The following is a 144,179-nucleotide window of genomic DNA, read 5'->3' as shown; positions in this document are numbered from 1 at the left end:
CTCTTCCACATCCAAAATCATAATTCTCACTCGCTCAGATAACTTTTCCCCAGCCTTACTGTAGTCCACGTTGCAGCTAGTGGCCAACCCAGCAAAAAGTCCTTCCAAATGTCTCTCACGTATTTCCACAGGTGCATATATCCAAAGGTGAGTATTTCCCAAAGGTAAGTATCTCCAAATCCTTATATTCCTCATGGAAGTGGACGTGCAGCACTCTTGTCCTCCAGAGAGCCCAGGTTGGAGACTGTGTCTCTTCACCCCCCCACACACTCCCTCAGTGTGTCTCTTCCCTTCCCAAACCTTCAGCTCATCAGCTCCTCATTTGTTTCAGCTGCGTGGGAAGATTGGCCATAGAGGGGTGGAGTTCCCGACCATACCAGCAGATGGAGCCATAGCTGTCTGGGTTTGCAGCCACCTCAGGGGGGATGTAACGTCCCTCCAGGACACAGCCTCTCGTGACATCACACATCCCCCTCCTCGGGACCGACGTCCTCGTCGGGTAAAGGCAGCGAAGAAGGCATCACGCCGGGAGAGGGCGTCCCGCATTGCCGTGGTGCTTGCCAGCCTGCTCTCTCTTCAACTCCTCCACCTCTAGGACCAGGGACTCAGCCTCCTGTTGTCTCTCCTTGAGTTTCTTACTGAACGCATCAGCCTTGGTTTTAGCAGAGTTTAGCTTCTGTTGAGCAGCTTTCAGTTCCTTCTCTTTCTCTGCCTCCGCATTCTTCATCTTGTTCTCCAACACCTTGTACTTCTCCTCTGCCTTCTTCTGGACCTCCTTACTACTGCGCAGGGTCTCCTCACACTCCTCGATGGTCCTGCGCAGCCTCTCCAGCTCCTCCTGTTGCTTATGGAAGGAGCTCTGTTGGAGTTTAGCCTGGAGGATATCTAACTCTTCTGTCTTCATGTCTAACTGTTGCTTTAACAAACGATACCTCTCAGCGGTCCCCTTCAGACCAGACAGTTCTTTGTCCAGATTCTGTAGCTCCGTCTCTGTGTCGGTCTGGGCACCTGCCATCCCTATCAGAGCCCGGGCGGGAGTGAGTAATTCGGAGGATTGCACCGGAGCCTTCCCAGGATGAGTCTTGCCTCTCCGTTTCCGAGGTGCTCGGGTTATCCTCTCCTGAGACTCTCTCCAGAGTGGGTAAAAGGCTGGGCAGTCTCGTCCAATTAGGACAGGGACGGGGAGGGAATCAACCACCCCCGCCGTCGTGTGTATGGTTCCCCGTGTGCTGGTCATTGTAAGTTCAGTAATGGGGTATTCTCTGGTGTCCCCATGGACACAGGAAACTGGGAGGACTTTCCCCGGGGTCAGACACGTTGGGCCCACCAAATCCTTACGCACCAGGGTGGCCCGGCTACCAGAATCCAGTAAGGCCTCCACATCATGGTGATTCACAGTTACCGGGCAGGTGGGGGGTCGATCTGGGCCGCCATCTACGACTCCCAAGAGCGAGGCAAAACGGTGTGTGGGTGCTGAGCTGGAGGACTCCGCAGTGGGCATAGGTTCATCGGCTGGTTTCCCACACTGCCAGGAGATATGTCCCATCTCCCCACACCGGTAACACTGTCGAGTTTCCCCCCTCCTGGTGTACTCTTCTTGGACCCGCCTGGTTTCTGGCTCCCCCTGGAGCCGGGATAAGTCCTGACGTGGCTGGGTTCGAGACCTTGGGGTCCTTTGGACGGGTTCTTCCCATTTGTGGTGGGGCCGCACTCCTGGGGTCTTTTCGGGAAGCATTCAGCATCTCCGCTGTGGCCTGGTACTTTTCCACAGCTTCCACGGTCAGATCAGCCGTGGTCAAGGCCTGTTGACTGATGAACCGTTTTGCCTCATAAGGCAGGGCGCGTAGGTAACGATCCACCACAACGGCCTCCACCACCGCCGCTGCTGTATTCCTCTGCGGATCCAGCCATTTCCTTGCGATTCGGACAAGTTCATGCATCTGCGCCCGAGGAGGTTGGTCTGGTTGGAAGGTCCAGCTGTGAAAGCGCTGGGCCATACCAAACTTTGTGAGTCCATATCTGCTGAGGATCTCAGACTTCAGGGCATCATAGTCAGTAACCTGGTCAGGGCCCAGGTCCCGGACAGCATTCAGCGATTCCCCGGTTAGAAAGGGGGCTAACAGACCAACCCACTGTTGCTTGGGCCAGGCTTCCCTAGTGGCCGTGGCCTCAAATGCATGCAGGTATGCCTCAATGTCATCGGTAGCTCCCATCTTAGATATAAAGTCACTTGCCTTTATTGGGCGGGTATTTTGGACAACCCTCTGTCTCTGCAACTGCAATTCCTCTGCCTTCAGAAGGTTGGCTTTCTTTTGCTCCTCCAAGAGAGCCACGTTTGCTTGCATCTGGGCGTGCTGGCCAGCAACAAGGGCTTTCAATATGTCCTCCATTTCAGTCGGCGGGGAGCCTACGGCCAACTTGGAAAACTGGGTGATCAAACCTTCGGTATCCTCCTCTGACATGCACTATTAACGCTTGAGCGTGCCCGTATTCTCCACCATCTGTGACGTCACGAGAGGCTACACAGCTTTCAGCGGGATTGCTCAAGTAGTGCAAGGAGACAAGGTTCAAACAAAACAAGGATTTTATTATAGGTCTTGGGAAATTAACGAAAATATAACCAAATTCTGTTCTCTTGTGGCTCTTTAAGGGTTAACAGTTCAGGGATGTCTCTTCCACATCCAAAATCATAATTCTCACTCGCTCAGATAACTTTTCCCCAGCCTTACTGTAGTCCACGTTGCAGCTAGTGGCCAACCCAGCAAAAAGTCCTTCCAAATGTCTCTCACGTATTTCCACAGGTGCATATATCCAAAGGTGAGTATTTCCCAAAGGTAAGTATCTCCAAATCCTTATATTCCTCATGGAAGTGGACGTGCAGCACTCTTGTCCTCCAGAGAGCCCAGGTTGGAGACTGTGTCTCTTCACCCCCCACACACTCCCTCAGTGTGTCTCTTCCCTTCCCAAACCTTCAGCTCATCAGCTCCTCATTTGTTTCAGCTGCGTGGGAAGATTGGCCATAGAGGGGTGGAGTTCCCGACCATACCAGCAGATGGAGCCATAGCTGTCTGGGTTTGCAGCCACCTCAGGGGATGTAACGTCCCTCCAGGACACAGCCTCTCGTGACATCACAGTGTATATATATATATATATATATATATATATATATATATAAAACATGGGGGATTGGAAGTGATGCAGACAATTACATTGATGGAAGTTACAATCTATCTGCAATATTAAGCTGATCTACCACCCAAAAAAATTTAAAACATTCTAAAACAAAAAAAGTCTACTGCCTCAGTTTTTATGATGGCAATTTGCATATACTCCAGAATGTTATGAAGAGTGATCAGATGAATTGCAATTAATTGCAAAGTCCCTCTTTGCCATGAAAATGAACTTAATCCCCCCCCCAAAAAAAAATTCAGGGGCGTAACATTTTGGAGGCTTCGCTGAGATTGCTGCTCAGATGTCCGGTTTCCACATCCTGGTCGCTGAATTCCGAGCCAGCTAAATCCCCACATAACAACCCAGGCAGGCTGCAGTGAGGAAAGTGTTGCTGTTCGAGGGGAGCTGGAAGTTGGTGGTTAAGTACGTGTCAACTGAGGCCATTGAGAGACCATCAGAGACAGTAAGGACCATCTTTCAGAGTCAACTCCTGCACAGTAAAAGTTCCTCCTGTCAACATGACAACCGCCTTGGAAGAACTACAGGAAGAGGTAGTAGGAGAATTGCACACCCTGACTAAAGACAAGTTACTAGACATATGTGATTTCCTTGACATATCAGGCGAACAGAGAAGAGATGTTCAAGACAAATCCCGCATATCATTGATGACTCACATTATGATGTTCCTTGAAAGAGAGGAAGTTGCAGAGTTAGAAGATGGCGGCATGTCGGAATTGTTGCTACTTAAAGACAAAATGACAGAGATGATCAGTGGCATAGATAACAAAGCAGGGCAAACTGACCATGATATTGAAACAGCCAGAACACATCACAGAATAGAGGAACTGAGAACTGTAACCCCAAAACAAGGGGTGGGAACTGAGCAGAGTACTGCAGCCAAAGCCAGTGATTCTCTGCCCCAGCCCCAACCCCCTGCCCATCTTCAGGGGAGCATGCAGCTCTCACCCAGTGCACAGCCCGGCTCATACTGGCGCAAAGAGTTTAACATTTCTGGTCAGATAGGTGAACCGGGCCAGAAAGATAAACTGACTTTTTCCAGCCTTGCCCATCAGATTGAGAATGGACTTAACAGAGGCTATCCTGAGGTAGAAATAGTAGACGCAGTAATCAAGGCTATTTCTCCAGGCTCACAGCTAAGCAGCTACTTGGAAGGTAAACCCCAAGCACCTGACCCTGCACAGCATCAATATGCACGGAAATGTGCAAATTGTGCCAGAGAAGATTCATTTCAGAACCTGAAACAATGTTCATTATGTAAAGAGACACTGTACTGTTCCAAAGGATGTCAAACCCAACATTGGACTAAACATAAGGAAAAATGCACTCACCTGAAAATTGACTCTACCAGTGAAAAGCTTTCCTGTACAGAGGAAAATGCCCACTCTTTACCATCCCTAGCTCAAGTTTTCCACCCCCATAAGGTCACCTCACTAATCGGCAGACAGTGCCTTGTTGAGTGTCACCTGAATCGCCACCACCTCCAAGACCTATGGGACACAGGCTCTCAGGTATCGGTCATTGATGAACGATGGAAAGAGGAATCTCTCCCAAACGCAAGGCTGAGGGATGTTTCAGAAATTCTGGACTCACCTGATGATCTAAGATTGACTGCAGCAAATGGGACTGAAATGCCGTACCTGGGATGGATTGAAACAACTTTTTGGCTAGCCTCTGAAACTGACCAAACAAAGGAACTGATCATCCCAGTGCTGGTAATGAAAGGCTGTCACCTATCTCATCCCATCATAGGTTTCAATGTTATCGAGCACATCCTGACAATGACCGAAAAGACTAAACGGTACAGTACAGTGAAAAAAGCTTTCCCAAGCCTCAAAAGAAACAAGGTGAGAGCTTTTATACAGGCTGTTAGTGCAGAACAGACAGATGAATACGCAGTGAAAACCAAGAAAGAGAAGGTTGCTGTACCAAAACACAGTAGCATTCAGATTGAGTGCAGTGTAGCTTCCCAGCCTTTCAAAGAGGACATGACAATGCTTTTCCAGCCAGACCTGAACCCGCAGTGGCCAGATGAACATGAGTTCTTTGACACACTAGTCAGAGTCAGGAAAGGTGTTTTTCCAGTAATCATGCTTGATGTGTCTAACCCCACTGACCACGACATTGCCCTGCTAGGACGCACAATAATCGGTACAGTACAAACCATTATGACTGTGTTACCTGCCCAAGTCTTTGAAAAAGCTGTCACCCCAGCCACAGTGAATCACACCAGCGTTCGAACCCCATGTACTGCTACTGAACAGTGGGATCCACCAGTAGGTTTAAGTCACCTAACCGAAGAGCAGAGAGAGGTTGTTAGGCAAATGCTTAGAGAAGAGTGTCACTCCTTCTCCAGATCAGACAATGACATTGGCTGCATTGAACGATTGAAAATGACTATTTCTCTAAAGGACTCTGAACCAGTCAAGCGCACATACATGTCAGTGCCCAGGCCACTGTATCAGGAGATGAAGGGTTACATTCATGACCTCATAGCCCAGGGCTGGGTTAGGAAGTCAAACTTCATATTCTTCACCTGTCGGGTGCGTTAGAAAGAAGGACGGGACCCTCCGGTTGTGTATAGATTATTTTTAAATTTTTTATTTAACCTTTATTTAACCAGGCAAGCCAGTTGAGAACAAGTTCTCATTTACAACTGCGACCTGGCCAAGATAAAGCAAAGCAGTGTGATTAAAAACAACAACACAGAGTTACATATGGGGGTAAAACAAAACATAAAGTCAAAAAATACAACAGAAAATATATATACAGTGTGTGCAAATGTAGCAAGTTATGGAGGTAAGGCAATAAATAGGCTATAGTGCAAAATAATTACAATTATTATTAACACTGGAATGATAGATGTGCAAGAGATTATGTGCAAATAGAGATACTGGGGTGCAAATGAGCAAAATAAATAACAATATAGGGATGAGGTAGTTGGGTGGGCTAATTTCAGATGGGCTGTGTACAGGTGCAGTGATCGGTAAGGTGCTCTGACAACTGATGCTTAAAGTTAGTGAGGGAGATAAGAGTCTCCAGCTTCAGAGATTTTTTGCAATTCGTTCCAGTTATTGGCAGCAGAGAACTGGAAGGAATGGCGGCCAAAGGAGGTGTTGGCTTTGGGGATGACCAGTGAGATATACCTGCTGGAGCGCATACTACGGGTGGGTGTTGCTATGGTGACCAATGAGCTAAGATAAGGCGGGGATTTGCCTAGCAGTGATTTATAGATGGCCAGTGGATTTGACGACGAACATGTAATGAGGACCAGCCAACAAGAGCGTACAGGTCACAGTGGTGGGTAGTGTATGGGGCTTTGGAGACAAAACGGATGGCACTGTGATAGACTACATCCAATTTGCTGAGTAGAGTGTTGGAGGCTATTTTGTAAATGACATCGCCGAAGTCAAGGATCGGTAGGATAGTCAGTTTTACGAGGGCATGTTTGGCAGCATGAGTGAAGGAGGCTTTGTTGCGAAATAGGAAGCCGATTCTGGATTTAATTTTGGATTGGAGATTCTTAATGTGAGTCTGGAAGGAGAGTTTACAGTCTAACCAGACACCTAGGTATTTGTAGTTGTCCACATACTCTAGGTCAGACCCGTCGAGAGTAGTGATTCTAGTCGGGTGGGCGGGTGCCAGCAGCGTTCGATTGAAGAGCATGCATTTAGTTTTGCTAGTGTTTAAGAGCAGTTGGAGGCTACTGAAGGAGTGTTGTATGGCATTGAAGCTCGTTTGGAGGTTTGTTAACACAGTGTCCAATGAAGGGCCAGATGTATACAAAATGGTGTCATCTGCGTAGAGGTGGATCTGAGAGTCACCAGCAGCAAGAGCGACATCATTGATATACACAGAGAAAAGAATCGGCCCAAGAATTGAACCCTGTGGCACCCCCATAGAGACTGCCATAGGTCCAGACAACAGGCCCTCCGATTTGACACATTGAACTCTATCTGAGAAGTAGTTGGTGAACCAGGCGAGGCAGTCATTTGAGAAACCAAGGCTATTTAGTCTGCCAATAAGAATGCGGTGGTTGACAGAGTCGAAAGCCTTGGCCAGGTCGATGAAGACGGCTGCACAGTACTGTCTATTATCGATCGCGGTTATAATGTCGTTTAGGACCTTGAGCGTGGCTGAAGTGCACCCATGACCAGCTCGGAAACCGGATTGCATAGCGGTGAAGGTACGGTGGGATTCGAAATGGTCGGTGATCTGTTTGTTAACTTGGCTTTCAAAAACTTTCAAAAGGCAGGGCAGGATGGATATAGGTCTGTAACAGTTTGGATCTAGAGTGTGACGATCCCGGCTGTCTGAGTCGGGTCCTGTCTGGTGACTAGTGTTCCTGCTCGTATTCTCCAGTTTCCCGAGGGTTCGGGAACGCTCCGGGGAGCGCTCTGGTTTTCCGCACCTGCATCCCATCAGCAATCTGCACACCTGGTCCTGATCATCACCCTTCTTAGGCTCTGGCCCAACATCCAGTTCCTGCCGGATCGTTAGCCATGAACAGTATGTTTGTCAGCGTATCAGTCTCTGAGCCAGTAGTGTTAGTTTTGTTGTTTTGCACCTTTTTGACTTGTTGTGTACTGACCTCCGTTTTGTTCTGTCTGCAGTCTCTCACCCGGAACCTTCACCCTACCTCTGCCTGATGGTCGGCGGCTGCCGAGCCAGTACCGGACCAACCACTGCACCCCCAACAACCCATCCACGCCACCCGCTCTGTTCCCTGGATTATTCAGCCTCACTCGGAATCAATAAATAAACACTCACCTTTCTCTCAACGTACCTTGTCCTTGTCTGCTTCTGGGTTCTGGCATAGTAAACCGTGACAGAACGATCCGCCAGTAATGAACCCAGCGGACCTGGACTCTGTTCGCCATGCTATTACCCAGCAGGAGAAGATGTTGGGCCATCATAGCATGGTACTACAGGAGATCGCGTTGTCAGTTCGGAACCTTTCTACCGGTCTGACGGAGGTCCAGAACCAACGCAAGTGTCCGGTGGAGGATCCACTACCGGTTTCACCCATCTCGCCTGCCGCTTCTGAAGCTGTGTCCATCCGTGAGCCCAAGGTTCCGACGCCGGATAAGTATGAGGGGGAGCTGGGAAGATGCCGTTCCTTCCTTATGCAGTGTGGACTAGTGTTCGATCTACAGCCCTACTCTTATGCCACAGACAAGGCTAGGATAGCCTTTGTGATTGAGTTGCTGCGTGGTCGAGCGCTGGAGTGGGCTTCAGCCGTTTGGGAACGACAGGATCCCTGCATGGCTTCATACCAGGGGTTCACGGCCGTGATGAGGAAGCTCTTCGACCATTCCGTCCGAGGGAGGGACGCAGCTAGGCGCCTGTTTTCGCTTCGCCAAGGAACTCGCAGCGTGGCCGACTTCGTGATCGAGTTCAAGACGTTGGCTGTGGAGAGTGGGTGGAACGAGGAGTCTCTGCAAGCGGCCTTTTACCAGGGTCTGTCGGAGCAGCTCAAGGATGAGTTGATCTCCTATCCGGAGCCTAGTGACCTGGACAGCTTGGTAGCTTTGTCTATTCGGGTGGATAATCGAGTCCGAGAGCGAAGGAGGGAGAAGCAATGGGGTCCGTCCAATCGATCAGCTTCTCAGTTCCCAGTCGGGTCGGGTGGTGGACCAGAACACGTCGATCATTCTCCACCACAATGGATTAGTGGAGAGGTCCTCTCTCCCGATTCTGAACCCATGCAAGTGGGGCGGCACGGGTTAACCAAGGAGGAGCGTCAACATAGACGTAAGACCAACTGCTGCCTCTACTGTGGTAGCTCGGGACATTACATCTCCACTTGTTCCCGGCGGTCGTCAAACTGCCCGGCTCGCTAAAGTTGGGAGGACTTTTAGCGAGCCAGTTTCAACCTCTCAGTACCTCTGTCAGACCCCGTTTCCCGGCTACCCTTATGAACAGGAATCAGAGCTTAGCGATTAACGCTTTTATCGATTCAGGTGCCGATGGAAGCTTTCTAGATGCCGAGTTGGTGGAACAGCTGGGGCTTTCCAAGGAGCAATTGCCGGAAGCCATTGAAGCTACCACTCTGAACGGCAGTAGTCTGGCACGTATCACGATGAGGACTGAACCGGTTAAGATGCGGTTGTCGGGGAATCATTCTGAGATGATTTCATTCTTCATTCTGCCGTCTTCCCATGTTCCTCTGGTCCTTGGATACCCCTGGCTGAAGGAACACAATCCCACGTTCGATTGGGTGACGGGCAAGGTAACGAGTTGGAGCCTTGATTGTCATGCTAACTGTCTCAAGACTGCCTGCCCCCATTCGGTTCCCAGTCAGGTGATTGAGGCTAAACCCCCAGATTTGTCCCTGGTTCCCGAGACATATCACGATTTGGGGAAGTTTTCAGTAAGCAGAAGGCTCTGTCACTCCCTCCCCACCGACCATATGATTGTGCCATCAACCTGGTCCCTGGAGCTGTCTACCCCAAGGGAAGGTTATACAGTATCTCCCGACCTGAACGTGAGGCGTTGGAGACCTACATCAAGGAGTCCCTAGCTGCTGGTCTCGTTCGTCCCTCGTCATCACCCCTGGGGGCAGGATTCTTCTTTGTGGGTAAGAAGGATGGCTCTCTTCGACCGTGTATTGATTATCGGGGGTTGAATGACATCACGGTCAAGAACAAGTATCCCCTGCCCTTGATGAGTTCTGCCTTCGACTCCTTACAGGGTGCTACGGTGTTCACCAAGCTAGACCTACGCAATGCGTATCACCTGGTCCGGATCAGAGAGGGGGACGAGTGGTTGACGGGTTTCAATACACCGATGGGTCACTTCGAGTATCAGGTGATGCCGTTTGGACTGACCAATGCTCCAGCGGTATTCCAGAGTATGGTGAACGACGTCCTGAGAGATATGATCGGTCTCTTTGTGTTTGTTTACCTGGATGACATTCTGATCTTCTCGAAGGAACCTTCCGACCACGTCCAGCATGTCCGGCAGGTTCTGCAGCGATTGTTGGAGAATCGCCTGTTTGTGAAGGCCGAGAAGTGCGAGTTTCACGCCCACACGACATCCTTTCTCGGGTACATCATCTCCAGGGGAGAGATTAGGATGGACCAGGAGAAGGTTAGAGCGGTTCTGGAATGGGCCCAGCCCGGTACGAGATTGCAGCTCCAGAGATTTTTGGGGTTTGCGAATTTCTACCGCAGATTCATCCGGGATTACAGCCGTGTGGCCGCTCCGTTAACTGCCTTGACTTCCAGCATCAGGACCTTCAAGTGGAATCCGGAGGCGGATCGAGCGTTTCTGGATTTGAAGAGGCGATTCACCAACGCACCGATTCTCTCTCAACCGGACACGGCCCGTCAGTTCGTCGTTGAAGTGGACGCGTCTGATGTGGGAGTTGGCGCCATCCTGTCGCAGCGATGCTCCACGGACAGTAAACTCCATCCCTGCGCCTACTACTCTCGTCGCCTTTCGCCTGCGGAGAGGAATTACGATGTGGGTAACCGGGAGCTTCTCGCGGTGAAACTTGCCTTGGAGGAGTGGCGCCACTGGTTGGAGGGGGCGGAGCAACCGTTTATGGTCTGGACGGACCACAAGAATCTTGCTTACGTGCAATCGGCTAAACGCCTCAACTCCCGCCAGGCCAGGTGGGCGTTGTTTTTCGGACGATTCAAGTTTGCCCTGACGTTCCGACCTGGATCTAAGAACGGCAAGGCGGACGCCTTGTCCCGGATGTTCTCCAAGACGGAGGAGAGTGGGTCCAAGACCGAGACAATCCTCCCCCGGAACTGCGTCGTGGGAGCAGTTATGTGGAAGATTGAGGAGGAGGTGCTGGCGGCCCTTCGGACTCAGCCCGGTCCCGGTAACGGTCCACCCGGTCGGTTGTTTGTGCCTGAGTCGGTTCGTCCTGCTGTCCTCAAATGGTCCCACGCCAGCAAGATGGCTTGTCACCCTGGCGTGGCTCGGACTATGGCGTTTCTTCGCAGACGTTTTGGTGGCCTGCCATGGCCGAGATACTCGGGGTTTTGTTGCTGCCTGTCCAGTGTGTGCGCAGAATAAGAGTACCAATCGGCCCAGCTCTGGACTACTTCACCCCCTTCCTATTCCCCGGCGACCATGGTCGCATCTGGCCCTGGACTTCGTCACGGGGTTGCCCGCTTCTGAGGGGAACACGGTCGTTCTGACTATCGTGGACAGATTCAGCAAGTTCGCCCACTTTGTGCCAATTGCCAAGCTTCCCTCTGCCTCGGAGACGTCCGAGATCCTGGTTAGGGAGGTTTTCAGGGTCCACGGTTTGCCCAGTGATATCGTTTCCGACCGTGGCCCTCAGTTTACCTCTGCTGTCTGGAAGTCCTTCTGTTTGGCCATTGGAGCTACGGTCAGTCTCACATCTGGTTTTCACCCCCAATCCAATGGTCAGGCGGAGAGAGCCAACCAGAAGATGGAATCAACGCTACGCTGTCTGGTCTCTTCCAACCCCACCTCCTGGGCCTCTCAGTTGCCTTGGGTTGAGTATGCCCACAATACTCTTCCTACATCTGCCACTGGGATGTCTCCCTTCCAGTGCCTGTATGGCTATCAACCTCCCCTGTTTCCTTCTCAGGAGAAGGAGCTCTCAGTGCCTTCTGTGCAGGCCCATATTCGGCGTTGCCACCGGACCTGGCATCGGGCCAGAAAGGCACTCCTTAGAGTTTCGGACCGGTATCAGCTCCAGGCGAATCGTCGCCGGATTCCCCGCTCCCACCTATACCATCGGAGATAGGGTTTGGTTGGCCACACGGGATCTTCCGTTACGGACTGAGTCTAGGAAGTTGTTGCCGAAGTTCATTGGTCCGTTTGTGGTGGAGAAGGTGATCAATCCAGTGGCAGTTCGACTCAAACTACCGAGGACGCTCAGAGTCCATCCCACCTTTCATGTCTCCTGCCTCAAGCCTGTCTTCCTCAGTCCTCTGTTGCCTCCTCCGCCTCCTCCTCCTCCTCCTCGGATGATCGGAGGTGGTCCTGCCTACACGGTGCGTCGCATCATGGATTCCAGACGGCGGGGCCGGGGTTTCCAGTATCTCGTGGACTGGGAGGGGTATGGCCCTGAAGAGAGGAGTTGGATTCCGCGGCGACAGGTCCTAGACGCAGACCTCATCAGTGACTTCTACCGCCTCCATCCTGGCGCTCCGGGAAGTCCGCCCGGTGGCGTTCGTCGGAGGGGGGTACTGTGACGATCCCGGCTGTCTGAGTCGGGTCCTGTCTGGTGACTAGTGTTCCTGCTCGTATTCTCCAGTTTCCCGAGGGTTCGGGAACGCTCCGGGAGCGCTCTGGTTTTCCGCACCTGCATCCCATCAGCAATCTGCACACCTGGTCCTGATCATCACCCTTCTTAGGCTCTGGCCCAACATCCAGTTCCTGCCGGATCGTTAGCCATGAACAGTATGTTTGTCAGCGTATCAGTCTCTGAGCCAGTAGTGTTAGTTTTGTTGTTTTGCACCTTTTTGACTTGTTGTGTACTGACCTCCGTTTTGTTCTGTCTGCAGTCTCTCACCCGGAACCTTCACCCTACCTCTGCCTGATGGTCGGCGGCTGCCGAGCCAGTACCGGACCAACCACTGCACCCCCAACAACCCATCCACGCCACCCGCTCTGTTCCCTGGATTATTCAGCCTCACTCGGAATCAATAAATAAACACTCACCTTTCTCTCAACGTACCTTGTCCTTGTCTGCTTCTGGGTTCTGGCATAGTAAACCGTGACATAGAGTGTCACCCCCTTTGAAGAGGGGGATGACCGCGGCAGCTTTCCAATCTCTGGGGATCTCAGACGTTAGCCCAGCTGATTTGTAGGGGTCCAGATTGTGCAGCTCTTTCAGAACATCAGCTGTCTGAATTTGTGTGAAGGAGAAGCGGGGGAGGGGCATGGGCAAGTTGCAGCGGAGGGTGCAGAGCTGGTGGCCGGGGTAGTGGTAGCCAGGTGGAACGCATGGCCAGCCGTAGCAAAATGCTTGTTGAAATTCTCGATTATTGTAGATTTATCGGTGGTGATAGTGTTTCCTAGCCTCAGTGCAGTGGGCAGCTGGGAGGAAGTGCTCTTATTCTCCATGGACATTATAGTGTCTCAAAACTTTTTGGAGTTAGTGCTACAGGATGCAAATTTCTGTTTGAAAAAGTTAGCCTTTGCTTTCCTAACTGCTTGTGTATATTGGTTCCTAACTTCCCTGAAAAGTTGCATATCGCGGGGGCTATTTGATGCTAATGCAGTACGCCACAGGATGTTTTTGTGCTGGTCAAGGGCAGTCAAGTCTGAGGAGAACCAGGGGCTATATCTGTTCTTAGTTCTGTATTTTTTGAATGGGGCATGTTTATTTAAGATTGAGAGGAAATTACTTTTAAAGAACAAGCAGGCATCCTCTACTGACGGAATGAGATCTATATCCATCCAGGATACTTGGGCCAGGTCAATTAGGAAGGCCTGCTCGCTAAAGTGTTTTAGGGAGCTTTTGACAGTGATGAGGGGTGGTCGTTTGACCTCGGACCAGTTACGGACGCAGGCAATATGGCAGTGATCGCTGAGATCCTGGTTGAAGACAGGGGAGGTATATTTAGAGGGTAAGTTAGTCAGGATGATATCTATGAGGGTACCCATGTTTATGGATTTAGGGTTGTACCTGGTAGGTTCGTTGATAATTTGTGTGAGATTGAGGGCATCTAGTTTGGATTGTAGGATGGCCGGGGTGTTAAGCATATCCCAATTTAGGTCACCAAGTAGTACGAACTCTGAGGATAAATGGGGGGCAATCAATTCACATATGGTGTTCAGGGCACAGCTGGGGGCTGAGGGGGATCTGTAGCAAGCGGCAACAGTGAGAGACTTATTTCTGGAAAGGTGGATTTTTAGAAGTAGAAGGTCAAACTGTTTGGGCACAGACCTGGATAGTATGATAGAGCTCTGCAGGCTATCTCTACAGTAGTAGCAACTCCACCCCCTTTGGCAGTTATATCTAGACGGAAAATGTTATAAAAATTGTTGGAAATTTCAGAATTTTTGGTGGCCTTCCTAAGCCAGGATTCAGACACTGCTAGAACATCAGGGTTGGCGGAGTGTGCTAACGCAGTGAATAATTCAATTAGCATCACTGGAGGCACCGATTGAGTCGGTCTCCGCGTGTATGGGGGGTGGGACAAAGGAGCTATCTAAGGCAGGTTTAGCTGGGCTGGGGGATCTACAGTGAAATAGTACAATAAGAAATAACCGAAACAGCAATAAGCAAACCTTGACATGGGAGAGAGGCATAAAGCAATCACAGGTGTAATTTGAGAGAGCTAAGACAACAGCTGGTAATGGCGACACAGTTTGGGCTGAGGCTAAACATAAACAGGATGCGGTACCGTAAAAAGGAACAGTCCAGCAGGCATCAGCTGTATAGCTGAGTTATCATAAGGTCCGGTGAACAGCAATAGGATAGTTTGGAGGTAGTTCGGTGGCTGCTAAAGCACTAGCGAGCAAGAGGCCACGGCTAGCGTGTGCTAGCGGGCCGGGGCTAGCAGATGGAATCTTCGTGGTCGACGTCATAACGGGAAGCCTGTTGTAACCACATCAGACGATTTCGACAGCAGACCAGTCGTGTTGGATCGGCGGGGCTCCGTGTCAACACTAGGTGGTCCCGTCCAGTTGACAGAGAGGTAGATAGCCGGGAGATGGGCCTGGCTCATCTCATGGGCCTGGCTCAAAGCTAGCTCAGGCTGATTAGCCAAACCACAATGGTAATTTTGTTGCAGCTAGCTGGTAGCGATGAATCCAGCGTTAAAGGTCCAGTGATTCCGTGATTCCGGCAGAAAAACCGATATGTTCTGGGTCGATAACGCGCTGTGCAGACAGTGCAGACTGGCCGAATAATAGTCCAGGCTAGAGCTGGCTGGTAGGTGGTGCAGGCCACGGGCAATGGTGAAAAACCGCTAACGGTAGCTAATAGCAAGTAGCTAGTTAGCTGGCTACTCCCGTCCGGTAGACCGAGAGCTAGATAGCCGGGATATGGGCCTGGCTCTAGGCTAGCTCGAGGCTAACTGGTGCTTGCATCGGGGGCAGTGGTGATTAGCCAAACAGCAACATCCATTCGGTTGCGACTAGCTAGTTGCGATCCGGTGATTAATGTCCAGTGATTCAATTATTCCGGCAGAAAAATCCAATGTTCTGGGTGAAATACCGCTAACTGTGGCTAATAGCAAGTTGCTAGTTAGCTGGCTAGCTAGTTTCAACTGGAGATTCTAGATAAAAGGTAAGTCAATAATAGAATCCGTTCCACATTGAGTGAGGCGGGTTGCAGGAAAGTATATTTTGTAGAAGGATGAAAAGTCTGATAAGGAAATATGTACGAAAAATACAAAAAAACAGGGTATTTACAGGCTATTTACAGACACACGACAAAAACTAGACTGCACTGCTACGCCATCTTGGAACTCAGATTACAGAGACCTGAACAGAAAGACACATCCCGACCGCCAGCCCATCCCTCGGGTCCAAGACATCATGGACAGTTTAGGTGGTAATTCCTGGTTCTCCCTCTTAGATCAGGGAAAAGCTTATCACCAGGGGTTTATCTCTGAAGAAGGCAGATCACTGACAGCATTTGTGACCCCGTGGGGATTCTATGAGTGGATATGTATGCCATTCGGCCTCATGAACGCTCCTGCAGCTTTTCAGCGTTGTATGGAGGAATGTTTGGAAGTGCTCCGGGATAACATCTGCATTCCTTATCTGGACGACACGCTAGTTTTCAGTAAAACTTTCGACAGCCATGTGAATGATGTGCGAAAAGTTTTGCAGCGTCTCAGAGAGTATGGCATCAAACTCAAGCCAAGTAAGTGTGATCTCTTTAAACCCCAGGTCTGTTATTTGGGCAGAATAGTGTCTCCAGAGGGCAGCAGAGTTGACCCAGCCGATTTTGAAGCAGTAAGAGCATTGAAAGAAATCAGACCAGAGACTGTGGGCCAGCTCAGAAAAATGCTTGGTTTACTCACTTACTACAGACAGTACATCAAATACTTTTCTAGGAGGGCCAGCTGTCTGTATGACCTCCTGAAAGCAGATTCAGAGAAATTACCTGACCACCCACAGAAAACAAAAACAAAGAGAGTAAGTCATGTGGTGCCCTCATACAAGTCAATCCTGTGGACTGACCAGCATCAACATGCACTTGAACAGCTGATTGAGTGTTTGCTTCACCCACCAGTCTTAGGTTTCCCTGACTTCACTCAGCCATTTGTTGTACACACTGATGCGTCACACCAAGGCTTGGGAGCAGTTCTTTATCAAGAGCAAGATGGGAAGCTTAGGGTCATTGCTTATGGTTCTCGAACCTTAACAGCAGCTGAGAAGAACTATCACTACCACTCTGGTAAGCTAGAATTTCTAGCTCTAAAATGGGCAATCACCGATAAGTTCCATGATTATTTGTACTATGCTCCGACCTTCACTGTCTACAGCGATAACAACCCGCTCAGCTACATTCTGTCTACTGCAAAACTGAACGCAACCACTTCCAGGTGGGTTGCAGAATTGGCTGATTTCCACTTTACAATAAAGTACAGGCCAGGCAGAGAGAACAGTGATGCAGATGCTTTGTCGAGGATGCCACTGGATGTAGAGTCACTGATGAGAGGATGTTCTGAGGAGCTTCCACCAGACACCATTGCCACCACGATACAAGCAGTTGAGGTACAGAAAGAGTCTGTTGTGCCTTGGTCACTTTCAGCTGCATCTATGTCAGTATCAGCTGAAGGTGAGACAACCACTGCAACAATCAGCTCGATCCCAAAAGATGGGATAAGAGAAGCACAAGAATCTGATCCGGTCATCTGTCCTGTGCTCGATTTCAAACTGTCTGGTTCCAAACCGCCAGTTAAAGAGCAAAAGGAATCCAGTCCAAAGACAAAATGCCTATTCAGAGAATGGGACAAATTGACAATAGACAGTGATGGTATTCTGTACAGAATCACTACAGCACGCAAGCAGTTAGTTCTACCAGAGCAGTACAAAGGTAAAGTGATGGAAGAGTTGCACAATAACATGGGACACCAAGGCACTGACCGCACTGTATCACTAGTACGTGACCGCTTCTTCTGGCCATATATGCAATCTGACATCGAGCACTATGTGACTAAAACATGTAGCTGTGTCAAGCAGAAAAAGCCAGGCCATGAAACAAGAGCTCCTCTGACAAACATTGTGACAACACAGCCATTTGAACTGGTATGTATAGATTTCCTCCATCTCGACAGATGCAAAGGGGGATATGAGTACATCCTCGTGATTGTTGATCATTTTACACGTTTCACTCAAGCCTACGCCACCACATCAAAGTCAGGAAAAACTGCTGCAAATCTCATCTTCAATGACTTTGCCTTGAAGTTTGGGTTCCCCTCCAGCATCCACCATGACCAAGGGGGAGAATTTGAAAATCAGTTGTTCCATCAGTTAAAGAAACTCAGTGGCATGGCGGGGTCCAGAACAACACCCTACCACCCGATGGGGAACGGTCAAGTGGAACGAATGAACAGAACATTGTTGCAAATGCTAAAGACACTAACTGAGACACAAAAGTCAAATTGGAAGGAGTCTCTGAACAAACTGGTTTATGCCTATAACTGCACCCGTTGCGAGGTGACTGGCTATTCACCATTTTATCTTCTGTTTGGGAGATCACCCAGGCTTCCAGTTGATATGCTCTTTGTGCACAGAGGCAGGTTCCAGTAACCAGCGAGACTACGTGGAGAACTGGAAACGAGGAATGGAAGAAGCATACGCCATTGCAAATGAAAATGCTCAGAAAGCTGCTGAAAGAAGTAAGAAATACTATGACACTAAAGTTAGGAGTTCTAAAGTTAGGAGTTCAGTGCTACAGCCTGGCGAGCGAGTTCTGATTAAAAACCTGACACCAAGAGGAGGACCAGGCAAACTCCGTAACTATTGGGAAGATCAAATTCACACAGTAGTGAGACAAATGGGTTCAGACCTGCCGATTTATGAGTTGAGACCAGAAAAGGGTAGGGGATGCTCCCGGGTCCTGCACAGAAACCTGCTCATGTCCTGTGACCACTTACATTTTGAGACACAACCAGAAATGACTAAAGATGACAAAAGTAAGAAAAAAAAGAGACATCAGCCTGCATCACAGCCTCTAGATTCTGATGAAGACAGCGGGGATGAATATGACCTTCATTATGAGCCGCTACAGGTCCCCACATCTCCTACAGTACCTGAGGAGAGGTATGCTGAACCAGCGAGAGAGTCGGAACACAGGCCCCCACCAGTGAAACAGACAGTTGCAGTGCCAGTTCCTGATACGCTACCAGCACAGCCTCTTGTTGAAAGCAGCTGGAGGAGACAACAACAGTTAAAGACCTGCCTGCTGAGGAGATTAACTTGCCTGCTGAAAATTTGCCTGATGATCGTCCACTAAGTGCCTTTCCTTCATTAACTGCTGCTGCTGAACCTGAGGAACCAGCCTACCAGCTGCCACAAAGAGAGAGACACCCTCCAAGACGTATCACCAATGATCAGCTTGGTATCCCTTCCTGCTACAGTATCCAGCCACAGCCACAGCTGTTCCCTGTCTACCCTGCACCAGGACTGGTTCCATGGCTGCCATCACTACAGCGATATTACCTTCAGCCACCCTACATGTATGGACTTCAGCAAACATGAGGCTACAGAGTTGACATGTTTGACCATGGACTACTGACTGATTTCACAGACTGTCACAAGAGACAATTAGCAGACTATGCAAATAGATCATTAAAACTGATGGACTGTTGACAATAGTATGAGAAAAGACTGCTTATGGACTGTTTATATAGCTGGTCAACAGATATGGACTGTGAATATAACTTCTTGGTTCTATTTGAACTGTGAACTTTGACCTCTGCTCAAGTACTAGCTTACAGAAGAGGATTTTCTACGTCCAGTGCATATAGACTGTTTAAGAAGACAATGTTGGTAATGTTGGGACAACATTTATTTTGTCGGGGAGAGTGTGACAGGTTAAAGGAAGTATTCATAGCCTGTTATACACTAAAAAGTATTAGTAAGTTCATGGTATGTGAGGATCTTAAAATATCTCAAGTTAAAAAGATCATGCATTCAGTACTAGTTCATAGAGATTGATAAAATTCATATAATTGTGTTAAAAGGTTAAAATCCGTCAAGCGTACAAAGGGTAAAAATTGTAAGAGGAATGTGGAGGAGGAGGTCGTCGGGTAAGCTTGGCTTTATACATAGCTTGGCTTTGTCGAGTAAGGCTTAAAACTATGTATAGTTAGGTATTGTAGGTAGGTATCGTGGGTTGTTGTAGGTAGTTATTGTATGTAATTATTGTAGGTTAAGTATTGTATTCGGCGGTGCCGGGTGTAGCACGAAGCTAGCTAGCTAGCTAACTCACCACCTGGACTAGCTGGCGAGTAGCTATTAGCAACGGTATAGTTGTTTCACGCCTGAGAGTGCCTATAATTACGCCAGCTGGCTGCCTACAATAATTACATACAATAATTGCTGTTTTCTAACCTCATTGTCTGAACCGTTAACGTTAGGTAGCAAGTGGCTACTGCGCTTGAAAATTAGCAAGCTTGTTGCAACCTGGATAGCTACTTGTAAACAATAGCTGGAACGACCGAGCGAACAGACGCGAACTGGCTGAGTCAATTCAGTGGCTAGCTTTGCACTTGGCTAGCTAACACTAGCTGCTAGGGCTAAGTCATAACCTACACTTGTGTTTTGTTTTTTTACATATTGATAGCCCGAGTCGCTCAAGGAATTCGGGACATGGGTGACTAGTTAACGTTAGTTTGGCTCTCTCTGTGTATTCGTGCCGTGAAAGGAGAGGTTCTTCTTTGTCTGAAAACAATGGCTAGCTAGTTTGCTAACTATTCTAGCTAGCTAACTAACTAGCTATCAGCAACGGTATAGTTGTTTCACGCCTGAGAGTGCCTGTAATTACGCCAGCTGGCTGCCTACAATAATCACATACAATAATTGCCTACCATTCAGCTGTTTTCTAACCTCATTGTCTGAACCGTTAACGTTAGGTAGCAAGTGGCTACTGTGCTTGAAAATTAGCAAGCTTGTTGCAACCTGGATAGCTACTTGTAAACAATAGCTGGAACGACCGAGTGAACAGACGCGAACTGGCTAAGTCAATTCAGTGGCTAGCTTTGCACTTGGCTAGCTAATAGTAGCTGCTAGGGGTAAGTCATAACCTACACTTGTGTTTTGTTTTTTTCATATTGATAGCCCGAGTCGCTCAAGGAATTCGGGACATGGGTGACTAGCTAACGTTAGTTTGGCTCTCTCTGTGTGTTCGTGCCGTGTATTATGACGAGGTGCCCGGACGTTTTCACGGAATAATACTGCACCTAGTTAGCTAGCTGAATAAACTAGGTTAGTCTATTCCTAGAAAACATTGAACCGCTGTAGTTTACAACAATTATAGTTTCTGAGGTGGAAGTTGGGAGAGTTATATTTGGGAGTTGTGGCTCTCTCCTTTCCCAGATGTTTAGTTCATTTTATTCCGATCTCCTCTGCATTATTGTAGCCATCTGCTGCAGCCTGTCAACTATGCCTCTGCCTATCCCTGTTCTCTCCTCCCCGCACAGGCTACACAAACGCCTCACACCGCGTGGCTGCTGCCTCTCTAACCTGGTGGTCCCTGCACGCACCACACACCTGGAGTTCCAGGTCTCAGGCAGCCTCTGGAACTGCCGTTCTGCTGCCAACAAGGCTGACTTCATCCCAGCCTATGCTACCCTCCAGTCCCTCGACTTCCTGGCGCTGACAGAAACATGGATTACCACTGAAAACACTGCTACTCCTACTGCTCTCTCCTCGTCTGACCATGTGTTCTCGCATACCCCGAGAGCATCTGGTCAGAGGGGTGGTGGCACAGGAATCCTCATCTCTCCCAAATGGACATTCTCAATTTTTCCCCTAACCCATCTGTCTATCTCCTCATTTGAATTCCATGCTGTCACAGTCACTAGCCCATTTAAGCTTAATATCCTTGTCATCTATCGCCCTCCAGGTTCCCTTGGAGAGTTCATCAATGAGCTTGACGCCTTGATAAGTTCCTTTCCTGAGGATGGCTCACCCCTCATAGTTTTGGGGGATTTCAACCTCCCCTACGTCTACATTTGACTCATTTCTCTCTGCCTCCTTCTTTCCACTCCTCTCCTCTTTTGACCTCACCCTCTCACCGTCCCCCCTACTCACAAGGCAGGCAATACGCTTGACCTCATCTTTACTAGATGCTGCTCTTCTACTAATCTCACTGCAACTCCCCTCCATGTCTCCGACCACTACTTTGTATCCTTTTCTCTCTCGCTCTCCTCCAACACTACTCACTCTGCCCCTACACAGATGGTAATGCGCCGCGGCAACCTTCGCTCTCTCTCTCCCACTACTCTCTCCTCTTCCATCCTATCATCTCTTCCCTCTGCTCAATCCTTCTCCCTCCAATCTCCTGATTCTGCCTCCTCAACCCTCCTCTCCTCCCTTTCTGCATCCTTTGACTCTCTGTGTCCCCTATCCTCCCGGGCGGCTCGGTCCTCCCCTCCAGCTCCGTGGCTTGATGACTCATTGCGAGCTCACAGAACAGAGCTCCGGGCAGCGGAGCGGAAATGGAAGAAAACTAAACTCCCTGCCGACCTGGCATCTTTTCACTCCCTCCTCTCTACATTTTCTTCATCTGTTTCTGCTGCTAAGGCCACTTTCTACCACTCTAAATTCCAAGCATCTGCCTCTAACCCTAGGAAGCTCTTTGCCACATTCTCCTCCCTGCTGAATCCTCCCCCCCTCCTCTCTCTCTGTGGATGACTTCGTCAACCACTTTGAAAAGAAGGTTGATGACATCCGATCTTCGTTTGTTAAGTCTAATGACACTGCTGGTCCTGCTCACACTGCCCTACCCTATGCTTTGACTTCTTTCTCCCCTCTCTCTCCAGATAAAATCTTGCGACTTGTGACTGCAGGCCGCCCAACAACCTGCCCGCTTGACCCCATCCCCTCCTCTCTTCTCCAGACCATCTCCGGTGACCTTCTCCCCTACCTCACCTCGCTGATCAACTCATCCTTGACCGCTGGCTATGTCCCTTCCGTCTTCAAGAGAGCGAGAGTTGCACCCCTTCTCAAAAAACCAATACTCGATCCCACTGATGTCAACAACTACAGACCAGTATCCCTTCTTTCTTTTCTTTCCAAAACTATTGAGCGTGCCGTCTTTAGCCAACTCTCTTGCTATCTCTCTCAGAATGACCTTCTTGATCCAAACCAGTCAGGTTTCAGGACTGGTCATTCAACTGAGACTGCTCTTCTCTGTGTCACGGAGGCTCTCCACACTGCTAAAGCTAACTCTCTCTCCTCTGCTCTTGTCCTTCTAGACCTGTCTGCTGCCTTTGATACTGTGAACCATCAGATCCTCCTCTCCACCCTCTCCGAGCTGGGCATCTCCGGCGCGGCTCACTCCTGGATTGCGTCCTACCTGACCGGTCGCTCCTACCAAGTGGCGTGGCGAGAAGCTGTCTCCGCACCACGTGCTCTCACCACTGGTGTCCCCCAGGGCTCAGTTCTAGGCCCTCTCCTATTCTCCCTATACACCAAGTCACTTGGCTCTGTCATATCCTCACATGGCCTCTCCTATCATTGCTACGCTGACGATACACAACTAATCTTCTCCTTTCCCCCTTCTGATAACCAGGTGGCGAATCGCATCTCTGCATGTCTGGCAGACATATCAGTATGGATGACGGATCACCACCTCAAGCTGAACCTTGGCAAGACGGAGCTGCTCTTCCTCCCGGGGAAGGACTGCCCGTTCCATGATCTCGCCATCACGGTTGACAACTCCGTTGTGTCCTCCTCCCAGAGTGCGAAGAGCCTTGGCGTGACCCTGGACAACACCCTGTCGTTCTCCGCTAACATCAAGGCGGTGACCCGATCCTGCAGGTTCATGCTCTACAACATTCGGAGAGTACGACCCTGCCTTACACAGGAAGCGGCACAGGTCCTAATCCAGGCACTTGTCATCTCCCGTCTGGATTACTGCAACTCGCTGTTGGCTGGGCTCCCTGCCTGTGCCATTAAACCCCTACAACTCATCCAGAATGCCGCAGCCCGTCTGGTGTTCAACCTTCCCAAGTTCTCTCACGTCACCCCGCTCCTCCGCACACTCCACTGGCTTCCAGTTGAAGCTCGCATCTGTTACAAGACCATGGTGCTTGCCTATGGAGCTGTGAGGGGAACGGCACCTCTGTACCTTCAGGCTCTGATCAGTCCCTACACCCAAACGAGGGCATTGCGTTCATCCACCTCTGGCCTGCTGGCTCCCCTTCCTCTGCGGAAGCATAGTTCCCGCTCAGCCCAGTCCAAACTGTTCGCTGCTCTGGCACCCCAATGGTGGAACAAGCTCCCTCACGACGCCAGGACAGCGGAGTCACTCACCACCTTCCGGAGACATTTGAAACCCCACCTCTTTAAGGAAAACCTGGGATAGGATAAAGTAATCCTTCTACCCCCCCCCCCCCCTAAAAATTTAAAATAAAAATAAAAATTGTAAAGTGGTTATCCCACTGGCTATAGGGTGAATGCACCAATTTGTAAGTCGCTCTGGAAAAGAGCGTCTGCTAAATGACGTAAATGTAAAATGTAAATGAATGTGTAAACGTTATATTGACTACTTTATTTTGTGGTGCTTAATTGAAGGGTAAAAGTGTTAATCTGTGGTCTACTAAATGCCCTTAATCTATGAGCCTGAGATCGATTGCTCTGGTCTCCACCCAAGTTCCCGGGGAAATTGCGGTATTTTCCTTATTACACTAACGTTTTCAGTGAGGAAACATAACTGCATCACTCTCGTGATTATTTCTCCCCTTTTTCAGGGGCGTAACATTAACACAGGTGAGAGTGTTGACGAGGACAAGGCTGGAGATCACTCTGCCATGCTGATTGAGTTAGAATAACAGACTGGACGCTTTAAAAGGAGGGTGGTGCTTGAAATCATTGTTCTTCCTCTGTTAACCATGGTTACCTGCAAGGAAACATGTGCCGTCATCATTGCTTTGCACAAAAAGGGCTTCACAGGCAAGGATATTGCTGCTAGTAAGATTGCACCTAAATCAACCATTTATTGAATCATCAAGAACTTCAAGGAGAGAGGTTCAATTGTTGTGAAGAAGGCTTCATGGTGCCCAAGAAAGTCCAGCAAGCGCCAGGACTGTCTCCTAAAGTTGATTCAGCTGCGGGATTGGAGTGGGCTCACTCACAATTTTGCCTAAGAACACAGCCATGAATAAAGAATGATACCAACACATCCTCCGAGAGCAACTTCTCCCAACCATCCAAGAACAGTTTGGTGACGAACAATGCCTTTCCAGAATGATGGAGCACCTTGCCATAAGGCAAAAGTGATAACTAAGTGGCTCGGGGAACAAAACATCGACATTTTGGGTCCATGGCCAGGAAACTCCCCAGACCTTAATCCCATTGAGAACTTGTGGTCAATCCTCAAGAGGCGGGTGGACAAATAAAACCCCACAAATTCTGACAAACTCCAAGCATTGATAATGCAAGAATGGGCTGCCATCAGTCAGGATGTGGCCCAGAAGTTAATTGACAGCATGCCAGGGCGGATTGCAGAGGTCTTGAAAAAGAAGGGTCAACACTGCAAATATTGACTCTTTGCATAAACTTAATGTAATTGTCAAAAAAAACTTTGAAACTTATGGAATGCTTGTAATTATACTTCAGTATACCATAGTAACATCTGACGAAAATATCTAAAAACACTGAAGCAGCAAACTTTGTGAAGACCAATACTTGTGTCATTCTCAAAACTGTATACTACATTTTACTATAGAAATCTAAGTAAGTACTGTACCTAGTATTCTATTGTAAATTGTATAATTTTTTCATGAGGATAGTGGCTAGGGAATAGGTTTGGTGACTGACTTGAGGTCAGATCTAATGCCAATTAATTTATAGGGCAGGTTCTGCTGTAATGTTGATGGAGATGGATAAATTAAACGGGTTATTTCATCAATTTTTAGTTATTTGAAGGGACAACAATACTATGTATTGTTTACTATAAGTGGCACCATGGGTAGCCAGTGTTTCTCAACAAGCCACAGAACCCCAGGAATAATAACATCTCTGTTCGGGAAGGAAGCCATTGTAGAAAGAACAGAGTGATGGAGAAATGAAAGGAAGTAGGGTTTTTTTCTGCACTAGTTATGATAATTAGCCCCTCTGTTTTGATCAACCGCAATTATGATAGAGGGATAATGGCCACCACACAGGCTTAGAACTTACTTCTCACTGCTTGGCAACCGTTAGCACGTTAGCATTCTGCTAAGCAACTGATCACTCTGATATGCAGTGCAGACATGATTGTTTTTGAAATATTAAAGGGACTAAAGGTTGAATTGGACTGCTCTTGGCCAATTATGTGAATTTCACAGCTGATATACAATTTAGCTCAATTCACTACAAAGGGGTTGCAACAGTTGGGTAGCTATTCAATTATCTCACAATTACAAAAGTGAACACACTGAGAATAAGAAAATGGACGGCAATTACCGCCAACTCTACCCAAATTGCATCTATTGCTGTCACGACTGCCTCCGAAGCTACCTCCCCTCCTTGTTCGGGCAGGCTTCGGCGTTCGTCGTCACCGGCCTTCTAGCCACTGCCGCTCCATATCTCATCATTCCATTTGTCTTGTCTTGTCAATTACACACACCTGGTCATATTCCCCACATTAGTACATGTATAAGTGTTCCCTCTGCCCCCTTGTCCTTGTGGGTGATTGTTTCATGTGAGATGAGTGTAGCTCGGTGGAGCTACCTGTACTTTGTATTGCTGGGGTATATTTTCCCCCTGTGCCTTTATTTGTTCCAGTGCGCCTGTTTTGCGCCTATTGACACTATCCAGTGTAACTGTGTACTACGGAATAAACTCTGTATTCTGTGATTTACCCTCCTGCGCCTAACTCCTTCAAATCACACTCTAACAGAATCACCCACCCGAAATGGAGTCAGCGGGAGAGGAGCGCATGCCTGGAGTCATGGCACGGTTCCAGGAGCATTCAACGATGCTAGCCATCTTGGGAGAAGCGACGGATCGGGTTCTTCAGGTCGTCCGACGCCTGGAGAGGAGAGGACCTTATCTGTCGAGACCAGATTGGGCAACCGGATCTAGCCACCCACACCCAGAGGGATCCATATATCCCGACCACGGGAGTTCGACGGGACAGCTGCTCTCTGCCAAGGCGTCCTCCTCCAACTGGAGCTCTACTTCTCCAGCATCAGGCCGGCCCCATCGGAGCGGGAGAAGGTGTCCGCCCTCGTCTCCTGCCTCTCGGGGAAAGCCCTGGAGTGGGCCAACGCGGTCTGGAACGAAGGAGGAGCCGCGTTGGACAACTACGGGGAGTTCGCTTGCCTCTTTCGGGCTGTCTCTAGCCTGCCGGGACACCATGTTGTCCTTTGCGCAACTGGTGGACATGGCCATCCGTTTGGACAACCTGCTGGCAGCCAGAGGACGTCCTGGAGAGGGTCTGCCCGTTCCCACCCCGGCCGACTCAGATCCCGAGCTGATGGAGCTGGGTGGAACCGCGATCCGAGAGAGCGGAGGACGACAGCGCCAGTGTCACTCTGGTGGCACGAAGGGACATTACACCGCACGTTGTCGTCAGCGTTCTTTTGGGTCTGGAGGCGGCAGGCAGGGCACCCCAGGTATCAAACACCCACACTCGTTCAGAGCCCTCTGCTGCGCACTGTACCCTACCCATCTACTTTCCTGATCACATGGTAGTTCCCCAGTGTAAGGCGCTAGTCGATTCAGGCGCAGCTGGGAACTTTATGGACAGGGCATTCTCACACAGTCTAGGCATTTCATTGGTTCCCCTATCCATTCCACTCCCCATCAGAGCACTTGATGGTCGACCATTAGGGTCCGGGTTTGTTAAGGAAGTTACAGCACCAGTCACCATGATTACCTACGAGACTCATTGCGAGCAAGTCACTTTTTTATTATTATTGAGTCTCCTGCTTTCCCTGTGGTATTAGGTATCCCTTGGTTAGCACTCCACAACCCTACCTTCTCATGGCCGCAGAGGGTTCTCACGGGGTGATAGCGAGAGTGTCATGGTAGGTGTCTAGGTGTTTCCGTTGGTGCAACCACGGCTGTATGACACAGAGGAGAGGCCCAGAGACAATACCCCCATACTCCCGGCCTCCTGCATTGCGGCGCCGGTAGTATGGGCGATGGACGCAGATATAGAGCAGGTGTTACGCACAGAGCCATCTCCACCTCAGTGTCCAGCTGGGCTGCAGTACGTGCCTGCTCTTATCCGTGATCTGCTGGGCACACACGTCACCCTCCTCTGGTCACCCAGGTATCGGTCGTACAGTGCGCTGCCTGACCTTAAAGTACTGGTGGCCTACCTTGGCTAAGGACGTGAGGGTGTATGTCTCCTCCTGCTCAGTGTGAGCCCATAGTAAGGCACCTAGGCACCTCCCAGCGGGTAAGTTACAACCTTTACCAGTTCCACAACGACCATGGTCTCACCTGAGTGTTGATTTCCTGACTGATCTTCCCCTCTCCCAAGGTTACACCACCATCTTGGTCGTTGTGGACCGCTTTTCCAAGGCCTGCCACCTCCATCCTCTGCACCGGTCGTCGTCACCGGCCTTCTAGCCACTGCCGCTCCATATCTCATCATTCCATTTGTCTTGTCTTGTCAATTACACACACATGGTTCATATTCCCCTCATTAGTACATGTATAAGTGTTCCCTCTGCCCCCTTCTCCTTGTGGGTGATTGTTTCATGTGAGATGAGTATAGCTCGGTGGAGCTACCTGTACGTTGTATTGCCAGGGTATATTTTCCCTGTGTGCCTGTATTTGTTCCAGTGCGCCTGTTTTTGCGCACTGGACTATTGATGCTATCCAGCGTAACTGTGTACTACGGAATAAACTTTGTATTCTGTGATTTACCCTCCTGCGCCTGACTCCTTCAAATCACACTCTCACAATTGCCTTAATTACACACAAATGATCCATTTAATTACAGCTAATGTTATTTATTATAGTCACATTCCAAAAACATTATAAAAGCCCAATGCTCCAATTGGTCAAGCCTGGTTTTTGCCCAGATCTGGGTAGAACATGCCATTCGGTACACAAATCTTAGATCCGTCTATACTAACTAAATCCTAATCTGAACCATTCAGTGACAACTCAAAACTGACTTTAGATCAGTGTCTAGGTCCTAGAGGGGCAACCATACCAAACGTAACATATCATACTAATTTAAGTGTCCCGGATTTACATTTACTATGTTACGTGTTATGTCAGAGGAAGGCCCTAAAAATTGTCAAAGACTCCAGCCACCTTAGTCATATACTGTTCTCTCTGCTACCGCACGGCAAGCGATACCGGAGCGCCAAGTCTAAGTCCAAAAGGCTTCTTAACAGCTTCTACCCCCAGCCATAAGACTCCTGAACAGCTAATCATGGCTACCCTAACTATAGTAAGCATTTCACTGTAAGGTCTACACCTGTTGTATTCGGCGCATGTGGCAAACAACATTTGATTTGATTTAATTTGATTTAAGTCTAGTCTATGAGACCAGGCTGCCTAGAGGAACACCTTCATCCAATACCTATTCCCCATACCAATGGCCCCATTCCAACAAAGAATCATGGAGGATTGTCCAACTGGTGCTCTCTCTACCCTCTTTCCTCCTCCTACCATCCCTCTGCAGTGGCGAGAGAAGCCTGGAATTCATTATTAATGGCTGTCTCCAGAAAGCTCTGTAAAACATCCCTGTCGAGCTCCCGGAGGTGAGCACTGAGCTTCAAAGCAATTAATGCTGGGCTATGAGAGCAGAGAGAGAGAAGGGGGCCAGCCACTGGCTGAACTCTGGCCTGCTCGTTCATACCATTCATACACACCAGCCCAGCCTTCACGCCTGGTAGGGCAGTGGGACCTCAGAGATCATCTCCCCAGGTCAGGGACTCCTAGCCTGGCATTAAACCTCCCATGAACCAGGGTGTTTGGAGGATACCCTCTAGATGCTCCATGGAACCACATGGTCCAAAGTGGAAGTGGTGATCCCTTTCCCAGGCTTCTGTTGGTAAGCTACTGTTGTAGATAGGAGTGGTAGTGTCTCATGGTACTGTGCAGAGGCTTGGGCAAGAAAATAGATCCAATGTTAGGTTGAAGAATGGATAGGTCAGGTTTATTTGATCAATACGTGTTCCCTGTGTCAAATACACTGAGTGTACAAAACATTAAAATACCTGCTCTTTCCCTGACATAGACTAACCAGGTGAATCCAGGTGAAAGCTATGATCCCCTATTGATGTCACTTGTTAAATCCACTTAAATCAGTGTAGATGGAGGGGAGGAGACAGGTTAAAGAAGGATTTTTAAGCCTTGAGACAATTGAGACATGGATTGTGTACGTGTGCCATTTAGAGGGTGAATTAACAAGACAAAAGATTTAAGTGCCTTTGAAAGGGGTATGGTAGTAGGTGCCAGGCCGCACCGGTTTGTGTCAAGAACTGCAACGCTTCTGGGTTTTTCATGGTCAACAGTTTCCTGTGTGTATCAACAATAGTCCACCACCCAAAGGACATCCAGCCAACTTGACACAACTGTGGGAAGCATTGGAGTCAACATGGGCTAGCATCCCTGTGGAACGCTTTCGACATCTTGTAGAGCCCAGGCCCAACGAATTGAGGCTGTTCTGAGGACAAAAGGGGGTGCAACTCAATTTTAGAAAGGTGTTCTTAATGTTTGTTATACTCAGTGTACAAACCTCTAATGGCTATTCTACTAGTGTAGCCAAATACCCTATAAACCTACAGGAACTAACATAATGTCTAAATCCATCTGTTGGAGGTGTTCACTTGGCGTCATAAACAGAGCCTAAGTGGTCTTTAATAAGGCCATTATTTTACATGTCTCCCAGGCATTTGTCCATAAAACTTCTAAAGAGGATTTTCTCTTTAGCTCTGTGGGCTTATAAATGTAAATGAAGTGAACACTAGTATGACCATAGCCGTAACAAAGGGTTCATTTTAAATCCCTGTCAACGAGATGCCCTGACGACATTGATTTTAGTGCCTCTTAACACATCTTAACCTTAGGATAATCGCCTCCCCCTGTCTGTTTGTCTGTCAAAGTCGTTCCCCCAACTGCCCCCCATACACACACACACACACACACACACACTTTGTCCCTTTCGTACCTCTCTCTGGGCACACAATTATATTAGTGTAAGTCTGATCTGATGAGAAGATATAGCTTAGCTGAATAACTTATGAAAATCTGTTGTCTTTAACTTGAGGCATTGTGATGTATTAGTTCCACTACTTTGGCATTCTGTGTCCACCATCAAGGTGGGTTATGCAACTAAGTATGCAGAGACACAGTGACTATTTTTGGGCAAGAAGGTTGTGTTTTCTTTCTTCAGTTCTATAGGCAAGAAGCAAGTTGAAATTGTGGCACCAACTAAGAAGAGAAGAGAATGAACAGATTGGGGAAGAGAAAAAGGAAGAGGAAGTAATGAATGAGGAGAAAAGAAAGTTAGGACTAGAAAAGGAGGAAATTGGGACAACTGTAGCTCAGTTGGTAGAGCATGGCGCTTGCAACGCCAGGGTTGTGGGTTCGTTTCCCATGGGGGGCCAGTATGAAAAATTTATGCACTCACTAACTGTAAGTCGCTCTGGATAAGAGCGTCTGCTAAATGACTAAAATGTAATGTAAATGTAAAATAGAGAGAGAAATGAAAAAGAGAAGAGAGAAGAAGCAATAAAGGAGGAGGAAAGGGTAGGAACAATTAAGGAGGAAAGAGAAGGAGAGATGGAAGAGAGGAGAAGAAAAGAGAGAAATTAAGGAGGAAACTTCTTTAGCGAGACTTCATCACTGTCTCCCTTCACAGTGGTGTAAAGTATCTAAGTAAAAACTTTTAAGTACTACTTAAGTCGTTTTGGGGGGTATCTGTACTTTACTATTAATATTTTTGACAACTTTTACTCAATTTCATATATAAGGAATTGGAAATATTTTATAGCATTTATTTTTTACTTTTGATACTTAGAATTGTATTTAAGTAGTATTTTACTGGGTGACTTTCTATTAAGGTATCTTTACTTTTTTTCAATTTTGACAATTGGGTACGTTTTACAACAGTGTCCCTGATGTTCCCATTGAATCCATGCCAGTGGCGAGACACTCAGCTGTTTTTGTGTCTGCAAATACGTTTTTCAGCATTGTACAATACAGGTTATAAACTCTGCGATGTTGTAAAGAAGCCCTGTCTGGTGGTGTTGTAAGAAGAGGCATTGGATTTATTCATTAGTCTCAGATCGTAGCTAAACGTTTGGTCTGTTGCAAAACGATTTGCAACTGAAACAAGATTTTCTATTGGACAAATTCAGGTAGGTCCTTCCCCATTTCGTTCCGTTTGATCCTGTGCAACAGGCCAAACGTTTTTCTATGGTCTGCGACTAATGAATAGGCCTACATCCCTTGTCTTTCTTTAGTGAATTAATTCGTCTGGTTTCTAAGACAGAGACAGAAAGCAGGTAGGTTCCAGAGGTGAGATTCATTCAGAAGTTCCTTCTGGATGGAACATGCTATATGCATCCCAGTTGATCATTATGGATGGTGAATCATGCCAAATCCTTCATTGCTTATATGGCACATTTATTTTTGGTTGATTCATTCACTTGCTATTGTAATATTCATATGTGTCACCATACTGAATTGTAATTGGATGCATCATACTGTGCAATGATTGGTTAAGACCACCCAGGTGGTGAGGTCATTCTAAGATGATCATGGCCAGAGACACATGGACATGCACGTTATAGCTAGTTAATAAAGAGGTACGTTTATAAATATCCTGTCGTCCTGCATTTTATTATTTTGTACAAAGCGTACAAAACAAGACATGGTGTCAGAGTAAAAGGACTAAAAGATGGATTTTGCTGGAGTTCCTTCACCTCGAATGGATTGGGGGTCTACAAATCTACCCGATGCATGGCGTAAGTTCAAACAGCATGTGGAGCTGATGTTCACGGGTCCTCTGAAGGAAAGAGGAGAAGAGGAAAAGTGCAGCTACCTGCTCCTCTGGATCGGTGAAAAAGGGAGAGACATTTACAACACATGGACACTTACCGAGGCTGAATCAAAGGTACTGAAAACATACTACGATCGTTTTGAAGCATATGTTTTGCCAAAGACCAATACAATTTTCGCTAGGTACAAATTCCATGAGAAAGTACAAGGCGCTAGTGAATCGTTTGAACAGTTTGTCACTGAGCTGCGTCTGCTTGTGAAAGACTGTGATTATGCAAACAAGGATGAGATGGTCAGGGACCGTATTGTATTTGGAATACAATCACCGCGAGTGAGAGAGAAACTTTTGAATGTTGGATCAGAGTTAACGCTGGACAAAGCTATCGACATAGCCAGATCTCACGAGCTAGCACAGGTTCAGATGAAAACCATTTCAGGCGGCAGCATGAGCGCATCACGTGAACAAGCAGTGCACGCAGTCAGGCAGACATCAAAGCACACCTCCAGTGCCCAGAGAGCATGTTTCAGAACGGAGACAGACAGAACTCCAAAACAGAGCGACACAGACTCCAAACGCCCCAAAACATGTGGATATTGTGGATACAAAGTGCATGGCGAACAGGGGAATTGCCCAGCTAAAGGCAAACAGTGTACTAAATGTGGAAAATGGAATCACTTTTGCAAAAGTGTGCAGAGTTTACCGTGGAAAAACAGTACATACAGTGAGTGAAGATGAAATGTCAATCAAAGAGTCAAATGCTGATGAACTGTTTATTGATTCAGTGACACAGAAAAGTCAGATATCAGAGACAGAGCAAGCCTTTGCTGACATTGAGATAGGAAGACAAGGCACAGAGCTAAAATTCAAACTAGACACTGGTGCACAAGTAAACATTATTCCTCTGAGTAAGTACAGAAGCTTGACATCTGAGTGTGAGCTACAGCCCACCACGCGCAGACTGACTGGTTATGGTGGTGAACAGCTCCCAGTAAAAGGCACATGCACTCTCAAATGCAAATACAAGGAAAGGGACATGATGTTGGACTTTTACGTTGTTGACACTCGAGCACCTGCAGTGCTAGGTCTTAAAGCATGTTTAGACATGGACCTTATCAAGCTAGTTTTATCAGTGACAGCACCAGTAGAGATAGAGAATGTCATGGAGGAGTTTGCTGATGTTTTTACAGGAATAGGACTATTCCCAGGAGAATGTACCATTCACCTTAACCCAGACGCAACCCCTGTGATCTACCCACCGAGAAAGATTCCACTTGCTCTCCGCGCCCGTCTGAAGAAAGAGTTGGAGAGCATGGAGCAATCTGACATCGTCACCAAGGTTACAGAACCGACGGATTGGGTCAACGCGTTAGTGGTGGTGGAGAAACCACGGACAGGCAAGCTCAGAGTATGTCTCGACCCAAGAGACTTGAACAAGGCTATCAAACGCCCCCCATTACCCCTTACCGACGCTAGATGGCATCACACACAAGCTAGCGGGCGCACGCTACTTCAGTGTCATGGACGCCAGATCAGGCTACTGGGCTATCAAGCTCACAGAAGAGTCATCTAAGCTCACAACGTTCAACACACCGTTTGGACGCTACAGGTTCCGTCGCCTGCCTTTTGGGATTATCTCAGCCCAAGACGAGTTTCAGCGAAAGATCGACGAGGTGTACGAAGGCCTCGACGAGTCGTGGCAATTGTGGACGACATCCTTGTCTATGGTCGAACCAAAGAGGAACACGACAGAAACCTCAGCGCGATGCTGCAAAGGTCCCGCGAGAGAGGAGTCCGGCTCAACCCCCGAGAAGAGCACAGTCGGCGCTACAGAGGTCAGCTACTTCGGGCATCTTCTCACAGCGAATGGAATCAAGCCAGATCCGCAGAAGATCTCAGCCATAAAGGAAATGGAGCCACCAAAGAACCGCGCAGAGCTGGAAACAGTGCTTGGCATGGTCAACTACTTAGCCAAGTTCGCACCCAGCCTCTCCAATGCTAATGCACCCTCGCGTCAGCTGCTAAAGCAGTCCAGTGAGTTCCTCTGGGACAACCAACACGACATCGCTTTCCAGAAAGTGAAAGACTTGATCACGAGAGAACCAGGACCAATCCTTGCCTACTACGACCCCAACAAAGAGCTCAGACTCCAGGTGGACGCGTCAAAGTATGGACTAGGGGCAGTGCTACTGCAAGAAGGAAAACCCATCGGCTACGCTTCCAAATCTCTCACAGACTGTGAAATCAACTACGCTCAAATCGAAAAGGAGCTGTACGCCATTCTGTTCGGATGTAAGCATTTCCATCAGTATGTCTATGGACGACAAGTCATTGTGGAATCAGACCACAAGCCCCTCGAGTCAATCATGAGGAAACCGTTAGCCGCAGCCCCACCAAGGCTACAGAGAATGATCCTTCAACTACAAAAATACGACTTCACAATCACTCACCGTCCAGGCAAAGACATCCCTGTCGCAGACACACTCTCCAGGAAGTTTCTTACCTACAAGGACAGCAGCCTCAGTGAAGGCATGGACATGCAGGTGCACACTGTGTACAGCAACTTACCAGTTAGTGACACAAAACTGAAGGAGATCCGAGCAGAAACAGAAAAAGACACACAACTCACACAGCTGAGGAAAGTCATACAGTCAGGATGGCCTGAGGAGAGGAGAAAATGCCCTCAGAGCGTCTCAGAGTTCTGGAACCATCGTGACGAACTATCACAGATCAACGGAATCATTTTCAAAGGAGAGAAAATCATCATTCCTACCAGTCTCAGAGAAGAGATTTTGACAAAGATCCATGCTGGACACATGGGCATGGAAAAGTGCAAACAGAGAGCACGGGACATTTTGTTTTGGCCCGGAATGTGCAAACAAATAGAGGACATGGTTGGTAAATGCCCCACCTGTCTTGAACGACGCCCCTCGAACACCAAAGAGCCAATGTTACCTCACCGTATCCCAGACCGACCCTGGCAGGTCGTGGCAACCGATCTGTTCACGTGGAACAACGAGGACTACATTATAACAGTGGACTACTACAGCAGATACTTCGAACTCGACAAGCTTCACAGCACCACATCTGCAGCTGTGATACACAAGCTGAAAGCAGCCTTTGCCAGGCATGGCATTGTAGAGACTTTAATATCTGACAATGGGCCCTGTTACAAATCAAATGAGTTTGAATCCTTCACAAAAGCATGGGAGTTCACACACGTCACCACAAGCCCACATTACCCTCAAAGTAATGGCCTTGCTGAAAAATCTGTGCAGATCGCTAAATCACTCATGGACAAAGCAAAAGCAGACAAGAGAGACCCCTACCTCAGTCTCCTTGAATACCGCAACACTCCAGTTGACAACTTCAAATCACCAGCCCAGCTGTTGATGAGCCGCAGACTTCGCTCAATCCTCCCCAGCACCAACCAGCAGCTGCAACCTGAGGTCGTCAGCTACAAGGAAGTGCATGCAAAACGTGCACAGAGACAGCAACAGCAAAAAGCGATACTACGACAGGTCAGCCAGACCACTGCCACCACTGAACGACGGAGAGTCAGTTAGAATCCAGGAGCATGGCTACTGGAAGCCAGCAGTCGTCATCCAACCAGCTGACACTGAACGCTCATATCACGTTCGCACCGCAGAAGGAGCGGTGTACCGCCCACAATCGTCGTCACCTACTGAACACAAAAGAACAACACACTGACGAGATGAACTGTTCCCCTGAAAGAGAACGGGATGGACTAAACACAGACACAACACAACATACACCATACTTACCTGCAACACCACAAGAACTGTTGACTGACACAGAAGCATGCTCAGCTTCATATCACACAAGGTCAGGAAGAGAGGTCAAGCCTAGAGCTGTCCTAGACCTGTGAAATGTCAAAGGGTGTAGGCGGATCGCTGCCCTAAAAGAGTTTCCAGACTGTAAACTTGTTATTGAAAGTTAACTTGAAATGCTTTGGTATTGTATTTGTTTGATATGTTGAGATGTCATTGCTACAGTGAAAAGCTGAGTTGCTGAGAAATATTTGTTCTAAAAATAACAATATGCTGAATCATTGTTTGTCTGTTATGTTGATGCAGTTGGTGCAGTTTAAATGGTTACTTACCTCGAGTTCAAACTACAGAGCATATATTCAAAAGAAACGCTTTATTGTTCCACATATTTTTTTCTTTTTTTTTAAAAAGAAGGGGGGATGTAATATTCATATGTGTCACCATACTGAATTGTAATTGGATGCATCATACTGTGCAATGATTGGTTAAGACCACCCAGGTGGTGAGGTCATTCTAAGATGATCATGGCCAGAGACACATGGACATGCACGTTATAGCTAGTTAATAAAGAGGTACATTTATAAATATCCTGTCGTCCTGCATTTTATTATTTTGTACAAAGCGTACAAAACAAGACAGCTATATCCTCTAAAATTGCAGTTTGCATGAGCTGATGAGATATCATTGAGCTGGGAAAGGCCTATGTAATAAAATGCATCTGAGGAAAATGCTTTGCGACAGTCGTACATTGCTCAAGACCCTCTTCCTCCTCTCCCAGTCCAAGGTACAAAGCACAGGAGACACAGTCTACATGATATGAGGCTAAGTGTGTAACACAGGGCTAAGACCCCTCATCCCGTCATCCTCACTCCCAGATACAAAACAGAGGGGACAGCGGGGCCATAAGGAACCATAAACAAATTGGGAATAAGCTGCTCTTCCTTATTTTTCCTCTTCTTCCCGGGAGCTCTTGACAACAGGCCCAGGCGGATTGCGCCAGCATTCCCTGGAGCGCTGCTGTAAATAGATCAGTCAGAGGCGCGCTATCGCTGATCCCTCGGTCGCGAGATCCAATCTGCCAGCCCATCACTCAAACGCACTGCGCGTGCAGCGAGCGAGCGAGGCGCGAGCATCTCCTCCTCGCCTCCCTCCAATCCCGCGGCTTGAGGAATATTAAATATGCGTCCTGTCCCCGTTGCGGATGCAGAGTCATTGATTATGTGTCAATCCCGGCCAGCCATTGACGGTCGATGCGGTATCAGTGACGGTTTTCTCTCGACTCGAACCCACCAACTCTGCTAAATGATACGTTTCTTAGGGAAGGAGAGGACATGGAGATATGAGGGGAGGAGGAGTGGGGATGTGTGTATGTGTGTGTGTTGTTTTAAGGAGGCGGGATCAGATAGGATAGTCCTAGGACCCTCTGGGTTTCTGGAGCAAAAAGACAAATATTAGAAATGAACACTGATTCCCTTTTATAATGAGGATTCTAGCAGACTAGCACCCTACAGTAAGAAGCACTGGGAGATTTTGCAATAAGTATCGTGCAATTAAGGCTGCAGCAGTGTCTCTGTCTAAATATACTGTCTGAATTTGTCTTTCAAAAGCGGACAGGATAAGAAGCTACTATTATTAAGAGATTACCATCCAAGGCGGTACCAACATCATAACTAGTTTTTCCGGGTCAGGTCTCTAATCTTAGGGACTAGGTGTAAAGTAATTAAATACACACACACCGGAAAGTGTGGGGCATACAATATATTCAGTATCCAGTGTGTTATAGAGAGACAGAGAGAGACAGGGCGAGACAGGGAGAGACAGAGACAGAGAGAGAGAGAGAGAGAGAGAGACAGAGAGAGAGAGAGAGAGAGAGAGAGAGAGAGAGAGAGAGAGAGAGAGAGAGAGAGAGACAGAGAGAGAGAGAGAGAGAGAGAGACAGAGAGAGAGAGAGAGAGAGAGAGAGAGAGAGAGAGAGAGAGAGAGAGAGAGAGAGAGAGAGAGAGAGAGAGAGAGAGAGAGAGAGAGAGAGAGAGAGAGGGCAAATACATATTCAGTCCATGCCACTCAAGCTCCCCCTCTCTCTCTCACCAAACAAATCAAGACACTCATACATCACTACTGATGAAGGGTGTGAGAATAAATGGTAGACAATGATAACAGCAGGAGAAATCTGTTTGTTTAGTTTTAAGATTTAATGGCTTTACACTCAGCAGACCTTTAAGTTCAATGATAACCAACTGACACAATTATGACTGAGTATGTGCGTTTGTGTGTATACATATATATGTTTGTGTATGTGTGTGTGTGTGTTTGCATGTGTGTGCACATAATAATAATAATACAAATACTACAAATAATAATACATGGGACTTATATAGCGCTTTACAAGGACCCAAAGTAGTAGCGGGCTATGGGTAGGCCATTGTGAAGAGGTGAACGTGCATATGTGTGAGAGAGCGAGTTTATAAAAGAAAAGTGACTGATTCCATGAATCCAAAATGTTTATTAAGTTGTTTATAGGAATTCTACCTTTTCCTCGTGACAGAATGTTTTATATACATTTCCTCTCTGTGCAATGCTCTTGCTCCGCAGTGAATGTGCCCTGGAGTGACTGCCTATCCCTATAACAGCTCAACACCGCCATCAAGTGGTCTATTCTGGTACTAGTGGTACTGCTTGAGCGTCTCACATTGATGTGGGTACATGTACGTTTCATTGCCACTAGGTGGCAGTGTAATCACTGTACATGTACTGTATGTGATTTCATCTTTTTCCAAAGAGAAAAAAATTCTCAGTTTGCAGTACTCGCAAGCTGTTTGATCAGTAGACATTAAAATCAATAATGTTCATTATTTCAAAATGACAAACATGACAACCCAACTCAATATTATTTACACCTGTAGACAGTCTACATGGAATCAAATAGGTCAGTCACTCATGTACAACATTTTATCCATAGCCATGGCAACCAACACAGCCTACACTTAAAGGTATTTTTCTTTAATAACCACCTAATATTCTGATAGTATGCTGGGTCAAATACTTGAGTATTTGAGATGCGCTGGACTATTCCAATGTTTCCATAATGGCTTAAGCATTTGACCCAGGTCTAAAGCGCACTGCACATCAAAATGGGGCCTACACGGTATCCATATTAGGACAGCCTCAACTCCTGTTGAGACTAACATGCTGACCACACCGCCTGCGTTGCATGCATGAGCGTTGCAAAATAAATGTACACATACATGTTATTCAATAATTTCATCCAAACAGCTCGTGCGCATCTGCATAGACAGGTGCTAAAATACAACTTGGTTCTATTTTTGACACGTGACGCACTCCAAGTCCCGACTCTCCCATCTCCTCATTGGTTTTTAGGAGCATATACCCATGCGTGTGATTGAAAGATGAACTGAGGTCCACACTCCAGTCCAGTTGGTGGTGGTAAAGCACCTTAAAGTTGGTTGCCAACCGCCATATAAAGTCCACCGAAGAAGAAGACTGGAGAGGAGAGATTACTAGAGACTAACTCAGTTTCCCCTTTTATCTGTGGATTGATTGTCAGAGTAGAGAACACACTATTTTGTGTGACTCAAAATGGGTCAGAATTCTACAAAGATCCAGAAAAAAGGGCCTTGTGCATTTCAGGTAAAATAACAACCCAATGTTTATATCCCAGAACAAATTAGCTAGCAACATGTCCATGAATGTTTCATGTGTTTCGACCTGTCCCCAAATTAATATAGTTGGTTCAGAGTTCGTTTTGATATTTCAACCTGCATGTCCTGATCGCGTCTGGTGTGGATGGACAAAATCAACATGCACGCAATGGCGAACGCACGCGCGTGCCCGGTCTACTCAGCATGCAAGGTTGTCCTAATATGGACGCCATAGGCCTAAAACATGGTAACCTGAATATCAACTGGGCTTATTACTTACCTTTATATTGTTCTACTGCACCAGTCTTCTCAAGGTGCTTAGAATCCATTTTGGATCTGAACAGAATTCCTTCACATCAAGGTCGCCGAGGGAAATTGGCTAACAATGAAAGGCTATTTCCTACAGCCTTCATTACGATGTAATTAGCCGTGGCGTTATTAGATTTCCCTCATTTCAGCCTATTGAGATCAATATCACTCAGGGCCACAGCTAAATGACTGTGATCAGGCTGGGGTTTTATGTAGCTGAGTGGAAAGTAACAATCATGGGCCTAGTGCCAGTTGTTCCGGTAGACTTCTATGAGTTAGAAAGTAGAAAAAGGGCTTAATTGCTTCACTCTCTCAAGATCCCTTTAAGCATCTACGCTTTGAAGGAAAACAAAAAATCTAACTCGTCAAACTACTGTGCTTGGTTTCTCTTCAGACTTTTTACCACAGTTTTGTCTGACAAAATCACAACAGCAGCACTGTGATGTAATCAGATCGCTATATAACTTACTGTATGCATTTGTAAGAGTTGAGTCCAGGTGTCGATGCAGGCCTCAGTGTGTGTCTGTCTAAGGTCAGTCAAACCATCTGTTCAGACAGTCCTTAACTCTGCTGATGTAATTACACCCAGCTAAGAAAATAAGTTAAACATCCCCACTCAATCAATAAAGCAACACACTCGGATAGATTCAGATAGCGCAAGGTGAAGAGAACTCTCATCCCACATGAGAGCGTTTAGAAACATGAAATATAATAGCATTGGATGGAATATAAGCCGGGTAAAGATTAATATGGCTACATAAATCAATGCTTTATTGGACCAATGTGTGAGGTGGAAACTGAGCATACAAATAGCTGTTATTGACTTAATTTCTTGGGTAATTAGAGAATACATTGAATCTGGCTGTGTAAGAACATATCTTGATAATACAATAAGGTAGGAAAGGTGTGTTGGATCTGAACTTTAGTCAAGGATTAAGTAGGAGCCCAACACACACACACACAGAAAGAGAAAATGCTTTATTGGGTAGCTGTGCTATTAGTCATGTTGTAAATCCTTATTTAAAACATAGTAGTGATGCATTCTGCATTTAACACTGAGATATATCCAGAGTTACTTACATGACATCAGGTAAAAGTATTCATTCATTCACTTACTGTAACAATTGATAACCTTGTCAAGGAAAGACTGACATGGGCAGGTTGGACGTTTGGTTTTGTACAAAGAAGCAGGATATACTATACAGTATTAATGAAAGCCATTCAGAGGAAGAACTTAATTCAAAGGTACAAAGCAGCCAACATTGGGGGACTAAAACCTGTATCCCTCAGAGGGTATGAGTCATAATACCCATAAAACCTAGCGGTCAAACAGGTTAATGGTTCCAATCGTTTTTCCACCATTCATTTTTCCCATAGGGGATTTTAGAAACACTTCAAATAAGGTCTGTGTTTCGTTTAGGCTTACCCTGGTGTGACGTTATGATAACCGTGTAAATCTCTCTAGGACAAGGTGACTTATCAATATTTTCGCCTTTATTTACCCCCAAAAAATTACATGCTAATTGCTGCTAATGTGGCTATCATAAAGAACTACAAATACCATGATGATCTGGACAAGACTGCCGAATCGAGGCAAATAATCTCTGGATTAACTATCTAATGTTAGCTAAATGTAGTAATTCATAAATTGGCTACATTTCTTTGTATGGACAATTCTGTGATCTGTCTTGTGCAAGTTTTAAATTGACACAATACCTGTTAGCAAAGGTGTGAGCTAGAGATGACGTGCAGGAGCTTGCAGGGATTTGTAGTTTTGCATGATGCCTACTTTGATGCTAATTAGCATTTTCAAATCAGAGTAAATAGAGCCAAATATATTGACAAAAGTCACCTTGTCCAAGAGAGATTTACATGGTTATCAAAACATCACGCCAGGGTAAGCCTACACGAAACATAGCCCTTATTTTAAGTGTTTCTAAAATGCCCTATGGGAAAAATATATGTCGGAAAAACGAATGGAACCATTTCCCTGTTTGACCGCTAGGTTTTATGGGTATTATGACACCTCCACTGTGGGGCTCTTATAGACCCCAAACTACTACATTTAGGACACTCTCGCCTATAGGATTTCATGTTGCCATAAAAAAAAAAAGATAAATATGCGTGCTACATAAAAATACACTCGACAGCAAAGACATTTGGCAAGAGTAGATCACCTCGAAGCAATAAGAAGCATATTTGATATCCTCCTAATGCCCAGCAATTAATTTTTATCCACTCTAATGGACATTCGTTTTTTGGTCCTTAACTCTGAGGCCATACATGCCACAAGTAAATGTCCAGTTAAAATCTAACTTAAAGTTAATATTCTGTTAACTCATACCCAAATAATGTAGTTGACTTGTGCTATACTCGTATGTAGCCAAAGCATAAACTGGAGAAAAACACACTTCAAAAACCCCACCTTAAATTGATCTCAAACAGACCATTTAAAAAATGCATGCTATTTCCTCAGCGTATGATGTCATACTCCTGAGGAAGATGAGCTGGCCAATCAACGAGCTATGTTCATTCATATTTTTAATGACCGGTAAATGCCCACACTATTCTAACACATAAAAGCTTATTTTTAACATACTTAATTACATTTTTTTTTAAGGAAAACTATTTTACTCATATTGTAAGTAATTATAGGTCATATTTCATAGAAATCTGGAATCACAGTCAGTTACTTTATGTCCTGTTCTACCTTTGAGAGGACATTCTTGGATTTTCAATGATATCACATGTATGAGGGTGTGACCTTGATAACTTTGACCCTGGTTAAAAAATAAATAAACAATAAGAGCTTGTTCATTAATGTCCTCTGTAGTGGACATCAAAACGATGCTTTTCACCTACTGTACCCATTTAGTGTAATGTTCCATATTTACTAGCAACCGATTATATCCACTACAGTGCAAATAAAATAAAACAAAATATTTGTTCAAATTATTTTCGTAATATTTTTTAAAAAACTGCAAACACCCCTTTTTCATCCCTTTTTTTGCTGGTCTCAGGAGGATAAAACAGTAGTCTTTAACATCTCATAATAAAATAGAGTTCAAATCTCAGGACGATATATAATATGCACTGTTTCAAACTACATTCAAAGTTAGAGAGTAAAGGTACTGTGGCCCATGCACTGAGACAGAACCGTACACCATACTGTACGCACCACAGTCAAATTACCATAGGACAGTCATTAATATTCAGGTAACAGGAGGGTGGGAAATACAACAGCATTCAAATACTATTCAACTTCTGGGGTGTTCCACAGTCCATTTGAGTTGTTGATGTTATTGTTGTTGTTGCTGTTGAGATAGATCCAAGTGAGATGCCCAATCCATGAATGCAGATCTGGAGCTAAAACATTTCATCTCAGACATCGAACACATGGTGTTTTAAATTTCTCTCATAAAATTCACTATAAACAAGATGACAAACTACTAAGACAAAGCAACGCTTTCTCAGAAACAGAAGACGGAAGTCTAGGTGGCATGTAGCCTATACATTCTTTCTTGGCAATAACAGCACCTCTTGTATTTTGGAGAGACATCGTTTAGGTTATTAATACAGAATAACGTACAGCTAAATGCACTGAAAACACAACACCACTTACACTTGGAGGCAATAACATTACACTAACATCTCTACCCTGAAAATACAATTATGTGGATTTTTTTCTATATTCAACGTTTAAAACTAGGTAAGAGATATGAAAACATGGGCCCATATCCAGAATCTAAAATGCAGATTTAACATAGAAAGACATTCACTTGTTTAAAGGGAGTTGAGATACACAGAGGAAGAAGTCTTGAGCGCTTGAAGGTATGCAGTTGCAGTTTTTGTCCACCATGTGACAGCATGTAGGTTTCCCGTGTTGTGTTCAGTACAATTTCTTCTCTCTCTCTGGAAGTCACCAGGTGTGTTTTCAGTCAGTGATGTGAAACACGCTGAACATTGCAGATAGAAATGGAATTAATAGAGCTGACACCATTCCCTCTTCTACACGACAGACAATCTTATCTGCTCTACGTAATGGATTTCTATCTGAGACAGTCAAACGTTTCATATAGAAATGGAATGAATAGAGCAGACACGATTTCCTCTTTTATATGACAGACAATCATATGTTCTAGATGACATATTTCTATCTGCAACATTCTCTAACATTGTACCCTTCTAAACAGACTCCAGACGCCATAGTAGGCTGTGCTTCTGGCTCACAACTGCTGTTGTTTCCTCCCAGCTGTATTTGGCTGAATGCATACTTCTAGGAAAGTAATCAAAAGAGAAGAGTCATTCAATCCGACTACCGGTACTTGAACATTTCAAATTATTGTTAATTGAAATCACATTAGGCTACTTAAGTCATTGGCTAATGGGCCGACAAAAGTTTGACCATTTTAGTAATTACAGAATGGCTGAAGGTACAGTGCATTCGGAAAGTTTTCAGAACCTTCACTTTTTGTATTGTTACAGCCTTATTCGAGAAGGAATAAACCATTTTAAAAATCTCATCAATCTACACACAATACCCCAAAATGAAAAAGCGAAAAAATATTTTTTTTCACATTTACTAAAAATAAAAACATAAATACCTTATTTACATTAGTATTCAGACCCTTTGCTATGAGACTCGAAATTGAGCTTAGGTATATCCTGTTTCCATTGATCATCCTTGAGTTGTTTCTACAACTTGATTGGAGTCCACCTGTGGTAAATTCAATTGATTGGACATGATTTGGAAAGGCACACACCTGTCTATATAAAGGTCCCATGAGGTCCGTGGAGCTCCGAGACAGAATTGTGTCGAGGCACAGATCTGGGGAAGGGTACCAAAACATTTCTGCAACATTGAAGGTCCCCAAGAACACAGTAGCCTCAATCATTCTTAAAATGGAAGACGTTTGTAACCACCAAGACTCTTCCTGAAGCTGGCCGCCCGGCCAAACTGAGCAATCAGGGGAGAAGGGCCTTGGTCAGGGAGGTGACCAAGAAACAGATTGTCACTCTGACAGAGCTTCAGAGTTCTTCTGTGGAGATGGGAGAACCTTCCAGAAGGACAACCATCTCTGCAGCACTCCACCAATCAGGCCTTTATGGTAGAGTGGCCAGACGGAAGCCACTCCTCAGTAAAAGGCACATGACAGCCCGCTTGGAGTTTGCCAAAAGGCACCTAAAGGACTCTGACTATGAGAAACAAGATCCTCTGGTCTGATGATACCAAGATTGAACTCTTTGGTCTGAATGCCAAGCGTCACGTCTGGAGGAAACCAGGCACCACTCATCACCTGGCCAATACCATCCCTACGGTGAAGCATGGTGGTGGCAGCATCATGCTGTGGGGATGTTTTTCAGCGGCAGGGACTGGGAGACTAGTCAGGATCAAGGGAAAGATGAACGGAACAAAGTACAGAGAGATCCTTGATGAAAACCTGCTCCAGAGCGCTCAGGACCTCAGACTGAGGCGAAGTTTCACCTTCCAACAGGACAACGACCCTAAGCACACAGCCAAGACAACGCAGGAGTGGCTTCGGGAAAAGTCTCTGAATGTCCTTGAGCGGCCCAGCCCAGAGCCCAGACTTGAACCCGATCGAACATCTCTGGAGAGACCTGAAAATAGCTGTGCAGCGACGCTCCCCATCCAACCTGACAGAGCTTGAGAGGATCTGCAGAGAAGAATGGGCCAAACTCCCCAAATACAGGTGTGCCAAGCTTGTAGCATCATACCCAATAAGATGTGAGGCTGTAATCGCTGCCAAAGGTGCTTCAACAAAGTACTGAGTAAAGGGTCTGAATTACTTATGTAAATTAGATATTTCAGGGGGGGGGTTATATTTAAATTTGCAAAAATGTCTAAAAACCTGTTTTTGCTTTGTCATTATGGGGTATTGTGTGTAGATTGAGAGGAAAAAACAATTTAATCAATTTTAGAATAAGGCTGTAACGTAACAAAATGTGGAAAAAGTGAAGGGGTCTGAATACTTTCCGAATGCACTGCAGATATCATAGGCCAGGCCTGCGTATTGGGTATGCTAGGGTTGGGGAAGAGGAAACAATGTCCTTCTCACCTGGTTATAGATGGATATCAATCATGCCTTCCTCCACTTCCTCTAGGTCTTCCTCTACAATCACTGAGTGAGAAGGAGGGAGGAAAAAAAGATAAAAATAATAATAATAATAATAACGCACGCAGGCCAATATCCATCACTAATTCATACCCCAAAACGACCCATCAAATTCTATAACCACCTAAAAACAAGAGACCTCCCACTCCTACCACTACTAAGCCCTGAAATGCCAAGAGATGAAAATAGACAAAAGTCCCCTCATCCAGCTAGACCTGAGGCTAAGTTCATTAACCACTACCAACCCAACAAAGCCTCAGGAGAGCACTCAGACAATCTGGTCCAACCAAATTATAACAAAACAAAAATACAATTATATTACCTATTGGGAAAACATTAACCATTCTCAAAGTAAACTTGAATGCTATTTGGCTCTAAAACGGACAGTCCCATGGCCCAATGCCTACAAAATGTGGTGGAAACTGAGCTGCACTTCGTAATGTCCTGCCAAATGTACAACAATATAAGAGACTAATTTTTCCCTCAGCTTACAAGGACCCCAAAATAATCAGGGAACAAATTAGGTGAAATACCACAGTTTGCATTCATCGCAGCAAAATGTGTGACCTGTTGCGATTAGAAAAGTGCAAAAAGCTATATTTATTTTCCCTTTCCATTTGTACTTCTACTATTTGAACATTGTAACAACACTGTTGATAGTTAAGAATAACGTTTCATACTTCTTTCTCTTTTGAAACTTGTGTGCTTAATGTTAACTGTCAATTTGTGATTGTTTATTTCACTTGCTTTGGCAATGTAAATAATATAATAATATGCCATTTAGCAGACGCTTTTGTCCAAAGCGACTTACAGTCATGAGTGCATAAATTTTTACTTATGGGTGGTCCTGGGGATCGAACCCACTACCCTGGCGTTACAAGCGCCATGCTCTACCAATTGAGCTACAGAGGACCATTTCCCATGAATGAAAAGAGCGAGAGAGGAAGCGCGAGGGAGCGCAAGCGAAGGAGCGCGAGAAAGAGGGAGCGTGAGAGAGGAAGAGCGAGAGAGTGTCCATGGTTACCTGCTATATAGTCTGCTGGCTCTTACACCCATTAATAGCATTGCATACTCCATTAGACAAGGGCATTGCTGAACAGCATACAACTAAAAAAATATCCTTCTATAACACAGTGGTATACAGAGGGAACCATGCATTCCCAGCGGTTTAATTGTGCCTGGATGTATGATTCATCCGCTCGTCACACGTTGCAGTGATTTTTGCACAACTATTTGTGGAGAGACAGAACACATTGCAAAGCGAGACACAGAGCACATTGAAAAGGCAGCATGACAGAATGACAAAGGGATCGTCAAACAATTCTTTGAACTAAATGCTAATGGTCAACACAATCTCACACTCAATTCGTGCAAATATGTACAAAAAGTATTTCAGCAGATTTCATGCATTTATTTTTGCTTTTTAAAGTCATTTAGTAGAAGCTCTTATCCAGAGGGACTTACAGGAGCAATTAGGGTTAAGTGCCTTGCTCAAGGGCACAGACAGATTTTTCACCTAGTCGGCTCGGGGATTAGAACCAGCGACAACGCTCTTAACCACTAAGCTACCTGCCGCCCCTGTGTGGTTTAAATTGTGTGAAAAGACACACATTTTTGTGTGACTTAATTCGTAGGAAAATACATTTTTGGGGGGGGCAAACTTGTTCTTTAAACAATCTTTTGAAAGTTAGAGCAATGCATGCCAACAACCCAATATTGTTAATCAACCAGGTTGTCACCGAAATAATTATAATATAATAGTAGCCTTACGTAGTTAAAACAATTGTTTTATGCCAATACTGTTTTCTATGCTTGTTTTCGCTTAATACTTTGGGATACTGGTGCACTTGTAGTCAGAAAGGCCCTTTTTTTGTGTAGACAACAGTAGACCTACATTACACAATTTTCTTCATAATGCATTTAATACAAGGCTGTGTCGATTTTGTATTAATCAACACACTACTGTATATAAATGGACACTACCTGTTATAAAACAGATATTGCTCTCCATAAATAAATGGTGAGAAATGCTCAGTCTGAAGCCATTCGGTTATGGGCTTCACAGCCCTCTAATAATGATACAAGTTATATCACCTTAAAAAGGGTTTATTTACAACCTATGGGGTATAACATGTTGGGAATAGTGGTATAGGAGAGTCTGAAATGAATTAAATACCCTAAACCTAAGCTATGTTCAATGTCAGCAGCAATAGGACAGTCTGACATACAGTGGGAAGAACAAGTATTTGATACACTGCCGATTTTGCAGGTTTTCCTACTTACAAAGCATGTAGAGGTCTGTAATTTTTATCATAGGTACACTTAACTGTGAGAGACGGAATCTAAAACAAAAATCCAGAAAATCACATTGTATGATTTTTAAGTAATTAATTTGCATTTTATTGCATGACATAAGTATTTGATCACCTACCAACCAGTAAGAATTCCGGCTCTCACAGACCTGTTAGTTTTTCTTTAAGAAGCCCTCCTGTTCTCCACTCATTACCTGTATTAACTGCACCTGTTTGAACTCGTTACCTGTATAAAAGACACCTGTCCACACACTCAATCAAACAGACTCCAACCTCTCCACAATGGCCAAGTCCAGAGAGCTGTGTAAGGACATCAGGGATACAATTGTAGACCTGCACAAGGCTGGGATGGGCTACAGGACAATAGGCAAGCAGCTTGGTGAGAAGGCAACAACTGTTGGCGCAATTATTAGAAAATGGAATGAAGTTCAAGATGACGGTCAATCACCCTCGGTCTGGGGCTCCATGCAAGATCTCACCTCGTGGGGCATCAATGATCATGAGGAAGGTGAGGGATCAGCCCAGAACTACACGGCAGGACCTGGTCAATGACCTGAAGAGAGCTGGGACCACAGTCTCAAAGAAAACCATTAGTAACACACTACGTCGTCATGGATTAAAATCCTGCAGCGCACGCAAGATCCCCCTGCTCAAGCCAGCGCATGTCCAGGCCCGTCTGAAGTTTGCCAATGACCATCTGGATGATCCAGAGGAGGAATGGGAGAAGGTCATGTGGTCTGATGAGACAAAAATAGAGCTTTTTGGTCTAAACTCCACTCGCCGTGTTTGGAGGAAGAAGAAGGATGAGTACAACCCCAAGAACACCATCCCAACCGTGAAGCATGGAGGTGGAAACATCATTCTTTGGGGATGCTTTTCGGCAAAGGGGACAGGACTACTGCACCGTATTGAGGGGAGGATGGATGGGGCCATGTATCGCAAGATCTTGGCCAACAACCTCCTTCCCTCAGTAAGAGCATTGAAGATGGGTCGTTGCTGGGTCTTCCAGCATGACAACGACCTGAAACACACAGCCAGGTCAACTAAGGAGTGGCTCCGTAAGAAGCATCTCAAGGTCCTGGAGTGGCCTAGCCAGTCTCCAGACCTGAACCGAATAGAAAATCTTTGGAGGGAGCTGAAAGTCTGTATTGCCCAGTGACAGCCCAAAACCTGAAGGATCTGGAGAAGGTCTGTATGGAGGAGTGGGCCAAAATCCCTGCTGCAGTGTGTGCAAACCTGGTCAAGACCTACAGGAAACGTATGATCTCTGTAATTGCAAACAAAGGTTTCTGTACCAAATATTAAGTTCTGCTTTTCTGATGTATCAAATACTTATGTCATGCAATAAAATGAAAATTAATTACTTAAAAATCATACAATGTGATTTTCTGGATTTTTGTTTTAGATTCCATCTCTCACAGTTGAAGTGTACCTTTGATTAAAATTACAGACCTCTACATGCTTTGTAAGTAGGAAATCCTGCAAAATCGGCAGTGTATCAAATACTTGTTCTCCCCAATGTATAACCCCTAACTTGATTTCAGTCTTCGCCAATGAGAACCAACCAGCCTATCTTTGTCCTTCATGACTGGGAAAGGTCTCGATTCTAGGCTGTAGAAAATCCTACCTCCATCTCATTAGATCAGAACAGGATGGATCAACAGTGATTAATATTACTGGTAAGTTAACTTATGTAAATTAACAATCAGAGGATTTTCTTCTGAATAACTGGTCAGGGCATAGCACTTTCCATTCAGCTTCAGGCAACTTTGATGTAAGGCTTGATCACACCTGTAGTGACTACTTCTTTCCGTCATGCCTATTGTTGCTTATCCATTGTTCACTAGATATAGCAAGATGGCATAGCAGTGCGGTCGTGTTTTCAGTAGTATCCTCATGTAAATAGCAGGTTTTTTTGTTTAGTTTTTTTTCGTATATATTTCTCAATCTCACTTTCCATCCTTTAACTTTCCTGCAACCCGCCTCACCCAATGTGGAACGGATTCTATTATTTCTTCATACATTTTTATCCAGAACCTCTGGCTGAAACTAGCCAGCTAGCCAGCTAACTAACTACTTGCTATTAGCCACCGTTAGCGGTCTTCACCATTGGCCGTGGCCTGCACTACCTACCAGCCAGCTCTAGCCTGGACAATTATTGGCCAGTCTGCACATCGCGCTATCGAGCCAGAGCATATCTGATTTTCTGCCGGAATCACTGGACCTTAACATCGGATCATCGCAACTAGCTAGCTGCAACCGAATGGCTGTTGTCGTTGTTGGCTAATCACCACTGTCCTGAAGCTAACCCCAGTTAGCCTTGAGCTAGCCTCGAGCCAGGCCCATCTCCCGGCTATCTACCTCTCTGTCCACCAGATGGGACCTCCTAGTGTTGACATGGAGCCCCGCCGATCCATCACGACTGGTCTGCCGACGTAATCGTCTGATGTGGTTTCAACAGGCTTCCCGTTGCGACGACCACGAAGATCCATCTGCTAGCCCCGGCCCGCTAGCACACGCAATCAACAGCCGTGCCTCCAGCTCGCCTGTAGCATAGCAGCCACTGAACTGCTCCCGGACTTACTTATTGCTGTTCACTGGACCTTATGATCACTCAGCTACACAGCTGATGCCTGCTGGACTGTTCCTTTATACGGTACCCCATCCTGTTTATCTGTTTAGCCTCAGCTCAAACTTTCGTCACCATTACCAGCTGTTGTCTTAGCTCTCTCGAATAACACCTGTGACTGCTTTATGCCTCTCTCCCATGTCAATATGCCATGCCTATTGCTGTTTTGGTTAGTTCTAACTGTACTTTTTCAATGTAGAGCCCCCAGTCCTGCTCAACCTGTCACAGATAGCTCCTTTGTCCCACCCCCCACACACGCGGAGACTGGCTCAATCGGTGCCTCCAGTGATGCTCTCTTTTTCATTATTACCCAACGCTTAGGTTTACCTCCACTGTACTCATATCTTTCCATATCCTTGTCTGTACATAATGCCCTGAATCTATTCTACAACGGCCAGAAATCTGCCCCTTTTTCTCTCTGTACCCAACGCACTAGAAGACCAGTTCTTAAAGCCTTTAGCCGTATCCTTATTCTACTCCTCCTCTGTTCCTCTGGTAATGTAGAGGTTAACCCAGGCCCTGTAGCCCCCAGTATCACTCCTGCTCCCCAGGCGCTATCATTTGTTGACTTCTTTAACCTTAAAAGTCTTTGTTTCTTGCATGTTAACATCAGAATCCTCCTCCCTGAGTTTGAGTTATTCACTGCGTTAGCACACTCCACCAACCCTGATGTTCTAGCAGTGTCTGAATCCTGGCTTAGGAAGGCCACCAAAGATTCTGACATTTCCATTCCCAACTACAACATTTTCCATCTAGATAAAACTGCCAAAGGGGGCGGAGTTGCAATCTACTGTAGAGAGAGCCTGCAGAGCTCTATCATACTATCCAGGTCTGTGCCCAAACAGTTTGAGCTTCTACTTCTAAAAATCCACCTTTCCAGAAATAAGTCTCTCACTGTTGCCGTTTGCTACAGCTACCCGTAGTATGCATTCCAGCAGGTATATCTCACTGGTCATCCCCAAAGCCAACACCTCCTTTGGTCGCCATTCCTTCCTGTTCTCTGCTGCAAATGACTGGAACGAACTGCAAAAATCTCTGAAGCTGGAGACACAGTGAGGAAAAAAAGTATTTGATCCCCTGCTGATTTTGTATGTTTTCCCACTGACAAAGAAATGATCAGTCTATAATTTTAATGGTATGTTCATTTGAACAGTGAGAGACAGAATAACAACAAAACAATCCAGAAAAACGCATGTCAAAACTGTTGAATTGATTTGCATTTTAATGAGGAAAATAAGTATTTGACCCCCTCTCAATCAGAAAGATTTCTGGCTCCCAGGTGTCTTTTATACAGGTAATGAGCTGAAATTAGGAGCACACTCTTAAAGGGAGTGCTCCTAATCTCAGCTTGTTACCTGTATAAAAGACACCTGTCCACAGAAGCAATCAATCAATCAGATTCCAAACTCCACCATGGCCAAGACCAAAGAGCTCTCCAAGGATGTCAGGGCCAAGATTGTAGACCTACACAAGGCTGGAATGGGCTACAAGACCATCGCCAAGCAGCTTGATGAGAAGGTGACAACAGTTGGTGCGATTATTCGCAAATGGAAGAAACACAAAAGACCATTCAATCTCCCTCGGCCTGGGGCTCCATGCAAGATCTCACCTCGTGGAGTTGCAATGAGATTGGTGAGGAATCAGCCCAGAACTACACGGGAGGATCTTGTCAATGATCTCAAGGCAGCTGGGACCATAGTCACCAAGAAAACAATTGGTAACACACTACGTCGTGAAGGACTGAAATCCTGCAGCGCCCGCAAGGTCCCCCTGCTCAAGAAACCACATAAACAGGCCGTCTGAAGTTTGCCAATGAACATCTGAATGATTCAGACGAGAACTGGGTGAAAGTGTTGTGGTCAGATGAGACCAAAATTGAGCTCTTTGGCATCAACTCAACTCGCTGTGTTTGGAGGAGGAGGAATGCAGCCTATGACCCCAAGAACACCATCCCCACCGTCAAACATGGAGGTGGAAACGTTATGCTTTGGGGGTGTTTTTCTGCTAAGGGGACAGGACAACTTCACCGCATCAAAGGGACGATGGACGGGGCCATGTACCATCAAATCTTGGGTGAGAACCTTCCCTCAACCAGGGCATTGAAAATGGGTAGTGGATGGGTATTCCAGCATGACAATGACCCAAAACACACGGCCAAAGCAACAAAGGAGTGGCTCAAGAAGAAGCACATTAAGGTCCTGGAATGGCCTAGCCAGTCTCCAGGCTTAATCCATAGAAAAAATATGGAGGGAGCTGAAGGTTTGAGTTGCCAAACGTCAGCCTCGAAACCTTAATGACTTGGAGAAGATCTGCAAAGAGGAGTAGAACAAAATCCCTCCTGAGATGTGTGCAAACCTGGTGGCCAACTACAAGAAACGTCTGACCTCTGATTGCCAAAAAGGGTTTTGCCACCAAGTACTAAGTAATGTTTTGCAGAGGGGTCAAATACTTATTTCCCTCATTCAAATGCAAATTGCTTAGTGGTTAAGAGCATTGTGCCAGTAACCAAAAGGTCGCTGGTTCTAATCCCCGAGCCGACTAGGTGAAAAATCTGTCGATGTGCCCTTGAGCAAGGCACTTAACCCTAATTGCTCCTGTAAGTCGCTCTGGATAAGAGTGTCTGCTAAAGGACGTAAATGTAAAAAATAACATTTTTGACATGCGTTTTTCTGGATTTTTGTTGTTGTTATTCTGTCTCTCACTGTTCAAATAAACCTACCATTAAAATTAGACTGATCATGTCTGTCAGTGGGCAAACGTACAAAATCAGCAGGGGATCAAATAAGTTTTTCCCTCACTGTATGCTTAATTTAGAGTTAATGTAACTTCAGTTCTACAAACGTTGGGCTATATGTTTAGATTTTTTATACATTTTAAAAAGCTGCATGATGCGACGCTAATGATGATTTGAAAAAAAGTTGCTTGAAAGGCATGAGCTCTGCTTTGTTTTTTGTGCAGGCTGTACACACTTCTCATTCACAATTTGACAAGCACTTGATAATGCCTCGAACTTCACGGCGGCATCCCCTTTGTGGCCATAATGCACCCTAAAAAAAATCCATGCCTTTGTTGTGCCCTTCTCCCTGAGTGCGCGCTCCGAAGTGCTCACTGAGTGCTGCACGCGCTCCATCACGTGATTGGGTCATTCTCACAGGCTACAAGTGAAGACAGACACATCGGGGACGCAACTGCGCATGTCCTTATCCAATTCCGAGGTGCATATATTGAAGATATTGGAAGAACTGTCCACATTTACTTTTCGTCAGCCAACAAGATGAGTAGGCCTAACGAACAGCAAAAGCACTAGCATATGTCAATCTACTATCCCCCATAGTACAAAAGTTGACCTATTCTGTGCGAGAAATAAATATTCCAAACATAGTCTGGGACAGTTGTAGGATGCAAAAAATACCAAATTAATACAACCACTAGCATCAAAAAAACTTTAACGCAATGTGGCTGACACAACAGATCAGAACGTTTAGCTTAAAATGTTGATATAGAATTAGGCTATTTCTTCACATTATGAGCGCAGCAATGCGCACATGGCATTAGGCTATAAGCGGGAATGTTCCATTAGCGGGAAAACGCCATTATCAAATGTGACCGCAAATGCGATTATGCATGTAATGCTTTTATTATAAAGATGCGTTTTTAATGGTGAAAATTATCTTCCCCAAACTTGAAACTCACACGCTGCTTAATATAATGATAATATATCATTCATAAGTGATAGGCTAATATTGTCACCCATCAGACTATTCTTGATTTAATCTTGTCTTTACATATACTAAATCTGAAATTTGTTTTCATTTAGAATGGACCATTATCATGCATCTGTCTCGAAACAGGGGCCGCGGAAAAAATACATATAATCAATGCACTTAAATAGCGGATGGAGGATGCTTTTCCCGTGATTCATTTCCATGTAGGCTATACTCCTGTTGTAAAGATAAGCAATGTGCTTAATATTAGGAAAGTTGAGAAATAAATAGTAGGCCTAGCCTATAGAAAGCTGATGGGATCCTCCTCTATTTAGTAGAGGCCATCACTCTGTTTTCTCACGCAATTGCATAGCCTATAGAAATGTTGCGCAACATGTGTTTGATTCGATTTTTGATTAAATTTGCATTGATGTCAGAGTCATTAGAGGGCCAATAGAGTGCTGAGTACCAGGCAGTTAGCAAGTTTGGTAGGCTACTAATGACCATCAGCAGCATCAGAGCTTGGAGAAGCCTAATTCCTGTGACAAAACGGTCATGTGGAATTTGACTGTCTTCATGACTTGTGAACGCCGGTGTAATATGGTCACTGCAACAGCCCTATTCCCACCACTAGATCACATAACTAGACGTGAGCTGGACGCGATCCCAACGCTGCCACCAATGCAGCTTTTACTTTCTTCCGCTACAACAGGGACTCTAACCAGGGCTCATACGTGGCAAAGTGTGCTCTAACGGCTGTTGCCATGAAAGTAGTCCTCTGGGCAGAGGCAGTAGGCCTACAACGCTGACATATGCCTTGTTACAATAGCTTAAGTATATAACATGATTGACACGACCGTAATAATCATAATGAAACAGCCTTGGAGTGTAAGCCAACATAATTCATTATTTACATTAACCTGTTGAACTACATTGATATGGCTTAATTGATCATAGACCAGACACGTTATAGTTGCAAATACCATGCAGTTGGTACCAGGGGAATTTAAACCAAAACTGATTTTTTTTGCAGGTCTTCTGTTTCTCCACATTTATTGAGAAATTCATTTTCCATCATGAAAATGTATCCCCATTCCCCAATCAAATACCTTCATCAATACCACAAAAAACCCCAGAGAAATACAGCTTTTTACTCCAATCTGGCAACCCTCATAAAATCCGACAGAGCACCATTATCCCAAAGTATTAAGCGAAAACAAGCCTAGAAAACAGCATTGGCATTAATAAAAATATACCGATCTGTGTGCCAGTTATTCATATGCACATTTTCATGGAACAGTTTAATTTAATTTATAATAAACTTCTTCATATCTCAAAATCATTGTCATGTGGTTAATAAACATTCTATCCAAATGAAAATGATACAAACCTAAAAAGTAACTTCTATTGCCATTGCAAACTATGTAAAAAATAGCCTACATAAAGCCAACAAATATCCTGATAAAATCAATATCCTATAAATAACATTGGTTACACATGGCATGTCTGCAAAGAACTTGAAATATTGTATCAACTATTAACTGGGTCCGGCCCAAAGCTTGTGCTAGCGAACTTGCAACATTGTATAAAATATTCTGGGCCCTCAGAGTTTCCCATGCCAGTGAGCTCCAGACACACAAGTGTAGTCTAGGTTATTTGCGCAATGGATAAGAAGCAGTGCTTGACTTAGGCAGGAGCTCACCGGAGCGGAGTACCGACACCTAAAATGTTCTACTGCTTGAGCTCCTGTTCCTCCTATAGAATATTAGCTCAAAAGTATTGTGGAGCTCCTGCACCTAAATATACAGTGCATTCAGAAAGTATTCAGACCCGTTGACCTTTTCCACTTTGTCACGTTACAGCCTTATTCTAAAATGGATTAAATCGTTTTTTCCCTTATCAATGTACAAACAATACCCCATAATGACAAAGCAAAAACAGGTTTATCACATTTACATAAGTATTCAGACCCTTTACTCAGTACTTTGTTGAAGCACCTTTGGCAGCGATTACAGCCTCGAGTCTTCTTGGGTATGACGCTACAAGCTTGGCACACCTGTATTTGGGGAGTTTCTCCCATTCTCTGCAGATCCTCTCAAACTCTGTCAGGTTGGATGGGGAGCGTCGCTGCACAGCTATTTTCAGGTCTCTCCAGAGATGTTAGATCGGGTTCAAGTCCGGGCTCTGGCTGGGCCGCTAAAGGACATTCAGAGACTTTTCCCGAAGCCACTCCTGCGTTGTCTTGGCTGTGTGCTTAGGGTCGTTGTCCTGCTAGAAGGTGAACCTTCTGAGTCTGAGGTCTTCATCAAGGATCACTCTGTACTTTGCGCTGTTCATCTTTGCCTCGATCCTGACTAGTCTCCCAGTCCATGCCGCTGAAAAACATCCCCACAGCTTCACCATGGGGATGTTGCCAGGTTTCCTCCAGACGTGACGCTTGGCATTCAGGCCAAAGAGTTCAATCTTGGTTTCATCAGACCAGAGAATCTTGTTTCTCATGGTCTGAGAGTCCTTTAGGCGCCTTTTGGGAAACTCCAAGCGGGCTGTCATGTGCCTTTTACTGAGGAGTGGCTTCCGTCTGGCCACTCTACCATAAAGGCCTGATTGGTGGAGTGCTGCAGAGATGGTTGTCCTTCTGGAAGGTTCTCCCATCTCCACAGAGGAACTCTGAAGCTCTGTCAGAGTGACCATCTGGTTCTTGGTCACCTCCCTGACCAAGGTCCTTCTCCCCCGATTGCTCAGTTTGGCCGGGCGGCCAGCTCTAGGAAGATTCTTGGTGGTTACAAACTTCTTCCATTTAAGAATGATGGAGGCCACTGTGTTCCTGGGGACCTTCAATGCTGCATAAATGCTTTGGTACCCTTCCCCAGATCTGTGCCTCAACAAAATCCTGTCAACTGTGGGACCTTATATAGACAGGTGTGTGCGCCAAGCAATCAAATTTACCACAGGTGGACTCCAATCAAGTTGTAGAAACATCTCAAGGATGATCAATGGAAACAGGATGCACCTGAGCACAAATTTTTGTCTCATAGCAAAGGGTCTGAATACTTATGTAAATAAGCAACGCTCCCCATCCAACCTGACAGAGCTTGAGAGGATCTGTAGAGAAGAATGGGAGAAACTCCCCAAATACAGGTGTGCCAAGAAGACTCGAGGCTGGAATCGCTGCCAAAGGTGCTTCAACAAAGTACTGAGTAAATGGTCTGAATACTTATGTAAATGTGATAGTTTTTTTTTGTTTTAGTAAATTTGCAAACAATTCTAAAAACCTGTTTTTGCTTTGTCATTATGGGGTATTGTGTGTAGATTGATGAGTAATAAATAAATATTTAATCCATTTTAGAATAAGGCTGTAACGTAACAAAATGTGGAAAAAGTGAAGGGGTCTGAATACTTTCCGAATGCACTGTACACACACACACATATATATAAAAGTATATACATACATAATGTATATACACACACAGTATACTACTGCTCGACAAATGTTTTTAAATCTCCATCGACCAACAGCCTGTCGACCAAACAATCAACTACATCGACCAACAGCCTGTCGACCAAACAATCAATCAGTCGACTAATTGGGGTCAGCCCTAAAACATACTGTACCATTCCATCTCATAACCTTCTGTAAAGACTACCTGGTTGAAGTATGATGCTACTGGTTCTTGAGAAACACAAAATCTGAAGAATCGTGGTGAGATGTGGGCAATAGTATTAGTAGAACCAGATTGGAGGTTGAAGGGGGGTTCCTCACCTGTGTTCTGTAGGCTGGGTGGGGTGTTGGCCGGAGGGGGGAAGCTGTAGGAGCGGGCCTGGAGAGAGGGTGCGTGCTCGTGGCTGATGCTCTTGGTCCGTTTACGACACTCCACTGCCAGACGACCTTGACACGCCTTGTGACAGTTAATTCCACAAGCTGTCCGAGGGAGGGAGAGATGGGGGGAGAGAGAGGGGGAGGGGGAGAATAATTCAGAGAGGGGGGGGCAGGGAGAGAAAGAGGGAGAGAGATAGGGGAGAGGAAGATAAGAAGGAACGAGGGAAGAATGCCGGTTTAGACCGGGAGGGAGAAAGAGTTGGAGGGAACGAGTGCAAGGTAAAGGAGGGTTGAGAGATCAGGGATGGGGAGGAGAGAGCGGCAACGTTTAAGAGAGATGGTGGGGTGCAAAAATAAACATTGGGGCAAAGGGACGAGCGAGTGGCGAGAGGTAGGTGCTCTTACACACAGTGCAGATGCACACACACTGACACACACACACTGCCATGCAGACAGACCCTGACAACAGCTCTGACAACGAAGGACACTCTTGGAGTAGGTAGAAAAGGGGGAGCAGGGATGTCCAGGGTGGCAGTGAAAGAGATTCAGATTCACACACACACACACACACACACACACACACACACACACACACACTTACATTTTAGTCATTTAGCAGACGCTCTTATCCACACACTCTCCCATTCGTGCACTCACTCACTCATTGATTTCGAAACACCTCTCGCTCTCAGTAAAACGTCCACATCAGCGAAGGTTAGCTTTGATAAATGTCTCTGTATATAACACCCAGACTGATTCAGACTCCACACACACACGAGAGCGCCAGACACTCAGCACTTCTGTTCTACGCCATCTGCGACAAGCCAATTCATTTCAATTATCCTCCACCATCGTCTCTCCTACTCAGCGACTGGGGCTAACAATGGTAATGGAAATGAATGACTGGGGCCTCTCATTGGCTTCCACACATCTCATTAAGGCCCTCAGCAGAGTAGAGCAGACACACTGAAGCTGCATCCCAAACTGCACCCTATTTCCTACGTAGAGCACCACTTTTGACTAGGGCCCATAGGGCCATTTGGGATGCAGCCTGAGAGACAGACACAGTCTACTGAGTACAGAGTGTAGTACAGACAGAGATAAATGGTATGCTAATGTAGGTTGGCGCTAGCGGAAGTCTGCCGTGTGACTTTGAGCAGGTGAGGGGGACAGATTATAATTTGTCTTGAAGGTCGGTCTGTCTATATTTCCATGGATATGGTGAGAATTATTAGGGCTAGGAGTGTTTCCTGGTCAGGTTCACATGGTAAAACTCCTGGCCCTAGTGATGACACTTGTCGGGTGGTCAGGTTCAAATGCAGTCTGCTGTGTGTTTCTACAATGTGTCTACCCTTGAGACAGCTTCTACAAACAGTGTCGCGACGGAGACCCTCAAATCACAAAGGTTTATTTTATGATCCGGTGTGCTCTGTTCAAGTGTTTTCAAAGGGAGCCCTTTAAGGGGGTAATGTAATGTAGTCTGATATATTTACCATGGCTTCCATGCTGTTGACATGAAGCTCAAAGCCACCTTTGGTTCGAGTGACGATTGTTTGCATCAATGATGACAAAGGGAATTGGTAATTCAATGACGCCAAGTGTGGCAGAATTGATCAATTTTTTATTTCATAGCTATTTGAACTATTCAAGTTAGCTAAATGTATTGATTCTCTTACCTTTACACTTGTATCCCTGTTTGTAGAAGCCCCATATCTAGAGAGAGAGAGAGAGAGAGAGAGAGCGATAGTGAGAGAAGGAAGAGGGAGAAAAGTAATTTGTAACTTCTCTTCATGAAATTCTTGGAACATGAAGCCAAGGAAGGGCGTCTAGTGACAGATTAGGGCAGAGTGACAGGGACAGGGATCAGAGAGAGAAGAGGATGACAAATGCGGAGAAGGAGCAGGTGGAAGTGGGGAGAGACAGCAAGGTAGAACGAGAGGGAAGTAGAGAGAGAGGAAGAAAGAGTGACAGGTAGAAAAAGAGAGCGAGAGGTAGAAAGAGAAAGAGTGACAGAAAGAGAGTGAGCATTAGAGGTAGAAAGAGATGGGGAGGTACAGGAACAGAGGGAGGTGTGGAGGAGAGGCAGAGGGAAGAGGAGGTGGGGGAGTGAGATCAAGCAGACGCTAGGAGCCCACCGCGGGGGTACAATGACATGAAAGACCTGTCCAGGAGATCACAGCCACATCAGAGATCTGAGGACAGAGAAAATAACCTGACCCTACACACACACACACAGACAGACACATGGACAGACAGAGCCTCAATGCCACCAAAACACTTACCAGCCATAAGTTCAAAGAGAATTCCTTTCCTTTCAAAAACTACACCTTTCCTACACCAATAGAGGACTACAAAAACTCCCACCAGTCACCAAGAGGCCTCGAGAGTCCCCATGGCAAAGTCTCATTTCAACAAACATGACCTAATAGAGAGTTAAACACCAATCTTACAACTGGCCCCTTGAATAGCCTAGCCCTAGCCCCCAGAGCATTACAACACTCGCTCCCTGCCTGGCTTCGTACCAAATGGAACCCAATTCCTATTTAGTGCACTACTTTTGACCAGGTCCCTGGTAAAACATAGGGTATAGGGTGCCATTTGGGATGCACCCTCTATCTCCCAGCTTGAACTACACAGAGAGTACAGACACCCATTCACAAGGAGCTTTAAGCTCTAGCTCCATTAAGTATGCGATAAGACTACAGCGGGGGCTGTCAGAAGAGAGATATTAAAACAATGTTGGATTACGAAGATATGTCTGAGTCACCAAGGGCCACTGAACTCCATAATGGTGCTGGGCAGCTTGTTTTTTTCATTGCGTTGTGGCTGAAAAATTAGAAGTCAAAATATTATGTTTGACCCAGGGCTTGTCAAGGAGCCCAATTACCTCACTATCCCAGAACTGCATCTCCAAATAATTGGCATGGTGTAGACCAGACCCAATGATGATGCTGAATAATAATGCAGACACGTGTGGTTAGTATCTGTTCTCAGGTGCTACTATCTGTCACGGTTCCTAAGGCCAGGACTGAAATGGGGAAAAAGGATCATTCTCCTATAATGATCCTTTGTCTTGGAGCGAGCTGCAAAATAATTTGAACTGGAGGAGAGGGTATCGCTTGCTGAGTTTCAAGCTCTGATGGAAGACAATTTTATTTACCATTGTAATTGGTTTTTATTTTTGCTCTTGTGTTGTATGTACACGGTGACTACTTCCTGCTGACCTCTTGCCAGGTCCCCCTCCAAAAATAGGTTTCTAACCTCAAGGGTTTCCTGGTTAAATCAAATGTGCCAATGTCGTAGTTATAAATTTGTCTGGAACTTCCACAAAATGGCTGCATGGTCATAGTGGCCAGATGTGACGTGGCCATAGCCATCCACGCCATTCTGTCCTAGGGGCTCTTTCACCATTCACCAATGAATTGATCAATCCATGCATTTAAAAAGGGAATAGTAGGGGAATATGGACCTAATTGTCTTTTGGAGTGAGTATTCAAAGCTCAAAGAGCCATAGCCATTTTGACTAAGGGACTATTTCAGCATTAAAAGCATCCATTTGTCAATCAATTAATCAATCCAGTTAAAAACTGTACATAAGAGTGAGGATGGATTTATAGATGGTCAAACTGACATTGTACTCACAAAGCCAGTGCAGTGTTCACAGAAGGTGGGCTTGACGTAGGTGGCCTCTGTGAAGGTGTGGATGAAGCCCATCTTACAGTTGAGCAGAGAGCTGGCCTTCATGAAGTAGTCGATCATCTCCTCTCTGCTGATCTTCCCATCTCTGGTGAGAGAGAAAGGGGGTGAGACAGAGACAGACAGACAGAGACAGAGCTGGTCCTAGGGCTCTGTTCACAAACACACCCCACAGAGCCCCAGGACAACAACAACACAATTAGACCCAACCAAATCATGAGAAAACAAAAAGAGAATTACTTGACACATTGGAAAGAATTAACAAAAAAACAGAGCAAACTAGAATGCTATTTGGCCCTAAACAGAGAGTACAGTGGCAGAATACCTGACCACTGTGACTGACCCAAACTTAAGGAAAGATTTGACTATGTACAGACTCAGTGCGCATAGCCTTGCTATTGAGAAAGGCCACCATAGGCAAACCTGGCTCTCAAGAGAAGACAGCCTATGTGCACACTGCCCATAAAATGAGGTGGAAACTGAGCTGCACGTCCTAACCTCCTGCCAAATGTATGACCATATTAGAGACACATATTTCTCTCAGATTACAAAGAATTCGAAAACAAACCCAATTTTGATAAACTCCCTTATCTACTGGGTGAAATACCACAGCGTGCCACCACAGCAGCAAGAAAAGGGCAACCAGTGAAGAACAAACACCATGGTAAATACAACCCATATTTATGTTTATTTATTTTCCCATTTGTACTTTAACTATTTGCACATTGTTACAACACTGTATATATACATAATATGACATTTGAAATGTCTTTATTCTTTTGGAACTTCTGAGTGTAATGTTTACTGTTAATATGTATTTCACTTTTGTTTACTATCTACTTCACTTGCTTTGGCAATGTTAACATACGTTTCCCATGCCAATAAAGCCATTAAATTAAATTGAGAGAGAGACAGAGACAGACAGAGACAGACAAAGAAATTAACAACATAATGTCTCCTTCCCTAATCTAACTGTGTGATTCTATTACGCATAGTATGGTTACAATATCAGTTATACGTGACTGTTGCTATGTAGCCTATGGTAACAGTTGCCAAGATGCTGGTTTTGTCTCTCACTGGTTCTTGTCCAGTTCTCCAAACTTGCTGAGGTAGGGGAAGTTGTCCCTGATGATCTCAAACTCCTCCCTGGAGATGTGACCATCCCCATCCATGTCAAAGTTCTTGAAGACAGACTGTAACCGTGGAAACACACATCACTACAACATATCCGACATTCAAAACAAAGAGTACTATGGTTGTCATTCCAGTGACTTGTTGTGATTAATAAGAGGGTAGTGGAGAGGATAACTACTATGTTCCAAGCCAATAACATCCCTTCAACAACTTGTAATTAGTTATTTCAACCAAGCTGTGAGAGACTTAGCTAGCATAACGTACGTCCACCATCTTCTCTATGTGTTTGTTGATGACCGCAGGGTCGGCTTTGGGCTTCACCGACGCTGCCCACTCGTCAATCATCGAGGGCTTGGTGGCGGGAGCGGGGCCAGAGTTCTGCCAGACCAATGAGAAGACATGAGAGAACACGGGTGTTCAAATGTCATGAGAAGATTAACACATTGGTTTCCTACAAACTATAAGAATACATTGACTTCCTGTATAAGTTGTAAAAACATAAACTATAAGATATAATAAAGAAATGTGCTTCTTATTGGCTATAAGAACGCATTTGTTTCCTATTGGCCCCTGAGGGCCCTGACCCATAGCACTCACTGCTGGTTTAGCACTGCGTGGCTCTCTCTGTAGAGACAGCTGGTAGATCTCCTCCTCTGTGTGGTACTGGTCCAGAGACACCTGCAACATGGTCACATGGCAACTTTATTAATATAGCATGTGGATACCATGACAACAGGGGAGAGAAGGAGATTTAAAAAAAAGTATGTATTCTTGTTTTAAGAGGCATACTATTACTTTGTAGTAGCCAAACTTTAAAACTACCTGTTCACCTCAGAGCTACTTCCTTTTCAGTTGAAATGTATAGAACAAGGGTGAATAACCAACAGTGTACACAAGGATTTCAATGGGCTAAAAAGGTATACTAACCCAATAGATGTTATGTGTTTTCGCTCACATCTGACTGAGGAATCTAACATATTTCTCCGCCAAGTTAATATAGAGATTATTTCATATCAAGGACATGATAATGGAATCACCTTCCTTGTACAGGTCATCAAATAATAATAATAAACTAGGTGAAAAATATTGGACTGGTAGACTTGAAGGCTACTCCACAGTGAACCGTATTGCCATGGTTTCAAGCACATTGATTTAACTCAATCTCCTAACTTCTATCCAAACGAACCTGAAGTTGAATAAACTGTACAAAGCCAGTGAATATGATGATTGATGATTGTACCCTTCAACTCATGACTGTCAAGTTATTTCCTGATATTCTAAGAGTTTATTCGGGTTGGGCTGGGCTTATGGTTTGCGCAACATTACAACCTGTTTGAGACAAACGCGTGGCTGTGTGAGAAGCGCGCCTGTATCTCTCACCGAACTAGAATGAGATTCACTTTCTATGATCTCTCTCCCTCTCTCTGCTCTGATAGAAATGAGCCTGCAACTCTCATCTCTCCAGCGTTGCACTTAATAATTGACTTCATTATAGAATCATAGGTTCTGGAGGAGCCGCAGCACCCCTAATTAATTGAAATAAATTTGCCAAAGTTATAGAATTACTGCTGTCTGTTCAGAAAGAAATGAAATAATTCAGAATAGCCTACTACACCATGAGAAGGCCTATAATTTTTTTTGTATTATTGCTGTGGATTGTGTGTAGCCCAATAACAAGGCATAGCATACAGTCAGGAACGCGAGGCAAATCTGTCAGTGAACAGCATGCAGACAAAACAGGCCTTTCCCAAAATGTCAAATACAATCGCTGGAAAACACAGGTTGGAAAACAAATGGCTCCTGCTGAAAAGAGAAGACTCTAGTCTGTCTGCTGTAGGCTACCAAAATATTTGATCAACTTCCAAATATTGTTTTACAAGGTAAAACAAGACAGAAATATAGGCTTTTGGCACGAACACGTCATCCATCACCGGCGAGTAAGCTGAGCATCATTGGGTGAGTCAGTGAAACTGGAAAGCAGTTTTAGGACTTTCATTTTCTCCTCATATTGTAGCCTACAATATGTGTGTCTCCACACACCTAGGCCTAGGCTATTGATAGATTCAAGACAAGGTCTTTTTTATTGATCTCAGATTCTCAGTTTGTCAGTGTCAAAGTAGACTGTCATTTAGATAATTTGTGCAGTGTTAAAAAAGTCATGTAAAATGATGCAGAATTGCATGAAATGCATTTATAAAAGGCCAAATTTTTCCCGCACCCTAGGCTACTACAAATGTCCCCCATGTGTGCAACTTCTGTAAGTGCCTCTACTCTACTGCTCTATGCCACTACGCAAATGCCATGATATGCATGCAATGCTTTATTATAAAGGCAACAAAAAAAATCTCATACGTTCTAGTATCTCGGAGCTCCCCACCCCCCTCTCCCGCTCACTTTTAGTTCCGGCACCTCCGATTTACAAATTAAGCACTGCACATGACTCATAATGATAGGGCATACAATGGAAAGTAAATTATATGGCAATATCACATTCTAACAGTGTATGCCTTTTCAAAGAAGCTTCATCATTTTACTACAGAGGGGAACAGTCATGGCTATCAATATGACTAGCAGAAATCTGATTGCTTTTCGAGGTAGTCAGTCATTCTCGATTCCCCCTGGAACCTATTAGAATTAGCATTAGGTCATTAAGTCTATTAAGTCATCAAGCTCCCTCTCCATCCTTGGACTCCCACTAGATTCTTTCAACGGCAACAAAAAAAATCCTTCACTTTCAACTAATTCCTTACATTTGAGTGAAAATCCCCCTCTTATCCACACGCCATCATTGATTCCATTAATTTGTGGTAGATTGCTGTATTTCTCTCTCTCTCCCTCCTTCCTCACACAGTGTCATGTGATAGTATTGACAGTGGCATTACTGTAAGAGGGAAGCCTTTAGTTTCAAAAAATGTATTGGAACGTAACTCCTGCATACATAACTATATTCTATTATTGTCAATGATGCATATCCTTGTGTGCCTCTAGTTCACCATTGAAACACATAACTGCCAGATATTTGAGAGATTTGTTGGCAGATTATAGTCAGTGTGTAAAAAAAAGTATACTTTTTAAACAAATAATCATCCTTCTGCCATCTTGGAGCAGCAGTTTCTAAATGACATAACCCAGATAAATATTGGTTACATCCAGATTAAATCTACAACAGATAAATTAGTAATAAGGGTGAAGGAATAAATGTCACCCCCCCACATGTGGGGAATATATCTTAAACACATTTAATATATTTTCAATATGAATCCACATATCGGTCTAGCCTGGTCCAAGATCTGTTTGTGCCATCTTGCCAACTCCTATGGTCATTGTCACGGCAAGCTTGGCATTAGGAAGACAGCCCAAACAGATCTGTGACCAGGCTACATACAGTATGTGACACTAACCAAGTTGGTTGAGCAGGTCTGTGTTAATGCATCGGTACATAGAGCCATATATCCCACCATCCCCATATGTGGGGAATATACACTACCGTTCAAAAGTTTGGGGTCACTTAGAAATGTCCTTATTTTCAAAAGAAAATAATTTTTTTGGTCCATTAAAATAATATCAAATTGATCAGAAATACAGCGTAGACATTGTTAATGTTGTAAATGGCTATTGTAGCTGGAAACTGCTGATTTCTAATGGAATATCTACATAAAGCCATATCTCAGACTGCCCTTAATCTTTTCTTTTTATTGGCCAGTCTGAGATATGGCTTTGTCTTTGCAACTCTGCCTAGAAGATCAGCATCCCAGAGTCGCCTCTTCACTGTTGACGTTAAGACGTGTTTTGCGGGTACTATTTAATGAAGCTGCCAGTTGAGGACCTGTGAGGCGTCTGTTTCTCAAACTAGACACTAATGTATTTGTCCTCTTGCTCAGTTGTGCACCGGGGTCTCCCACTCCTCTTTCTATTCTGGTTAGAGCCAGTTTGCGCTGTTCTGTGAAGGGAGTAGTACACTGCGTTGTACGAGATCTTCAGTTTCTTGGCAATTTCTTGCATGGAATAGCCTTCGTTTCTCAGAACAAGAATAGACTGACGAGTTTCAGAAGAAAGTTATTTGTTTCTTGCCATTTTGAGCCTGTAATCGAACCCACAATTGCTGATGCTCCAGATACTCAACTAGTCTCAAGAAGGCCAGTTTTATTGCTTCTTTAAATCAGCACAACAGTTTTCAGCTGTGCTAACATAATTGCAAAAGGGTGTTCTAATGATCAATTAGCCTTTTAAAATGATAAACTTGGATTAGCAAACACAACATGCCATTGGAACACAGGACTGATGGTTGCTGATAATGGGCCTCTGTATACCTATGTAGATATTCCATTAAAAATCAGCTACATTAGCCATTTACAACATTAACAATGTCTACCAGAAAATTGCTTTTCTTTCGAAAACAAGGACATTTCTAAGTGACCCCACATTTTTGAACGGTAGTGTATACTGAACAAAAATATAAACACAACATGTAAAGTGTTGGTCCCATGTTTCATGAGCTGAAATAAAAGATCCCAGAAATTGTCCATACGCACAAAAAGCATATTTCTCTGAAATGTTGTGCACATCCCTGTAGTGAGCATTTCTCCTTTGCCAAGATAATCCATCCACCTAACAGATGTGGCATATCAAGAAGTTGATTAAACAGCATGATCATTACACAGGTGCACCTTGTGCTGGGGACACAACGCCACATCCGGCTTCTTCACCTGCGTGATCGTCTGAGACCCCGTCACCCGGACAGCTGATGAAACTGTGGGTTTGCACAACCGAACAATTTCTGCACAAACTGTCAGAAACAGTCTCAGGGAAGCTCATCTGCGTGCTCGTCGTCCTTGACCTGACTGCAGTTCAGCATTGTAACCGACTTCAGTGGGAAAATGCTCACCTTCGAGGACCACTGGCAAACTGGAGAAGTGTGCCCTTCAAAAGACGAATCCCGGTTTCAACTGTACCGGGCAGATGGCAGACAGCGTGTATGGCGTCGTGTGGGTGAGCGGTTTTCTGATGTCAACGTTGTGAACAGAGTGCCCCATGGTGGCGGTGCGGTTATTATGGGCAGGCATAAGCTACGGACAACGAACACAATTGCATTTTATTGCAATTTGAATGCACAGAGATACCGCGATGAGATCCTGAGGCCCATTGTCATGCCATTCATCCGCCGCCAACACCTCATGTACACAATTAATGGAAGCTGAAAATGTCCCAGTTTTTCCATGGCCTGCATGCTCAGACATGTCACCCATTGAGCATGTTTGGTATGTTCTGGATCAACGTGTACGACAGCGTGTTCCAGTTCCCGCCAATATCCAGCAACTTCGCACAGCCATTGAAGAGGAGTGGGACAACATTCCACAGGCCACAATCAACAGCTTGATCAACTCTATGCGAAGGAGATGTGTCTCGCTGCATGAGGCAAATGGTGGGCACACCAGATACTGACTGGTTTTCTGATCCAGGCCCATACCTTTTTTTTAAAGGTATCTGTGACCAACAGAGGCATATCTGTATTCCCAGTCATGTGAAATCCATAGATTAGAGCCTAATGAATTTACTTAAATTGACTGATTTCCTTATATGAACCGTAACTCTGTAAAATCTTTGAAATTGTTACATGTCGTGTTTATATTTTTGTTCAGTGAATATATTTAATATACAATATGGCATGTTATATTTCACTGTATATGTGTCACTAACTGTGAGTAGATTGAGCAGGTCTGTGTTGGAATCAATGGTGGGTGGTGTGGTCTGGATCAGCGCCAGCTCCTGCAGGATGGCATACAGCTGTTGACACTTAGCCAGGTTGACCCTGCTCTTGCCCGGGTCGGCCCAGTCGGACAGTGCCACATGCACGGCAATCAGGTCCTTGAGGTGCACGCCCAGGATGGGGAAGCGGAAGCCTGTGCACTCGGAGAAGCGGCGGCGGTACTGGCTGTAGTTACCACAAGATGTCAACAACTCAATCAGGCTGTTGAACACCTGAGGGGATGGAGGGAGGAGGGGGATGGAGGGATGATTGAAGGAGGAGAGGAAGGATTGGTTAAGAGGGGGAGGGAAGCGTGTGTGGATTAACATTGTGTGATAGTAGATTTTCCAAATCCTTCATGTAACTGACAAGATGTCCTGATCTCTCCATCTGTGATTTAAACTAATCCTTTCTGTTTTATGATGTGAGCTAATGTTCTCAGATAGTAATTGTGGTGATAACACCAGGCAGTTGAAGAGTGATAACATAAAGTGTACATAAGGTATGAGATGAGCATAGTTAGTTCACCTTGTTGGTCTCGTTGCTGATGTGTGACTGGGTGTCTTTGAGACGAGATATAGAGCTGTTACTGAGCCCCCCCACTACCGCCATCAGAGTGTTGAAGTTCTGAAGCTGGAGCAGTTTCTATACGACAGAGAGAAGACAGAGGGGGATAAGGAGAAAATAAAATGCTGTATTTTTTTTTTTGAGCACCCCTCCTACTTTCCTTTGTTTGATAAGCTCACAGACCTACCTGAACTCCAAATGATGAACTAGCCTAGGCTGAGACAGAGAAGAGGTATAAGAAATATCAAAGATTCAGAGAGACATGAGGCAGTGGGTGAGAGAAACATTGAGAGTGAGTGAGGGGTGAGAGACATGGAGGAAGAAGAGAAGCCAACGTGTGGGTGTAAGAGCCAGTGCCAACAAGGATTCGAGAGAGACGGAGGAGAAGAGGGAGACGGAACAATTGACAATGAGCCAGAGGAGTAAGCAAGTTATAAACAGTGAGAGAGAGACAATTTTCTCTTTGAGGGAAACCGAGAGGATTGGATGAAATTGGAGGCACACAAAGGCAGGAGATAACAGAAATCCCGGGAAGGTCACACATACACACTCCCTCTCACACACATATACACACACCAGCTAACCCACACACACACAAACCTCAAGCAATAAGCTGCACTGCTTGCGCTACACTAGAATATTATAGGGTCTAGTCTAATAATACCATTCAAACAGTAGGAAGCACAGCACACGTTATAATCATTGTGTCACAGTTGCAGTAATACTTCTGTAAATGGAGCTCTGCAAGGCCAAAGCTTTGCCCTTCAGCCCACATGGCATCCAGTGAAAATCAATGGGCTCCCAGCTGTTCAGGAGGACTGCCAGCGGGCATCATTTGGTTAAGCTCAAATACCTGCCCTGACGCTCTGATCAATGGGCAAAGCTTTGTGGTAGAGTGGCTGGCTGGCATGATGGAAGCTCTACTAAACTGCTGTATAAAGCCCACTGACTAACAGTGACAGGTATCGATAACACAGGGAATATTAGGGTATCCTGTCGATATGCCGAAGCGTTCCACTGTGTGGGATAAGTAACGTACTGCATCAGGGCTGTGTGTGTGAGGGAGTTGTAAGTAACTACATAATGACTGACGTATACAATATCTGATGTATGATGGGAAATCCTGGCAAGCATTACATTCCAAGATGGCATAGCAGTGCGGTCGTGTTCTTTGTTGTGTGTCTGTGTAAATAGCCTGTTTATTGTATTTTTTGTATTTTTCATACATATTTTCCTATCACACTTTTCATCCTTCTACAAAATATACTTTCCTGCAACCCGCCTCACTCAATGTGGAACGGATTCTATTATTGACTTACCTTTTATCTAGAATCTCCAGTTGATACCAGCTAGCCAGCCAACTAGCTACTTGCTATTAGCCACCGTTAGCGGTTTTCACCCAGAACATCGGATTTTCTGCCGGAATAACTGAATCACTGGACATTAACACCGGATTGCAACTAGCTAGCTGCAACCGAATTGGATGTTGCTGTTTGGCTAATCACCACTGCCCCTGAAGCAAGCACCAGTTAGCCTTGAGCCAGGCCCATATCCCGGTTATCTACCTCTCTGTCTACCGGACGGGAGTAGCCACCTAACTAGCTACTTGCCATTAGCCACCGCTAGCGGTTTCTCACCATTGTCCGTGGCCTGCACTACCTACCAGCCAGCTCTAGCTTGAACTATTATCGGCCAGTCTGCACTGTCTGCACAGTGCGTTATCGACCCAGAACATATCGGTTTGCCAATGACTGGAACGAACTGCAAAAATCTCTGAAGCTGGAGACTCATCTCCCTCACTAAATTTAAGTGTCAGTTGTCAGAGCAGCTTACCGATCACTGCACCTGTACACAGCCATTCTGAAATTAGCCCACCCAACTACCTCATCCCCATATTGTTATTTATTTTGCTAATTTGCACCCCAGTATCTCTATTTCCACATCATCTTTTGCACATCTATCATTCCAGTGTTAATACGAAATTGTAACTATTTTGCACTATGGCCTATTTATTGCCTTCCCTCCATAACTTACTACATTCGCACACACTGTATATAGATTTTCTGTTTGTATTTTTGACCTTATGTTTTGTTTACCCCATATGTAACTCTGTGTTGTTGTTTTTATCGCACTGCTTTGCTTTATCTTGGCCAGGTCGCAGTTGTAAATGAGAACTTGTTCTCAACTGGCTTACCTGGTTAAATACATGTGAAAAAATTAATAAAAATGATGACAAATCAAAAGGGGTGTATGGGTAAAAGCCTATGGATTGTGCAGAGAGGTTAGGGGAGAGACAAAAGAGAGAAAATATGGGTGAGAAGGACTGCAGAGAAAATGGAAAGAGCAAATTATATTTGGAAGGGATGAGCAGAGAGTGAGTGAGTGAGAGAGGGAGGTGTGAAAGGGGAAAGAGAGAGAGGGAGCAGGAATGAGAGCAGGAGGTAACCCTTCCCTGGGGTTTATTGTAGCAGGATCACAGCGTTGGAAAATGCACCCACCCAACCTTTAGGTGGTATATAGATTTGGGCGTCTTTTTCTCCTATCACCATCCAAAATAATTGAGAGAAAAATCTTTCATTCTACAAATTTTGGGTGGCAAAGTGTTTTTTTAACAAACTCAGTCGGGGTGCTAAACTAGCTCTCTAGCACCCAGCTGGGCTATTTGATCTCAGGCATATTTGGCAGAGGAGGGTTAAAGGGTGGGGTGAGAGAGGGTGGGGGGGGGGGGTGGAAGCCTGCCGAGTTGTCAGTGAATAAATCATGAAGAGTTTGTTTTGGAGAGAGAAGAGAGTGGCATTGGGGAAGCACACTCCAAACATTCCTCTAAACATTCTTCTTTAACAAATCCAAATATAGCCTCGTCTGTTAGCGGGGACACCCACTGGTAGTAGTAGTACTGAGAGAATAGCACTACTTATAAGCACACTTGGATCATTTATGTAAGGAATAATGGACAGTAATTGTCTACGAATACAGTTCATAATACCTGAAGTGTAACCGTCGTTTTTTTCTTAAGGTTAGTTTGGTATGTATCCAATCTCTGTCCATATCTACATCTCCCTCCCTTTCCTCCCCAAGACAGAACTCCCCAGTCTCATCTCAACCGCTAACACAAGGCTTTACAACAATCATGGCACTGCCCTAAGAGGCCCAGGACCCAACCCTTTGTCCTAACCATAACCAACTGGGATTATTTGCCTAAAGTTAACCAATGACATTTACTGTATAATATTAACCAGTTACATTTGTTTATGACCTCGAGATAGAGCCTACTAGCCCAGTCCCAGATCTGTTTGTGCTCTTGCCAACTCCATTGCTGTTATCGTCAAGCCAAACATGACAACGAGTGACAAGGAGTTGACGTGATAGCACAAACAGACTGGCACTCAGGTTAAGAGCTTCCCTCAGAATAGATTAAATTAAATTCCAACTCCAATCTGCCCCAGCCTACGTACCTGAGCCACCCTGATGAAGTGGGAGATGACTTCTGCCCTCTGGGGGGCAGTGGGCTTGCTGAGCACCATGAGCTGGATCCACTGAGACACACTGTTGAAGAGGGTGATAAAGCGCTCCAGGATGGGGTTGTCCACCGTGCAGCCATGCATCACAAAGCTGTGGTAGTCCTGGAACTGGAAGAGGGGCAGAGAAATGTAATGGATTAAGTGGGAATACAAAAGCAGTTACGCCCACAGTATGAAAAATGTATGCACTCACTAACTGTAAGTCGCTCTGGATAAGAGTGTCTGCTAAATGACTAAATGTAATATAAGTCAACATAAATCCCATGTTTAATGAGCAATGAGTGTTTAATTGAGTCTGCCTTGAGTGACAGGTGAATGAGGTTTGCACTTGGCACGATTCCATTAGTTATATTGTACCAGGCAAAGTCAATCAAGAGCAAGTTTAAGTATTTGAAAGAAAACAAATACTTTGAACCCAGATCTGGTGGACAGACACACTGCTCCACACAGCCCCACCTACCAGTATCTTGCAGAAGGACTTGTACTCCAGGTAGGTGAGGTGTGTGGCCAGCTCGCAGGAGTCCAGGTGGTCAAACAGCAGAGACATCTTCCTTTTCTTGGACATAGAGGGTTGCCGCTGGGTCACCTGACGCTTCCATTTGTACGACGGTCTAAGGGGGACAAAAAGCACACAATATCATGTCTGGGCCCAAGTACATACACTGAGTGTACAAAACATTAAGAACACCTGCTCTTCCCATGACAGACTGACCAGGTGAATCCAGGTGAAAGCTATGAACCCTTATTGATGTCACTTGTTAAATCCACTTAGTAGATGAAGGAGAGGAGAATGGTTAAAGAAGGATTTTTAAGCCTTGAGACATGGATTGTGTATGTGTGCATTTCAGAGGTTGAATGGGCAAGACAAAAGATTTAAGTGCCTTTGAATGGGGTATGGTAGTAGGTGCCATGCAACTGTGGGAAGCTTTGGAGTCAACATGGGCCAGCATCCCTGTGGAACGCTTTCGACACCTTGTAGAGTCTATGCCCCGACGAATTGAGGCTGTTCTGAGGGCAAAAGGGAGTGGTGCAACCCAGATGTCTTCCCATTTTGTGTTACAAAGTGGGATTAAAATGGATTTAATTGTCATTTTTTGTCAACAATCTACACAAAATGCTGTCATGTCAAAGTGGACTAATAAAAGACAATATAGCCGTTGCATAAGTGTTCAGCTCCCTGAGTCCATACATGTTAGAAAACACCTTTGGCAGCAATTACAGCTGTGTCTAAGAACTTTGGGTTGTACAATATTAGCCTATTATGCTTTTCAAAATTCTTCAAGCTCTGTTAAGATGTTGGGGATCATGGTTAGACAGCAATTTTCAAGTCTTGCCATAGATTTTCAAGCAGATTTAAGTCAACACCGTAACTTGGCCACTCAGGAACATTCACAGTCTTCTTGGTAAGCAACTCCAGTGTAGATTTGGCCTTGTGTTGTAGGCTATTATCCTGCTGAAAGGTGAATTCCCCTCCCAGTGTCTGGTGTAAAGCAGACTGAACCAGTATTTGCCAATGTCAAGCATACCCATACCATGATGCAGCCACAACCATGCAGTTACTCAGTGATGTGTTGTGTTGGATTTGCCCCAAACATAGGCCTTTGCATTTAGGCCAAAAAGTGTATTATTTTGCCATCTTTTTTTGCAGAATTACTTTAGTGCCTTGTTGCATACAATATGCATGTTTTGGAATATTTATATTTTGTATATTTTTGTTCTTTCACTGTAGAGTCACTACAATGTTGTTGATTCATCATTTGTTCTCTCCCATCACAGCCATTGAACTCTGTAGCCATTTTTAAATCAACAACGGCCTCATGCTAACATCCCTGAGCAGTTTCTTTCTTGTCCTGCGGCTCAGTTCAGAAGGACGACTGTATCTTTGATGTGTCTGGCTGGTTTGTTATTGTTACCCATCTACCAATCACTGCCCTTTTTTATGAGGCTTTTGAAAAGCTCCCTGGTCTTTGTAGTTGAATCTGTCCTTAAAATTAAATACTTGACCGAGGGACCTTACAGATGTATGTATAGGGGACAGAGGAAGGGTTAGTCATTTAAAAATCATGTCAACCCCTTATTTCACACAGAGTGAGTCCACTTTTTATGTGATTTGTTAAGCCAAATTTAACTCCTGAACTAATTTAGGCTTGACTTGACTAAACAAATGGACTGAATACTTATGCAACGACTATATTTGTGTTATTTTATATTAATCTTAAAAATATATATATTTTGTGTCTATTGTTGACAAAAAATGACAATTAAATCAATTTTAATCCCACTTTGCAACAATAGAATGTGAAGAAATCCAAGGGGTCTGAATACTTTTTCAAAGCACTGTAAAACTCAAACCTGGAATCCAAACTGAATTTTGCTCTGTTTCACTATGTTTGTAAAATGTGAAACAGAGCGATATTCAGTTTGCATTCCAGGCTAACAAAATATAGCATGCTGCATTAGTCTCTACAATGGGGCCTGAAACTACGACTGTGATGGATGTGGAATGGAGGAAAGAAGACAGTACAGAAGATGCAATAAAATAAAGAAAATTCTTAGCAGATGTTTATGAAACTACTAGGGATACTAGGGATACCACAGACAGACAAAGGAAATAGGACGGGTCATTTAGGAGCTCTGTCACATGAGGTCCCAGCCTCTGGCCTAAGAACGAGCCATGTAAGGCAGCATGGGGACACAAAGGCTGCGTTTACACAGGCAGCCCAATTCTGATATTTTTTCCACTAATTGGTCTTTTATCCAATCACATTAGATATTTTCACATCAGACCTTTTCAGAGCTGATCTGATTGGTCAAAAGACACATTTGTTTAAAGAAATATCAGAATTGGGCTGCCTGTGTAAACACAGCCATAGGCACTGTAGTATCTGAAAGATGTGCGGTTTTCTGAACTTTCGGCTGTTTTTAATGCTGTTTTGTTGTTCGAGCTCTGGTGAGTATTTCTTATACGGCAGATAAACTTGACACCTGTGTAGCGTGGGTATACATACACACTGCAGTCAAGGACACACCGACTACACACACTTTAGTGTAGAATGGGGACAGTCACACCAGTGGAGGCTGGTGGAGGTAGAAATCACTGAACAGGAACACTTACACACTGTCGATGTCGATGAGCTGACTCTGGCGCTCGTTCCCCTCGGTGGTCAAGAGGTCCTTGAGGTCTTTAATCTGCTCTGCCAGTTCTGGGTTCAGATTGAACTCTGCCGGGAACTCCGAAATCCAGTACCTAGAGAGGGAGAAGGAGAAAAAGAGAAACAGAGACATAGTGAGGGATAAAGCAATAAAGAGACATCCCTAAGCTAATAACAAAAGCAATTGCAAATGTGTCTTACTTCACCAGGTGGCAGATTCTTGTCCTGAGTTCAGCAGTACAGCTCTCCTCCTGTGATCTGATCAACTGTTAAGGTACATAAAGCATCTACAAAGACATTTCAAAAACATCTTTGGCATCACAACACACTTAAATGCAACCAGTTTTGCCCACTGGGAACATTCCATCCAACTTACACCTTCCATTCCATTCACTGACACCTTAACCCTAAAAGCACCAACAGGGTTCCATTTTGACCCCAAGGGGTCAAAAATGTCATAAAGATCCTTCAGAAATGTCAGGTCTTTGTCAAGCAACTAGTTACAGACAACAACAAAAAAAACAATTTACCATGATTTCTATGCAAATAGAAGAATGAAAAATAAATCTCTCTTTTGTATACTAGTTGTACACAGCTAAGCTGAAAATGTGGACTCAATTGTAAACTTCGTGATAAACGCACCAAATTTGGCACAGAGGTAGATGTATGTACCCTGAAAAGATAATAGATTTGGAGCCACCCTAGATTTGGGGGGTGTGACAGCCACTATAACTAAAAAAAAAATACAAAAAATGTAAATACATATTTAGCTTCCAGTAATGTCTCTACACCAAGTTGAGAGTCTCATCTTTCAGATGCAATTGGAACTGAGTTGATAGCCCATAGCATTCCAAAGTTAGAGCCAAAAGTCTGATGGCACCGGTGCACATATCGCATATAAAATCGGTCATATCGGTGGCCATTTTATTAGCTCAGATTAGCTCAATTGCCAATTTCTCAGCCTCCGAGAATCACAACACTTGAATGAATAACAGACAAATGTCCATAACAAGTGGCTATGGACATATAATATATATATAATAATATAATATATAATATAATATGCCATTTAGCAGACGCTTTTATCCAAAGCGACTTACAGTCATGCATGCATACATTTTTGTGTATGGGTGGTCCCGGGGATCGAACCCACTACCTTGGCGTTACAAGCGCTGTGCTCTACCAGCTGAGCTACAGAGGACCACGATGAAAAAACATTTAAAAAACATACAAAAACGTGTATTTTGAAACATACAATTTAACTATAGTGTATGAACATTTTAAAATATATGCTTATTTTGGGGAATTCAAAACATTTACTTGTGTTATAAACGGTTAACAAATAAAGTGTTCCTGCTTGCAATTATTACCAAAAATGACACCTGACAGACTGACCAGGTGAATCCAAGTGAAAGCTATGATCTCTTATTGATGTCCCTTGTTAAATCCACTTCAAATCAGCGCAGATGAAAGGGAGGAGACAGGTTAAAGAAGGATTTTTAAGCCTTGAGACATGAATTGTTGTGCATGTGTGCCATTCGGAGGGTGAATGGGCAAGACAAAATATTTAAGTGCCTTTGAACGGAGTATGCTAGTAGGTGCCAGGAGCACCGGTTTGTGTCAAGAACTTCAACGCCGTGGGTTTTTCACGCTCAACAGTTTCCTGTGTGTATCAAGAATGGTCCACCACCCAAAGGACATCCAGCCAACTTGACACAACTGTGGGAAGCATTGGAGTCAACATGGGCCAGCATCCCTGTGGAACGCTTTCGACACCTTGTAGAGTCCACGCCCCGATGATTTGAGGCTGTTCAGAGGGCAAATGGAGCGGGTGCAACTCAATATTAGGAAGTTGTTCCTAATGTTTGGTATACTCAGTGCGTGTGGGCGCTTTTAAGGTTAAAGAGTATATGTTGCTCCTACAGTAGCTGACAAGACCTGACAAGCCATAAGCAGGTGCCTGATGGTGAAGGATACTTGAGCAGTAGTTTCTTAGCCATGTCGGTGGAGGGGAGGTACCAAGGGTGCATCATGAGGAACATGCGCACTACGGAGGGGTCCTTCAAAGTGCCCTTCTCATCTGAAAGAGGACAGACACATTCTCATCACACAACAGACACTGTATGTCATTTACACTAAAGAGCAGTCAGCCAAATGACTGAAGTGTTACTGCAAATAAGACAACCAATTACTATTGATTTGAGACTGACAACATTAGCTATTTATGGTGGTGCATGGACACATGGGAAATTGGTATCTATTCCTAGAAATGTTATTCTCCTTGCAATCCGTTCCTAGAAATGAAATGTTATTCTGATTGCACAAAGTTGAGGTTTATTTAGACCAGGGCTATCAAACCCTGTTGCTAGAGAGCTAGCGCTAGCCTCCTACAGGTTTTCGCACCAACCCCAGATGTAACTAATCTGACTCATCTTATCAAATCAAATGTTATTGGCCACATGCGCCGAATACAACAGGTGCAGACATTACAGTGAAATGCTTACTTACAGCCCTTAACCAACAGTGCATTTATTTTTAATAAAAAGGTAGAATAAAACAAAAAAGTGTTGAGAAAAAAAGAGCAGTGCAAATAGTCCGGGTAGCCATGATTAGCTGTTTAGGAGTCTTATGGCTTGGGGGTAGAAGCTGTTGAGAAGTCTTTTGGACCTAGACTTGGCACTCCGGTACCGCTTGCCGTGCGGTAGCAGAGAGAACAGTCTATGACTAGGGTGGCTGGAGTCTGACAATTTTGAGGGCCTTCCTCTGACACCACCTGGTATAGAGGTCCTGGATTGCAGGAAGCTTGGCCCCAGTGATGTACTGGGCCGTACGCACTACCCTCTGTAGTGCCTTACGGTCGGAGGCCAAGCAGTTGCCATACCAGGCGGTGATGCAACCAGTCAGGATGCTCTCGATGGTGCAGCTGTAGAATTTTTTGAGGATCTGAGGACCCATGCCAAATCTTTTCCGTCTTTGTTGTGCCCTCTTCATGACTGTCTTGGTGTGTTTGGACCATGATAGTTCGTTGGTGATGTGGACACCAAGGAACTTGAAGCTCTCAACCTGTTCCACTACAGCCCCGTCGATGAGAATGGGGGCGTGCTCAGTCCTCTTTTTTTTCCAGTAGTCCACAATCATCTCCTTTGTCTTGGTCACGTTGAGGGAGAGGTTGTTATCCTGGCACCACATGGCCAGGTCTCTGACCTCCTCCCTATAGGCTGTCTCATCGTTGTCGGTGATCAGGCCTACCACTGTTGTGTCGTCGGCAAACTTAATGATGGTGTTGGAGTCGTGCCTGGCCATGCAGTCATGGGTGAACAGGGAGTACAGGAGGGGACTGAGCACGCACCCCTGAGGGGCCCCCGTGTTGAGGATCAGTGTGGCAGATGTGTTGTTACCTACCCTTACCACCTGCGGGCGGCCCGCCCGTCAGGATCCAGTTGCAGAGGGAGGTGTTTAGTCCCAGGATCCTTAGCTTAGTGATGAGCTTTGAGGGCACTATGGTGTTGAATGCTGAGCTGTAGTCAATGAATAGCATTCTTACGTAGGTGTTCCTCTTGTACAGGTGGGAAAGGGCAGTGTGGAGTGCAATAGAGATTGCATCATCTGTGGATCTGTTGGGGTGGTATGCAAATTGGAGTGGGTCTAGGGTTTCTGGGATAATGGTGTTGATGTGAGCCATGACCAGCCTTTCAAAGCACTTCATGGCTACAGACGTCAGTGCTACGGGTCGGTAGTCATTTAGGCAGGTTAGAGTCCTTGGGCACGGAGACTATGGTGGTCTGTTTGAAACATGTTGGTATTACAGACTCAGTCAGGGACATGTTGAAAATGTCAGTGAAGACACTTGCCAGTTGGTCAGCACATGCTCGGAGTACACGTCCTGGTAATCCGTCTGGCACTGCGGCCTTGTGAATGTTGACCTGCTTAAAAGTCTTACTCACATCGGCTACGGAGAGCGTGATCACATAGTCATCCGGAACAGCTGGTGCTCTCATGCATGTTTCAGTGTTGCTTGCCTCGAAGCGAGCATAGAAGTGGTTTAGCTCGTCTGGAAGTCTTGTGTCACTGGGCAGCTCGCGGCTGTGCTTCCCTTTGTAGTCTGTAATAGTTTTCAAGCCCTGCCACATCCGACGAGTGTCAGAGCCGGTGTAGTACGATTCAATCTTAGTCCTGTATTGACTCTTTGCCTGTTTGATGGTTCGTCGGAGGGCATAGCGGGATTTCTTATAAGCGTCCGGGTTAGAGTCCCACTCCTTGAAAGCGGCAGCTCTACCCTTTAGCTCAGTGCGGATGTTGCCTGTAATCCATGGCTTCTGGTTGGGGTATGTACGTACGGTCACTGTGGGGACGACATCATCGATGCACTTATTGATGAAGCCAGTGACTGATGTGGTGTACTCCTCAATGCTATCTGAAGAATCCCGGAACATGTTCCAGTCTGTGCTAGCAAAACAGTCCTGTAGCTTAGCATCTGTGTCATCTGACCACTTTTTTATTAACCGAGTCACTGGTGCTTCCTGCTTTAGTTTTTGCTTATAAGCAGGAATCAGGAGGATAGAGTTATGGTCAGATTTGCCAAATGGAGGGCGAGGGAGAGCTTTGTATGCGTCTCTGTGTGTGGAGTAAAGGTGGTCTAGAGTTTTTTTTCCTCTGGTTGCACATTTCACATGCTGGTAGAAGTTAGGTAGAACTGATTTAAGTTTCCCTGCATTAAAGTCCCCGGCCACTAGGAGCGCTCCCCTCTGGATGAGCATTTTCCTGTTGACTTATGGCCTTATACAGCTCATTCAGTGCAATCTTAATGCCAGCATTGGTTTGTGGTGGTAAATAGACAGCTATGAAAACTCTCTTGGTAAATAGTGTGGTCTAGCTTATCATAAGATACTCTACCTCAGGCGAGCAAAACCTCGAGACTTCCTTAGTATTTGATTTTGTGCACCAGCTGTTGTTTACAAATATACACAGACCGCCACCCCTTGTCTTACCGGAGTCAGACGTTCTATCCTGCCGATGTAGCGTATAGCCCGCTAGCTGTATGTTATCCATGTCGTCGTTCAGCCACGACTCGGTGAAACATAAGATATTACAGTTTTTAAATGTCCCGTTGGTAGGATAACTGTAATCTTAAGTCATCCAATTTATTCTCAAATGATTGAAGATCGGCTAATAGGATTGATGGGAGCGGCAGTTTACTCGCTCGCCGTCGGATCCTTACAAGGCACCCCGACCTACGTCCACGATATCTCCGTCTCTTCCTCATGCGAATGACAGGGATTTGGGCCTTGTCGGGTGTCTGTAGGATATCCTTCGCGGCCACCTCGTTGAAGAAAAAATATTTGTCCAATACGAGGTGAGTAATCGCTGTCCTGATATCCAGAAGCTCTTTTTGGTTATAAGAGACAATGGCAGAAACATCATGTACAAAATAAATGACAAATAACGCGGAAAAACACACATAATAGTACAATTGGTTAGAGGGCTGTAAAACGGCAGCCTTCTTCTCCAGCGCCATTATTATAATGTCACTAATCAACCAACTAATTATTAGAGTCGGGTGTGCTAGATTAGGGTTGGAGCGAAAACGTGCAGGACTGTAGCTCTCCAGGAACAGGGTTGGAGAGCCCTAATTTTGACATTGAGTAGCAGGTATATTTGAGTGCTCATAGGCAAATAAAGAGACTGACCGAAGGCACGGATGCACGCTTCCACCAGCTCATCCACCGTTGCAGCCTGATCTAAAGATATGGGCTCCATCTTTCTCCTTCTCCTCTCGTTTTCCCAGTGGTCTTTCTCCTCTACCCTTTCTTCCCACTTCAGCGGCACTCCTGAGCACAAAAAGAGAAGGAGAAGATGGAGAAGATGAAAGGGATTGCACAGAAACAAATTTCACCCAAGGAATTCAACTCCTGTACAAAAAGATGAGAGCATTGCATAGTTAGAAAAGGGAAAGCATTGCTGCATCGTTGAAATAGTTGCCAGTAATAGTCTGTTTTGTTGCTCGGATCTAGTGATGCAAGATATCCAGGAAGTATGAAGGAAATGTTGACAAAATCAAACAATGGATTAAGAACAATAACATGTCTGGATACTGATGGATTGTAGTTCGGTTACATTTGAAAACAGCATACTGCAGCAAACCAACTTCCGTAAGTGATTTATAACTAATATGTCAGATCAGGTGACATAACTACATTGGTTAATGTCACTATTCTGATGAGACCAGCTTTCGTAGCAAGTACATTATATTTGACCCAATACTCAGATATACAGTGGGGAAAAAAAGTATTTAGTCAGCCACCAATTATGCAAGTTCTCCCACTTAAAAAGATGAGAGAGGCCTGTAATTTTCATCATAGGTACACGTCAACTATGACAGACAAAATGAGGAGAAAAAAATCCAGAAAATCATATTGTAGGATTTTTTATGAATTTATTTGCAAATTATGGTGGAAAATAAGTATTTGGTCAATAACAAAAGTTTCTCAATACTTTGTTATATACCCTTTGTTGGCAATGACACAGGTCAAACGTTTTCTGTAAGTCTTCACAAGGTTTTCACACACTGTTGCTGGTATTTTGGCCCATTCCTCCATGCAGATCTCCTCTAGAGCAGTGATGTTTTGGGGCTGTCGCTGAGCAACACGGACTTTCAACTCCCTCCAAAGATTTTCTATGGGGTTGAGATCTGGAGACTGGCTAGGCCACTCCAGGACCTTGAAATGCTTCTTACGAAGCCACTCCTTCGTTGCCCGGGCGGTGTGTTTGGGATCATTGTCATGCTGAAAGACCCAGCCACGTTTCATCTTCAATGCCCTTGCTGATGGAAGGAGGTTTTCACTCAAAATCTCACGATACATGGCCCCATTCATTCTTTCCTTTACACGGATCAGTCGTCCTGGTCCCTTTGCAGAAAAACAGCCCCAAAGCATGATGTTTCCACCCCCATGCTTCACAGTAGGTATTGTGTTCTTTGGATGCAACTCAGCATTCTTTGTCCTCCAAACACAACGAGTTGAGTTTTTACCAAAAAGTTATATTTTGGTTTCATCTGACATTCTCCCAATCCTCTTCTGGATCATCCAAATGCACTCTAGCAAACTTCAGACGGGCCTGGACATGTACTGGCTTAAGCAGGGGGACACGTCTGGCACTGCAGGATTTGAGTCCCTGGCGGCGTAGTGTGTTACTGATGGTAGGCTTTGTTACTTTGGTCCCAGCTCCAGTGGCGGCTGGTGAAAAATATTCTCGGTGGGGCTGTGCCATACTTTTTTTTTCCTGTAACCATCGCGATATATTTTAACACAAACTGCAGGACAGCAGTGCTCAGTGAAACATTCAGTAATTATTTAATGCCAATATTAAAAAGTTGAGGCATTCTTACACAAAAACATATTACACAAACCCAAGCCTTTCATTTGCATTTAAAGTGAACTTTTTACCATTGGTAGTAAACAGGCAACGCAACAGGCATGCTGTCAGAACAGAGTGGAAAGTGGACAATAACATGAAATTATTATAAAGTTTATAGGAAATCTTACACTGTATAAAAGGATGTATAATATAGAAATGGATATCAAGTGGATGAACTCAAACCTTTGACTGGAAGAATAGCATACAGTATTTTATGATCATACTAAATGTGACTAATTGTTAATGTGCTCCAGAACTGCAACAATTAATTGATACAAAACAACATATATACATTAATATTAGCAAAGACACTATTAAGACTTTCTAGAGTACCATATATAACTGGATTTTTTATGCTAAGGTCAACTATATACAAAGAAACATGCGGCCAGAGCTGCTCTGTGTGTGTGTGTCTGTCATCTTATTTGTACAGGAATTTTGCCCGTCTGTCCTTCTGAGTGGCAAACCTCTCAATGACCCTTTGATTAAAGTCAGGAATGTCCCTGACAAGTTTCTTCTCCATGGAGAGCATGGCCAGAGCGTTCAGGCGATCCTGTGTCATGCTGTTTCTCAGGAAGGTCTTGATCCTTTTCAGTGTAGAGAAGCACCTTTCTGACTCAGCAGTTGTCATGGGTGTGGTGATGAGGATCTTGAGGAGGCTGGCAGTCTCTGTGAAAGTGCTCTGAAGGTTGTTCTCCATGAAGAACTGGTACAGGGGCACTGCACCACTACAAGCCTTGAACTCACTGTTCTCATAGATGAGGGACAGTTCGGTTTTGAGCTTGGCCTTGTTCAACATGGGGTACGCCTCCACGGTTGTTTCAAGCGCTGTATCGGGAACTTCACACTGTGTTGTGGGAACAACTCTCCGTGCAATAGTGTTGCGCTGATGAGGTGCTGGGTGAAGGAGAACCTCTCTTTGGCATGACTCAGGATGGTATCACATACCTGTAAAAGATACATCATCAGCTTTAATTTGCAATTAAGCTATTTTGATGCAAGTGATCCTGACTGACACATGCCTATGTCCAACTCAAGTATATGATTACCAAGGTGCTGATTGTTCAGGGTTTTGGCTACATACTACCAGGCCTGAAAAAAGTTCTATGGGGAAACACTGACAATTACATCACAACTTACCTCTATAGCCAACCTCTGTTGTTCTCCTGGTCCCAGCATCCTCCGTCGCTTGATGGGCTGTTGCTGCTCGTCAGATGCGCTGTCCCCACACAAAGAGGGAATTGAGGAAAAAAAAAAAAAAAATAAAGTTTAATTTGATAACTTGCAATCAGACTTCTTAGCTCACTGTAATTCCCCCTCAACACACAACCAGTGACTTATATATATATATATAGACAGACAGACAGACAGACAGACAGATAGTGTGTATATACACACAAACTATGTCTAGTAACTGCTTTTAACCTGTGATGTACATAATTAACTGATGTTATTACGTTTTAAAGCCTTTTTCTATTACATTTGTGAGAGGGATGCAACATAATTTTGTTCTGCTGTGCACTTAGCAATAAAGTTAATCTTCAATAACAACTAGGCCTCTTCTAGAAATTGACCTGGTGGACACCTGAATAATTATTACAAACTGTGTAGTACTTTCCTGCATTATTATCAACGTCTGATTGTGTCTTTTTGGACAAACACTTGTTCTCGTGGTCGAGTAACAACAACTGCGCTCCTTGAGTGACGGGGTGGTACTTGGTGAGAGAGGGAGAGAGACGACCCAAATTGCGGAGTAAACTAGAAAAACGGACGTTACACATGGCGGAGTGGCATTACCACATTTAACAAACCAAACATTGAAATACCGTTATAGAAGGTAAAGTAAAAACCCAAACTGGTCTGTGCATCAATACCGGTATATAGTAATATATAGGCAACATACCGTATATCTGTATCAATTATGTATCAGTTTTACATGTGACCCATATCAAATTTGCGCATTCACACTGAAGGAGCACACAAATGCAATGCTCATTTGGCGTGATTGTCGTGGTAACACAGGTGAAAAAAATCCTGAATGGTATCCTAATGGCAGCCATTTTGGTTAGGGAGAAATACAAACAACTCTACTGCCATACATTCCAATTAGACTGAAGGCATACAGTTGTGTCCAAATATATTGGCACCCTTGGGCTTTTCTTAAATAATTCCCTATTTCTTCTAAAATCAGTTGAAATTTGAGAGGAAAAAAATGGGTCTCCACACCTTTAATTATATTTCTGTAAACTTAAGTTTACAATTGTAATTTAGAAAATATAGACAAATGTCATGGACTAAATTATTGGCACCCTGGAGCTAGTACTTGGTTGCACAGCTTTTGGCCAAGATAGCTGCCAACATATGCTTATTGTAGACATCAATGAGCTTGCTGCACCTTTTCTGCTGGCAATTTGGCCCATTCTTCAGCAGCAAACTGCTGTAATTCTTCAATGTTTGAGGGTTGCACTCCACCAACTTCTTTTTTCAGATCTTGCCAAAACTAATGTGGTCCCGTGTAGCTCAGTTGGTAGAGCATGGCGCTTGCAACGCCAGGGTTGTGGGTTCGTTTCCCACGGGGGCCAGTATGAAAAAAATTTATGCACTCTTAACTGTAAGTCGCTCTGGATAAGAGCGTCTGCTAAATGACTAAAATGTAATGTAAATGTCTTCTCTTTCCTTTTAAAATACTAAAACAAATATAATTGTGACGGCTCTATGATAATCACTCACTTTGATGACCAGACACATTTAGGCTTTTAAACTGTTGTAAGTGAACTATTCATCTTTCTAACAGCATCTTTATCAGCCAATAGTAAATATAGTTATTTACCTGATTGTTAGCATGCTTTCTGTGAACCTCTGGACAAGTGCTTTAATGAAGACAGGGTCGATGTTCCTCTTCTGCAGCTGGCTGAAAAGCATGTCCACATTTGGCATGATCTTGTGGAACAGTGCCAGGAAAAACAGAAAGCCTCGTCTTCGAGCATCCTCACAAAGCCCCCCGCCTCTCTGACAGTCGGGGCATCAAAGTTCCCAGAGTCTCTGATGGTCTGGAAACACGTTAGGAGGTCATCCCTGTACTCGTACACAGTGTTTACAGCGCGACTGTGGAAGTTCCACCGTGTTGTAGAGGCTCTGGGGAGTCTATGCGCAACCACTTCGTCAAGCACGGTGGTTCGCTTGGGAGACCTGGAGAAGAAAGCAGAAAATCCTGCAAGGTCGGAAAAGAAAGTGCCGATCCTGGGGATGCGTGAAGTAGCCTGCTGCATGATGAGGTTCAGCTGATGTGCATAGCAGTGGACGTAGTGCGCATTTTCGTACACATCCACTATTTTACGCTGCACTCCGCCGGTGGCTCCCCCTCATCACACTTGCTCCGTCGTAAGCCTGGGCAATAAGTTTGGCCTTTTGTCCATGTGAGAGTATGGTGCTGAGCCTCTCCAGCAGCGCTGTAGCGATGGTGTCGGCGGTTGCGTTCTCGATCAAAATGAACTCGAAAAAACGCTCTTGGACGTTACTTTTAGCATCGATGTAGCGTATCACAAGCACCAACTGGCAGTGGGTGGAAACGTCAGTCGTCTCGTCAGCTTGAATGGCGATAAAATCAGCACTCTTTACTTCCTCCAGGATGTAATCCTTAAGCACTGACAACATACAGTCCAACAGCTCGTTCTGTATCGTCTTTGACGTGCCCTTAAAAACGGTAGCTGTCTTCAGGTGCTCCTCCAGCACACTGTCGAGGGAGGCAACAAAATCCACTAAGCCCCGGAAAATGCCGGGGTTGTCCGAGGAGTCAGTCTCCTCGTGCCCACGCAAGGCCAACTCAAAAGCCCCACAGAACTTCACAATCGATAATTTTGGATAGAATGTGCCTGTTTTTATCCACCTCCTCATTGTGTTTCCTCACCGCAATCCTGTGGCCGTCATCCAGCTGCGTAGCAATGTTCACCCTTCCTAATACAGCTAGCTTTACAGAGTTGTCCATGTGTGCCCTGGTGTTCTCATGTTTCTTTACCTTCTCTGACAGGTGCTTCATATCCCTCACTCCGGTACCTGTCCATGCTGAATCTGACCCCGTCGTTTTAAAAAAGCAAGCACGGAAAGCAAAATAAAGCATTAGCATCAGTGCACCCAGCTAGCCAAGCCTTCCTGGTGTACCAGCTACGGGAGAAGCCGCGCATATACTGCTTCCCTTTCTCGCTAGCCTGCTGTCTGATTGAGAGGTCAGGTTGATCTGGGCCCAGCTCTTTCACCCGAACTTTCTCTGACAAAGTTCTCCTCTCAAACGGATCTTGGAGGAGAGATTTCACCGAGTTAGGGTTGGGTCTTGGAGGAGTAACGTTTGCGTTCGCCATTGTCGTCTAGTAAAAATGGCGCCACTGGAGCCCGGTCCTTATTTTATCAGGGGCGAGCTTGGGGCGATAAAATAATCGCCCTCCTTGGATTCGAATTAAAATCGCTGATTAGCTACATTTTATGTCATACATTCATATCTTAAATTAGCAATTGGCTTAACTGCTACGTAGACCCGCCTCCTCGGGGCACTTTCTGTATCGCCCAGAGCTGACGAGGCGTTTGACAGGCAGAGGAAAGGTTGCGAATATGATTTTCTATCATATCTTACACATATTACTGTGTGCATTCCATATTTCAAACACACAAATATTGACATACTGATGTTTTTATTATTATTATTATTATTATTATTATTTTTTTTTTATAATTTTATTTAAGGGGGCGGCGCCCTAGCGCCCTCTATCGGCCAGCCGCCACTGCCCAGCTCTCTGCAGGTCATTCACTAGGTCCCCCCGTGTGGTTCTGGGATTTTTGCTCACCGTTCTTGTGATCATTTTGACCCCACGGGGTGAGATCTTGCGTGGAGCCCCAGATCGAGGGAGATTATCAGGGGTCTTGTATGTCTTCCATTTCCTAATATTTGCTCCCACAGTTGATTTCTTTAAACCAAGCTGCTTACCTATTGCAGATTCAGTCTTCCCAGCCTGGTGCAGGTCTACAATTTTGTTTCTGGTGTCCTTTGACAGCTCTTTGGTCTTGGCCATAGTGGAGTTTGGAGTGTGACTGTTTGAGGTTGTGGACAGGTGTCTTTTATACTGATAACAAGTTCAAACAGGTGTCATTAATACAGGTAAGGAGTGGAGGACAGAGGAGCCTCTTAAAGAAGAAGTTACAGGTCTGTGAGAGCCAGAAATCTTGCTTGTTTGTAGGTGACCAAATACTTATTTTCCACCATAATTTGCAAATAAATTCATTTAAAATCCTACAATGTGATTTTCTGGATTTTTTTTTCTCAATTTGTCTGTCATAGTTGATGTGTACCTATGATGAAAATTACAGGCCTCTCTCATCTTTTTAAGTGGGAGAACTTGCACAATTGGTGGCTGACTAAATACTTTTTTTCCCCCACTGTACATCATGTGTCTTTTACAGTACATACAGGGAACCTCATTGTGGTTTTTAGGGACACAACATGACAGAAACTCACTGATAGAAACCCACCAGACACAGCTGATACTACAGTTAGTCTCTCAATAACCCCCTTTCACCCAGAAACAACTTTTCACTTCCTGAAATAACTCTAGTCATGAATTAAAACAGCCATTCAACGCTGTTTTTCCTTCACACGGGTAAGAATATAAGGCATGTCAATCGTCTCAACCTGTGGTTCCACATTCAAAAGAAACTGTTATCCTGGTTTTTCTTAGTATGCTATTTTAGTGAGGTACTGCTCAGCATGGTGCCATGGCAACACATCCTCATGCCCACCCTCCCCACACACACAAACACACACACACACACACACGTGCTGAGCAATTAGTGCTTTTTAAGCTCGGTTCGGTTACAGTTTGACTATTTAAAAAATACCCACGTTTTCGATTTTGGTTTCGATAATAAATACAATTAATGCATTATGAAATAATGACATTACAATGATTGTAGAGCTTTTTAATGGAAATTCCAAAGCCAAAAAATGTGAACATTCAATTACCAAAACAATTAAAATAGTCAATTGCCTCTATCAGGTCCACATTGGGAAGACATCAATAAAGAAAATAAGAAATTACTATGAAATAATACAATATTTCAGTTGTGTATATTACTTACAGTAGTTTTTATTTGATTACATGATTATTTTTTTATTCCTTAAAGTCATCATCTCATCTCTGCACAGGCAGTAGCAGTCAGCCAGCCAGACCATCTAACATTATCTGCTCCCCATACTGTACTATCTTTAGTCATTCTATTTAGCTAGCCTGCCTAAGTATGCTCCAGAGCCATCTGACAAAATCATTTTACTAGTTCTTCAAAGTAGATAAGGCATACTTTCACGAACTGTCTCTGTCCCTCTCATCATATATATACACACACACACAATCCTTAAAAAAAAAATATATATATATATATATTCCCCTTTATTACTTTCCAACCCCACCACCCTTTCCCTACTTGGAGTAACCTAGTAAACAACAATGCTTATACCTACTATCTACATTTTATGGACACAGTCAATTTTACAATAATTATATTTTGTTTGTTTTTTCTCCTGAACTTCCTCTACTCTCAACCTCTCCGATCATTTTCATGATGTCCATCCGGTTTGCTTCTATATGCCATATCTTTCTAACTGTGCTCTTTCACAAAAGCTCCCAACCTACAACGTATATGCTTATTATGGACACAGTATGCTTACATTATTAGTTATCTTGTTATTATTTGTTGTTAGTTGTTATTAGTCCCATCCTTCAATTCCATTCAACACCTCCCATCTATCTTTTAACACCATCCATATAGGATTTCTATTTGCCAGATATATTTCAACTGTATTGTGATGTCTTACAAAAGTTCTGAACCTTTCTATTCTCATTGTTTCTACAGATTGTGAATTGAAAATAAACATTTTTGCTAATAGTATTATGTTATTGATCAATTGACTATGACTTTTCAGATCACCCAGTAATGCTATCTGCAAGGTTAGCTCCAGGTAAATATTGCAATCCTTTATCCATTCCTGGACCTGTGTCCAAAAACAAGCTACAAATGGACAGTACCAAAACAAATTATCTAATGATTCTGTCTCTTCGCAGCAAAATATGCAGAGCTGGGAAGATTGTATCCCCCATATAAATAACATTCTATTGGTAGCAAGAATTTTATATAATAATTTAAATTGAAAGATTCTAAGTTTTGAATCCGGTGTCGTTTTGCGTATCAGTTCATAAACACTATGCCATGGGATCGGTACGTCAAAAATCTCTTCCCAACTATTTTGCAATCTATATGGGACGGATGTCAATCCTCTGGTCCTTAAATGAAACTGATATACTTTTATTTATCACAGTTTTCCTTAACCAATTATATATTATTTAATGCAAGGCCGACAGACAAGTTCCTTACTTTCTCCCCCTTCCACTTTCCTCTTCCATTTTTGCGGTAAGGCTGCAATTATTTGGTTGTAATTTTGAGTAGAGCAGACATTTCCATATGTTTTTGTTAGCTGCATGTGCGACATAACTCCACCAGTCCTACCGATGTTATCATTTACGAAGATTATGCCTTTTTTAAACATTTTGTCCCAAAAAAAGTTTTTGTCAATTAGTATATTTGAGTTTAACCACAATATTTGTTGCATTATTTGTTCTGTCGTTTCTGGAGGATTAAATTGAAATGGCAACCAACTTTCTATGGCTTGTTTTAGAAATAGTGATATTTGGGAGATGATCTCCTTTTCAAATAACTGAAAGTTAGTGATTGTAATTTGAATAAAGGGAAAAACGCCATTCTTGAACATTGGTTGAGACAATCTTACTAATTTGCTAGAGAACCAGATCGGATTTAAGTATAACTTTTGTATGACTGAAGCTTTTAGTGATAGGTCTAATGCTTTAATATTTAATCATTTCTGTCCTCCGAATTCATATTCATTATATAAATAGGCCCGTTTAATTTTGTCTGGCTTGCCGTTCCAAATAAAATTGAATATTTTTTCTCATATAATTTAAAAAACTGTTAGCTAGGCATAGGCAAGACCATAAGCAAATAGGTAAACTGGGATAATACTAAAGAGTTAATCAGGGTGATTTTTCCACAAATTGACAGGTATTTACCTTTCCATGGTAGCAAGATCTTATCTATTTTTGCTAACTTTCTATTAAAATGTATTGGAGTGAGATCATTTATTTCATTTGGGATATGTATTCCGAGTATATCCACATCACCATCAGACCATTTTATTGGTAAACTACATGGTAATGTAAAATTTTTATTTTTTAGTGATCCAATACGTAATATAATACATTTGTCATAATTTGGTTGTAATCCAGAGAGGTTAGAAAATGTATCTAGATCCTCTATGAGGCTGTGGAGGGATTCTAGTAGTGGATTTAAAAAGAAAACATGAATCATCAGCATACAATGACACCTTTGTTTTTAAGCCCTGGATTTCAAATCCCCTGATATTATTGTTGGATCTGATTTTAATAGCTAACATCTCGATGGCCACAATAAATAGATATGCCGATAGTGGACAACCTTGATTCACTCCTCTTGACAGTTTAAAAATTTCTGAGAAATAGCCATTATTTACTATTTTACACCTAGGGTTACTATACATGATTTTGACCCATTTTATTAGAGATTCTCCAAAATTGAAATGCTCCAGGCATTTATATATAAACCCCAGTCATACTTTATCAAATGCCTTTTCGAAGTCTGCTATGAATAGCAGGCCTGGTTTCCCAGATTTTCCATAGTGTTCTATTGTTTCCAATACTTGCCTTATATTATCTCCAATGTATCTTCCATGTAAAAAACCTGTCTGATTAGAATGAATAATATCCGACAATACCTTTTTAATTCTATGCGCTATACATTTTGCTAGAATTTTTGCATCACAACACTGAAGTGTAAGGGGCCTCCAATTTTTTTTATTTTCCACTTGTATCCTGTTTCAGTAATAATGAGATCTTCTTCTTGAGTGTCAGATAATCTACCATTTACATAGGAGTGGTTAAAACATGCTAATAACTGTCCTCTTAGTATATCAAAAAAGGTTTGGTCTACCTCGACTTATGTAAATGTCATATTTCAGTTTTTTTTTATACATTTGCCAAAATTTCTAAAAACGTGTTTTTGCTTTGTCATTATGGGGTATTGTGTGTAGATTGATGAGGGGAAAAAACTATTTAATTCATTTTAGAATATGGCTGTAACGTAACAAAATGTGGAAAAGGTAAAGGGGTCTGAATACTTTCAGAATGCACTGTATATGTTTTTAAATAACATTCCTAGAATGCTAAAGTTGGGTTTTTTATGGAAAGTTCTGAGAACAGAATATTCCCAGAATATTGGCAAGAACTGACATAAAAGAGAACCACATTCTGAGAACATTGCTTAAGTCACACCATTTTTTTAAACATTCCCAGAATGTAGTTGTGTGGAATGTTCTGTGGAAGTACTGAAATTCCCACAGATGAATGTTATTTCTTAACGTTCTCTGAACAATGAGAACATTACTTTTGTAAGTCGCTCTGGTTAAGAGTGTCTGCTAAATGATGTAAATGTAAAATTACTTTAAATAGAACCATGAGGAAACCTGTTTTAAAGGTTATGCTGAAGTACTGAAATTCCCACAGAAGAACATTGGGCCTCATTCACCAATATCTACACCTAAGAATTTTCTAAACTTTGTTCTTAATAAACTCCCTAAGAAAAGTCTGTCGAATTCATGACATGTTCTTAAACAACAGAATTGTTCGCACCTGTGTTCTTAGGTTTGATGAATCCCAAGTCTTCGTAATTGAAAGCGTGCCAGTTGTTCCTAATTAGCATAAGAAAACGCCCCGCAAATTCCCATATAAGGACATGACACTTCAGGGCCGTGTGCAAGAAAAGTTGGAGAATGTCCAAAAGATGCACAGACTGTGGTGGTCCACCGATCACCAAACGAAAAAGGAACTTCAGTAATTCTGAAATAGAAATTATACTGCAACAGGTAATAATATTTAGTAGTGTTTCCAGTGGTTTTAAAGCCACCAACAAAACGGAGGCATGGAAGGAGATCACGGATTCCGTGAACTCTGTTTCTGGACAACTTCACTCAATTGAAGATGTAAAAAAGAAATGGTTTGACTTAAAATCAGAGACCAAAAAATACATTGCCAAACATAAGAGACATATGCTGACCACTGGAGGGGGGCATGCAGGCCCTGAGTTATCTGAGATTGACCAGCGCATCGAGGCCATTATTGGTGAGACGGCACTCTCAGGTGTGCCATCAGCGGAGCAACTGGACACTGACCAGGGCCCTATATCAACAGCTTCATATCCTCCAAGGCCATCTCCCACCAGTGAATCAGACAGTAAGCAAGTCTTTCTGAATTTATACAATTTCATGCCATCATTTAACTGAAAGCAATGGTGAAACCATTGGAAAGAAATTTTACACCAGTTTGTCAAACCAAATGTGAGCCTATGTGACTGAATGAGTCCTCACCTGAATTCCTATTTTATTCCGTTTGAAATCCTATTGCTTTTGCAGTAGGCCTATATTGAACAAACTAAAACATCTATAAAAACTGTTACTGTTTTACTTTCAGTATCGTTTTTGTTATTTACAGATGTCCAATCCAGGCAACCCCTCTGTGAAGAGGAACCTGACACCATTCGGCCTTCCTGCAGTAGGCCTGCCTCTGTACATGCCCCCTGGTCCCGTCCAACTGCACGTGTCATCTCCGATGCGGTCTTGGATAACCAGGAGCTGACTGTGAAATCGCTTCTACTCCTGGTGTGGTGGCTGAAGTGGAAGTGGAACGCCACGCTTCATAGCGATGTTGTGTAACACACAACAAGCCATGATTATTCTGCAAACCTAAAACCGGTGTAAAGATGATCAAAAGCTAGAAAAACTAAATAAAATGAATTGTTGGAATTAGATTATTCTACAACATGTTCTCCATTTTTCAAACCTGAATAAAACAAGTAGTCCTACTCCCCTTCTCTGGCTTGTAAAGCAGCTTACCCCCTGCTGTGTCCAAACACAGCCAGCGTCCCTTCAGAATACCAATGGTTCGCTCAATGGTGGAGCGGGTACGTGCGTGCCTTTGGTTATAAGAGGCCTCTTGGTGAGTCTGAGGGTTTGTTAGTGGCGTCATTAGCCAGGGTGCAAGGGCATACCCCCGATCTCCTAATGAAACAAGTCATTATTGAAGAAACCCACTTTTTGAAACCAACAATTGGAATTTGAAATTACTGAACGATGCTTACCAATGAGCCATGCGTCTCCAGCAGCTCCTTGTTCCAGGCGCATTCCCACAGAACTGTTCTGCAAAATATAAGAGTCATGTGCACCTCCTGGGAAGCGGGAGACCATGTTCAAGAGATGGTTGTCGGGGTCGCAGATGACTTGTACATTGAGTGATATTGCTTGCGGTTGAGGTATGGGGAGGGTGCCTTAATGCGCACGTGAGTGCAGTCTATTGCCCCGATTACGTTGTGCAGACCCGCAATAGAGTAGAACCCTCTCTTGACCGGCAGCTGTTGTTGCACTGTGTAGGGGAATAAAATATATTGTGTGGCCAGTTGATTTATTCCATCCACAACTCGTGGGAGAGCGCGGCTGATGGATGGCTGTGATATGCCCACCGGGTCTGCTAACTCCCGCTGAAATGTCCCAGTGGCTAAAAATCCCAAGGTGGAGAGTACCTGCACATGAGGTGGTACGGGATTGGATCGTTGGGTATGGCTTCGCAGCGCTGGCTCCAAAGTATCACACAGCTCCATTAAAACGTGTCTTGGAACCCTAAACCGTCCGATCAAGTACTCGTCAGTCTCTGCAAATAAATCAACGTGATCCTCAAAGATGCGTTCCTTCTCAGAGCATGCTCGGCAATGTCGTCAAGCAGCAATAGATGTGCCATTTTGATAGCATGCCTGATGTGCAGAAACAGGCCCATTTTGGCCCTATAAATAGCGCGATCAATCACCACATAATGCAGGATTTAATCAGCTTAATTGCTGATGTAAATTGCAGTGTTAGTGTTTCATTGCATACTATTATTATTTTTTTCAACAAATGAGCAGAAATACATTACAGTAAAATACTACCATTGTAAACGACTGTAGAATTAAATGAAATGCAGTAACCAATTATTTGGAGCAAACTGTCATCACTCAAATGTGCGTAAGAATGCTCTTGAGTGTGCGTGGATTAAGAACAAATCCAAGATGAGAAAACATTAGTGAATGTCAGAATCTTAGTAAAAAGTGCGTAAGTGGGGTTTAAGAACACATTACTTCGTAAGAACGGTTGGTGAATGAGGCCCATTGTTCCTTAACGTTCTCTGGACTATTTGAGAACATTCCCAATGTCAAACCAGTTGGAGAACGTTCCTAGAACATTACCAAAGTTGAAATGAAATGTGACCACGTTACAACTTTTAGGAAACGTTCTGTTAAAGTAATGAAATACCAAGGAAATAACGTATTTTTATCAAGTTCCTTAAATGTGCTGAGAATGTTCCAAAGCCAAGCAACTATCCTGCACCATTCCCAGAAAGTTGTGGGAAGGTTGTATGCAAAATATTACAACTTGCAATGTAGATTATGGTTTGTCACCAGTCAGGAGATAAAACATCCCATTAGCAACTAAACTGTAATTGAGCACAGTGGAGAGCTCTGAGGTTACAGCATATGTTCCTGCTCCACTTACTATTAGGTGACAGTGAAACTACCACACAATTCACATTAGCCCCAAGGTTTGATTGTTTTTAGATGTTGTAGGTATACAAGTATGTGCATTAGGTCTCTACTGCATTAGAGGAGTAGAGATAGAGGGATGGGGGGTGTTTGGACTTTAGACTGCACCAGCCAGAAGGGTGGTCTTTGGTGGCTGGCTGCGTGGGAATGGAGAGGCACTGCAGCAAATCTGTGTGTCACAAAAGAAAGAAGCCTTCTTCCCCTGGCTGATTCTGCTGCAGAGCGGTGGGTGGACACACTCAATTACAGGCTTCACCAGCAGTCTGAAACACACACACACACACAGGGTGGAGCGAGGGAGAGAGACTGCGAAAGAGCGAGAGAGGAATGAAGGAATGGGAGAAAGGGAAAAGGGAGAGAAAGATGGGGAGAAAACGAAAGAAAGGGGGGGTAAGAGGACCTCTAAAGCCCCTCACCATCAGTCAGAAAGAGCAGTATGGGAGAGCACTGCTGCCATACAGTAAACCCAGTACAACCCCCATATGAACACAATAAGAGCTGACAATATACTCTGTCATAAACCAGGTTTTCATTCAACCTTTTTATCTGAGTAAAGTACATGTCGGATAAAATAAATGTAATGACAGGTCTGATGTAAACAATTTTTTTCTGTAAGCTTTACAAATGTCGACTAATCAAAATAAAGCTAGACAAGGTAGGATATTTTTGTGTTGGTAAAATTAATTGTGTTAGAAATGTCGGTGGAAATGCTTTTATGCGCAAATATTGATATAATAACCATCATATCGCAGTAAATTTGGAGTCACGCTTTGACATATTGTGTGGGCCTCCCACTACGACTTGTTGGGAAAGTATGCAGTTCATTAGGCTACAAATCAAATAAGTTATGATGAACTTCACAGGGTGGTGAAAATGCAAGGTGATGAGCTTGATGCTCCTTTCCAATAAATATTGAGGGTCTTAATCTGGTGACATGTCGATGATTGGCTGCCGTTTGACAAACAAATCTCGCTGTTTTGTCCATAATAATCTCGTCATGTAGGCTGTACTTGCGCTCTGGCCAACAGTGTGCAGACAACGCGCTGTTGTCTAGAGTGCACGTGCCAATACCAGAGTGGCACACTCGTTATATAAAGTTTAAAAAAATTAGAAAACCATTAGTAGAGTTGAAAATGCAATGGAAACCCATTTAACTTTATTCGGTACATGGTAATTTAATAACCAAAAAAAATTTATTTTTATGTGCACTACGACATCACAGACTTTTATCTGCAACAAGTCAATTTGATGGAAACATTTCTCTGGTAGGAAAATTGTTTTTATGCGGATTTTTGAATATTCACATGAAAATCTGTCGCCAATTTGAAGGAAACCTAGCTACTGACAAACATGAATCTGTAACCTGAAGACATCCTCAAGGCTTCACCCCATCATTCACTACGGTCATGTGTTGTTCTCTCAAATCTGTTTCACAGTTAACAATACTGCATCCGATCACAAACTTTCTAGTCTGAGTTAAGTAAATCACGTTTCAGTGCAGCTTCTTGAGTAGTTAAATAAACCTTCAACAAGTGTGCTGAATTGAGGAAGCTAGAAAATACCCCAGAAATGTACCAAAGTGGGCTTTATTCACGAATAGTGCGAAAATAGCAAAAGCAGTCTCCAAATGTGTGGTATCACAAGTTTCACTTCCCTGTTCTTCCATGTTTGGAGCCTTGTTCTTTTCAGCGCAGTTTGATCTTGTGAGGAGGTTGACGTTCCAGGTTGTCTTTTTTGCGGTCACACTGCACGGGCATCTTAGAACGTTGCTATAACCTAATTGATTTCTCAACCAACCAATAACTAGATTTTGGATCTCTCCAGAGTTTTCCAAGCATTGTGAGATCTGATTATCTGCACAGCATGAATGCAAAGACGATGACCTGGAATGCCACACATTTCTCCACCCGCCAGCCTCTCCATAGAGAGAAGGACCTGTCCTCTTCTGAATAGCTCTCTTCACTCTGACCTCACTGTTTCGCTGGTCCTTCAACCACATAATATAGAAACGATGGGTCCAGTCTCCCTTATCACTGAAATGAACACATACACCACTCATCACAGTGCCACTGTGCCTGCCATTGTTTGCCCATTGGTCTGGGCCCGTGGCACAAAGTGCCTGCTGGTTGGTGGCAGACTGGTGTCACCCTGACAGACGGGTGACGTCCCCCCATTCATTCATCACTCAGGTGACAGTTCCTCCTTCATCCCATTTCTTTCTCTCTCAAACCCCATTGTCTTGTCACAGGCCCGGTTTAAGAGAATCGAGGGAGTTTTTATTCTAAACGATGTCCCTCTATCTATTGCCCTCTCTTTCTCTCTCCTTCGCTTTGGCGTTTGCCAGTTCTCTAGCTCTGGGTGGAACGACTGTTTCAGGTGAAGCTCCCCGACCGCAATGGCTTTGGAGTCATCTGCCCGTTGCCTGGTGACAGGGGCAAGGACTATTGACTGGGCAGCTTAATCGGGGTGCGATGGGGGGGTTCCATCCTGGATGTCTGTCTGTCTGGTACCTCTACTATATTTGCTCAGTAACCACATTTCCATCCACAGCTTTTATGCGAGTAAAGTCATACCGTATAAAAAATAAAAAAGAGAAACTGTGATGGAAACAGGACATTTCGATACAATTTTATAAATGGCGACAGAATTTGTTCGTTCGACATGGTGGGATCTTTTTGTGTCGTTAAAATACATTGTGAGAATTGACAGGGGAAACACCTTGACGCGCAAATATTGATATAATAACCATATCGACGTAAACTTGGAGTTGTGATATGGTGTGTGGTCCTCCCAATAGGACTCGGGATCCATGCAGTTTATTAGGCTACAGATTAAATAATTTACAAATCAACTTCAAAGGTTGGTGGAAGTGCACGGTGATGAGTTTGAGGCTCCTTTCCAATAAATATTGAGGGTTTTAGTCTGGTGACATGATGATCGATGCTTGACTGCCGTTTGATAATCCATAACAATCTCATCATGTTGACTAGCCTACCCGCTCAGTTTACCCGCACTGTATCTGCGAGCTGTTGGCCAGAGCGCACGTGCCAAAACCAGAGTAGGCACATTTGCTATTCAACGCACCAGTAGTTGTGACAAAACTGTCAGTAGAGTTGAAAATGTGATGGAAACACATTGAACTTTCGATTATTATTTGGTACATGAAAACTTGAATGAAAAAATACATTGTGTGCACTACGTCATCACGCACTGATTTGTATCCCCAACAAGTCCATTTGGTAGAAACACACCAATGGTGGCAAAATACACATATTTCCTTTATGCAGATTTTAGAATATTCGCATGAAAATCTGTAGTCAATTGGATGGAAACCTAGCTACTGATGAGCTAAGAGCTGCTGTTGTGGAGCAGTCACACAAACCCTCACTTATCTGCTCTATACCCTTTCTTTGTGTCCAGGCAACGATAACCCGCAGAGAATGAAAACAATACATAAATCGGACTCAAATTAAATTGTCAAAACAATATATCACAGCGGTCTCAAGGACGTTTTTACGCTCTGCAAACGTTACAGCGAGGAGGCACTAACATGCCGGGAGAATTGGCTGCAGTGTTTTAGTGCCTTTTCCCATTACCGCCTGGTGAACTGTGATGGTGATGCATACTAACAGGGGTAAGGGTGGGAACATGGCGCTTGGTATCGAGTGGTGAAGGATGCCGTTTGTTTACTGTAGTGTCTGCTGATGATTGCTGCTAGCTGCAGGCCTGACTGACCTCATCAATGCCACTCATCAGGGTAAATTCATTTGAATTCAATCACTTTTTGACAGCATCCAACTTTCCATACGTTTGCCCATGGAAGAAGTGGTCAGAAAGTGACTTTTTGGACCTGAATTCCAAAACATTTGCAGGTTAGACTTTTTTGTCATGAAGCTCTACAGAGTGGTCACTAGCTGGCACAGCCACAATGTCTTAAACATCTGATGTTAAACCTAAAGGGGGTTTTGCCTCCAGAACAAGACTCAACCTGCAAAACATTCAGGAGATAAAGGTGCTCAAAGTTGACCCATTTTACATATGCCACCCAGTGGAGGTTGCTGAGAGGAGGATGGCACATAATAATGGCTGGAACAGAGCTAATGGAATGGCATCAAACATATGGAAACCATGTGTTTGATACTATTCCACTCCAGTCATTACCACGAGCCCGTCCTCCCCAATTAAGGTGCCACCAACCCCCTGTGACGCCACCATACCAGACATCCATGTCTTCAACACTGGAAACGATAAACAGTTGAGTTTGATATAATTTAAAAGCTTACAAACAGGGTTGTCAAACTATTAGATAATTTCTTGAAAAAAATGTTTTATATAAATTCAGACTTTTTTTAAAACCTTTAACGTCAATTATCTAAAAACGCTTACACTCAGTTTTTCATATTCGCATGTGTTGTAGCTTAGACCCTATTTTACATCATGTGAGGCTTTTGTGTTGTACCCGCCATCAGTTGACACTGCATGCTTTTGAATACACGGTTGGTGTCATTTCACACATAGAAATACAATTCAGAGAATGGACCATTTACATTTTAACTTCTAATTACTACCACAAAGATGGCTGCCGGTCCACCCACTGTCAAATGTGAATTTATATGGTAATTTCAAGGAACGGGACACTAATCTGGATACGACCTTCGACGAGCCATCAAACAGGCAAAGCATCAATACAGGACGAAGATCGAATCCTACTACGCCGGCTCTGACGCTCGACGGATGTGTCAGGGCTTGCAAACTATCACAGATTAAAGGGAAACCCAGTCGCGAGCTGCCCAGCGACGCGAGCCTATCAGACAAGCTAAAATACCTTCTATGCTCGCTTCGAGGCAACCAACACTGAAACATGCATGAAAGCACCAGCTGTTCTGTGTGATTTCGCGCGCCGTAGCCGATGTGAGTAAGACCTTTAAAAAACAGGTTAACATTCGCAAGCCCGCGGGGCCAGACGGAATACCAGGATAAGTAAATAGCACATTTTCAACCTATCCCTGACCTGGTCTGTAATACCAACTTGTTTCAAGCAGACCACCATAGTCCTCGTGCCCAAGAATGCCAAGATATCCTGCCTAAATGTCTATCGCCCCATAGCACTCACATCTATAGCCATGAATTGCTTTGAAAGGCTCGTCATGGCTCACATAAACACCATCATCCCAGACACCCTGGACCCATTCCAATTCGCATACCGCCCCAACAGATCCACAGATGATGCAATCTCCATTGCACTGCACACTGCCCTCACCCACCTGGACAAAAGGAATACCTATGTAAGAATGCTGTTCATTGACTGCAGCTCAGCATTCAACACCATAGGCGGTGAGGGTAGGCAAAAACACATCCGCCACACTGACCATCAACACGGAGGACCCTCAGGGGTGTGTGCTTAGTCCCCTTCTGTACTCCCCATTAACCTACGACCGTGGCCGTGAATGACTCCAACACCATCATCAAGTTTGCTGATGACACGACGGTGGTAGGACTGATCACCAACAACGATGAGGAAGCCTATAGGCAGGAGGTCAGAGACCTGGCAGTGTGGTGCCAGAACAACAGTGTGGTGTGTGGTTCCTCAATGTCAGCAAAACAAAAGTAGCTGATCGTGGACTACAGGAAACGGAGGGGCGAGCAAAAGGCTACCCGGACTACCTACATTGACCCTTTTTTGCACGGACTCCATACACACACACACACACACACACACACACACGCTGGGGCTACTGTCTATTGTCTAACCTGTTGCCTAGTCACTTTACCCCTACCTATATGTACATAGCTACCTCAAGAACCTCGTACCCATGCACATCAACTCGGTACTGGTACTCCCTGTATATAGCCATGTTATTTTTTACTCGCAATTGTTATTCATTATTCACTGTGTATTTACTCGGTGTCATAATTTATATATTTTTTATTACAATTGGATCTTTATATTTAATTCTGCATTTGTGGAAAAGGTCCCGTAAGTAAGCATTTCACTGTTATTCTACGCCGGTTGTTTACAAAGCATGTGACAAATAAAATGTGATTTGATGACTATTCTATTATCTATATTGCTATGACTTCAATAGATTTCCTATGGAGGTTTGACAGTATAATTTAAAACAGATATTCCCATTCAAGTCAACATTCTCTGATGTGTGGACCTCCAACAATCTTTGTGGTACCATTTAAAAGTTGACATTTTTTCATTTTCACTTGAGATTTCAGAGTTGATTTTCCCTTACGAAAAATGTATCAGCTCCTACAAAAATGTTCATTCATTATAATCCACATTATAATTCACATTTCCTGTTGCTGCAGGATTATTTTCCTGCTGTAGCAAAGTGGCTCAAATTAAGATCCTACATCTGTACATATTGCCATTGATTGGTCCAGAATAGATTCTCCCCTGATTCATGTCATTAGTGCTAATAGACCTGGGCCTCGGCTGTAAAGGAACGATAGGAAGGAAGCATTCCTTCAGACTAATGAGTACTCTATATGCACCAGACCCCGTACACCCCCCTCCAGACCCCTCCGAGCTTGTGGTAGAACTTGGCCTTAACCACAGATCTAGAACCAGATAACCCTTTCCCCAATCTGACCGGGGGGGGGGGGTTATTAGAAAAAGTAATTGACCAACGTCGGTTCAAATACTTGGAATCCATTTAGTTCTTTTTTAAAAATCTCTCTAGAGAGAAATCAAATAATTCACGAGAGAAATCAAGTTAAGAACTATGTGGGACGCTGGGCTGAAGACTTGTAGTTTTCATTAAGCAAATATTTAACCTAGTTCAGCGCAGAAACATGGTAATTAACTACAATGACCATAATCCTTTATTTTATTTTTTAGAAACAATACAAAACATACACATACAAACGACAACATCATACAAACACCAACTAGACTGAACAAACATATAAACGCAACATGTAAAGTGTTGGTCATACATTTTATGAGCTGAAATAAAAAAGATCCCAGAAATATTCCATATGCACACAAAAAAAGTTATTTCCCTCCAATTTTGTGCACAAATTTGTTTACATCCCTGTTAGTGAGCATTTCTCCTTTGCCAAGATAATCCATCCACCTGACAGGTGTGGCAGAGCGTCTGCTAAATGACTAAAATGTAAATGTAAATATCAAGAAGCTGATTAAACAGCATGATCATTACACAGGTGCACCCTGTGCTGGGGACAATAAAAGGCCACTAAAATGTGCAGTTTTATCAAACAACACAATGCCACAGATGTCTCAGGTTTTGAGTGAGTGTGCAATTGGCCTGCTGACTGCAGGAATGTCCACCAGAGCTGTCGCCAGAGAATTGAATGTTCATTTCTCTACCATAAGCCTCCTCCAACGTCATTTTAGAAAATTTGGCAGTATGTCCAACCGGCCTCACAACCGCAGACCACGTGTAACCATGCCAGCCCATGGCCTGCATATCCGGCTTCTTCACATGCGGGAACGTCTGAGACCAGCTACCTGGACAGCTGATGAAACTGAGGAGTATTTCTGTCTGTAATAAAGCCCTTTTATATGGAAAAACTCATTTTGATTGGCTGGGCTTGGCTCCCCAGTGGGTGGGCATGGCTCCCCAGTGGGTGGTACTATGCACTCCCAGGCCCACCCATGGCTGCACCCCTGCCCAGTCATGTGAAATCCATAGATTATGGCCTAATGAATTTATTTAAATTGACTGATTTCCTTATATGAACTGTAATTCTGTAAAATCTTTGAAATTGTTGCATGTTGCGTTTATGTTTTTGTTCAGTATACATCACACCTGCCCGGACCCACTAGCACACACACACCCATCTCCAGCGCCCACATCACCTTCCGCCACATGGCCTCAAACTGCACCATTTTGTTTCGCGCAGTAGCCCACACACTTAATATTTTTGATAATAAAGCATTTGACCCTTTCCATTGCATTAACAACGGAGGATTGGTTGATTTACAGTTCAAGTATACAGTTGAAGTCGGAAGTTTACATACACTTAGGTTGGAGTCATTAAAACTCGTTTTTCAACCACTCCACACATTTCTTGTTAACAAACTATAGTTTTGGCAAGTCAGTTAGGACATCTACTTTGTGCATGACAAGTAATTTTTCCAACAATTGTTTACAGACAGATTATTTCACTTATAATTCACTGTATCACAATTGCAGTGGGTCAGAAGTTTACATACACTAAGTTGACTGTGCCTTTAAACAGCTTGGAAATTCCAGAAAATTATGTCATGGCTTTAGAAGCTTCTGATAGGCTAATTGACATCATTTGAGTCAATTGGAGGTGTACCTGTGGATGTATTTCAAGGCCTACCTTCAAACTCAGTGCCTCTTTGCTTGACATCATGGGAAAATCAAAAGAAATCAGCCAAGACCTCAGAAAAAAAATGTGTAGACCTCCACAAGTCTGGCTCATCCTTGGGAGCAATTTCCAAACGCCTGAAGATACCACGTTCATCTGTACAAACAATAGTACGCAAGTATAAACACCATGGGACCACGCAGCCGTCATACCGCTCAGGAAGGAGACGCGTTCTGTCTCCTAGAGATGAACGTACTTTGGTACGAAAAGTGCAAATCAATCCCAGAATAACAGCACAGGACCTTGTGAAGATGCTGGAGGAAACAGGTGCAAAATTATCTATATCCACAGTAAAACTAGTCCTATATCGATATAACCGGAAAGGCCGCTCAGCAAGGAAGAAGCCACTGCTCCAAAACCGCCATAAAAAAAAGCCAGACTACGGTTTGCAACTGCACATGGGGACAAAGATCGTACTGCTTGGAGAAATGTCCTCTGGTCAGATGAAACAAAAATAGAACTGTTTGGCCATAATGACCATCGTTATGTTTGGAGGAAAAAGGGGGTTGCTTGCAAGGCGAAGAACACCATCCCAACTGTGAAGCACTGGGGGTGGCAGCATCATGCTGTGGGGGTGCTTTGCTGCAGGAGGGACTAGTGCACTTCACAAAATAGATGGCATCATGAGGAAGGAAAATTATGTGGATATATTGAAGCAACATCTCAAGACATCAGTCAGGAAGTTAAAGCTTGGTCGCAAATGGGTCTTCCAAATGGACAATGACCCCAAGCATACTTCCAAAGTTGTGGCAAAATGGCTTAAGGACAACAAAGTCAAGGTATTGGAGTGGTCATCACAAAGCCCTGACCTCAATCCTATAGAACATTTGTGGGCAGAACTGAGAAGGCGTGTGCGAGCAAGGAGGCCTACAAACCTGACTCAGTTACACCAGCTCTGTCAGGAGGAATGAGCCAAAATTCACCCAATTTATTGTGGGAAGCTTGTGGAAGGCTACCCAAAACGTTTGACCCAAGTTAAACAATTTAAAAGGCAATGCTACCAAATAATTATTGAGTGTATGTAAACTTCTGACCCACTGGGAATGTGATGAAATAAATAAAAGCTGAAATCATTCTCTACTATTATTCTGACATTTCACATTCTTAAAATAAAGTGGTGATCCTAACTGACCTAAGACAGGGAATTTTTACTAGGATTAAATGTCAGGAATTGTGAAAAACGGAGTTTAAATGTATTTGGCTAAGGTGTATGTAAACTTCCGACTTCAACTGTACGTTTTAAGATGATTGACGAGAAAATAATTGTCCAACCCATGAAATATGCAGACAGAACGATTAAAAAGTACATTTACAGCCAACTTTAACTCCGACCATAACTTTTGTTATTGAGTCATTATTCGTTTCACACTTCAGACATGACTGCCATTGTGCTGTAGAATTTGTGAATTCTCTCTCTTGTATAATACATTCGATACATTAATTTATACTGGATTAAGCATTTCCATTAACTGTAATCTAATTAGTTATGTTCCAACATTCTTCCATCTTCCGCCAATATCAGTTATTTTCTTTTTAAGTCTTGGTTCCAATAGTTGTATATTTTTTTTGTAAGAGATTGTCAGTTGGACAGGCTCTTTGCAAGGTTTTGTATAGCTTACCTATTATATGAATATCCTTTTCTGACACAATTCCCACAATGACCGTAATCCATTGCGCCAGTTTTTTCTGGCTCGGACAGCGACGGATCAGAGAGGAAGATGCGAAGCGAGAGGTTTCACTCTCTGCAAAATCTGTCCAAAATAAACCCAATGTGTTTCTAAGCTTATTGCCTGCCTTACCGCCTTTGGGACAACAACTCCAATTGTTAGGGCGGAGACATGAGCATCTCGTCGTTATATATAGATCTCTGGACGAATACACTTTTACGCCCGCTACGTTAGGTTAGATAAGGCCCCCAGTGTCCAGTCTGGAGTGTGAAGAAGTCAAGAGATCTGCTGGTCTGCCCTAGAAAGCCTATGTAAAATTAACATCGCCAGAACGGCCCAAAAACATATTCTTTTTTTTGGCGGCCGTTTTGGAAATTGTTTATTATGATGAAGTTCGATCCATTTACATTTACATTTTAGTCATTTAGCAGACGCTCTTATCCAGAGCGACTTACAGGAGCAATTAGGGTTAAGTGCCTTGCTCAAGGGCACATTTACGTCATTTAGCAGACGCTCTTATCCAGAGCGACTCACAAATTGGTGCATTCACCCTATAGCCAGTGGGAAAACCACTTTACAAATTTTTTTTTTGGGGGGGGGGGGTAGAAGGATTACTTTATCCTATCCCAGGTAATCCTTAAAGAGGTGCGGTTTCAAATGTCTCCGGAAGGTGGTGAGTGACTCCGTTGTCCTGGCGTCGTGAGGGAGCTTGTTCCACCATTGGGGTGCCAGAGCAGCGAACAGTTTTGACTGGGCTGAGCGGGAACTATGCTTCCGCAGAGGAAGGGGAGCCAGCAGGCCAGAGGTGGATGAACGCAATGCCCTCGTTTGGGTGTAGGGACTGATCAGAGCCCGAAGGTACAGAGGTGCCGTTCCCCTCACTGCTCCATAGGCAAGCACCATGGATCCCCACAGTGAATTATTTTAAAAGTTCACTACACATCGAGAATTTAATTCAATAGTGATCCATTCTGACTACTACATCTGTCATCACACAGGACCACGTGCTTACACCGACCAATCACGGGCGAGCCGGCTATGAGGAGGCTCCTGGTTGACTCCCTCAGGCAGAATGAAAACGACTACGTCGACCATGATCCTTTGCATGATCCCACTTTCACCATGATCCTTTCACCATGAATGGGTGCCATTCAGCTCCATTCAGCAATATGGTGCGCTTTAAATTCAAATACTTGGGGGGAGAAGATGGCGGCGAGTGCAGACGAGAATTTAACTTGCTCCGAGTAACCTTACATTTAAGCAAGTTTGAGAGGGATAAAAGTTAAAACTCGGTTTATAGTAAACACAGAGAACAACACTCAGTAGACCGCTAATATGATTTGAAACTTGGCTAAATGGAAGAAAAAAAAATTGCGAAAGAGCAAAAGGGAGGAGAATGCAGTTGCTAACTGACCACTCATACACCGGAGAGAAACCACCACCTGACTCCTCAGGAGAAGAAATTGAGGAATCTGGACAGTGTCCCCAAGGACCAGGGTGAGAATGTGAAGCGCAAAGTAAGTGACATTTGTAACCATGTGGCCCCGGAATTCCCCGAAGGATATATGGACATGGCTGTGGATGTCGCTCAACGTATTGGGAAGAAGCAAGATGCCATCGGCAGCCGCTCGATCCTCATCCAGTTTGCTTTCCGCACAGCGAGCGATGCAGTTTGGAAGAAAGCAAAGGAAAGCGTCTTTCTGAAAGAGAGAACTTAGAGTCGGTGAGGACCTGACTGCAGCAGACAAGGCAGCAAAGGCAAAGTTGTGGCCTATCGACCAACAGGCCCGAAATCAAGGAAAGGGTTGATACTACAGGGGAATCAGAGCCTTTTTTGCCGGAAAGGAAATTTGACCGGGGTAATTTGCGCCGCAGGTAGCCCCTTCCCCCACAACAAACTGAGCATTCTAGTTTTGAATTGTGGTGTTATGGTCAAGACGTCTGTTAATACATTTATGAAGCACCTTTTTATAGAGCGGGTAGAGTTGAGATTGCATAGGATTTTCCTTTATTTTGTATAGATCTTTCTATTTTGTATATAAGGACTTTAAGTTTGTCAATCAATGCCAGGGGGATACGAAACCTGTTGAAAGGGAATGTTTTTTTCGTAAGGACTGCAACGCAGAGCTTGTATTCGTTCAAGAGACACATTCATGCAAAGAGGACTTTAATTTATTTATTTTTATCAGTGGGGCAGTGACATTTTCTTGGCCCACGGGACTAATCATTCAGCTGGGGTTGCAATTTTAGCACACAATTTCAAAGATACATTTTTTGTTTACTCAAATGGACATTTGCTAGTAGCGTTCATCAACCACATGGACAGATTATTTGTGTTGTGTAATGTATATGGATACTGTTCTAGTCCTCCAAATGACTTACTTCTAGAGGAAATTCTTAAAAAGTCTGAGAAAATATCCATCCAGTCAGATTGTAGTTGGTGGGGAATTTAATATGGTTTATTATAATGAGACTGATAGATTGCCCCATAGGCCTAACACTGGTGTGAACAAATTGGTGAATTTCTGCCTAAGCCTAGACTTAATTGACATCTGGAGAGTTAAAAACCCTTGAGAGAAACCGTACACAATCAAGAATTGACTTGTGGGTGATAACTTCTAGCCTTGAGCCCAACACTGTAGAGGTAAAAATACTGCCTGCAGTCCTGACGGATCATAAAGTTACATGGCTGACTAAGAATGTGCAGTAATGATAAGAAATACTCTGGTGGTTATGGGAAATTGAATGCCTCATTGTTTTTGCATGATGATTACAAAAATGTGATTTAAGAATCAAATTTCTGTTTACTGGAATTTAGCTACCTCGAATGCAGAATATGGGAAATATTTGGAACTGCTGAAATTAGAAATCCGCTCAGCCTGTATTACTTATGGGAGCTTGCTTTAAGAAGTAGATGTGCGGTAGCTGAGGTCTCTAAGAAAATTGCTGATATCACAGAGATTGAGCATCTTGATCTTAATGAGAAAGCTAAATTGAATGATTTACAGAATCAACTAGATACATTTTATGAGGAAAAGGCTAGAGGAGTCTTCATAAGGTCCAGAAAACAATGGCTTGAAAAAGGCGAAATGAACAGCAGATACGTTTTTAATTTGGAAAAGAGGAGTGGGGAACTCAATACACTTCGGAAACGTAAGATTAAATTGGGTAACCTCTGAGGAAAGAGTTGTTTTCAGACTTCAGTTTTATGAGTATCTTTACTCCTTAGATAACAGTTTCAGTGACTAAGGATCTCCTTGATTCTATAGAGAATGTTAACTCGGTTAGTGAAGAATTCAAAAATCGGTTTTGTTGTCAAGATTTATCCATTATGGACATCAAATATGGGATTGCTCAATTTAAAAAAGAACAAATCTCCAGGTTGTGATGGATTAACCTCTGAAATTTACAAAACCTTCTCTGAAGAAATAGCAACATGTTTACTAGAAACCTTTGAGGCTATGAAGAAGGGAAACCACCTGCCTCTGAAACAAGGGGTTATTACGCTTATACCTATACCACACAAGATCTCTTAGTTATTGATAATTGGTGTCCAATCACACTCCTCAATAACGACTACAAAATTATAGCTTCAATCTTTGCGAAAAGGTTAAAGTCGGGCTTGAATGATCTGATTGATGAATGTCAATAAGGGGTTTATGAAAGGGCGCCATATACAGTGGGGGAAAAAATTATTTAGTCAGCCACCAATTGTGCAAGTTCTCCCACTTAAAAAGATGAGAGGCCTGTAATTTTCATCATAGGTACACGTCAACTATGACAGACAAATTGAGAAGAAAAAAAAAATCAAGAAAATAACATTGTAGGATATTTTATGAATTTATTTGCAAATTATGGTGGAAAATAAGTATTTGGTCACCTACAAACAAGCAAGATTTCTGGCCCTCACAGACCTGTAACTTCTTCTTTAAGAGGCTCCTCTGTCCTCCACTCGTTACCTGTATTAATGGCACCTGTTTTAACTTGTTATCAGTATAAAAGACCTGTCCACAACCTCAAACAGTCACACTCCAAACTCCACTATGGCCAAGACCAAAGAGCTGTCAAAGGACACCAGAAACAAAATTGTAGACCTGCACCAGGCTGGGAAGACTGAATCTGCAATAGGTAAGCAGCTTGGTTTGAAGAAATCAACTGTGGGAGCAATTATTAGGAAATGAAAGACATACAAGACCACTGATAATCTCCCTCAATCTGGGGCGCCACGCAAGATCTCACCCCAGTGCCAAATCCTGCAGTGCCAGACGTGTCCCCCTGCTTAAGCCAGTACATGTCCAGGCCCGTCTGAAGTTTGCTAGAGTGCATTTGGATGATCCAGAAGAGGATTGGGAGAATGTCATATGGTCAGATGAAACCAAAATATAACTTTTTGGTAAAAACTCAACTCGTCGTGTTTGGAGGACAAAGAATGCTGAGTTGCATCCAAAGAACACCATACCTACTGTGACGCATGGGGGTGGAAACATCATGCTTTGGGGCTGTTTTTCTGCAAAGGGACCAGGACGACTGATCCGTGTAAAGGAAAGAATGAATGGGGCCATGTATCGTGAGATTTTGAGTGAAAACCTCCTTCCATCAGCAAGGGCATTGAAGATGAAACGTGGCTGGGTCTTTCAGCATGACAATGATCCCAAACACACCGCCCGGGCAACGAAGGAGTGGCTTCGTAAGAAGCATTTCAAGGTCCTGGAGTGGCCTAGCCAGTCTCCAGATCTCAACCCCATAGAAAATCTTTGGAGGGAGTTGAAAGTCCGTGTTGCCCAGCGACAGCCCCAAAACATCACTGCTCTAGAGGAGATCTGCATGGAGGAATGGGCCAAAATACCAGCAACAGTGTGTGAAAACCTTGTGAAGACTTACAGAAAACGTTTGACCTGTGTCATTGCCAACAAAGGGTATATAACAAAGTATTGAGAAACTGTTATTGACCAAATACTTATTTTCCACCATAATTTGCAAATAAATTCATTAAAAATCCTACAATGTGATTTTCTGGAGAAAAAAAATTCCTCATTTTGTCTGTCATAGTTGACGTGTACCTATGATGAAAATTACAGGCCTCTCTCATCTTTTTAAGTGGGAGAACTTGCACAATTGGTGGCTGACTAAATACTTTTTTCCCCCACTGTATCTAATAATCTGAGGCTGGTGTTAGATTTGGTTGATAATTGTGATCTATTGGATGAGTTCCCTGTTATCTTATTTTTGAATTTTGATACCGTAAGTCACAAATGTATCTTTGATTGTCTTAACCATTTGAAGTTTGGTAATTTGTTTGTTAATGCTATTAGAACTCTGTACAATGGTGCAATAGCTGTATCAAACTCTGTCATGGAACATCCTCAAGGTTTAACATTTACAAAGGAATACTACAAGGTTGTCCAATCTCACCTTTTTTTATTTTTGTTAGTATCTCAAACCTTATGCTCATTAGTTTATCAAAGTCCATTTGAAGGCATTACATTCCAGGCCAGAGAGCTCAAGATAACCCAACTGGCGGATGACACCTCACTTTTTTTTTTTTTATGTGTCACAAGCTAGATTGGCATTGGATATTGAGAAGCAGTTCTCCAAAATCTCAGGTTTGGTATCAAATCTTTCCAAATGTGAAATGTTTGTTCTTAATGATTGTAAAATCTCTAAAAAATATATTGTAATCTACCTCTGTGTAAAGATCACCCAAAATATTAGGGCTGTGAATGATCTTAATTTGAATCCTGTAATTGAATCTATAAAAAATAAATTATCCTCATGGTTAGGGAGGGTGCATTTATCCAAAGCTGAGGGGCTCTCTTTTTTCATCTATTGACATTCCCAAATCCACTTTCTGTACCTTAGATAGGCTATTGTACAACTTCATATGGAAAAACAAGCCACATAAGATAAAAAGTGATGTTATCACCAACAGGGTTTGTGATGGCGGTCTAAATGTCTCCGACTTCACTCTCTTTAATCAGATATCAAAAGTCAACTGGGTTAAAAGGGTACTTTAAAAAAAAATCTATGTTTTTTGAATATTGTACCGTATTTTGTTTTTCAGAATCGCGGAGGGCTTCATTTTTTACTACAATGTCCTTATACTGTGGGTAAACTTCCTGTGAAATTGTCAGCTTTTCACAAGCAGGCTTTAATGTCCTGGGCTTTGCTGTATAAACAACTTTTCACCTCAAATGTTTTATATGGAATAATAGGTCGATAATACATAGAAACAAGACGTTATTTTACTGTAATTGGTTCTCAAAAAACGTTGTTCTTGTCAGCCAATTAGTTAGTATTAGTGGGAATCTATTTACGCGGTGAGAATTTATGGAAAGATACAACTGAGGTTTCAAGCAAGGAATATGACACTGTTATAAAATCTATACCTAGTGGGATAAAATCTTTACTACAGAATAATGCATATTCTGGAACATCTCCTATTGTAAGTGATATCCAGGTGAAGGGCATAGGTTTACTAGTTAAGAAATTCAACAATCGTTTATTAAGTGATATTTTCTACAGGAATTGTATTCATTTTGCTATATTTTGTTGGGCTTCACCGTTTGATGTGAACTGGCGCTGTGCTTGGCTCCACACAAATCTATGGTGACCAATAAAGTAAAGGAGATCTCTTTAAGATTATCCATATATTCTACCCATGTAATAGCTTGATTTATAAATATATACCTGATGTCACCAGTGAATACAGTTTTTGTGAACTAAAAACTGAATCTATTGAACACTTATTTTGTAAATCGTTTACATACTGAGGTGTTCTGGACTGATGTGAAATTATAGCTTGGCAACTAAAATGCATACAACCATTGAAATATCTAAGTTTGACATACTATTTGACTACACTGATTCCACAATTGAATGTCATAAATCTTTTTATTATTAGTAGTAAAAAATGTCATACACAAATCAAAATGTATGAAGAAAAAAGCCCCTTTAACATTTTTGGTTTGAACACCCCCTCTCCCGGGGGCCAGTTTTATGACCGATCGTAAATTCCTTGCAGAATCTTTCTCTTCCGTGCCATGCAGTATTGGGAGAGGACATGTCCCTGTGGAACAAAGGTCTTCCCGCCAAGACTCCAACATCCAAAAGTGGATAGTGAAACAATATTCCTACTTCAAAGATTGTACTCCCGAGTGGCGCAGTGGTCTAAGGCACTGAATCCAGGCTCTGTTGGGTTGTGGGTTCGATTCCCACGGGGGGCCAGTATGAAATAAAATAAAAAAATTTAAAGAAAAAGTAACAAAAAAATTAAAGAAATCAAAGTAAAATAATGAATGCACTCACTAACTGTAAGTCGCTCTGGATAAGAGCATCTGCTAAATGACTAAAATGTAAATGTAATTGTGGGAAATGGTCGATGGGGACTTAAAGAACAATCATGTCAAATGTGTTACTATGTTGGGATGTCATTAAAGACGGTGGAACATCATAACTATCTCTGGGGGTGTACACTTCCCAGTTATGAGGATTGCATCTAATTGTATTATAAAACAAATATGATTATGTATAATAATACTTTTGTGAAGATAATGTGATTTTAGCATTCTAGATGAGATGATTGTTTTCCATATTGATTTGTTCTCAGTCAGAAGCCATGCCCAGATGAGCACAAACATGATGAAACGCCCCCTTTTCTACTCAAGTATAAAACCCCTTGTGACGAAATTCACCTCAGACCAGGAAGCCCCACGGCTTAAAATGGTTGACACTCTACAGACCAGCAGACATGAAGCATGAGCTAAACGTTACAAAATGGTTAGACCAGAAAACGTGAGACGGTAGTCCATATGTTTGAAATGGAGAAACTCTGAAACTCTACACGAGGTGAAGAAGAAGACAACGCACTAGACCTTATCATCTCAGTCTGCAGCTGGCACGTATAGTCGTCTAGAGAACTTTCACTAAAGACACGAGTTGGGAAGGACAATCCCTCTCAGACAACAATTAGTACATCTGAAGTATCTATCCTAACAGATCAACTCTACGAACTACAGGGTACGTTGAAGTATATATTCTAACCACCACTACGACCAGAAACTCTACAAAGGCCATTGGGATCTCTGGTGGGCAAACCAGAGTCCTACATCATCAACTCAACTATCGAAGACAGCTACACGTAAATACATGTTGCATTTCTAATCCGAATGAGCGGTTGTTAGGGTTCTAAGCATTTGTATTTCCGTGAGCGTAGTTTCCAAAGTAACAATGATAGAGATTCAAACTGTCTCTCCCTTCCACTCGGACCCTCCTTCTACCCAAGCATTCATGCTATTGTTAGTCCAGTCCACTAGGGACCTGTTCTCATTGTATTACATTAGTAATCAATAACCTGTGTGTGTGTGTGTGTATTCTGTGTTATTATTTAACTAATTAAGCCAATTTGTGTATTGCTGATTCATCAATAAGGTTAGGGTTCTTGCAGGTTCAAGGATTATGTGACATTCAGAATGACACTGATAAGACGTAATTATTTAATAAGTGACTCCCCTATATAACATATATCTTCTAAGAGTTTAATTCGGGAGATGGTAACTCGTTAAAACAACTTATTCCATGGTGCCCCAAATTCCTAATGAGTTAATTGTTACATGATTAATTTAAATCGATTGACAATTAAAACGGTTATTTATTGAATCAACTAACTGTCACCATACATTAAAGTATGTCACGTCACGACAGAGTACAAACAGTTCTAACAGTACTGAAAAACCAGACCGACGGTACCGTCAAATATCCCAGTACAGTATACAGCCCAAGTAGCTATATTTTTATGTCAATTTTTCAGGGAACTTGATAATTTGTGTGTAGAAGCGGGAGTCTGTATGTTGGCGTTGGAGGGTAATCTAACTGTCCCCAGGTTTCACCCCTCTGATCCTGGCTACAGTGGGTCATGTTGGCGTGGTGGAGATCCTGCTGGATTAAGGAGGGGACATCAATGCCCAGTCTGAAAAAACCCGGTCTGAGAGAACCAAAAGCACACCTCTCCCTGGCCTGCTCTGTAGGAAGACAAGAGGTGCTGCTTTTCACTAAAACACATTCACCCATGTAATGATCATGCTGTTTAATCAGCTTCTTGATATGTCACACCTGTCAGGTGGATGGATTATCTTGGCAAAGCAGAAATGCTCACTAACAGGGATGTAAACAAATTTGTGCACAAAATTGTTTGAGAAATAAGCTTTTTGTGCTTATGGAAAATTTCTGGGATCTTTTATTTCAGCTCATGAAACATGGAACCAACACTTTACGTTTATATTTTTGTTCAGTGTATATTATGGCAGGCATTGTGATATGAAAGCCTGAATGTTTTCATTGTCTTTCCACAGATACATCCTGTTCAACTTCTGTCCTTTACCAGATGTTAAAACTAGCTATGTGGGGGGTTCATTAACAGCTTTGAGTGGTTTGTTAAAGGATTACGTGAACAATGAGTTCAAATGTTTTTGTCCTTCTTCTCCATTGATATCTGCTCTCCATACTCCTAATTCAAATCACAAAGTAAGTAAAGATAGTGGGTGGGTTGCACCAACATGGTTTAAATTAATCTAGGATTAGAGCTAATCTAGGTTTTGTAAATCTAGGTTTATAATTAAGCAGAGATGTGTTGCACCACTTAATTTCAAAATCGGGATCAGTAAATCTATGATTAGTGACGTTACACCAATATATAAGGTATTTCGTGAGTTAAAACGAAGTAGCTAGCCTACTTGACAAATGAGGCCACAAAGTTGCTGTTCCTTGATAAAATAATAACAAATGTAACGTTAGAACTACTGCAACTCCATCGTGAAAGGTTCTCATGGGTTGGCTGATTTGAAATAAAATCCGTTATTTACCATTACTAGACAGAAAACTAAATTTATTAGCTAACGTTAGTTACTGTAGCTAGCTAGTTTATAAACCAAGCTAGCTAGCATAAAATATAATTTGTCATTACTTAACGTTATTTAGCCATTTATTTGTCCGCTAGCCACCTGATCATGGCACGTCAAAAAAGTTCAAATTTCTCCACTTATGAAAAAAAACTTGTCAGAGCTGATGGAGGAATTTAGTAACGTACTGGAGGATAAAAAGACAGACAACATGACTGTCAAAAAGGAGGAAGACACCTGGGCCATTTTATGCAACAGATTTAATGGATCGACATGGATTAAAGAGAAGAGGCACCCAAATCGGAGGAAGGCGTGCTGGAAAAACGTAAAAGCGAAAGCCAAAAAGGATGCAGCAGAGGAGAGGCGGGGGCTATTTCAGACCGGAGGGGGGCCTCCGTCCTAGGGAATTGATCCTCTCTCCCAGCAGATATGCGAGATGATTCCCCAGCAGTTTACCCCCCTCCTTAACCCCTATGATGATGACGGACAACTCGACCCACCAATATTTAGTAAGCATAAATAACTGGTAAATATCAATGACTATAATGCACGTTAAAGCTATTGTTAATGCTACTTCACTACAATGTTACCGTTAACAGGCCCATTACAGCATGTTGCATAACATTATCATTCGTACCAAGGCTGAGCATATCATAAGCCCCAATTCAATTGTTGTACAAAAATAGCCTACTAATAATGAGTAAATTTTCTATCTTTCCTTTCCTTTAGTTGAGCTGACACCCTGTGCCATGGAGAAACAGCAGTGCCTGGATCTTGTACCAGCAGCAAAAACACCAGACAGGCCAAGCAAACGCCCCAGAACTGACATGAACCAAGCTCATATTGGTGTTTTGGAGCTGGAGAGAGAAAAATCTACTGCAGATTGAGGTCCTGAATTTACAAAAAGAGCTACTGCAAATTCAGGAACAGAAACTGCTTCAGGGAAACAAATGCCCACTGTGTAAAGAACGCTGATCTTTTTATTTATTTAAGCAATTATTTTTTGAAACAGTTATTTATTAAAACAATGCTTTCTCAAGCAATGTGGTGTCCTCCAGTCTTGTCCCCACTCTTGTGTTCTGGTGCTTCCAGTTCCACCCTATATGGTATTGAGAACAACAAAGTCTAAATAATACATTTGAATACAGATAGTCTAAATAGGAATTGTTTGTGTCGATCAAAATATAATATTGCTTTTTACATGCTACCCAATGTTACATTATATACACCTTAGGCTGCAAAACGGTTCTCAATCAAGGTTCTCCTCACAGCATTCCCATTGGCAGCATGTTGCACCTGGCCATCTTCTGCATTCTCCTCAGGTAAGTCTTCCTCAGCCTCCTCAGGTAGCTCGTCTCCTTGTCTCTTGCCAAAGTTATACAGAGCTGCCACTGCAATAATGATTGTCTGTGTAGTGTCAATCTTCGCGCGGAGCCCCTCCTTTACGCACAGGAATCTTTTTTTTTTTTTCACACTCCAAAAACTCTCTATGAGACCTCTTGCCAGGATATGAGAGGGGTTGTATTCTCTCTCATCAGGTGTCTGGGGGTTTAAAAGGGGAGTCATAAGGTACCCAAGACAGGCATATCCATTGTCACCTAGTAGGTGGCCTTCACATGCCCCCCTTTCCAGCATTGCACACAGACGACTACTGTCAAAGATTCTGCTGTCATGGGTGGATCCTGGCCATCAAGCTACGATGTTGGTGAGCTGACCTTTGTCATCCTGCACGTTGATGGAGCAGTAACCTTTCCGATTACGGAATAGTTCTCCATTCTCAACACCAGGGTTGGGAATAGGAATGTGTGTACAGTCTATTGCCCCTAGTACACCTGGGAATCTAGCTGTCCTGTACAATCCAGCTGCTGTTTCCTCCGTAGGCTTGAACCTTACAGTGAGGTAAAAAAGTATTTGATCCCCTGCTGATTTTGTACCTTTGCCCACTGACAAAGAAATTATCAGTCTATAATTTTAATGGTAGGTTTATTTGAACAGTGAGAGACAGAATAATAACAAACAAATCCAGAAAAACACATGTCAAAAATGTTATAAATTGATTTGCATTTTAATGAGGGAAATAAGTATTTGACCCCCTCTCAATCAGAAAGATTAAAGGGAGTGCTCCTAATCTCAGCTTGTTACCTGTATAAAAGACACCTGTCCACAGAAGCAATCAATCAGATTCCAAACTCTCCACCATGGCCAAGACCAAAGAGCTCTCCAAGGATGTCAGGGACAAGATTGTAGACCTACACAAGGCTGGAATGGGCTACAAGACCATCGCCAAGTAGCTTGGTGAGAAGGTGACAACAGTTGGTGCGATTATTTGCAAATGGAAGTAACACAAAATAACTGTCAATCTCCCTCGGCCTGGGGCTCCATGCAAGATCTCACCTCGTGGAGTTGCAATGATCATGAGAACGGTGAGGAATCAGCCCAGAACTACACGGGAGGATCTTGGCAATGATCTCAAGGCAGCTGGGACCATAGTCACCAAGAAAACAATTGGTAACACACTACGCCGTGAAGGACTGAAATCCTGCAGCGCCCGCAAGGTCCCCCTGCTCAAGAAAGCACATATACAGGCCCGTCTGAAGTTTGCCAATGAACATCTGAATGATTCAGAGGAGAACTGGGTGAAAGTGTTGTGGTCAGATGAGACCAAAATCGAGGTCTTTGGCATCAACTCAACGTGTTTGGAGGAGGAGGAATACCGCCTATGACCCCAAGAACACCATCCCCACCGTCAAACATGGAGGTGGAAACAACATGCTTTGGGGGTGTTTTTCTGCTAAGGGGACAGGACAACTTCACCGCATCAAAAGGGACAATGGACGGGGCCATGTACCATCAAATCTTGGGTGAGAACCTCCTTCCCTCAGCCAGGGCATTGAAAATGGGTCGTGGATGGGTATTCCAGCATGACAATGACCCAAAACACACGGCCAAGACAACAAAGGAGTGGCTCAAGAAGAAGCACATTAAAGTCCTGGAGTGACCTAGCCAGTCTCCAGATCTTAATCCCATAGAAAATCTGTGGAGGGAGCTGAAGGTTCGAGTTGTCAAACGTCAGCCTCGAAACCTTAATGACTTGGAGAAGATCTGCAAAGAGGAGTGGGACAAAATCCCTCCTGAGATGTGTGCAAACCTGGTGGCCAACTACAAGAAATGTCTGACCTCTGTGATTGCCAACAAGGGTTTTGCCACCAAGTACTAAGTCATGTTTTGCAGAGGGGTCAAATACTTATTTCCCTCATTAAAATGCAAATTTTAAATGCAAAAAATTTCCCTCACTGTATGTACTGGTTCTTCAGACTGGCAATAGTTCTGGACACTGACTACAATCCTGCAGACGGTTGACTTGTGGAGTCCAAAAAGGTCCCCATCCACCATCTGGAATCATCCAGTTGCGTAGAACCGTAGGGTCACCAAGAGCTGAAGTAGTGGGGGTACAGCCGCATTCCTATTACTCCCATGCTCAATGGTTGGTCCAACCTTTCTTTCCAGTTGCATTACAGAGTCCTTGGAGAAGCGGTATCGCCTTGAAAACACATCATTATCATAAAATTCAACAGGATTTAACCAGTCTCTAATTATTCTCTGAGGAACTCTGTCGTTTTGGTCTCTCTACAGTAGATATGCTGCCATTTTATCAGTTAAACCACCTCAAGTGGCAGTTTAGAATTAATTGGCAATCTAAATTTGTTCATTTGTTTTAAAATTGCGGAACAGGCTTAAAATTAATCTAGGTTTAAAGTGAAAACTAAACTTTGATTAGAGGAAGGATTTAATTTAACTAGGATTAATTTACAACCTAGGTTTAAAATTTGGTGCAACAAAATTAATAGATCAACCTTGATTTAACCCAGTTTAAGAGTTAATCCATGTTGGTGCAACCCACCCAGTATGGTTAACACATTCTCTCACATATAGGGTTCTCCTCACACACACACACACATTCCTCTCTCCATGCTGAAAGATGTGTGCGATGAGAACACGTGCCCCGAGACGAGAGTGACAGATCAACTCAGGAATGACACGTCTCGCCCTGGTTACGGTAACTACCCACAAGTCACCTGCCAAGACACGTATTTTTCTTTCATTTCTCTCTGCCGTCTCTCTAAATCTCCCTGCAGTGCTGAATTGAGAGTTTTAAAATTCACTTCCTGTTGTTGATGGGCTGTCGTGGTCCCTGAGGCTAACAGGGGCCCCTCTGCCAACCATCATTCAACTTCCCACGATGCAAATGTCGCCTCTCTTTGCCCTGCGGGCAGAGGAGGATACCACCAGGTCCGCCATAGCCAGTATGATACACCCACTGTAAACTGAGATAAGGCTTGACTAGCCCAGGACAACATCCTCACTCAAAACGCCATACCAGGCTGTTCAGCACAGTCACTATGTAGTGAGGTACCAGATCTGAGTTCAAATAGTATTTGTTTTCTTTTAAGTACTCCATTGGTTACATTTACGCCCAGTCAAGCTCAATTAAGCACCACTGAACTATTTGGAAGAAGACAAATACGGTTTGAACCAAGGTGTGGAGATCCATTGGCATTCTCTAGTCACCATGTCTGGTATCAAAGTTACCCATACTTCCCTTTTCTATAGTCACTATGAGCAATGTCTTGTTTAAAAGCCAACCACACTTACTGTGTTTTCTCTAGAGTCACAATGAGAAAAGTAAGTTCCATAACAACAAAGCAGCCAATGAATTATGTGTAGAGTGTAACAGACTTAGTTCCTGTTTATGTTTTCCCTCCTAAACACAGCTCCAACCAGAGGGGAAAACCCCCACTTCCTGTGTTAGTACTATGTCTGTGTGCACTACTGTGACTTGGGGCATGAGGATAACAAACTCTGATAACACTACATTTGTATCTACACTGAACAAAAATATAAATGCAACATGCAACAATTTCAAAGATTTTACTGAGTTACAGTTCATATAAAGGAAATCAGTAAATTGAAATAAATTCATTACGCCCTAATTATGGATTTCACATGACTGGGAATACAGATATGCATCTGTTGGTCAAAAATACCAACAAACAAACAAAAGTAGGGGCGTGGATCAGAAAACCTGTTAGTATCTGGTGTGCAGCACGACATCTCCTTCGTATAGAGTTGATCAAGCTGTTGATTGTGCCCTGTTGTCCCACTTATCTTCGCTGTGCGAAGTTGTTGGATATTGGCAGGACACGCTGTCGTACACGTGGATCCAGAGCATCCCAAACATGCTAAAAAAAAAACTGAAAAAAAAAAGCATTGCAAGTTTGAATTTTGTAAAGTTAGTGTGGGAGAGGTGGAAAAATTATTGTTAACGATCAATAATGACAAACCTCCTGGCATTGACAACTTAGACGGAAAGCTACGGAGGATTGTAGCTGACTCTATAGCTACTCCTATCTGTGATATCTTTAATCTGAGCCTGAAAATCTGAGCCTGAAAACTAAACTTTGATTAGAGGAAGGATTTAATTTAACTAGGATTAATTTACAACCTAGGTTTAAAATTTGGTGCAACAAAATTAATAGATCAACCTTGATTTAACCCAGTTTAAGAGTTAATCCATGTTGGTGCAACCCACCCAGTATGGTTAACACATTCTCTCACATATAGGGTTCTCCTCACACACACACACACATTCCTCTCTCCATGCTGAAAGATGTGTGCGATGAGAACACGTGCCCCGAGACGAGAGTGACAGATCAACTCAGGAATGACACGTCTCGCCCTGGTTACGGTAACTACCCACAAGTCACCTGCCAAGACACGTATTTTTCTTTCATTTCTCTCTGCCGTCTCTCTAAATCTCCCTGCAGTGCTGAATTGAGAGTTTTAAAATTCACTTCCTGTTGTTGATGGGCTGTCGTGGTCCCTGAGGCTAACAGGGGCCCCTCTGCCAACCATCATTCAACTTCCCACGATGCAAATGTCGCCTCTCTTTGCCCTGCGGGCAGAGGAGGATACCACCAGGTCCGCCATAGCCAGTATGATACACCCACTGTAAACTGAGATAAGGCTTGACTAGCCCAGGACAACATCCTCACTCAAAACGCCATACCAGGCTGTTCAGCACAGTCACTATGTAGTGAGGTACCAGATCTGAGTTCAAATAGTATTTGTTTTCTTTTAAGTACTCCATTGGTTACATTTACGCCCAGTCAAGCTCAATTAAGCACCACTGAACTATTTGGAAGAAGACAAATACGGTTTGAACCAAGGTGTGGAGATCCATTGGCATTCTCTAGTCACCATGTCTGGTATCAAAGTTACCCATACTTCCCTTTTCTATAGTCACTATGAGCAATGTCTTGTTTAAAAGCCAACCACACTTACTGTGTTTTCTCTAGAGTCACAATGAGAAAAGTAAGTTCCATAACAACAAAGCAGCCAATGAATTATGTGTAGAGTGTAACAGACTTAGTTCCTGTTTATGTTTTCCCTCCTAAACACAGCTCCAACCAGAGGGGAAAACCCCCACTTCCTGTGTTAGTACTATGTCTGTGTGCACTACTGTGACTTGGGGCATGAGGATAACAAACTCTGATAACACTACATTTGTATCTACACTGAACAAAAATATAAATGCAACATGCAACAATTTCAAAGATTTTACTGAGTTACAGTTCATATAAAGGAAATCAGTAAATTGAAATAAATTCATTACGCCCTAATTATGGATTTCACATGACTGGGAATACAGATATGCATCTGTTGGTCAAAAATACCAACAAACAAACAAAAGTAGGGGCGTGGATCAGAAAACCTGTTAGTATCTGGTGTGCAGCACGACATCTCCTTCGTATAGAGTTGATCAAGCTGTTGATTGTGCCCTGTTGTCCCACTTATCTTCGCTGTGCGAAGTTGTTGGATATTGGCAGGACACGCTGTCGTACACGTGGATCCAGAGCATCCCAAACATGCTAAAAAAAAAACTGAAAAAAAAGCATTGCAAGTTTGAATTTTGTAAAGTTAGTGTGGGAGAGGTGGAAAAATTATTGTTAACGATCAATAATGACAAACCTCCTGGCATTGACAACTTAGACGGAAAGCTACGGAGGATTGTAGCTGACTCTATAGCTACTCCTATCTGTGATATCTTTAATCTGAGCCTGGAGGAAAGTATTTGTACTCAGGACTGAAGGGAAGCTAAAGTAATTCCGCTACCCAAGAGTGGTAAAGCGGCCTTTACTGTTTCTAACAGCAGACCTATAACCTTGCTGCCAGATCTTAGCAAACTGTTGGAAAGAATTGTGTTTGACCAAATACATGCTTATAGGGAAGGGCACTCAACATGTACTGCACCGACACAAATGACTGATGATTGGTTGAAAGAAATTGATAATAAGAAGATTGTGGGAGCTGTACTGTTAGATTTCTATGCAGCCTTTGATATTATTGACCATAACCTGTTGTTGAATAAACTTGTGTTATGGCTTTTCAACTTCTGCCATATCATGGAAGCTTCTCTAATGTCAAACATGTAAAGTGTGGTGTACCACAGGGCACCTCTAGGCCTTCTACTCGCTTCTATTTTTACCAATGACCCGCCACTGGTATTAAACAAAGCATGTGTGTCCATGTATGCTGATGATTCAACCATATACGCGGCAGCAACCACAGCTAATGAAGTCACTGAAACACTTAACAAAGAGTTGCAGTCTGTTTTGGAATGGGTGGCCAGTAATAAACTGGTCCTGAACATCTCTAAAACTAAGAGCATTGTATTTGGTATAAATCATTCCCTAAGTTCCAGACCTCAGCTGAATCTGGTAATGAATGGTGTGGCTGTTGAACAAGTTGAGGGGACTAAATTACTTGGGGTTACCTTAGATTGTAAACTGTCATGGTCAAAACATATAGATTAAATGGTTGTAAAGATGGTGAGAGGTCTGTCCGTAAGAAAGATATGCTTTTTGGAATGTGGTATCAAAAAAGCAGAGCAAGTCCTGCAGGCTCTAGTTTTGTATTATCTTGATTATTGTCCAGTCGTGTAGTCGAGTGCTGCAAGGAAAGACCTAGATAAGCTGCAGCTGGCCAAGAACAGAGCGGCACATCTTGCTCATCATTGTAATCAGAGGGCTGATATAAATACTATGCATACCAGTCGCTCTTGGCTAAGAGTTGTTGAAACACTGACTGCATCACTTCTTTTTATAAGAAACAAAAATCCCAAATTGTTTGCATAGTCAACTTACACACAGCTCTGACTCACACACACTTACCCCACCAGACAGTCTTTTCACAGTCCCCAAATCCAGAACAAATTCAAGGAAGCGTACAGTATTATATAGAGCCATTATTGCATGGAACTCTGTTCGATCTCATATTGCTCAAATGAACAACAAACCTGGTTTCAAAAAACAGATAAAGCAACACCTAACAGCACAACACCTCTCCCCTATTTGACCTAGATAGTTTGTGTGTATGTATTGGTATTGATATGTGCCTTTATGTTTTGTGTGGAACCCAGGAAGAGTAGCTGCTGCTTTTGCAACAGCTAATGGGGATCCTAATAAAATACCTAAATGGGTGACATGTCCGGTGAGTATGCAGGCCATGGAAAAACTCGGACATTTTCAGCTTCCAGGAATTGTGTACAGATCCGACATGGGGCCGTGCATTATCATGCTGAAACATGAGGTGATGGTGGTGGATGAATGGCACAACAATGGGCCTCAGGATTTCATCACGGTATCTCTGTGCATTCAAATGGCCATCGATAAAATGCAATTGTGTTCGTTGTCCGTAGCTTATGGCTGCCCATACCATAACCCCACCGCGAGGCACTCTGTTCACAACGTTGACATCAGCGAACCACTCGCCCACACGACGCCATACACGTGGTCTGAGGTTGTGAGGCCAGTTGGACATACTGCCAAATTCTCTAAAACGACGTTAGAGGCGGCTTATGGTAGAGAAATGTACATTAAATGCTCTGGCAACAGCTCTGGTGGACATTCCTGCAGTTAGCATGCCAATTGCACACTCCCTCAAAACTTGACACCTGTGGCATTGTGTTGTGTGACAAAACTGCACATTTTAGTGGCCTGTTATTGTCCCCAGCACAACGTGCACCTGTGTAATGATCATGCTGTTTAATAAGCTTCTTAATATAGCACACCTGTCAGGTGGATGGATTATCTTGGCAAAGGTGAAATGCTCACTAACAGGGATGTACAGAATTTGAGAGAAATAAGCTTTTTGTGCGTATGGAAAATGTTTGGGATCTTTTATTTAAGCTCATTAAACATGGGACCAAAACTTTGCGATAATATTTTTGTTCAGTATAGCTATTAGAGCAACACTGAGCAATAGAAGGGCGATTCCACGCCATATCAGAATGTTCTGGCAATTCTCACATAGAAACTTCATAGGTCTAAAATGGGCCTAAAATGGCCACTTTCATCATGATAAAAAAAAAAATGGTTTGTGATACAAATGTAGAAAGCGTTTCAAAACATCCTTCCTACATTTGTATCAAACAATTCTTTTTTTATCATGATGAAAGTGGCCATTTTAGGCCCATTTTAGACCTATACATGCCTCATAAGACCCTATGATCTGTGAACCGTAAATGCATACAACATCTTGGTGTCATTATACTCCTTATAGTGTGTTCTAAAATATGGAGTATGGCGCCGACAGACATGGCAGCTCTGCTTCTAGCTCCTAAGCAACTTTGCAGTATTTTTTTGTGTGTGTTATTTCTTACATTATTAGCACAGAATGTTTTTTGTTAGATACTACTGCACTGTTGGAGCTAGGAACACAAGCATTTCGCTACACCCGCAATAACATCTAAATATGTGCATGTGACCAATAAAATTTGATTTGATTCTGAAAAGAAAAAAACATCACATTCAATTATTCAACATTGAAAACATTAATATTAAAAAGGTCCAATGCAGCCGAATTATCTCAATATCAAATCACTTCTGGGTAACAATTACGTACCTTACTGTGATTCTTTTTCACAATTTTAATTGAAAACAAACAAAAATAGCTTCTTAGCAAAGAGCAATATCTTACGCAATAATTTTGCTAGGACTGTCTTGGGAGTGGTGGAGTGTGGAGGGGAAAACTGAAAACTAGCAGTTATTGGCAGAGAGGTCTGGAAGTCTTATTATTATTGGTCTTTTAACTAATTTACCACCTGGTGATGTCACCAGGCAGGCCAAAAGTATATCCCACCAAAACAGCCTGAAATTTCAAACAGCTTTTACACTAAAATGGCATTATCATAATTTTCACATGCCAAAGGACTGAGATCTTGTATTATTCCAACCTCAGTGTGGAAATATATATAAAAATACGTTTTTGACTGCACTGGGCCTTTAATATCTCATAACTAACCTTTTTGTTTTTGTTCATATTAAGACATATTGTTAGGAACAATATACTCTAGAAATACATACAATTTCCAGAGTGGGCTCCCTGCTAATTCTGAAAGTATGATCAATTTTATGAGCCCCACCAACACAGTGAATGGGAAAATGGATTCAAAGGGAACTCCCTCTTCTGAATGTACAATCCTAAAGGACGGCTGTGATTGGTAAATTACCTATAATGTCAATTTCTAATGATAAAATGGGTAATATCGTTAAAAGTACCAGAGAGCCCAATCTGGAAATTGGATGTGTTTGAGTATATGTTGAATAAATGAATGTGAAATCTAGACAGAATCTAGACATACTATATTTGAGAGAACACTGACGGGTTTACCCTACAATCACTTTTTGACAGCACCCCTTTTGATTTGAACAAAACCTTTCATTCATATTTGTCCATTAGTGTAGTGCTCAGAAATTGACTTTTTGGACCTGAATGCCAAAACTTTCAAGAGATAAGAGGTGCTCAAAATGTAACCCTTTTGCATACCCCACCATACCATGAGACAGTCATGTCTTCATCACTGAAAAAGATAAACGGTTGAGATTGATATAATTTAAAAGCTTACAAACAGGGTTGTCAAAATAAAATAAAACATTTTTATAAAAAATATATTTTTTTACCTTTAACATCAATGATCTAAAAACCCATAAATGCTGATTCATGCTCTTGAATACAGGGAGGGCTAATAAAATGTACTAAAATGGGAGTAAAATTGAAGTTTCAACCTTCGAATGGTACCACAAAGTCTATTCTAAGACGACATTCGACGCTGGGTGGACCAGCGGTCATCTTTGTGGTAGTGAAATTAAATAAAATGTAAATTTCAATGGTGTACCAGCGAAATTGTAGTGGTCTGAAGGGATAGGTCCATTCTAATTAATTATATTATTGAAATAACACCCACCCTGTATTCAAGAGCACGTTGTGTCTCAACTGATGACGGGCACAACACAAACATGTCAGATATGAAATATGGTCCAAAAATATAGATAATTGACATTAAAAGGTTTTTAAAAAATGATTTAAAAAACATTTTTTTCAATAAATAAAATAGTTTGACAATACTGTTTGTAAGCTTTTAAGTATCAAACTCAAAACCATTGATATTTTCCATTGATGAAGACATGGCTGTCTCATGGTATTGTGGGGTATGCCAAATGAGTTAACTTTGAGCACCTTTTATCTCCTGAATGTTTTGGTATTCAGGTCCAAAAAGTAACTTCTCCAAAAAGTCACATTCTTCCATGGGCAAACATGTATGGAAAGCTTTGTTAAAATCAAACGGAATGCTGTCAAAGAGATTGAATTCATATGTATTTCACCTATTAGGAGAATAAGGACATCAAGATGTCTGTATCATGTACGGTTCACAGATCATAGGGTCTTAAATTACCATGGTTTTCTCAAAATTGGTTTGTGATACAAATGTAAAAAGCATGTTAAACATCCCTCCTCCCAACAAAGTTCCTATGTGAGAATTGCCAGAACAATCTGATACCAAAAATATTTTCAGCTCCTGCTTGCATGAAATCGCCCAGAAAGGTCTCTGTGCATGTTTTTGTGGGCATGTAGACATAAATTGAGGTAATCCAGTGATACAACACAAATAATCAAATGTGTATGAACACATTTTCTATTGCAGGTGCATGGTCAATTATTTCAAACAAGGAAAGTGTATACTTCATACCTGTTGCATCTACTGGCTCTACATAGTGCACTAGTCAGAATAAGCATCAATAGTCTGCTTGTACTACTCCACAGGGTGGATACGGCTGTGGTCACCCACTGTATTTTAATTTGTTCTCCCACCCACCTCATTGGCTAGGTCTCTCCTGGCTGCTTCAATTCTGGGCCTGCTTGATCTATAGCCATTACGCTTTTACCTTTCTCCCTTTTTCTCCGCTCCCTCCCAGACGTTCCATCTTTGCCCTTTAAGGTGAAAGGAGCACTGACAGGATGACATTGCACAGGTCCTCTCTGGCTCCTCTCACGAACATCAGGAACGAGAGAGAGAGAGAGAGAGAGAGAGAGAGAGAGAGAGAGAGAGAGAGAGAGAGAGAGAGAGAGAGAGAGAGAGAGAGAGAGAGAGAGAGAGAGAAATTTGGAGAGACATGGAGGTAGAGAAAGGAGATAGAGGAAGGGAGAGAACGAGAAGGGAGAGAAGGAGAGAGGAGAGGAAGCAGTGCACCGTACCCCAGTGATGTGACTACATGCGTCTGGGTAGCTGCTTCCCCGTAATTACCTTCTTTGTTGGTTTATTTTGCGCTCCTGGGATTTATTTTGCTTTTTTCTCCCCTCCTACTGATCAGCCTCCATACAGCCTCCCTCTCCCCCCCCTTCTTTCTCCCCTCTTTCTTTTTCCCCATCTCCATCCCCCTCACCTTCTCCCTCTACCAGTCCCTCTCTCCCTCCTCTAACCATCTCAGTACTTGGGCATGAATTAGCCCTTTACAAAGAATCTAATTAATCTCAGCTTGCATAACAAGGCGCTGGGGCATGGCGGCATTGACGCAGGTCGGCGAGGTCGCTCCCTGGTCCTGGAGCATTTTGGAGATGTGCGAAATGTCAAACATGTACACAGAAAGCTTTAAGAGAAGAGTACGGTAATATGCCTGAGGTGAAAGGATGGAGGAAAGCTTGGAGGCTTTCTGTGTGGAGAGAGGTCAGATTTCTACCTGTGCATCTCGCCCACCTCAGCTGGCTTCCTTTGTTCATGCTGCGGAGCTGTAGAACCCCAAACCAATAACTTCAGGCTATATCACTCCAAATGTAACAGAGCTAATGCTCCTGCTTTAGCTCAGAGGGCTAACAATCTAGTGGCATGCAGCAGACCCTGGTTCGAATCCTGACAGTTCCACAAACACTCATCCTAGCGGGCCTTTAAACAAGCACAGTGCAATACAGGCCAACTATAAAGTCAATGACATATGGTTTAATCAACTCCCTAAGATATTATGTTTGGATTTTGGACTAATTGCCTGATTGATCATCTAGGCCTACTGAAGGGACTGTGTATTTGACGTGTTGCACAATATGTGTAGCTAAAGGTGCGTTGAGCAGTATAGGCCTATATACAATATTATTTGCATGATGGTGCAGTAACTGATTCACAACAAGAGCACAGTAAGCAGCATGTTACCCAATATTCAAATAATTGCTGAAGTTAATCAACAACATTCAGCTCGTCATGCAACTGAAACAGAACCACACCAATAAAAGCTGATGAGGTTTGAACCTGTAGGCCTACACATACATATAGTACCAGTCAAAAGTTTGGTCAAAACTACTCAGTCAAGGGTTTTTCTTTATTTTTACTATTTTCTACATTGTAGAATAATAGTGAAGACCTCAACACTATGAAATAACACATGTGGAATCATGTAGTAACCAAAAAAGTGTTAAATCAAAATATATTTGAGATGAGATTCTTTAAAGTAGCCACCCTTTGCCTTGATGACAGCTTTGCACACTCTTGGCATTCTCTCAACCAGCTACATGAGGTAGTCACCTGGAATGCATTTCAATTAACAGATGTGCCTTGTTAAAAGTTAATTTGTGGAATTTCTTTCCTTCTTAATGCGTTTGAGCCAATCAGTTGTGTTGTGACAAGGTAGGGGGGGTATACAGAAGACAGCCCTATTTGGTAAAAGACCAAGTCCATATTATGGCAAGAACAGCTCAAATAATCACAGAGAAACGACAGTCCATCATTACTTTAAGACGAAGGTCAGACAATACGGAACATTTCAAGAACTTTGAACGTTTCTTTAAGTGCAGTTGCAAAACCATCAAGAGCTATGATGAAACTGGCTCTCATGAGGACTGCCACAGGAAAGGAAGACCCAGAGTTACCTCTGCTGCAGAGGATAAATTCATTAGAGTTACCAGCCTCAGAAATTGCAGCCCAAATAAATGCTTCACAGAGTTCAAGTAACAGACACATATCAACATCAACTGTTCAGAAGAGACTGCATGAATCAGGCCTTCATGGTCGAATTGCTGCAAAGAAACCACTACTAAAGGACACCAATAATAAGAAGAGACTTGCTTGGGCCAAGAAACACGAGCAATGGACATTAGACCAGTGGAAATCTGTCCTTTGGTCTGATGAGTCCAAACTACATTACATACATAATTTACATGCATACATACAGTGCATTCGGAACGTATTCAGACCCCTTGACTTTTTCCATATTTTGTTACGTTACAGCATTATTCTAAAATGGTTTAGGTGCCTTTTGGCAAACTCCAAGTGGGCTGTCACGTGCCTTTTACTGAGGAGTGGCTTCCGTCTGGTCACTCTACCATAACGGCCTGATTGGTGGAGTGCTACAGAGATGGTTGTCCTTATGGAAGGTTCTCCTATCTCCACAGAGGAACTCTGGAGCTCTATCAGGATGACCATCGGGTCACCTCCCTGACAAAGGCCGGGCTGCCAGCTCTAGGAAGAGTCTTGGTGGTTCCAAACTTCTTCCATTTAAGAATGATGGAGGCCACTCTGTTCTTGGGGACCTTCAATGCTGCAGATATTTTTTGGTACCCTTCCCTGGATCTGTGCCTCGATACAATCCTGTCTCGGAGCTCTACAGACAATTCCTTCGACCTCATGGCTTGGTTTTTGCTCTGACATGCACGGTCAACTGTGGGACGTTATATAGACAGGTGTGTGCCTTTCCAAATAATGTCAAATCAATTGAATTTACCACAGGTAGAAACATCTCAAGGATGATCAATGGAAACAGGATGCACCTGAGTTCAATTTCGAGTCTCATAGCAAAGGGTCTGAATACTTGTGTAAATAAGGTATGATTTGTATTTTTAATACATTTTCAAAAATGTCTAAAAAAAAAATCAAGGGGTCTGAATACTTACCGAATGCACAGTACATGCACACACACACACACACACACACACACATATATATCCCCTCCATTCCCATCATCCCATCATGTTTCTCAATTGAGCCATGTCAAAAGCTTTAGGAAAATCCTCCTGACAGACAGACTTACAAGTCAAAGCCCTAAATCTGACAGGCAACATTCTAGCGGGGAGGGATAGCAATTGTTGGGAGGGATAGCACTGCAGACCAACTCAACGGCTAGAACACCCCGGCCCGGTCCTAATCCCCGCTGCTCTTTGGGCGGTCGGAAGAAAGCGCCTGACAGAGCCGGTGGAGTCGGCCCGCCCACACCCCTGCCTGCGCTACAGACACCAAGTAATGAGGCCAGCGGATCGATACCCAAACAAAGTGAGCAAGGGTTTGACCTCTCACTTGTTTTATTTATCGCCCCGTGCCGCCTGTGGAGCCACACAAAGCATGGTGCACAGACTGGAAAGTAACCCAACATTCATAGCGGATTCATATCCAGCCAGGTTTCTCAAGATTCACTTCGAAATTTGACGTCCATCCATGTCCCGTGGTCGTCGGGAGATGCCTTCAAAACCCGTCGCTAGGGGCAGCTGATTAAAATAATCAACTAATCATCAAGCTTTGATCATTTGAATCAGTTGTGTAGTGTTAGGGCACGCTCCTCCCTTGATTGATGAATTAAGGTCACTAATTAGTAAAGAACTCCCCTCACCTGGTTGTCTAGGTCTTAATTGAAAGGAAAAAGGAAATACCTGCAGACACTAGGCCTTCTATGGAATGAGTTAGCGGGAGAATAAAATAAAAAAAAACGTGCACCCCTTGGGGTCCCGTGCTCTGGCCCCGAGGGTCACGTGTTCCATCCCAGTGCTAGACACACTTTTTATTTTACCCTATCCCAAACCTTACCCCTTAATTTAACAATTCGTAATGAAGTCTTCAACTTATCCGTGGAGTTATTTAAACCCTAACCTAACCATTTGGAATTAACGCCCAAATTTAACCTTTGGACAGCAGCAGCAGCAGGTGGCTCAACTGATCACCATGGCAACCCAGGGTGTCAAACAACTTCGAAATGTGATGTTTCGAGCAACAACATTTGATGTTTGGGGAAACCTCTGAATCTGCAGTCAAACCGTGAGATCTTGTTGTTCATTTCAATGTATATAGGGACTTATTTGCTATCATCAGTGGCGGGGAGCAGCTCTCCAAAGTTCTCATGAATAACATTAGACCTAATGGTTATTGCACGTGTGCTGTATACCTAATATTGCACTTGAATATGATGTATGAGTGATATTAGTGTAGGCTATATTACCAGGTCATAACAATGCCTCATTTTAAAACAATGTGCAATTCAAAGACATGAATAACCATACAGGGTGTTTCATTGTGTTGAATAATGATCTCATGATGTCTATAGTCGGTAATGTATCTCACTAATTGGCATAAGTGATACAAAGAGGGTAGTTAGCAGCCAGAACCTTCAACAGCAGTGGTAACTTAATCTACCGGTAGTATAAAGATAACACTGTCTGTCTCATACACAAATATAGCCCATCTGTTTCACTCAATAGGCATGTGAGAATATTCTCACCCTGGCATTACTGCGAAAAGCACAGAAGCGTGGTTTGCTAGAGCATGAAATAACATGCCACTAATCACTCATATTTGCACTGCCAACAAGTTCTCACAGTCTCACTGCAGAATTAGACGTTTATCCACGTTTCTCCAAACGACAAATTTCAAATTGTTTGACACCTTAGATTGCTCCTTCTGCTCTGTATAGTTCCATTGGGTTTAGGGTTAAATTTAGGCTTTATATTAAAGGGTTAAGGGAAGCTAACATGCTAAGTAGTTGAAAAGTTGGTAATTAGCTATAATTGTCCGTGATGAGATTCAAACTCACTACATTTGGGTTTCTATTTGTTCGCGTTATGTACAGAATAATACGAAATGCTCTGAGACCAGGTTGCGTGGCTGGTTTTGAAGGCATTTCCGGATGTCCTCAGGACTTGGATACACGTCCAATTTCAAAGTCAATCTTGAATGATCTCCCTGGGCAATGTGTGGTTAAGATGTACGCAGCACAGCACATACCCACTGTATGAGTTTACATGATTAGGCTATCCCTCTCTTGCGCCACATGTGGATAAATCATATTTAATTGCGCAACTTGGAGATCATGTAAAGAGCCATTGGAAAAGAACACACCATCAAAATATAACTAGTGTCACAGCTTGCCTCTTGAAATAACCCTCCACAAGTTCGCCTTATTGGGTATAAAGAAAAAAGTGAGGTAATGAAGCCAAGAGCCGTCCAAACCACGAGAAATCAGTCTTGCATAAAGGTTTATCAAATTAATATCGCAGACCATGCATTACATCACAAGTGCATAACCCTGCACTCTGTTGTAGCCAGAGATGTCTTACCTTCAGAGTTTGGAGAGTCCCATCACACGAAATGTCTGCCCAGTTATGCGCTGAAACTAAAATAATGTCAGCCTGTGTAGGTTGGTTGGCTATGGTCTAGATCACGTTAATCTAACTGTACGGGTATGGTCTTTTGGATAGCATCTAGACCAAACGATAAAGCCTATGCATGCACTTGCAAGTCCTTGGAAAAAGACACAGTAAATAATGAGAAAATGAAGTCACAAGTTTCAGATATGAGATCCGTTGGAGTTGATGCTACACAGCTACAGGTCTCAAATGCACGTCTGCCCATGCGCTTATGCAATGAACTACTGCCAGCTGCCAGCACTTAGTGCCAAGTTAAAATAGATGCCTGTTGCGGTTTTACCCTCATTACTGTAGATCGCTAGAGCCGTACATAAGTAATATGCCGTGCTGTGAGGTTCACACTGCAGTGGTTCAGCTCAATCTACTGTCTCACAGTCCCGCCTATTTGCGATGCCTCATCTTAGCACCCCACCCGCAATAAATGTGCATGAATGATCACGGTATTTATTTATACATCTGGGGCATATAGGCTATTAGGCCTGGTAATGTTTTTCTTAGGCAATCTGTTTGAATTGTGTTTCACAATTGATAGGTAGATGTAGACATTGGCTACATTTTACAGCTTTTTCAGGAAGAATTTAGGCTAATATAGGCCTAACACACAGGCACACTGTGTCTGTTTGACATATCAGTGTTCAACATGCAAAACATCTAGGCTACATATCCTCTAAGCCTTCTGACATTGCGAGACTATGGAGAACATGCGTGGCATGTTGTTGTCCAAGATTTTAGCAGCCTCCTGATTCATTATGTTTTATGTTGATTTGTTATTCAATCTATTTTACAACAGTAAGCTATTCATTATTATCAATAAACACACAGGAGGCTCAAGTCACAGAGAGAGAGAGAGATTCGCAATGCCCGTGTGTTTTTAAACTAGCGATACCCACGTTATGTCAATCAATCTTAAATTCAGAATTTAAACCAATGAAATTGCAGTACTCACACATGCCCATCCTCCAAAGTTCCAAAGTTCTGCCCAACCAGGAAGTTAGAAGCCGACAGTGTCAGAGGTAGGTTTTAGCTTTATGGAAATGTCACATCGTATCTTTTGTATATGATCAGCAAAAATATACTGATGACACTTCACTTCTATTCTTCTCTGCCATAGGTAATTTATAAGATGGGGCAAATAGAAGCCGATACATGTTTACTTTCACGCGGACTATTGCCTTTCTCTGGTTGACTGCATGCTTTACCAACAGTCACTGTTCAGGTATAGTTGAGCAGCTAATCAGTGTGGTCATTTAGTGGACACGTCATATCATCCTTATCATAAGTACTGTATTACTTACCCTACTGAAGCCTACAATTCTCTGCATTTCTGTCAATAGCTTACTATAGAACAGACTGTGAAAGGAAATATAGGTAGCCTATTCTGTGTCAATAACCGGTTTATTTTTGTCTCATCTCATACCAGACCATTGGCTAAGCTAAATAAGCAGACAGTTTCCTTCAGTGGAAACTGCAACACACTCAGCTTCTCACAGGTCTTGGAGCGGGGCCCTGGGACATGGGCACCTGTTTATTATCATACACTGATATTCTGTTGAATACACATCAGATTCATTATATACACTCCAGAGGACCAAAGAGAGGTTACTAGAGGGGTAAAAGGCACCATGGACAGCCAGGAGGTGGGAGCCATGCTGGAGGAGTGTCACAGGGCTGTGTCTGCAGCAGGACTGGTGCTGGAGCCCAAAGAGGAAGCCAAGCTCAACTTCCAAAGACACAGAGGTACGCCAGCAGAGGGTGCTATTTGCCTAGTTATAAAACTATGCCTGGGACAAGTTTGTAGCTTTGCGGGGCCATAATGTGTCGTGTCAGGCGTTTAAATCTATTGTAGAATAGGATTGAATACAAGTAAAATAACTTAATTTGCCTCCCGAGTGGTGCAGCGGGCTAATGCACTGCATCGCAGTGTTGCGATGTCACTACAGCCTGGGGTTCGATCCAAGGCTGTGTCACTACCGGCTGTGACCGGGAGTCCCATAGGGCAACGCACAATTGGTCCAGCGTCGTCCGGGTTAGGGGAGGGTTTGGCCGGAGGAGCTTTACTTGGCTCATCGCGCTCAAGCGACTCCTTGTGGTGGGCCAGGCGCCTGCAGGCTGACTTCAGTCGTCAGTTGAACGGTGTTTCCTCCGTCACATTGGTGCAGCTGGCTTCCGGGTTAAGCGAGTGGGTGTTGAGAAGCACGGCTTGGCGGGTCATGTTTCGGAGGACGCATGACTCAACCTTCGCCTCTCCCAAGCCCGTTGGGTCGTTGCAGCGATGAGACAAGATCGTAATCACGAAATTGGGGAGAAAAAGGGGGTAAAAATTACACACACAAATACATATACTTAATTTATTGTGAATTACCTTATCACTTACTGTATAATGAACCCATAGATCTCAAATAGACCCATTCAACTTTAGAGTAGCTTTTAGGTATTCTCAAAGCATTATATTTAAGTAAACTTGTTTTATTTACTTTTCTCTATAGTTTTTCGCTTCACCATATTCTGTCCCCTTATTTCCAGAGTCCCTGTCAGTTGAACTGAGCATGCTCCTGCAGGAGGCAGTGATGATGAGGTGGCCCTTTGTACCAGAGAAGTGGCAGTACAAGCAGTCAGTCACTTCCCAGGACAAAGTCAACTTGAAGGACTTAATTAGTCAGCATCTACCACAGCTACTGGTAATATGATCCTGCATGGCTGCCACTTATATCAAAGCAAAATAAAACAAAGCACTCCCTGATGAAGGCATGTGTTTTCGAAATGTGTCAATGGTAGACTAGGGTACCATGTGGGAAGCAGGCTAAGACAGTTCTAAAAAGATTGGATTTATTTATATATCAAAAAATAGTATTTTGACTATGAATGTACTGATACAAGATGCCATAAAAAACCATAACCATTTATCACAAAAAGTCTTAAAGTCTTAAACTTTTTATTGATTTTGATGTGTCAGGCTCTGCTGAAGGTGTCCATCTTGGCCAGGGAACCTCAGTGGGCGGCGGGTGTGGTCTTCCTGATGGATCGGTTCCTATATTGGACAGATGAGTCCAGCCGGCTGCTGAAGATCACAAAGCTCCTCCACAGACACTACCCAGGAACCCCCATCGCCCCCCAGCTGGTCATACGACAGGCCAGGGTCTACCTCAATGACGGTGAGGGAGGTCATCATTCTGCGACTCAAGACTATATTTCTCACAGATTGGTTATTTGTTGTTTACTGACTATGTTAGAGTTCAGCGCTTTATCATTCTGTGTCTCCATGCTGTGTATTGCAATACTAGTTATCTGTTTTTTATTTTATTTCCCATACTATCAAGATGAAGCTCCTTAGCCTTAATGGAAAATTCCACCGAAAAACTATATTTTGGTGTTTTTTTCGTTCGTCCATTGTTGACATAGTCCCAAACTATTTTGCTTGTCAGCGATCACGTTTTCAAGATATCCAACTTTCAAAATACAGAAATGGCAAAACACAGCATCATATGATGCAAAACGCATGCTACGGATAAGATTTCTGTATTTTGAAAGTTACATATCTTGAAAACGTGATTGCTGACAAGCAAAATATTTTGGGACTATGTCACCAATGGACTAATGAAACAAATACCAAAATATAGTTTTGGGGTGGAATTTTCCTTTAAGTAGGATGCTTTGTACCATTTGTCATACTTGTTGTCTCACCCACAGGTAAACTCCAGAAGGCAGAGTACATACTGAGCAGTCTCATCAACACTAGTGGAGCAACGGGTAGGCTTACAAAATGCAATTCTCGTACCAATTAATGTTCCCCACGAGGGTCTGTGTTAACAAGTGGGTTTGAAATCTGCAGGTTGCTGGATATATCAGTCTGACAGTGATAGGACTCTTATCCAGGCGGTCAGTGTGCAAGTGCGTGGACAGGTTCTGCAGAAACTGGGTAAGGAGAGAGAGAGAGAGGGGATGTATAGCATTATGTGTATGTATCCTTTTTCCCATCTCTGAATTGTATGTTTCATCTCAGGACTGTGGCTGGAGGCTGCTGAGCTGATCTGGACCTCTCTGGTTGGCTATTACGCTCTTCCTCAACCTGATAAAAAGGTGGAGCCAAAACATCCAGTACACCCCAATGAATAACTGAATACTAAATCACACAACAAATCTGTGAACTGCTCATATTGTCCTCCAGTGGTGTTATAACTACTGTATAAGGTTTAATATGTGTTTTGATTTTTAGGGCATTGGAACATCCCTTGGGATTCTGGCCAACATATTGGTTTCTATGAATGATAGAGACTTCCATGCATTTAAGACCAATCCGGGCATTGACTTGGTGAGCACTCAGTCTTCCCCAATGAAATAACTTGTGTTCTAAAGATACACATTGACATCAGCATACGTTTTATGATTTATTATGCTTTTCTAATATCTCTGACCGCTGCATGACCTCGGTGTATGTCTTTATGTCTGGAGTAGTGTTTCCTTGGGAACAATGGCCATCGTCTCCTCTCAGCAGCTGAGGCAGCTAAAATGGCGGTGGTGTACAGCCAGTATGCCTCGCTGTACGTGTTAACCAACGTGGTGAGTCCTCTCTTTCTCTGTTTTGTGTTTTTTGGGGGGGTGGTCGTAGTGGATAAGAGTGAAGTCTTCTAGAGAGGCTGGAGCTTACTGCTAGGTGAGCACTGTAGCACAACTGCCTATTAACATAATACTAGATATTATGCTATGTCATTCTCTTTCTTTCTTTCTCTTTCTCATCCCCCTCTCTCTCCAGGTCACCCAAGGCACCTGTCTGTTGTCCTACAGTTTCTCAGTAGAATGCCCCCCCTCGGACAAACACTCCTTCCTCCTCCAGGCCAAGGAAGCCTTTGAGATTGGCCTACTTACCAAAACAGGGGGGGACATGGTCACTAGCAAACAGGAGCTCCACACATTCCTCAAGGCAGCCTACTCTCTGACTGTCAGTCACAAGTGGCTGGGCACCCCTCAGAAGACAGTGGACCAGGCCAGATTGGTATGCAGGGAGGCTTTGGAGAAGTTCTATGCCTACTGCCATGCAGACAGCCAAGCGAGAGATGCCCTCTGCACTGGAGTTATGAGTCTGATAACCCAAGTGAAGAATCTACTAAGGGTCAATCCATTCCTGAACTCAGACAAGGGGTCGTTCATCCCGGATAGCTACAGAGACGTGGTGGAAGAGAGAGCGGTGCGGTTCACTCTGGATGGTTTCTCCCAGGTGATGGGGAGGTTCAGGCAGTACCACACCTCGGTATGTGAGGCCTCTGAGGCAAGCTGTAGGAGGAAACATGAAGGCCCCCAGTCTGGACTCTGTATAACAGCACTGGGGACCACAGCAACGGCCCCTAACACAGAGTGTACCACTGAGAACCACAATCCCCAAAAAGCCACACATAAAGAAGAGTTACACAGAGACAAAGCACCCAATGCCTCTTGTTTAGCTCCAAAGTTACCTCAGGAACAGGAGCTCTATACAACTCTGGGTAGCACTGAAGAGCTACCAAGCAATAGCTATAATAAAATGGCTCTCAAATCACTCAGTAGCAGCCTTGGGTCCTCATTTGAAAAAGTGTCTTTGAACAGCACTGGGTCTCCCCTCGGCAGTAGTGGCAACAAAGATAGCAGTGTTCCGGATAAGGTAAACATGGAGTATCTGTGCGGTCCAAACTGTCTCACCAAGGTTAGTGAAGATGGGTTAGAAAATGAGTCCGAATCTAAAAGCAAGACCAGGAAAAGAGATGGTCTCAGTGCTCAGGCAGGATCCAACTCTTCCACCCGGGTCACTTCCTCATCCTCCACCAACAGTGATGTTGAGCAGTTTGAAATGATTGACGAACAGAGTCTAATAGAGACTGTGGAGACTGAGGAGTGTCACAGCGGTGGTGCGTCAGTGTCGGTGAAACCTACAGGAGACCAAGTAGTGATGCATCCAGGGTACCAAAACAAGTCGAGGACTTCCTCCTTTAACTCCATTGGCGACAGCCTCGACTCCCAGTCATCATGGCAGAAACTATCTCTGTCTGACACATCCCATGAGGCAGCTGCAGTACCACAAATACGTTCTGCAGCCCCAGCAGCTGTAAATGAACACAGAGGTCCAACCTTCAATGTGGATCAAGAAGCAGAAACGGAGGAAGACACTGAATCCCCTCACCCCATTGGACCTAACAGTGCTGCAGCCTATCACAAAATACCTCCACAACTAGGATCTGAGGGCCTCATCCCAGAGCAGTGTCTCTCTACAGAGATAGACAGCTCCTATGAGATGGTGGAGAAAGAGATAGGACACATAGTCAACAACACTGAACCCTGTGCTGGAGAGAAGCAGATTCCCTCTCACCCTAACTCCTCATGCTATACCTGTCTAAAGCACAGCATCATGGGTGGTCTAGTGCCAGAGAACCAGTACGTTTTGACAGAGGAGGACTACAACTCCCTCCTGGCTGGGATGTGTCATGGCTGTCTGTTAAAGAGACTGCAGAGTGACATGAAATTCAAGCTTGGGAAACAGAAAAGTGCCTACAGTGAGTTCCTATTGCCTCGTGGTGCTATAGAAAATGTAAAGTCATGGTTGTTTTGTGTTTTTCAAGGTAAAATGCAACTTGAAATACTTGAAATAATTATTAAGTACTAATAAGATACTAATAAGATTAGATATACAAATGTAATGTTTACATATAGTACAATGCTTTCAAAAGGTTTAATGCACCAACGCCCACTTCAGATAGAGGTTATTTAACATTGAGAATATGTTACATAAAATGCACATCTTTCTTGAACTTGTACTCGATTATCCTTAAACTGTGATGGAAATGACTCGGTACTGAACATATACACTATTTCCAGCATACACAGTGGTTTATAGTGAACTTGACATCGGTTGCACTGAAGTTTACAAAACAGAAATTACCAGTTATTTATATTACATGGTAAAATGGTATTTTGCGTAGTAATAACCTCTAAATGACCTGTTATTTTCTCCAGGTGCTCTCCTTCTGAAGTACTCCAGGGCCTCTGGACTGTGGACGTCCAGAGAGACCTATGTGTACATCGGAGAGCCAATAGGGAAGCAAGGCCAGCAGAGAATGGCATTATGGGTACAGTTTCTACACCAGGAGGAGAGGCTGAGCAGGTTAGTAGGGATAAATAAAGTTTTATTTTAATTGAAATGAGCTTCGACTATCACATAGTGACACAATGATACACAGAAATGTCTGAATCCGAACTTGAGAGATACTCACATTTTCGCACAATCTCCCATCAACATCAATGCATGATTTGTGTTTTGCAAAAGTACACATTATGTGTGCCTGTCTCAAGTTAGGATTGGGCCTAACGTGAACATGTTCTCCTACTGTTCTCGACGTTCTCCTTTCCCCCTTCAGTTACGTGGGGAAGGAGTACCTAGAACCCAAAGGCATCCAGTTCCATCTGAGTGACGTGGAGAGGCAGATGACGGCCCAGTACTACGTGACAGAGTTTAACAAGAGACTCTACAAGGAGAAAGTGACCGCTCAGATCTTCTTCATCCCATCAGAAGTGCTACTGGTAAGACATTAACTAACATCCCACTGATCATTGATTCATTGGTGATTCTAAGGTCCCAGATCTGTTTGAGCAACTCCATAGGAGTTGGCTATACAGCACAAACAGAGCTGTTCCCAGGCTAGTACTCTGTGGCTTAGCTTCCTAATGTATTATGCAATGGGGTGATTGACATTTTAATAACACAGTTCAAAATGAAATATTGCCATACTTTTCCAGACACCACCACCACCCACACACACACACACAACTAATCCTTTGAATCATTTGATTTGGGACCTGTTGTGCCAAAGCCACACTTCACCAAATCAAATGGATTTGTATTTAAAGCACACTCATACACAGTGAGTGTGCTTTACCCTAAGAAGAAAGAAACCAATCATAAGAAAGAAACAAACTTCACCATGGTCATATTGAAAGATGGGATTTTTTTTTTACGGTTCTTCTTACTAGCACTGATTTTGCTGATAGCTGCTTTATAAAGGACCGTTTTTACTTACTATGACTGTGATATGTGGTTGTTTTATCTACCTTAGTTGAATGCATTGACTGTAAGTCGCACTGGGAAAGATGGTATGATAAATTACCAAAAATGTTATGTAAAATGTAATGTTTACACATCTTCAGAACAAGTGAACCTTCCTCCTGTTTAGACAGCTGGTTGTTTTGTTTCAGATCTTGGACGGGGATGAGGTGGTGGACTGTGTGACAGTGGAGCCCTACATGCTGGGGGACTTTGTGAAGCTCACCAACAACACTACTAAAGTGGACAAGAGGTTCAAGGCCTCAGAATACGGCATCGCTTTCGGACATTTCACCTACCAGTTCTCTGGATGCCAAGAGGTTGTCGTCGACCTACAAGGTGTGTGCGTGCGTATGTGTGTCTGTCTGTGTATGTCTCAGGTGACTATTAAGTTAATTATTTAGTTCATTTGTTGAATCTGTTCTATTTCAGCATTTTACATTTAATGTTCTAAATGTTTTTCTCTTTTTTTTCCCCTCTCTCTTTTCTCTTTTTTCCTCTTTCTTTCCCCAGGGTGGGTGACCGCCAATGGGAAGGGGCTGACGTACCTGACAGACCCCCAGATCCACTCTCTCAGGACCCCTAAAGGTGCCACTAACTTCGCTGAGAGGGGGGTCAGGTATTTCCTAAAGGACCAGCATGGACCAGAATGCAACAGTATCTGTGACCTACTGTCACTGGACAAACTGCAGTAACATATGTCTTGAAAACAGTGATGTCTACTGCAGATAGAGATAGGTGTGTGTTTGCTGAGGCTCCTTGACAACTCTCGAACAACATATTGTTTTGGCCTAAAATATGTGCATTGCGATCCCCTACTACAATGCACAATGCACATTCTGATCTATTAGACATGGGCTGATCCTGTGGTGAAAACAGCAGTCTAGTGAAACACATTCAGTAGCATGTGATTTCATTTCTAGAAGTGAGAATTGTCTGCCCCTTTACCAACCTCAACCAATTCTGTTGAAAATCGGCCTGTACTGTATTTTCAATGTACTGTAAGTGTTTTTGTGACCCTTGAATCCACTCTCATTTATGACTAGGAATCTCATGTTTTATTACATTGACATTGATCTGTTTTATTTGCTTTTGAATTGATTAAATCAGATCACAAAAATGAAAGATGAACCTGCTACTGTGTGTCCGTTCACCTGTCTCTAAACCAAACACTGGATGTGTTGTAGCTCGACTGATTCGACCAAACAAGGAAGTAACATCCATTGGTCTGGTTAGATTAGCCAGGATAGCACCTGACATTCACAACAAACCAATGAGGCTCCAAATGATTTGTTAATTCAATGGTACTTTATCACATCTCGCTGAGTGAACCAGGGCTGTATTCATTAGGCACCAAATGGAAGAAAACTTGAAACGGGGAGAGACTACTTAGATTTGTCCAATAAGAAATGCTAAATTTGTTTTCCGTTATAAAACATTTAAAAACATTTATAGTTGTGTGCCCTAATGGATACAACTCAGGATGACATATACAATATTCACTAGGCGTAAGTTCAGGCGCTCTAGTTCTTTGCATCAGGTGACTCGCCCACCCCCTGGATCATATGACTATGATGTCACAGATGTTGCTAATAGCGCTTGTGACCTGTTTTATTCCATTACAGGTTTTACTAGCGTCCTCCTTCAACATTGGTTATTTACAGATTATTGTCCTCTCCCCATGACCTTGATAAACTGCATTCATTTTCTCATGGGGGGTACCGATCAAGTACAGTTAAACAATATAGAAAACGACCTATGACA

General features: G+C 43.5%; 2 protein-coding genes across 6 annotated transcripts; one reads left to right on the top strand and one right to left on the bottom strand.

Moving 5' to 3' along the window:
- Window positions 1–42,041: 42,041 nt before the first annotated feature.
- Window positions 42,042–134,669, bottom strand: LOC121554592 (RAS guanyl-releasing protein 2). Of its 4 annotated transcripts, XR_005997730.2 has the most exons (18): window positions 134,264–134,668; window positions 82,134–82,274; window positions 78,424–78,526; window positions 76,648–76,704; window positions 76,410–76,541; window positions 73,755–73,905; window positions 73,229–73,402; window positions 69,735–69,851; window positions 69,158–69,439; window positions 64,058–64,138; window positions 63,725–63,838; window positions 63,404–63,519; window positions 62,273–62,414; window positions 60,307–60,343; window positions 58,574–58,732; window positions 46,112–46,174; window positions 44,216–44,310; window positions 42,042–43,990 (listed from the first exon to the last, which is right to left on the bottom strand). XR_005997730.2 is itself a non-coding variant. In XM_041868223.2 (17 exons), exons 2-16 carry the CDS (start codon window positions 82,201–82,203, stop codon window positions 46,116–46,118), a joined length of 1,794 nt encoding a protein of 597 aa, XP_041724157.1. In that variant the 5' UTR covers window positions 82,204–82,274; window positions 134,264–134,669; the 3' UTR covers window positions 42,042–44,307; window positions 46,112–46,115. The 4 variants fall into 4 exon arrangements, 3 of the variants coding, with proteins under 3 accessions (XP_041724157.1, XP_041724155.1, XP_041724156.1); XM_041868223.2 differs by having other exon boundaries at window positions 42,042–44,307; window positions 134,264–134,669; XM_041868221.2 differs by having other exon boundaries at window positions 42,042–44,310.
- A 614-nt stretch (window positions 134,670–135,283) lies between these two features.
- Window positions 135,284–143,551, top strand: alpk1 (alpha-kinase 1). Of its 2 annotated transcripts, none has more exons than XM_045214497.1 (14): window positions 135,284–135,569; window positions 135,918–136,090; window positions 136,877–137,031; window positions 137,307–137,505; window positions 138,041–138,100; window positions 138,183–138,269; window positions 138,354–138,430; window positions 138,567–138,662; window positions 138,806–138,910; window positions 139,104–140,871; window positions 141,332–141,479; window positions 141,733–141,895; window positions 142,568–142,754; window positions 142,929–143,551. In XM_045214497.1, the coding sequence occupies exons 1-14, from the start codon at window positions 135,544–135,546 to the stop codon at window positions 143,108–143,110; spliced, it is 3,426 nt and encodes a 1,141-aa protein (XP_045070432.1). In that variant the 5' UTR covers window positions 135,284–135,543; the 3' UTR covers window positions 143,111–143,551. The 2 variants fall into 2 exon arrangements, with proteins under 2 accessions (XP_045070432.1, XP_045070433.1); XM_045214498.1 differs by having other exon boundaries at window positions 135,774–136,090.
- The last annotated feature ends 628 nt before the right edge of the window (window positions 143,552–144,179 follow it).

The sequence above is a fragment of the Coregonus clupeaformis genome, unplaced genomic scaffold, assembly GCF_020615455.1.
Source record: "Coregonus clupeaformis isolate EN_2021a unplaced genomic scaffold, ASM2061545v1 scaf0270, whole genome shotgun sequence".
Lineage (NCBI taxonomy): Eukaryota > Metazoa > Chordata > Actinopteri > Salmoniformes > Salmonidae > Coregonus > Coregonus clupeaformis.
Note: the sequence above shows the minus strand (reverse complement) of the source record. Positions and strands in the feature narration are given on the sequence as shown.

Excerpts from the sequence above, each read along its gene's own strand:
- LOC121554592 (XM_041868223.2), bottom strand. The coding sequence starts at position 82,203 with ATGGAGCCCATATCTTTAGATCAGGCTGCAACGGTGGATGAGCTGGTG. Across the intron at positions 73,906-76,409 it reads CTCATCGACATCGACAGTGT|ACCGTCGTACAAATGGAAGC; the intron begins GTAAGTGTTCCT and ends TGTCCCCCTTAG. Across the intron at positions 69,852-73,228 it reads ACTTCATCAGGGTGGCTCAG|AAACTGCTCCAGCTTCAGAA; the intron begins GTACGTAGGCTG and ends TCTGTCGTATAG.
- alpk1 (XM_045214497.1), top strand. The coding sequence starts at position 135,544 with ATGCTTTACCAACAGTCACTGTTCAG. Across the intron at positions 138,101-138,182 it reads CAACACTAGTGGAGCAACGG|GTTGCTGGATATATCAGTCT; the intron begins GTAGGCTTACAA and ends TGAAATCTGCAG. Across the intron at positions 141,480-141,732 it reads CAGGAGGAGAGGCTGAGCAG|TTACGTGGGGAAGGAGTACC; the intron begins GTTAGTAGGGAT and ends TTCCCCCTTCAG.